This window comes from Homalodisca vitripennis, chromosome 5, assembly GCF_021130785.1.
Source record: "Homalodisca vitripennis isolate AUS2020 chromosome 5, UT_GWSS_2.1, whole genome shotgun sequence".
Lineage (NCBI taxonomy): Eukaryota > Metazoa > Arthropoda > Insecta > Hemiptera > Cicadellidae > Homalodisca > Homalodisca vitripennis.
Window position 1 is genome coordinate 33,824,939 of NC_060211.1, and position 127,110 is coordinate 33,952,048.

General features: G+C 34.4%; 2 protein-coding genes across 2 annotated transcripts; one reads left to right on the forward strand and one right to left on the reverse strand.

The window, feature by feature from the left end:
* The first annotated feature begins 1,116 nt into the window (after positions 1 to 1,116).
* LOC124361963 lies at positions 1,117 to 25,885 on the forward strand. Its single transcript, XM_046816067.1, has 13 exons — positions 1,117 to 2,674; positions 4,022 to 4,232; positions 4,354 to 4,523; positions 7,394 to 7,679; positions 9,016 to 9,098; positions 11,061 to 11,171; positions 14,541 to 14,677; positions 15,254 to 15,510; positions 16,759 to 16,920; positions 17,004 to 17,108; positions 19,099 to 19,224; positions 20,897 to 21,030; positions 23,526 to 25,885. Exons 1-13 carry the CDS (start codon positions 1,856 to 1,858, stop codon positions 23,583 to 23,585), a joined length of 2,661 nt encoding a protein of 886 aa, XP_046672023.1. The 5' UTR covers positions 1,117 to 1,855; the 3' UTR covers positions 23,586 to 25,885.
* Positions 25,886 to 37,784: 11,899 nt separating this feature from the next.
* On the reverse strand, positions 37,785 to 107,199 carry LOC124361964 (proton-coupled amino acid transporter-like protein pathetic). Its single transcript, XM_046816069.1, has 10 exons — positions 107,145 to 107,199; positions 103,055 to 103,144; positions 95,812 to 95,913; positions 89,328 to 89,478; positions 54,413 to 54,534; positions 43,540 to 43,624; positions 41,998 to 42,273; positions 41,308 to 41,483; positions 40,309 to 40,478; positions 37,785 to 39,407 (listed from the first exon to the last, which is right to left on the reverse strand). The coding sequence occupies exons 2-10, from the start codon at positions 103,132 to 103,134 to the stop codon at positions 39,148 to 39,150; spliced, it is 1,422 nt and encodes a 473-aa protein (XP_046672025.1). The 5' UTR covers positions 103,135 to 103,144; positions 107,145 to 107,199; the 3' UTR covers positions 37,785 to 39,147.
* Between the last annotated feature and the right edge of the window lie 19,911 nt (positions 107,200 to 127,110).

Here is a 127,110-nt window from a genome sequence, read left to right on the forward strand (position 1 = left end):
CATGTAAAAAAATAGTTATACGTTAAATCACAGCATATATCGTTATTCCTGAACACAAGAAGGCATATGGGAATCAAGAGAATTCATCAGGACCCTCTTAGTCATGCGTTAAATCACGACATATTACGTTATTCCTGAACACAAGAAGGCATATGGGAATCAAGATAATTCATCAGACCCTCTTAGTCATACGTTAAATCACGGCATATTACGTTATTCCTGAACACAAGAAAGCATATGGGAATCAAGAGAATTCATCAGACCCTCTTAGTCATGCGTTAAATCACGGCATATTACGTTATTCCTGAACACAAGAAGGCACATGGGAATCAAGAGAATTCATCAGACCCTCTTAGTCATGCGTTAAATCACGGCATATTACGTTATTCCTAAACACAAGAAGGCACTTGAGAATGAAGAGAATTAATCAGACTCTCTTAGTATAATGCTGTCGAGGGTTTAAAGAAAGTAGGCCTTTGAATTCATATACTCTCGTGTTTAAAAGAGCTGTTGATAAGTTTGCAGGGTTCTTAGATTGTATTTTCTTCAGAGGATTGTTTAACTGCGAACCTCTACTCTGACTGACGATGTTCCCCCTCTCTCAGCCCAGCTCTAAGCCTTCTCCGTGCCTTATCCTCTTCTCTGTGACTGTTGCAGGGTGGCTGATGTGTGAGCTGCTCCCAGGAGTGGACGGTGGACGCGCCGTTAGTATGGACTTGTGACGATGTTCCCCCTCTCTCAGCCCAGCTCTAAGCCTTCTCTGTGACTGTTGCAGGGTGGCTGATGTGTGAGCTGCTCCCAGGAGTTGGACGGTGGACGCGCCGTTAGTATGGACTCGTGACGATGTTCCCCCTCTCTCACTCAGCTCTAAGCCTTCTCTGTGACTGTTGCAGGGTGGCTGATGTGTGAGCTGCTCCCAGGAGTTGGCGGTGGACGCGCCGTTAGTATGGACTCGTGACGATGTTCCCCCTCTCTCAGCCCAGCTCTAAGCCTTCTCTCTGACTGTTGCAGGGTGGCTGATGTGTGAGCTGCTCCCAGGAGTGGACGGTGGACGCGCCGTTAGTATGGACTTGTGACGATGTTCCCCCTCTCTCAGCCCAGCTCTAAGCCTTCTCTGTGACTTATCCTCTTCTCTATGACTGTTGCAGGGTGGCTGATGTGTGAGCTGCTCCCAGGAGTGGACGGTGGACGCGCCGTTAGTATGGACTCGTGACGATGTTCCCCCTCTCTCAGCCCAGCTCGGCTCTACGCCCCGCCTTCTCTGCGACTGGCATCGGCTAGCCCACCCCACCACTCCATACTCTCCACAAAGCACAATTGATTAAGTATATTTTTGTAAGATACGTTGGATGTGTCGTGAAATCACGTTATCTTCCTCGTTGTGCGTAAATCAAAATATTTTGATTAATTAATGTACATCAAATGCGATTCTTCCATATTTTCGTAGATTAAACAAAGCTGATATTTAACTAGTGATGTAGTGTTCATTTGTTTAATATTGCGTTTACACTTTTCAACTTCTAAGCTACCGTATGTTTGCCTTATAACTTTTGAAGGACTCTCGATAAAGTTAAAAAGACTTTGGTGCTCTTACATATTTTTGTAAATAAAACCGCTACCGGCAGATTTACACTTGTGGTTATAGATTAGGCGACTGTTACATTGACCATTAATTGCATCGTTTTTGCTTTTACCGTGTGTTGAAGTCAGGTTATGACTAATGTGCCCTTTGTTCGCTTGTGATTGCATTTCGAATTGATCTCCTTCGTTTTAATATATTTCTGGACACTTGTGATGGAAACATTGAGGTACAGTGGTGGTGCTAAGCCAGGGGATCAGGAGTGATACCGCTCTAATGTCCGCTGGCTGGAGAGCAGGTCGTCTGCAAGAAGAAAAGATTCTGCAGGAGGAAGTGAAGTCTCGCCTAATCCAAGAAAAAGTGTCGCCAGTGTTGGAAGAGAACGATGGAGGGATTCCGCTGAAAGTGATCCACACAAATAATCAAGAGAGTGTCTTGCTTGTCAACGACACTTGTATTGATTCTCCCGTAGAAGAGAGAAGTTTGCGAGAAGTGATCCAGAATAAAACAAATGTTCCTCAAGTGCACAAAAATGAGTCGAAGAAAAACAAGTTAGTAAAACAACAAACTCTATCGAATCTTCCTGAAGACAATGATGAGAAGAGAAGTTTACAAAAATCTCTTCGGAAACAGAACACCGTCAGTGGGGCAATCAGTTCAGAAGGAAAGTTCTCGCCCTGTAGCCTTTCTTCTGACGGTGACCGGCTGTTTATCAGAGTCAGGACCTCTTCCGGGGTGGACTTACTGAGTAAGTGCAACACCGTATACACAAGTGCGAAGGGATTAGACAAAGTCCCCAGTGATTCCGATTTCATCCAGAGGCTGAATGGCAACAATCGGGTTGGCAGCGATGGGGGCAGTCGTACCCCCACTTCCAGCGGCGTGGGTACATCCTTGGTGTCCCTCAGCGGCATGGGAACCTCCAGCGCAGAGGGTACCACAGAACGTCCCACCAGCATCGCAAGCTATCGGACAAGGAACAGTGGAACCGACTTTTGGAGCCAAGTTGCGCAACAAGTGGCATTCATCGACAGCACTGGCAACAGTAACCGCAATTCCCTTCTACTGAACTGCGGTCATCAGATTCCTCCCGGGGTAGGTACAATATTTATTGTTATAATGTGAATGTTACTATACTATGGACAGTAAGGGGTTCAAAATTTTCATTTAATAATATAAAGAAAATTAAAAAAATTAAATATGCTGGAAATTGTGTGCTGTAAATTAAGAAACCAATTGACAGTGTCAGGTGTAAGCTGAGATTGAAGAGTACATGCAGGTGTGAGCGTACACACCAACACCCAAGAGGCGGCAATGGGATTTATGCACAATTAAGCCATAGAAGACACTGAATAATTCAGCACAACTCAGGTTAAATAAAAATGCTACATGTATTTCACCGTAGGATTTCCCTAACAGAAAGAACATAAACCACACTGAAAGTGGTGTGATTGTTAGGGCTAATCGGAACCTACCGAAGGAATTGTCTGATTTCTGGCTTACAGCTAACTTTACTTGGCTAATATACTATCTCAGATAGCCCAAAACGTTCCATCTTCCCCTTTTTATTAACTTTTGAAGAGAAATATATCATTCAATATCCATAGATTATATTTGTTATGAGAGTAAAAAGCTTGGTTAATGGTATAATGTGAAGACTTCAACCTCCAAACCTAAATGGAGGGTTGGGAGCATAAGTTAAAATTTTTAAATGTAGATCCTATCGAGGTACATCTCATTTTAATGGCTCATGTAAGAGAAAATCTCATAAACCAGAGGCCTCTTTCTCATTCCAGAACAAAATGGCAGCTTGTTACAGTTTGAACTTAAATAATACGCTAAAAATCAATACTTTCATTAACAAACTATATGTGTCTAAACAATTCTGAATTGCACAAAAGTGTCATTTAAAGTGTTACATTAATATAACAATTACTATTAAAGAAGACAAATTACTTTTAAAACAAATGTAATATTATAAATATTGTACACTATTAGGTTTGCTTTTTTTTAATCGTGAAAAATCTAATGAAAATTATTTTCAGCTACTTAATTTTAAATATATTTATCTGCCAACCGTAATTTAGTAAAGTTTTCTTAAAAATTTGTTTCAACGATTGATTCAGTTTTTGATCTAAGTATACCTAAAGGTACACACAAAGAAGTGTATATTAGACAAGTTTAAAACCCATAATTAAAGAAAGTGTATTTACAAAATTAGTAGAGTAAAATGAAGAGATTTATTAAAATCTATTAGAGAAAAACCTACAGTACCTAAATATAGAATATTCACCAATTTTGACGAATCTAGAATGTTTAAAATATTGTTTTTATTTAGAGAATAAAATTAAGAGATTATAACAAAAAATGTATGTAGACAAAACAACCTCAATATATTCATGCTAATTAATTGTGTTCTGAGAAAGTTTTTTTCCTTTACAGAATCTACCATTGGCTCCAGCCACAACTCCTTGTCATACTCTGACAGGGTCATGTGGCTCTGTGGACTACAGTACTCAGACAGACTCTCCCTCTTCGCTGACCCCCTCACCTCTCCACCCCCTCCAGCAAACTCGCTTTTCTTTCCGAGACCAGCCACGTCGAGGAAAACTTTCCCGCTTCTACAGTCAGGACCCTGAGCCTGTTACCAGAGGTACGTTCCTTTAATTCCAAATTGTTTCATTATCCTCACTCGTATATTTGAATAAAGCCATTCATACTCCTCCAAAATAAATTTCCTGGTTGGATTTCTAAGAATCAGTGTTGCTGGACAGGTATTGGAGGAGAGCTGCGGGTACTGCAACCTCTGTTGCAAGGCCCTGAACCACTGACATACTCTCCCCGACTGTCTGCAGGCCGCAACTCACTGGCGACTGTATGGGGAGGCCAACAGGATCTGCACACACGCCACATCCGACCCGGCCCCTCCAGGTTCCAGTCCACCGTAAGCCTTCCATTCAGTTCAGTGTCAGTTCTTGCTGGCACAGTTTAATCTCATCTCACTGATCTTGCTTTCCTTAATTGGAGCTAGGCTCTTCCTTTACTCTTAAGCAATCATCTGAAACTATTCCGATTATATATTACAGTTAGTTATTGACGATGGAAGGTTTGGAAGTATAACAGGATTTCGGACATTGCCATCGTTATAGATTATAAAAGATATAACACAACGTTTTGAGGATTGGAATCTATCCTCTTCGTCAGGTGGGGCAGGTATTAATATATGAAAAAATAACGAACAACGTAAAGAAGGGAAAGAAAAGGGTTTAAAAAGGCCCAAAAGCTGCTTGGAGTCCAGTCCTGGCATTGTTACTGCACGGGATGCGTCCCAAGCACAAATCACAAGTACAAGGATAACAATCACACATTACACTAGCACAGGGTACAGTGTGGTACTAAGAAAAATGGCGATGTCGGCATCTAACTTGTGATTTGTGCTCGGGACTTGCATCCTGTGCAGTGACAACGCCTGAACTGGACTCCAAGCAGCTTTTGGGTATTTTTGAACCCTTTTCTTTCCCTTCTTTACTTCTTTTTGTTTGTTATTTTTGTATGTACAAATACCTTCCCTATCTGATGAAGAGCAAATGTCCGGAATTCTATAATCCTTTCAAAAGATTACAGATAAGCATTTATGTGACACATAAGGGTATGTGAACCATTTATATCTAGAATATAACATGCATATGCAAGATGGCAGAAAAGGAATCATACAAAGAGCAAACAATGCTACTGTCACTGTCAGCCTTGCTCATAGTCAGCCAATCACAATGAACAACTATGAAAAATGGTAACAACATGCAATTAGTCTGATATACATTAGTGTGCTAGTTTTGCAACAAAACTATACTATCTACAAAGAAAACGGCAACTAAGCTGTTCATCAGCTATAAATTACGTAAAATACAGTTGCACAGGTACCTTTTTCCCCTTGAGGGAAAGAGACAGTTGTCTCCGCAAAAGGACCTTTGCGCCTCCCTTACTTATGTTCCTGCCCTCAAAATCTGACTTTGACAGAAGCCAATAAAATTTGAGAGCTCTTGTTCTCTGATGTCCTTGGGGCTGAAAAAATATGCCCCTAAGAAACTTTTCCTAGTTGTAGATATGACAGGACAACTTAGCTCTGTGAGTTCCACTGATTCTTCTGCTTCTCCGCAGAGTCTGCATTCATCAGTCTGACTAAGACCCACCTTCATAAGGTGTTTTCTAAGGGGGCCATGTCCTGGCAACATTCGTAATATGAGTCTTATGTCCTCCTTACTTTTGAAGAGATGCCCACTCTTTAGTGTAAAGAGATATAAACATTTTCTGTCTTAATCCTGAAGGTCTACTCCAGTTAAAATATCTAATCCTCTTTTCCCAACCTTTTTAAGAGCTTTTTTGTAGAAGAAACCTACTCCGCAGCCTGGCTCTGGCCTTACCATTGAGGACTCTGTACCTATTTTGGTGAGGATATCTGCTTTTTCATTTCCATGAGTGCCCTATGGCCTGGAACCCAACTGAGTGTAACTCTTTTCTTCTTTGTCGGTTCTACCAGAGCATTCTTGCATTCCCAAACTGCTTTCGAGTCAAACAAACAGGCATCAAGTGCCTTTAGGCAGCCTGGCTGTCGGAGAATATTAAGTATTCTTCTTCTATTCTTCTTAAGGTTCTTTTGGTCTTATTTGTATGAGTCTATTGGTGCATGATTCTATTGCCCTATTTGCACCTCGTGCCTCGTGCACAAGTCCTTATGTTTTAACATAATGTTATGTGAGATGTCTCATTTAAAAAATATATATGACATGTCAAAAGATTTTTAGTTTTTTTTCTAAAGTACAGTACATAATACTTTTTGAGTATTTAAACTGTTAAATTTCAAAAACAATGTTAGATTTTTTCTGAATATAATATATATATGAACTCACCACCAGGTGGCTCTGCAAAAGATAAAAGTTTTTCAAAGCGCCTGCACATTATAAACTACAATAAAATTATAAGATAGTTAGAGACAGTTACGTACATTAAATGGCCAAACACTATTTGAAGGCGCTAAGTTCTGATGTATATTTGTCTCAAAAATAAATTTCTGGTTGAACTTAAAAAGCTTGAATATTAGACCACTTTACAATAAAGTACATGTACGTGTACATGCACTTTTTACAGATTTTCTTGATTGTAGCAACAAAGTAAACTCTACATCAGATTTAGAAATATAATTCACTTGAACCAGAAGTGCTCATACATGGGCAACGCTTGCAAAAAGCATGCAAAGCTGCAGAAAACAGCTAGTAACCTATAAAAATATTGAAAAAACTAAGATGTGTTTGGATGTGTATTAATTATTTTTTAAATGAGACATCTACCATAATTCTTAAATTAAGTGTATCTTGTAAAAGTGCATTAGGTTTAATATTGTTCTTAAGTGTCTACAATTTAAACTTAATCTTAAACCAATCATCCAGTTCTTTCAGTCTCTGTTCACTCTACTCTTTTGCTATGAAACTGATGCTATGTTTCAGCTAATGAACAGTGTCTAAAGTTCAAACTACAAAAGCATGTTTGAAAGTGGTAAAACCTTAGACGACTGCGGCATTAAGGCGTGTTTGCTCGTTACAGTCATCACTTGTTAGATCATTCAGTATAGAGCTGCAGTGAAAATTTAATCAATGATATTATGATCACCATAATACCTTTGAATAAACGAGTGAAGTCGATAATAAAATTGATTGATTGCTCTATACCATGTTATGATATTTCCCACCAGTTTTGCAGAGTTAAATACCATATTGCATAACATCAGTTGTTAATTTTTCAATATATATCTCTCGACAGTACAATCGCAAGCGTAAGCAGAGCAGCTGGGAGGAGAGTGTGTCACTGCAGCGACGGCGTAGTATTGCATCTCGCGAGGAAACTCGGGAATGGCGTGAGAAGGTGCTGACCAACCATCCCACTGATGCCCCTAGAGAGGAGACCCCAGACCCCATCACACCCTTGGACAAGAAGGATGTCCGCTACTACTTCCAACATCCATATCTGCGACTATTCGCCACGTACTTCACCATCCTCTGTAACTTCCTGTTGTTTGCAGAGGACCCAATCTCCCACAGCCACGCTGGTTAGTGCAGTCCCGACTAGTATCAAGTAGTCTAAAGTTTGATTTTTGGTTCAATGAGAAATTAATAACCACATCTGTGTTAACATAATTTTAATTTTAAATTAATTTGAGTGGTTTTGTCATTAATTTGTCATAGACACTTATTTCCTACTGGACAACATTATTTTAAGAGCTGTTAAGTTAAGTTGCAGTTGCTTTATGAAGCATCAAACTTTGTTGGTATTATAGTACAGTAATGATAGTCTCTTATCACATTTTATTAATTTATTCTTGATTTAAATACTTTTGACATATTAAAAAAGTAAAAAAATACAATCATAAAACTATTTTACTAAGCTGAAAAACACCAGGTAACCATAAACATATTGTGTAATCAAGACCTGTTACCCTTGTAGAACAAGATTAATTGTAAACTTCCTGTATCAAAATTTTAGAGCTGTAAGATTTTAAAAATTTCCCAGGAGAATCCTGAATTCCTACCCCTCTCCCGTCTTAAAGGAGTTTCCGTATCCATTATCCACACATATCCTGATGGTCCTTCCCCTTCATTGCACAGAAATTAGTGGTTCCACCTATTACAATAATCACAAATGTATTTTTTCTAATGTCAGTGCTATTATATATCTTCCACAAACTGCTTTCAAATCTGGTAGTGAAAGCTGTGAATAAGTCCTAACATTAATATACCATTAATGCTTTCTTTAATTTGGCATTAATAAAGTTTGCGTATTGTCTTTATAGGCTTCTCAGCAGCATACAGTACTGCTTGTAGTGAAGAACGCTTACTGTAATCTCAGATAATAAAGTTATATCCGAATTTGAAAGTCTACCACAAACTAACTACTTGAGCTACAATGACAGGAGTTAAATTAAAATTTAGCTTATTTATATCTGTTTTAGACAAGCATATAATTTACAAACAATAACTTCCAGCTTTTTTGTCAATAACAATGAAAACTGTACTGGTTTCTAGCACTGTTCAACCAAACTGCAACTTTAAAAATTCATAACTTGGAAAATTCTGATCCGATTAAGGCCAAAATTTATATAAGAACTTCCTTTTTCAAGGCTCACACATTCTGTGATAAGTGACCACTTTTGGTATTATACATTTATGAGATTCTCTCTCATAAACCGTGTCAAAATGCTATCCTTAGATATTCCTTTTAATTTTCAGAAATGAAACTAAAGATATGAGTTAGGCATGCAAGGTAACATAGCCATGTATTGAAGCCTAGTGTAGCACTAGTATTGGGAGAATGTTTTGGACACTTCCTGACACCCTGGAAGTTTAAGCTGAAGATAGTCTGGTTGAAATAATCTCTTAATTTTTCAGAGTCCCGGATTCCGATGGTAGGCAATGTCTTCAGTTTTGTGCTTACCAAATATCCACCAGAATGGAGATGGGCTTTAATCAAGGTAACAGCCTTCTTACCTAAGCTTCCTAAATGATATATTATAAAAGTCTGTTCAACTTAAACTAACATAGTAAATGCCTTTATTGAAATTGACATCTAAAAACATTTGTATGTTTTGTGCATTCAGATAAAATTATTGATGAAGTGTGGAATGGGTTGGTGTTACTATTAAACACCTTTTTGCACAAAGAATGTAGGTTATCTTGCTGAATTATCAGTCTTCCTAATCACATTTTTAACAAGATTTATTTGCGTTTATTTTTAAGTTGTAGGCAAATAAATGGAGTGTAAGGTGCCAGAAATAGCTTTGTTATCTTACCTTATCTGTAATGTGGTAACAATATTACCACATTACTATAACTAAATATTCTTGCAAACTTTTTATTCCAATGCTGGATTACTTCACTAACATGATTATTAGACTTTGAATCTTGGAACGGGAATTGGGTAACTTTGATTTTGTTAGTTTTTTTACTGACCAATGTCTGAACAAAGTTATAATGATGAAACTTCAATGTTATAATGTTCAGGACACTTCTCTTCTATTACTTGAAAGTCATAAGTAAAAACCTTTTTGGACACAGTGTGTTTTCCAGTGTAGTGGAATGTGGATACCACAGGGTTCAATACTTGGCACTTATTGTTTCTTATTAGCATAAATGTCAGCTTCTTTAAAAGCCACAACTCTACTATATGCCAGTGGTTCCTAATCTGTGGTACATGTACTCCTAAAGGTACACAAAAAAATATCAGTAATGGTGGAAATCAATATTTTAAAATTATTATATTGCATCGTAATGAGATGCTAATCTGTCAACATACGTGCGTGGTCTACATGTAAAGAAAAGAAAATATTTTAATGAATACTTTAAGGTATGGATTTTCATTCCGGTTGATGACGACTGACAAAAACCATTGTGCGTTGTATGTAGAAAAATTTTTATTTAATGGCAATGTCTCTGTTAATGCACCATATAGATAAAAGCATCCAAACTAAAAACAAAAAGACATTAGTTTCTTCTAAATATTAACGAAAGACCTTAATGTGACTTCATGTTTTCATCTTTAAACAAAGATATTGAGCATGCACTCATAGAGTCATAAAATTAGTTACTCCACAGCTAACAGTGGTAAAAGCCATAAAGTCATAGAAAGTTTAATTTCTGATTGCATTAAAGATGCTGTCAGATGTATGTTGAGTGAAGAACCGTACAAAAATTGTGTCTATTGCATCAAAGGGTGCTTTTTACTGACCCAAAACCAAATTGTGACATACTTAGGAAGCCGTTAGTTTAAAAAAAATGCTAATTTGATTGTACACCAAATTTACAAAAATTAATTTGGTAGTATTGGTATAATAGATACTGGGCGATAACTAACTGGACATCTTATAAATAGGATAAATACAAGCTATTAAAAGTTATTTTGGAAAACTCAAGTAGATAGAGGTTTAAACAATACGAAAAAGGTTCTGCTAAAGTTATCACCTGTTTCATGAGAAGATTTGACATGTCATAAATATTACAATTATTGGAGTTACTTAGGCGAAGTTGAACAAACTCAAGTAAAATCCACTGCTATGCTATCTTCTCACTAATGGATGTACAGGTAAAGAGATATGTAAATTCTATTCAAGGTTATTTCCACAGAAATAAAATCAATTGAGAAAATTGTTGCGCTGATGGCAAAAATCTAAGTTTGGATGTTGCAAAGGTTAGCAAGGTCGCATCAAAGAAGTAACTCTGCTTGGTTTTTGGCAAGCTGATAGTAACTATGTGGCAAGATCCTGAGACTGAAGATGTTCAGTGTTTATTGGAACTTATGCTGATTGCAGGTGCTGATGTGGCTGCTGGCCATCGTGTGTGGGCTGGTGTTTGGCAAGCTGATTGTACACAACATCCTCTGTGGCAAGATCCTGAGACTGAAGATGTTCAGTGTTTATTGGAACTTATGCTGATTGCAGGTGCTGATGTGGCTGCTGGCCATCGTGTGTGGGCTGGTGTTTGGCAAGCTGATTGTACACAACATCCTCTGTGGCAAGATCCTGAGGCTGAAGATGTTCAGAGATGAACAGGTTAGTTCTAATTGTAACTCTAGAGTACAAATCAAACTATGTAAATTGTACTTTGATTTGCCTTGTATTGTAGTGGTAGAACAGAAGTAAAATCATCACAATTTTTATTTGAAATTAATATCAATATAAATTAAATTAACTTTGTTTTCGATCTGTTTGTTTATCTACACCACAAATCAAATAAAAATAAAGGAAATCGTTAAAAAAATATGTGATAACTAATGTAGCAGTTTACAGAGTAATTTACTTTTGCATTAAGTTAATAACAATTATTAAACTGATTTACAATTGTCAACAAATATTATTATGTAAGTTTTGTGTAAATAATGAAGAAGTAGTGAAATCTTTTGACAATAATATTTTAATTACTCTAAAATATTTAGTCATTCCAATCTTTAAAATTCTGTTTATAACTTAGCTTAATTAGCTTCACATATTATTGATGTAAGTTAAAAACATTTAGTACAATTTCAAACTTTGAACATGCACTATGATATGCATTGTCATTGCAATAAAAAAACATAAACATTCTACTGATTAAGATAAGTTATAAATTATTAAAATTTTAACTAACTAATAAATAATCAATAAATAAAATAACAAACATTAACAGTTACACACAAATAAAATAAAAAAACAGCAGGATATAGTAATAAAAATACAGTAGTTCACAGTACATAATCATGAGTCAAGATTACAAAGTACTGTGTGGTCAGACTTGTAATGTAGTACTTCGTAGTAAGTAGTACTTATGTGTGAAAACAAATAAGATACAGCGTTAATAACTATTCCTTACTATATAGAGATATACTGAATATCCCCACAGTCCATGAACTCTTCAACAAAGTAAAAGTCATTTCTTTTTAACCAGTCTAACAGCACCTGTTTGAAATTTTTTTATTGGCAAAGCTTTTAAAGCACAGGGTAGCTTACTATACAGCTTGAGCTGCTGGTAGTTGCATTATGAATAATCAGTGTACACAATATTAGTAAAAATTTCCACATTGTCACAGAGTTGTTAAAACCTGTCGGATTGTAATAACTAAGAAGCGCGTCAACGTGAAAGCAATAAGACCTGTTTCTTGCTTCCCTGCCTTCTTCAACCATCAGTCAGTCAGCGTTATTGTCTCCGACGTAGTGTTGACATTTTGTATTGCTCCAATTGACAGCTTGAGTTTCTTCAATATCATTTGTTTTATTAACTGTTCGGGTGTGACAGAGAAGAAATTATACTTTGCTTAGGAATTCTGACTACTCCATCCATATTAGTAATAACTATTAAGAGTAATGAGAAGTATGGTGTTGAGAAATTACTACTTTTTGTATTTTACTTATGGCCCATTTTAAATATAGAATATACAGTTATTCGTAAAATAAAAATTATGCTTTTATTACAGATACAGAATATCTTTATAATTCTTTACACAGAGGTTCTCGTTTACGTCAAGTATCTTTTTTTGCAAATATTGGCTACATTTAACTTCATTATAACAAGCTTTGTTTTTTATAAATATCCCAGTATAATGAATTTTTTATGAGATTTTTTTATGAATTTTGTTCATTTTAAGACTTTATTGTAGTTTAATATTTGGTAGTTCCAATATTTTAAGTTTAAAATTTACATATATAGAAAAGGAAATAAATAAAATACAAATGTATTTTTTATTTCTAATTTGGTTAGATTTGTGCTATTAAATTAAATTTTGACTTTCATTTTATATATACTATTATGTATCCTGGTTGAATTTTAAGTCAATTACTGATGTATTTTACTTTTTAAACCAAGTCAATAGTAGTAAATTTAATTTTAAATACGTCAGTATGTGAATTAAAATTAAATTGACACAGAAAATAGAGACTGTAAAAAGTGTACGAATGTTTATTCTTTAGCTGATTTTAATGTGCTATAATACTCAAATGAATCCTCAGTTACACTTTGAAATTTATCTGATATAATATGTTGCATTAATTTAACATGAATTTCATATTTTATGGTATATGGATTAGATTTCCAGAAGTTCTGTCAAGCGAGGCAGAAAAATTTAAGTTTCTGAGTAAATGAAAAATAGCGAAATTGGTGATTTGTATTTCTACTGCCAACAACCATTTGAACATTGACAAGTTCGTTTTCTTTAGTTTAAGTAGCAGACTGTTGTAATTGTTTCAATATGAATTAATAAGCTGATTTCCAAACTGAAGCTTTGTTTGTTAACTGATTACCTACATTGAGTATCGTATTTTAATAGGTGGGTTCACCTTGAACACAATAACCTGAGGTAACAGATTATAATAATAGCTCCAAACTAAGTCACTTTGCCACTTATGAGCTAGAGTTAATATCATTATTAATATCATATTGTATTGTGCATTTCTGGTTACTTTGAGTCTGCCTCTGAGTACATTCACTAATCTGCTTGTGTGTTCTCCGTTGTGTAAGTGACTCTCAACTTCATTCACCACTCAAGCGAGCATTTTATTCAATAGAACCCATGTGGGCACTCGCCAAATACAACATTTGAATCATCTTTATTCAACTGATCGATTGTGAAGAACCAGTCAGTGGTCAAGCAGTCTTAGACATTGGACTTTGTATCTGAGTCAATGATACCACAGGTTCAAATCCTGTCTGTGACCGTAGCACTTTTTAATAATACCACAGATCTTGTACTGTATCAATTCTCCTCCTTATTCTGATAATATCCTCGCACAGGATAGTGGCTCATGAGGATGGGCAAAATAAGCGATAAAAGGGATCGGCCTGTATTTAAAAAAAAAACAAGTAATAATCAGAAGCCAATGTTAAATGAAACATTACAAATATGCTAGTAATAAAATAACCCCTTGAGTGCCAACGTTTCGTACAACTTGACACTATCTAGGTGGCCTCATAGCCTGTGTGCCATAATTGTTAATATTCATCATTCATAATAATTGAATGAAAATGCAGTTATGGTAATATATATTTATTGGAGTGAGAATTTATTAATTAAAGAGCCTACATGTGACAGCTTTACAAATTGAAATTCAAAATAAATTTTATTCACAAAAATAACATAATTGAAAATATCCCAAAAACAGACAAATAATATTCTCCTCAAAGATTAAGATAGAGGAGCGTTCAACATGGACACTGCGTTTCCCTCATATTAAATTAATGAAAAAACTTTAAAATTATGAATCGCAGAGCAACTAAGTATTAGGATTGACAGAAAAATAATAACACACATTGATGTAAATATACCATTTCTATCAGAAAAAATATAATTATTTTCCTTAAATAAAAGGGTTTATCCTTATATTATTTCTGTGTTATTCTCATCACCTGTTTTGTTTTGAAATTTGTTTGCTGACACATTGTTTGATCTCCAGGGGTCATGGATAGCAATGTTCCTCACTGTTATCATGTCACTGTACCTGTTCTCTCACGTCTACAACCTGCTGATGCTTGTCTTCTACGATAAGCCCAGCTACCACATAGACAGTCGAATGGGTATCACGTATGCCAGGTATTTAGCTATTCCTTTATTATGTTGAATATTTTGTTTCATTGTCTAATGTACAAGCTTCGTCTTACATTTTTGTTTTATGCAATTAACCATTTTAGTGTCGAACATTTTTGTGAAATATTAACCAAAAGTGTCTAGGTATTTTATAGGTGTATTTTGAAAATGATGTGTCATGTTGTTCATAAATTTGCATAAAGTTAATAAAAAATGTTGTAACTTTATTAATTACCGGCCAATGTATTTTTTGTGCAAAAATATGTTTGTTAACATTAATATACAAAAGAACTTCTTACAATAAAAAAACACATAATCAAGTTAAAAATTTAATTTATTTTTTAAAGAAATTGCTTTGACAAATAAATTATATCTTCAGATTATATGACTTTATATTTCAGTATTATGAAGACAGCAGCAGCTTGTGATACACGGATGTGGCATCTCATCACGGCCCTGGTGGTGACAGTCATGATGGTGCAAGACAGTCTGTACCATGAGTGGACCCCTCTGTTCTGCAGACTCAGCGTCATTCCAATATCCCATGTATACTTATCATAAAACTGCTTTATTATATTTCAGTGTGATGAAGACAGCAGCGTGTGGCACCTGGTTGGGGGATCTCATCACAGCCCTAATGGTGACAGACGTGATGCTGCAGGACAATCTCTACCCTGAGTGGGCCCCTCTGTTCCGCAGACTCTGGCGTCGTTCCAATATCCCACGTATACTCATCTTCTGGGTGGGCTCAGTGTTGGCTACAGCAGTCGTCGTAACACTAATCGTCAGTGACTACATCAGCTGGGACAAACTCAACAGAGATTTCTATGCAAGCACTGGTATTGATGCATACATTTTGTACATTTAATGTGTTTCTTTTTAGATGTCCATGTTATTTAACATATTAGTTTAATAATTAATCTGCGTTCTACTGAGTATAATTTTATATTTGGTTGTTTTCTTGTCTTATAATTGACCTCTGAACTCAACCTATAATGCTTGAGATATTGTGTGGATAGACGAACAGACAGATATGACATTAATGCTCGTTCAAAAAGTCATTATGTTCTCTTCATTTTATCCTATAACTTAAATCTACTATTCATATATTTTTCTACATGATATTTCCTCTCTTATATCCGGGCAAACCCATGGATATCCAGGAGCAGCACATCAGTAATCACAAATGTCAAGATATTGGGGTAAAAGGATTAATTGATAGTTTACTGCGGAGGATGACTGTTGGAGAAGGTGGAGCTCTCATTGTGTTAAAGGCAGTTACCAACCAAAACATGAAGGAGTACTGTTTCCTACCAGGCTTTACAGGAAGAGGAATCTAGCCTTCCTTTCTTCCTAGGATCTTGACAGTAGGCAGTCTCTACCTAACACATCCTCTCACTCCAAAAGCAAGGGCAAAGTTCCCTCTAGGACTAAGTGCAATTAGGGGTTTACTCAGCTTTTTGTCCAAAAGTGATAAAAAATTATTTTTTGCTACTTTTGTTGTATGGAGAAAAAATATTCCATGCTCTTGTTTTAGAATTCTGAGGAGTCTGTGAGTTTATCTATATTTTGAGGCTCTCCTTATCTCAGAAAATAATTGGAAATCAGTAGAACCCAAATGAAGACTGTACAGAGAATGATAAACAAATCCCATTTTGAATTATTAAGAAATCCTTTGTGCATTTAGTAGCATGTGTTCTAGCATATTCATGAAGACTAATTTTACAAGATTCGTCTTTTGGTTGAGAAAACCGTACGTTTCCTTACAGCGTTATCACTCTTAATGTTTTTTATATACTTCAGAAAGTCTATAATAAATACCTATAGCTTTTTATGCTGGTCACACACAGAATAAAGGATACAACTAATTCGTCAGCAGTATTTTCAATAGTAGCACCAATTTTGACCTACAGTTACGACAAAAGATGGTAAATAACTTCTCTGTGTCACTAACAGGCCTGTCAAAGTTACACATATCCCACATACCCGCAGACTTGATATATTATCAGAACTTACTTTCAGGACAGGACTTGTAATTTTACAACCTTTTGAATGCTCTGCACATTTTATGATTCTGTGTCGTACAGAACTGTCTCGAGCGTTCCTTGCATCGTTCATCCTGGTGATGGACTTGCTGATCATGATGCAGGACTGGGACTTCCCCCACTTCACCACCACTCTCCATGTCAACCTGCCTGGGTTCAGCGTGGCCACCTTGGAGTGGAAATATGCCGAGGTTCATCTTACCGGTGAGTCGGTAGTCTAGTCACTCTGTGTAGTGTACGCTCTGATCTGTATCGGGTGACATGATGTTAACACGTGTTGTGTGCAGGCAAGTGGTTCAACTATGGGTTGATCTTCATGGTGATGCTGTTAGACCTCAACATGTGGAAGAACCAGATATTCTACTACCCCAGCAAATATGGCCAGTATGTGGGTGAGTACTTTTCACTCAAGTTGCCCTTTAACATAAACTTTTAAACTGTGATAATTTCAATATGTAGAAAGACTTGTGAATAAGTAAAGAGCAAAAATTAACAGATATCAGAATAGAATTATATTTGCGCTCTCTCTGTCTTTTGAACATATTACATTTGGATCTTTGGTACCCGTGTTAAAGAAATGTAGTTAAAGATGTATTAATTTTCAAATTATTGGTAATTAGCTTCTTCATACTGACAAAAGAAAAAAGTAAGACATTTTAGGCAAATATATTTTATAAATAAGCTGCTGCATGTGGAGGGTATTATATTGGTGTTATATGGAGCAAAACAATGCTGTCAGCTGAAATCATGAGGAAATCCTCCCGAAACGGGTTAATATATTTCCCAAAGTTTGTTAGTATAGTTTTAACTCGCTTTTAACAGTTGTAGAATGCTGCTTTCTACAACAGCCCAGTTCTATTTGTACTTCTCCTCTCAGGTTCAGAGTGTACTGCCACATGATGGTAGTAACCGAAATAATATGCTCACAATGGAATGTGGTAGTATTGAAATTCAGGAGAAGTCCTTAGCCGATTGATTCCATGGATGTAGATTTCAAGAGGAAAATGACCTCTGTCTACATTGATCAGGGCAGGAATTGAGTTGATCGTAGTTGAGAAAAATGAATTCTAGGTCATTCTAACCTCGATTAAAAGAAAACATTTAGCTTGTTTCAAAATGAATATCAAGTTTTTAAAGTGTTGAAGTATGCTATATTCGATTTGACTTACATTTTAAATAAAAGCATCTCATACATTTTTTTGTTCTTCCTACTATTTATTAATGTTAGCACTATTTGTTACGTGCTATATTTATAGTCGTTTGGCGGGTTCTTCCCAAACCTTGATCATGGCAGGTTGTTCTTCAATTCTTTTTCTTACATTGGGTAGTGGGGAAACATACACTTGGCCCTATATGGAGCACCAAAAGATAATAATAGAATAGTGTTAGATCTGGAGAACATGGAGCTGAAGAAAAACAAACCAAGTTATCCAACCCTTGGTGGCCAATCCAGTTGTTGGCAACACTGTTTAACTTCGTTAGCCAGCTCTGTTTACTGTCAGATACTGTTCATCCCCTTACCAATGCTTCGTCTTTGGACGTTTATTAGTAATGAAGGGTCGAGAGAGATTGTTTTTAGATATTATTTTATTTTGGAAATACAGTAGTCCCTCTATAGTCCGGCCCTGCGCCAGTCCGGTTCCCCCAGTAATCCAGCCAGTAGACAAAGGCAGGGTGTCATCATAGCCGTCAATTCGCAATCCCAGCTCATAACGACAGTGCATTTAACAGCATTGTTTTTCTGTTTTTGAATATTGTACATATAATAGAGAAAGTTTGTGAGATATTTTGGTAATTTAATTTTTTTTTTTCATATTGTGTTGTTCATAATTTATTGGTGGTCAGTATTTGTTGTGTGTTAAGTTGATAAATTTTGTACTGTATATTTAATGATAGTAACAAAGTGAGTTTGTACTGTACTGTGACTTTATTTTATGTAGTTTGAAATATTATCTGATATTGGAATTAGCATTTTATTACTATTTTTTATGAATCAGCAATTGAGCCTTATGAGCAAATCTTTCTAAAAGTTGTCAGTGATTTGAAACTTGGTCCGGACCAGGTGTACTCGTATAATGCCAATGAAGGTGAACTTTTTGGAGGCTTTTATCTAAAAAGGCCGATAAGTTTTGAAAGAAAGAATTACATTCATGCATGTGCTAACTTTTTGATTTTGACTCTATTGTAGATTTTTATTATTAGAATTCACTTTTTGAGTAACAATACATTATATTATGTAATTTAAAAGTGTTTTTCAAGTGACTCCAGTAATCTGGATTTTTGACTAATCCGACACTTGTTTGGTCTGAATTGTGTCGGATTATTGAGGGACTACTGTAGGTGCATATCTGTTGAAGAAGTACTGAGCAAACTGTGTTTCAGAGCCCACAGGAAACAAGATCCTGACAGTGTTAGATGAGGCCATATTGATGACTGGCAATAAGAGTCTGTGGACTTGGGAAAGCAGATCACAGAGTAACTCCACAACTGGCCAGCAGTTCTGCACAAGTTAGTAGTTCAAATGTTTTAAACTCAAACTATCGCTATCCCAATTTTTATACATGAATAGTGTTAATATAAACTAATTATTAGATATCACTATTTTATTTTTACGCTAGACAAGACAATTAAACAGGACTAAGCGCATATCTTATTTTAACTGTGCACAAAAAAAGCAAGCAGTTTTCATTAAAGCAAAAATCTCAGAAGATATTTTATTTAATATTTTTTCTATATGCATGTCCCAGCATGTTTACCAGCTGGTATTACTAAACCAAAAAATGTTGTGCTTTGTTCGTGCTGAATTTTCCGATTGTTAATTAAGATTTTTGGTTTTCTTGTATTTTTTGTTGTTTGGTACAAAACGTAACAGTAGTTGTTTTATTAGCATTGAGTAGAAGGCATCTTTCACTTAAAAATTGATTTTCCTTTACTACATCATTGCTACGAATAGCTTCAATGTCATTTATATTTTGTCCAAGTACCAAGTAATTTGAGTCATCTACATACAGATAGATATGTCCCCCATCAACCACTCTGGGGAAGCCCCTGAGCTAACAGACAAATAACAAGGGTCCTAGGATGGATCCTTGTAGCACACCATACAATATCTTCTGTAAGGATGGCTTATTTTCTTCTGTATGTTCTTTACCATTTTGTTTGGTTCTTGTACATAATTAAATCAGATAACTACGAATGAAAGCAATTGTACTCTTTAGCTCTAATACCAAGGTTATTTAGAGTCTGCAGATGTCTTCCATGGGAAACAGTATCAAAAGCATAGCTCAGGTTCATGAATACTCCAGTAACAATCTGTCTTTCCACCAATTCATAAAATTGGTGTCCGATTCTATAAAAGCTGTAATTGCAGTTACTGTAGACCTGCTACCACAAAAACCGTTTTGTTCCCTGACCAACAAATAGTTTTCTTCCAATTTGTTGAGAAGCTGAAATTGTACTACCTGTTCATAAATTTTTTGAAATAACTGGAAGCAGATTTATTGGCCGATAGCTTGTTACATTTTAAGCATCACCCTTTTTATTTACTGGCACAATCTTTGATATTTTAAATTTATTTGGAAAAATACCGGTAAAATAATTATCTTGAGAATGCTCTTAACACATGTTTACTATAGACAAATATGTGCTTGCAATATAGTTTAACTATGTATACCACATATGTGCTAGCTGTCTCATCTTCTGCTGGATGATCACTATTCCACAATCATATCACTTATATAGTATAAATAATCATCCATGTCGTAAGATAATATTTAGTTGTATAGTAATTATTGTTGTATTAGTAATTGCGTACTTCATATGATTTCCATGTACAGCAAATTGGGGTAGAATTAAACACAGTAAGGTTTTGCGCCCATAGATATATATTTGCAATTTTGTGTTTTCAGGTGTGTCAGCAGAATTCAATATGAAGTGGAAAATTATTGGTGCTGATACTTCACTATTCACTTTCTGAAAATATCCTCTATATAATTGTAGTAGCCTTTGATCTATCTAGAAGTATGCACAAAGTGTAAAATGTCATGAACACAATTTTTCAATTTCATTTTCAGTATTGAGAGTCCAAATTAAGAGATGTAAAAAAATTACAATTCAATTGTACTAACCGAACTCTCCAAGTGATTTGAATTGAAGAGTTACGTATTTAATGGTGTTGCAGAAGACATGGTGATGAACTCCCGTTACATGGGCTACCCTTTACTGCTCAAGTGTACTGCCATCATTCCGTCCTTTGTGGCCGTCACTCTCTTCGTCACCGTCGTCAGCCTGTATGGTCGCTTTCCAGAGGACCAGGTCAGCAGTTTACTATCTTAAGCCACCGTTCTTAAGCAGAGCGACTTTATGGTATTTCAGAGTCAAGTGAACTAAAGTATTGTCATGTGAAGAACATTGGAAAATTTGTAAGGGTTGATAAAGAGTATTGACATGAAAGTAGTTTCTTAGGAATGAGTACAGAACAGAGTGAGAGTAAAGTATCAGGAGTGCAGGAATTGGACACCTCCATCATGAGATCTGCATTAGTTGAGGACATGATTTGTTAAGTATGCTGTTATGAGAGCATAAAACTTTCTTGAGTTGCTCACAGATTGGCTTCGTAGTTGACTGGGCAAATTACAGTATTGTCAAGATTGGGCATGGGTTGATACCTAAACAATCCAATTTTGACTCCAAAATACCAAAATTGTGGTTACAGTTCTAAAGTCAGTACTGATTCTTGTGTTATTTGTAACTAAGAATATAGGCCGCTTCCAGCAAATTGTAGTACCCTTTTAAGTGGGTACTAATTTAAGTTAGCTAGCTGTACCGTACTGTATTATCAGGATACTTAACCCATAGCGATCAGCATTAAACTTATATGGTTATCCTCTCAGATCGCCCGGCCACTATGGCTGTTCTCTGTATCAGGTCATTGATTTATGACCACATCCTGTCCCTCAGTTCGGCGGGCCATGCCTAGTGATCCTCAATGTTTTGCTGTTCAACTTGTCAGGCCACTACGTGTGGCCCACTGTATTGCGCAGTTAAAAAATTCAATCCTTATCCAGTTGTGGCTGAAAAGTGCTCCAATCTCTGCCAAATATGTAACTAAATTAATATTTCTCTATTTGCAGCACATACCATTGTTCAGAATTGTTTTTCGTCCGAGTGTCAGTGTAGTTGCTATAGTGTGTCCTATCTATATATATTAAAATACTAGTGCATTTTGTGGAGACAAAACTCAAAATATGGATACGAGTCTATATTGTGTTGATACTAGAGACCTACTTGAGACTGATTGTATTTTTGCTTTGCTTATAAAATTACTGAAAAACAGATGAACCTCAAACTTAACTTATATATTACTTGGTTTGTTTAAAATCAAATAATAAATAACCAATTGGTGAAGTTTCAACCATGAAGCGTGAACTTGGTAAATTATTTGAGAATTTAATTTAAATCTCAGTCATTTTAGTAGACGAGGGTCCAACACTGCCATTTAAATCTGATCGAAGTGACGTACATGGTACATAAGGGCCGAGTGGTGACGCAGAACGCAGTTAGACAACCTTTATGTGTGACCCGGTGAGTGGGTAACCACCTGAGACCATCCAAGCTGAGTGTGATATCGCACTGACTTAGGTTTTAATACAAAATATAGAAAAAATATCTGAGAAACTGGTAGAAATAAAAGTGAAGCTGATTTGTAGCTGTGAAACTCAAGTCAGAAAGAAACAGTTAGAAACTGCAATAATTTTAGGACTAATCTGTTTAAAAAAAAAACAGTTTGGTTTAGTTAAACATGATTCATAGCATTAAATAAGATGTAATATTAATTAGTGATGAATTTGGGCAAATACACAAAGTTAAGTTATTGTTTTGTTAATTTTACTTATATTGTTATATATTTTAATCAATATGACACAAGCCATACAATATTGTAATTTTCTACGGCAATAAAGCTATTATTATTATATGTATGCGATGGCAGCAGAAACGGTAGTGTATGAAGTTTATGTTTCCAACTTCGTGTCACTGACATTGAACGCATCAATAAACTACTATTATTGAACTTTTTTTGGATATTTTCCATTGTTAAGTGTTACAAAAAGAGGAAATAAATAATACTAAGTAGTTTAAGTTACTTTTTTAAAGTACTCTGAAGTTCGTAGTTTATTGTCATGAGGCACATTTTTTACAATGGTGCAATATAGCCAGTACTAGACATGTAAAATATGAGTAAAGCTTAAAATAAGAACATGACAATGTTAATCAATTAAAAACTAAATTTTTGTTTAAAATTCCTTAAATCCTGAATAACTATATAGATTATGTCTATTAGTATTTTATCAAAATAAGTCACAAAACGTTAATATTAAACCACCACTTAAACACACAAAATTTCAAAATAGATATAAATATAATACTGTAATTAAATTTAGAGCACAATATAAAACCGTGAAAAACTTATTGAATTAATATTACAGGAATGTAAGTTAATTAAGCTATTTATAGCAGATTTAAATTTCGCTACAGTCACTGTCTTTGAAATTTCTGGTAGTTTATTAAACAAGTTATTTTTTGTACCAAGATGGCTGCTTTTTGTTTTCTGTAATCTTACTAATGGAAAGTTTTTACACTTTTTTTTTCTTTGTACCACGATTATAAACTGACTTATGGTAAATGTCAAAAAAGTCCCATTACCAACCCTCCATGTCAAAAACAAACTTGAAGCAAAGACAAAATTTTAATATAATGTAATCAAATGTACTCGATGAACGTGTTCTAACACGCTTGAACTTGCGTTGCAGGCACACCCCAGCAATCGCAGTGGCAGCCCCTGTCATACCAGTGCCGGTGTCAACGTCTAGAACTAAGGGGCTGAATTCCTCTCAGAGATTCACTCAGCTCATTCTCCTGACCTGCTCTTGCACGTCGTCTCCTGTCAGACAGTTACTGTACGAACTTCTCGGAGTTTGCTTTCAGTGCGTACCATTACTTGTTTCCGTAACATTTCTGCTTTAGTAAAATAATTTAAATGCTACAATTCAACATTTCCGTAATGAAATGAATGTGGGTAATACACCAATCCATGAAAAGTTTTTAATTACCGTTACAGGTCGAGTTTGAAATGGTTTTCACAGTTTCTTTTTACACATATATATTTTTTTACAGTGATATTATTTTTATACATAGGCTATACAATTTACATGATTACTTATATTTCGATTTATGCCATATAATTTATTATACAGTAACCAAATAAGTGCGTACCAAGAGGATTGCCTATTCCAGATATTATTTTTATTTGTTTGTTACGCATACAGGTAAACAAGCACAGGTTTATCTGTTTTAAATGTAAATCATGATATTTTTCTTCAATTATGAACTTGCATTGTCTCTTTTGGGTAGCTGTGGGTGAACACTAATGGACTTGATTATGGAATACATGAGAAATAGGATAATCCTAGAGACATTATGGGAAGAACTTAGGTCTGATGAAGAAGTCTGTATTTTCTACCGAAGAATCTCCAAATATGTTTGTGGAGGTCATAAACCTAATTTCATGATTAAGTGCCAACTGCCTTTCCTAACCGCCACACAAGCTTTTTTACTTTCCATTCTCCTTGGTTAAACAGTGTTTCTTGGACCTAAATCGGACACAAAACAAAAACACAATGTTACCGTATTATCTTAGCTCATTACGTACGATTGTGTGGTGAGCCAAAAAGCAAACTCCGAGACTCGGCCAGTATTTAGAATCCCCCTCTGTATTTGTATTTATTATCGATTGTACTCACGCGATAGGTCTTTCACTCGATGTTGTGTCTAAGTATTATAATTTGTGTACAGTAGGCATGTATATTTAAGGTTCATTTGATGAAGCACTGAGGGTTAATACACCACTATACTGTTACGGACACAATAAGTGATGTTCTACCTTACTGTACTGTGTATGGAAACTTTTTTAATTTACGTAGATTTTAATTTTTTATAGATACATTTTTACAAAATAATCTTCAGTATTTGAAATCAGTTCCAGTTCGTTTTTGTACTCTGTGTAAACAATTTTACGTTTTAGTGTATTTATTTTATTCGGGTATACAAATGTATGCATGTTATTTTTTTACGCAATTAGTGTGTATATACAGCTTATAACGCAACACAATGTAAAAGTGTTGTACATCGGTGTGTATCTTGTGTTGTGTATTGTTTGTAAGGTGCACTTTGTTTTTCCCTAAGAAATCTAATAAGAAGAATACTCTTTTATGAATTGAATTCACTCATTAAACATGTTAAGATTTACGTCATGAGTATTCTAAGCTAAGCGAGTCATTATTTTGATGCAATTTGATTGCAGGTGCATTTAAAATTATTAAGTATTCTTTTTTCTTTTTTGATAATTTCAATTTGCATTTATAATATAGTTTTACGTTTCTGCAGAAGCTTTATTACACTCGTTGCGTAGGTATTTCGGCTCTGCAGGAGTATTATAGTGACTCACAGAATTTAAAAATTGAAACATTGCAAAAGAAAAAAGTTTTTGATTTTATAATAGTTACAAATTCTTCAAATTTAGTATTACTATATTTTTGTTGGAGGAAAAATGTTTATATGAATTAAATAAACTCAACAATCTGGTTTTTTAATTGGTGTGATTATTTAATTTTTACTTAATGTATGTTAGTTTGTGCAACACAATTTTCACTTCATAGAATTTCGCAATTTTCCTGTAAACTTGTATTCTTCAATACTATTTCATCCACCTAGACTAATTAATAAGTGTCAACGTAAAAGATTCTATTTATGTTCCTTTGGGAAGTCCCTAGCTCTCGGATCTGGTACAGCCAGATGCTTCTTGATGTATTTGGAACATATAAAAGTACGTAACTGAGCCTTTACCGAATTTTACAGCATGGGAATATTGAAATTTATTTGTATAAACATAACATAATTCTGTCATTGAAATGAGTTTATTTAATTTATTCAAACAATTCTGTGATGTTTACTATAATACATGGCAGAGTCAGGAGTGGTACAGTAAAAATATTGTAGATTGATTTTACTGAAGTGTGCATTTTATAACACTGCAATTAATTGTTGGTTTGGGTGAACGAGAGAGATTCTATTTTCAACTCAATAAAGAACTTTTGCTTCCATCTTCAACCTATAACACTGTGTATAAATTCATGTTTCCCACTAAATAATGAACTCCTTGTTTACTATATGTGAACTTTTTAACGTCCAAATAACACTAGGCACATTATCCCAGTGTAAAATACATTCTTTACTTAATCTCTTCCTACAGATTAACCCTTGGTGGTTGTACAGGAACTATTTGTGGCCCTGAATGTTCACCTAAGAGGTCACTAATAATTTTGACCGTGTCACGATTATAATTTTGGAAGAACAGTGTTGTATTTTCACAGCTGTCTAAACATACATTTGGATTGTAATGACACTTGCACAGGCCAAGTTACTTATTATTATTTATAATCAGAAACAAATGTTTAGAACATAAATAAAAGATTCATTGATTTTTTTTTGTTTCAAATCATACAGGCCTACTATTTCAATATATCAATCTCAGCACATCGTTATTATTGCCCATTTGCTAAAATTATCTTCTAATTTGTTATATTTTTGTGATGAATTTTGTGAATCATTATGAAATTCAAAAAACAAAAAAGAGTGGGATACAAGCCACTGACCTATTAAAAAATCTAAAATTGTTGTGTAAATTGTGTACGAAGCAATGTTTATTCAATTGTTTACAAGTAAACTGCAAAACTTCTCAGTAAAAATACTTTATAAATCTTTACCATTGGAGTATACCACTGGAAACAAAGGTCCGAGGAGGGTTCTCCTCTGCACGGTTAAAACCTTCCAATTGAATGTACACTGGGTACAGCAAAAATGGATGCGTCACTTATATCTGGGTAACCTTGGATGTTCAGTAGTGGAACATCACTAACAGCAAATATTGAGATATCGGGGTAAAAAGGGAGGATTGATAGGTCTAGTCTGCTGCAGAGGTGACTGTTGGAAAAGGGGGAGCTCCCTCAGTGTTAAAAGCTGTCCTGCCCTGCTTTGACTGGAGAGTCTGGAACAGAGCAAACCTTCTTTATCCCAAGGTGACATAACTGAGATATAATACCCACTATCCGGAAGCAAGGGCTAAGGTCCTTTTAGGACTTAGTGCGATGAGAGTTTCTCACCCTCTTTCCCTTAGTAAACAAAAGAAGAACAATGCCCAATACAAATGTGGCATTTCTAACTGGAGGTGAATACAAGATTTCAAAATATACGAGTTACTGATTAGAATTTTAAAAAATGCATTTGTCACAAGTTTAATTAAACAAATAGTTATGGATTTTTTTCACCTTACTATTTTTCGGCCACTAAGGGTTAAGCTTTATCTTCCAAGCGTTCTGTGTCTTCCATTCTTCCAAAATACTGTAGTTTACCAATATTTCATCCCAGCACGTTTCATTATCTTCCAGTTTCAAAATATAGTACTTCCTAAAGTATATTTTTCCTAACGTAATATCGAGTAAGCTACGTAGGATGCACATTTCAGTGGAATATAATAAAATGTAGGTTGAGGTAGCAATTATAGTTTAGAGTCACTGGCCTCAAGTCTGTCTGTCTGTCTGCCTGTCACTAATGAAGAATCTCTGCTGGAGCGAATTCAGCCCCTAAGAGGGGAGGCGAGGGTGTAGCTTAGCTTAGCTTAGCATAACTTAGCTTAATGTCATTTTATTGTTTTCGGTCAAAAGTGAACGGTTTTCAATGAAAGGAAATCAACAAACTCTGTTTTTTAATATTTGCTTAAAGTAACAAAAGCGGTTTTCTCTTGAGTCTAAATCTAGAACAATCTCCTGACTGTTTTTTCTCTGCGCTAGTGGTGCAGTTCGTTTTTATTGGAGGGAATTCGTTTTTTTTAAAAATGCTTAGATGTTAATTAAATACAATTAGTATGCAGTTTTTCAAACTGAATTGGCCTAGACTAAATTTCAGCGTAATTAAGAAATAAAACTTATAGTTCATTGTAAAATACAACATAACCGGATTTTAATAATTAATGTATTAAATGCCAATTATTCCTATCTTATTAAGACAGATCATGTAACCCTAATTTTTCTAATATGATGAAAATTATTCTTCATATTTTTCAAAAGGCGTTCTAATACTTTGTGGCATACATCAGCAGTTGCATATGCTGACAATTATTTTCAGTATATAAGATATTTATGAGGTTGTTAGTATCTCAACGATTCCTTAACATCTTTTTGTACCCTCCCCTGGCGAGTAAAATACTATCATACATGGGGAAAGGGCCACTTTCAATGCAATAATGAAAGGTTTCACTCATGATTCACAACCTTGCAAATCAATAGGGAGTGTAGAAAAACTACTTTTCTATCAGACAAAACTCAGGATCGCATGATAAGATTTTTGAATAATTTTTCACTTAATTCAGTATTTTTTTGAATAAGTTAAATACAAATCTTAATGGGTTGTTTAGGGTTTGCAGGTTTGTAGTGTTTCAAGATATACCATTTTGTCAGTTTACAAGAGTTATTCATTCACTTTTCCTTTATTCTTATTACTATTAATTTTTATCTCTTTCTTCTTGCATACTCCTTTTTTTGACTAAACCATGTTAACGTTCAAAAATCATTCACTTCTTAAATCTCACAATTCACCTTTTTCCACCTTTCTCCCAAACAATCATTCCCAAATAAAATTGTTTATTTTATTTTCTAAACACCCTGTTGTTCATATTTTTTTTGTACGTTTTACATTTTCATTTGTGGTTTTTAGTTGTTGTAACTGTCGTTTACTTTCTCCTTTTCCACCCATCTTGTCAATCGAACATCTAAAATTATTTTGCTACTATTCAATGAAAACCCACTCATTCTAATTTTCTTTCGGTTTATCACTTTTATTTTGTATACCGTCACCAAGAGTTTGTTGATTTCCTGTGATACTTGTACAATGGAGGCTATTGGTAAAGTTATAGGAGATGGATAGTATGAAGACGTGTTAGTGTCATGACTTGTCACATTTACATGTCAAGAGCCTTCCAAGACATCCACTTGCGTGTCAATTGTCTTTATTGGTTCATAATTTTAATACTCACACGGCTATTTTAATATCTTGTCTAGGCTTCAAAATCTTAGCTTGTCATTGTAGCAGTTTTTTGTATAATCGACTACTGCGATTCTAGTGATGTATGAAATGTAGCAGCTATTTTGGATTCAAAATATTTGCGTGAATTGTGAACAATCAAAACTGTCATTGGTTTATTTTCGTAGTAACATTAACCTGATATTGCAAACCGTAATGAGTATTTTCGTGTAATAGTAGGTATTTTTTCAAATTAGTATTAGAAGTATTATACTGTTCTGATTATTAGAACGTTAAAATGTTGAATCATTATACTGTACATAATGTCTATTAACACGACATTTAACATAATCTATTATATCCCACCCCCCCCCCCCCCCACCCCCCCCCCCCCCCACCCCCCCCCCCCCCCACCCCCCCCCCCCCCCACCCCCCCCCCCCCCCACCCCCCCCCCCCCCCAAAACCACCTCAGAGACAAATCATCGAACCCGTAAAACTTCAACTTTGCTAGTAAGACATCATGATTTACCGAATCAAAGGCTTGTCTGTAGTCCAGGGCAGCTACGACACTGCACATTTTGTTATTTCTGGCCCTGCAGACTTCATCGACCATATTTAAAAGTGCAGAGCAAGTGCTGAAGCCTCTCCTGAATCCTGACTGTGTTTCGAACACGATTTTCTCATTTTCAATATATGAAATAATTTGTTCTGTCACGACCTTTTCCATCACCTTTGATATAGTTGGGAGTAAAGAAATAGGTCTAAACTGAGAGGCAGTAGAAGCATTTGGTACCTTGGGGAGCGGAACCACGACGCTTTTCTTCCATGCCGTCGGATAACAACCATCCATCAGTGATTTATTGATAAGGTGAGTAATTACTCCAGAACAATATGGACTTAAGCCTTTCACCATATGGATGGATATACCATCTACTCCGAAAGCTGATGAAGAAATGCTGTTTATTACTTGACTTATTTCATACTCACTCACTTGCCTAAATTTAAAATCACTCCTGGTTTCACTGTGTGAGTTATTTTTATAAAAATTAAGCATATCTGTACTTGAGGTGTTTCCTGCACCCATTTGAGCAAAGTAAGTGTTCAATACATCTGGAGTTATTTTGCAGGTATTCGTATTATCTTGACCAGTATTCATAGCTCCTTCTCTTCGCATCGCCTTCCAGAAAGCTTTAGGATTTTTCAGATCTAAATTTTTTTTGAAATAATTTTTCTTTGCAAGCATTATGGCATTGTTTAAATTATTTCTCAATTTGCAATAAGATTGCTTAATGGTGGGGCATTTTGTTTTTACATAATCGTTCCTCAATTTATTTTTCATTACGGTTAATCTTTTTATGTAATCGTCACGCCATGGTGCTCTATCTTTAGTGACACGCTTTCTAACTAACGGAACATATATGTCAAAGATATTTATTATAACTTTTGTCAGTTTATCGGTCATTTCATTAATACACTTTAATTCTTTAATCTCGTCCCAGTTAGTGTTTGATGCAAGATCAATAAAACTCTCCATATCGAAATCTCGAAAGTTTCTATAGGCTATATACTTAGCTTCCCTTTGGCGTTTGTATCGAGAAATATCACAAAACACAAGCTTATGATCAGTTATCTTTCTTCCCCTTGCATCAAGCATGATTGAAGTGTCTATTAAACCTACGTGTTTAGGAACGAAGTTTTTGTCTGCAATAATGTGGTCAATAAGTGTTGATGACGAATCTGTGGTGCGTGTGGGTTCCCTTATCAACTGAGAAAGACTTAAAGAGCCAAACAAATTTGTCAGATATTTCACTTCAGCCTTAACAGGCTCAAGAAGATTAATATTCAAATCTCCTAGCAAAATGACAGAGTCCACACCTAAGACATGATCAATAAAAAGTGACTGCAACAAGGAACCCAGACAAGTGTAAGGAGTTTCAGGAGGCTTATATGCTATACAGACACAAATTTTGTGGTTTCCTATGTCAGTTCTACAACAGATATACTCCAGCCGACTGTCAATGTTGTCAAGAAAAATCTGATTTAAAGTCAGACCGGACTTCACATACATACCGACTCCACCAATAGATTGAAGTTTTGAAGTCTGTGGCATCATTCTGTCGCTTCTTAAGAGATTGTAGCCAACCACCCTGAAACAATCTGAGGGGGTCATTGGATTAAGCCACGTCTCGGAAACACCCAAAACATCAAAATCGAAATCCTCAATGACACTGCAAAGTTCCTCAAATCCTGTATTTAGTGACCGGATATTTACATGTCCTATCCTTGAAAACAAGGCCTCCTGCTGGACTCGTTTCCCGATGGCCGAGCCTGAACACGGTCCACCGAGTCCGTGTCACCGATTTCAGAATAAAGCTCTGGGCCAGCACTAGATCCAGAGGACACATTATTATTAGCTAAGAGAGTTTCTCCAACACAGATAGACAAGTTTAGAGCTGATGGCGCTGGCTCCCTCACCCCAGAGGCATCCTGAACGAGATTTTGGAAAATAAAATTCCCCAAATTTCGACTTCCAATACGATTTAGATGTCTTCCATCACGAGCTAGATGGTGATAGCCAACAAACCGATGATGAGCCACAACAAACTCCACACCAAAATTGCTGCACATGAGGCTAAGCTGATCATTTAAAGAAGACAAAGCATAGGGATTGATGTCCCTGCGAGGAAGAATGCCACCGACAACTGCCCTAGTGTCAGGAAAACTCCGTCTTGTCACACTCAACAGGTCCGCCATACTGTGCAGGGCAGCGCGCTTACCCCAACCACCATTGTATCCAGGCCCTCCGTTGTAACCATTTACAAGATCATTTGTTCCCACATGAAAGAATATACATTTTGGTTTCACCTGTACATAATTAATGATCTTTTTCTTGATGTTAAAAATCTTTGCCCCTGGATTTACATCTACCGTGGCACCATTGTCAGCACATCTCTTTCCAGAGAACTTCAGTAAAGAATCTCCAATAACCAATGCGCCCGCCAAAGATCCTATTGACCTCTCGTACTTTGGAAGGTGTTGCTTTGAACTAGAGCTATTTACATTTTGCTTGTGCTTAGATCTAAGTTCACGATTTCCATGTAAAGACACTTTCTTATAACTACCTGTTTGTACATTTTTTATGTAGCTTTTCCGTTTTTAACCCACCAATTTCCACATGATGTTTTTACAGCTTGTTTATTTTTCTTCTCTGACAAAAGAGGTTCACTTAAAGCTAAATATCTATTTTCACAATTTATACTATTTTGCTTGTTAGAATTTTCTACAGTAGAACGAGGATTACGTCTACGTCTGGGTTTTACAAGGTGCCATTTAGACTGGATTTCACTCTGCGCAGGAGCATTTTCAAGAGACTTACAACTTAAACTAGATGAACTATTTACAATATTTACAAGATTACAGTCGTCTTCAGATGACCGTTCAGACACAACAATGGGATCAAAAGACGTCACTAGACGACCACAGTCAACTACAGACTCCTTACTCATGCGCTCATCTTTCCCAGCAAAACTAAGATACCACTCACGAAAATTTAACTTGCCAGGAGTTCTTACTCTACAAAAACCATCATTGATTAATTTCGCATTTACTAAAACATTCAGTCCGCATTCAAATGAGTTCCTCTGTTGTGCACAGGGTAACTCGATAAATGTACTATTACCAAGACCAAGATTCTTGGCAACAGCCCTTGCAGAAGCAGCATTTTGATTAGTTAGTGAATCCAGGTGAAACACATTCCTTGCCGCAATATCCACAAGATCAAGCTCCAGTGTGAACCTGAATCGTCAGTCAATGTTATAGGATTATTATTAATACATATAAAAGCATATTCTGAAGAATAAAATAACAATTCATTCAACATCGAGTTTACAATGTCTGAATCCCCATGCTTGATCAACTGACTCACAGTTGGGCCTAGAACCAGAGGTTTACACATTTCCTCAGTATAACTAGATGAAAAAGTCTGGAAATAACAATCGAGAATTTTATCGTCCAGCCACCTGCTGTTTAGCCACGATTTTTCATTGGCTTCGTTTAATTGTATTTCCATGTTAGAGACAAGTTTAAAAGCTTCTGATCTGGACTTTAAACAGTTTTCTAATCTGTCATTGAGATCTAAAATTATAGATTCTTTTTCGCTTATTTTTAATTGTAAAGATTTAAAATCATTAGTCAAATTGTCTAGGCTAGTCTTAACGCTACTTAAACTATTTTTTAAAACTACGTTCTCTTTTAAAATGTTGTCTTTTTCCTCTGTCAAAACATCTTGCACATTAAAGGAGTTGTTCAGGTCAGAAAGTCTATGCTGTTTTTCTTTCTGGAAACTTTCTTCTAGAGTGGCGACTTCGATCTTCAATGCAGCAGCAAGATTTTCCAGCTTAGAGTTGTTTTCTAGGGATTTGTCAAGCGCCAGGATCAAGTTTGCCAAGCCCGACTCCAAGTCATTCAAACACATCCCCGGATTATTGGCCACAATTTTTGTAAAATTTCTGCACAAATCCACGAGTAATGTCTCAGAAGATTCATCGAGATTTGTGGCGTCGTAAAGCGCTTTGTCCAAAACAGAAAATGGATTCGATGACATAGCACGTGTCAAAACCATTTTTGCTTTCTAATTTAAAACTACAATATTAGTGCCTTAAATATAATAGAAGCAATATCAATGACGGGCTGCAAGAATATTGCATTAACTAAATGCAGGCAACCAGACAGTCCGCGCTGCAATCAATAGAGTCAAGGTCCAGTACCGTTATCAGATAACAGATAGCGCGAGCATCCACTAAAGCGCCAGCTCGGAGGTAGCCTGTGATCACGGGAATTGTCCCTCAGCTTGCCACACTGATATGCGCTGACTGATTGCGCAATAGTTTTGCCAGTTCATATTTATATAAAAGAAAATCATGGAAACAGGAGGCCACATTGACCGAACTGAGGCGGCCTTAACCTACCGACATACACATCGACTATATGGCTAACCACATCAGTCGAGACACTTATTTATACCGCTCTACATGATACCTGGTACTTTCATCCTGGTTCAACTACTCAAAATCGTCTACAGTCTATTAAACCAACTGAATTTATTACAAAATTGAAGAACAAACAAATTTCCGACTTCACTTTGCAGCACAGTAGTGCCAACACATTAACAATTTGTTTCTCGGCTGATCAGGATAGTGCTACCTGCTGGTACACAGTGAGTGCTATGTGCTCCTGCTGTATTTGCTGTTTTACGACTGTCTTCTTTTACTATTGTGTTGCACCTTATACGTAGCCTGTCCATGTAATATTTTATGCTCTTTAATATAATGTATTTTGGTTTGGAAGAGTACAGTTTTTGTGAAGCTATATCTATATAATTTAATAGATACATCTCTTTATTCATAAAAATATTATATGTATGAAATATATTTGATAGTAAAATACATTACCTTAACTCAGGGCTGGGTTTACTGGTTGAAGGTGAGTAGACATTGATTGTTCCAAAATCCTTATGTCCTAAAAACCCATTCTTATAAGGTTTTTCATCAACATTTATCAAATATATTATTGTTGTTACAATAGTATAAAACGAGATTTGGATGACCAGTTGGAATTTCCAACTAATAATAGTTTAATGAGATAAAATAAAATGAATTGCAGGATCATAAGAAAAATATTATTGGACGTGCTCAGTCACTCAACAATGGATTTTTTCTTTCCTTAGCACAGGAAGGAAGAAGTTAGCTAAAAGAAGTTCTTGGATCAGAGTGCACAAGACCAGAAAGAGCTCAGGGGAGAGGAGCTCCAGCTTCCACACAAATGTTTAATGCATCCTCACGATAGTTCATGTTTGCGGTAGATAATTCGCTTCATACATAACAAGGTACTTTAAGGGGTAAAACACAAGATAACAAGAGAGGTTTAAATGACTAAGGCATCGGAGTAGCTCGGGAGTGCTAAACTTGGAATTGGGAATATTTTAATAGAGGGACTAAAGCTGATTTCTTTCGCTCTCTCACAGTTTTTAAAACGTGTTAGAGTAAGAAAATTAAGATGTGTATTTAAAAATAAATGTCTCTGGGAATAGTGTTATTGACTGAGTATATAACAAAGCATCACCTGCCAGTTGCTGATGACAAAATTTCATTTACGTCTGTCTGTTCACACGATAACTGTCAGACAAGTTCACATAGAGAGTTGAAATTTGAAGGGAAACTCCATCTCTACTCTCTATATCGGTATTGAAAATTGTATAGATGTGTCCATTGAGATTCATTCTTTGGGCTCATTATGATGTCTCCTGTGGGGCATACGCGAAGGCTCCCAAATTAACCCGAAGTATGGTGTGCGTTTAACCTTGTTTATTTCAAGATTGACTTCAAGATCGAGTCAAGACTTAATAATGAGGGTCGGTATTGTATTTCATATCCTAAAGTGACAATTAAGACGTTTTAGACTTATGTTCATATTTTGAAACTGTACTCACTCAGGTAGTCATCCATAGTGTCACCATAATAAGAAACTGGTTTTATATGGGTTAAGACTACAATGAAGCATAAGCAGTGCTTAAACAACTTGCACCTATTTTCTCCTTCCCTAGCTTCACTCAGTTCTCTGATTTTTAAACTATTATTATAAAATTTGAGATTGTTCAATAGCTCTGTTTGTATTTTGGATCTGCGTTTATTACTGGAAGGTTAATTGAGAACAGATTGAGGACCAGACCTGTGATTATGGTGCCTTGAATAAACAAAAATCTTTTTTAGCAATGTATTCAGTACCTATTTAAAAATGATCGAAGATCATATGTTATAACACTAACTCACATTAAAAAAAATACGTTTGACATAATGATGTATTCAAGATAGTACCTGAAAATTTTAAGTGGCATCATAAAGCATTCCATTTCTAACAACAAAGAGAAGTGATTTGGTATCAGTATCAGAAAAAAGTGTAAATATTTATGAGAAGATGCGTTAAAATGTACTCATGATATTAATCTCTCTCCTTTTATAATCGCAAACTGTAACTTTAAACTTTATTATTTATTTCGTTTTTAAAACTCTTTGAAATGTAGTTAAAGTTATTAAATGTTGTTCTATGTTTATAATATACCCCCATGCAATGTATTGAATAAATTAATTCAAAACATTGACTAAATCTCCTTAAAATGTTTTAAACCCATATAACTTAAATGACTCTAAGTTATTGAATGATTAATTCAACACTGTATTGTTTTTATAATGATAGACTACAGTAAGGAAAACCAGAAAGTGCAGTTGAGGGAGGAGCCTATTTGGCGTGGGGCATTGGAACAGCCAACGAGGATTGTGCGACGTTGCCAAACTTATTCCCCGCTATAACCACAGCGCTCCGTGCCGGGCGGTAGTTCTGTTGTGTGGCATCGTCGCTCAGGTCTGTCCATTCTATTGGTTACCGCCAACTGCACTTTTTCATGGCCCCTACTTTAGTTAGTTAACTTCAGTTTGAATGATAATTTTTTGTATGTTTTAGGAAGCAATAACACACACGCATCTAATTTAAAATTTTTCATATTCACAATTATTATATTTTTATAATAAATATACAAGTTAAATATTTACTAAAATAAACATAGTAATAAAAAATAAATTACAAATTGAACTACTTTCTCCTAAAATCTAAATTAATACTGTCAATGGTAGAGCAACCACTTTTACATCTACTTTTTACATACTACAACATATATAAAACAAAAAAGGAATGAGAATAATTGTTTATGCTGTGTTGTCACAGAGATAAAAAATAGATTTAAATAAACATTAAAGAATATACTGATCGCTGAATTAAGCAATTCTTTGTACAATTTCATATTGATCACTTATAAGTAGAAAACCACCCATTCTGGGCCACGTCTATGATACAAACATTTAGATACACAAAAATTAAACAGCCTACATTTTAAATAGAGTAAATTTTACATAAATATAGTATCACATTTTTCAGATATCAACAATAAAACTGTTTTACAACAATAATTTGAAATAGCGAGTTGGTTGGCAAGAAATATTAAAGTCAACATTAACAAAGCTATAAATTAGATAAAGACTACATTAATAAATTGAGTTGGATAATATATAAACTATACAAAATAACATATATATATATATATATATATATATATATATATATGTATATCCAACGCATTCTTTATATATATAAAGATTGTCAAATACAATACGTGAACATTTTTAATTAACACAGAAATTTGAACATTTTGTAACTCATTGTTGGTTAACATACAAGGGGTAGAATAAGAATGTTAATGTGCATAATGTACAGAGTAACTCAAGCAAGTATACAATGATGATGAAAACAAAAACCTCTAATGATGTTGAAACATTGCTATATTGGTGCAGACATTGTTAGGATCCTGAAAGATATCTGAGAAAATTATTTTGAGAGAGTTTTGTAAAAGTGTTTATGATTTTAAATGCTAATTCCATCCTTTCAGTGACTTCTGTCACTGTTACAATGTGCTAAATAATGATAATCCATTAGAGGTGTTTTGTGAATATTTTTAGAACGACAAATATGTAACAAACGATACGTGCGTTTAAAGTTTGTTATTGAGGATGGATGATTTGATTTGTTTATTAACTTATTATTATCATAAATAATATTATTAATAAATACATTATTTCCAATAATAGTTTTGAAAATTCAATAAACCTAAATTTAAAAATGAGATAAATACCTATTATAATTATAAAACTATCATGTTTATAAATTATTCTTTTCGTAAATTACAACAGTTCAAAATTTGAGAAACTTTGTACATGCATTATAAAGTTTTATCTTATGGATTAAATTTCTCTTTCTTAGCGTAGGTATTTGGATGTGCAAACTGATTTAAGGTATTTAGGTTTCCCATAAGTGTGTTTCCCATATATGAGTATAGTACAACAAATATCACTTATATTTCAAAATGAATCAATAGAAGAAGAAAGGTGATTACTACTCATATATGAGTTTTAAGTTGATTATTGGGATATGCAGGAGAGAAGGATGGCTATAAAATATGATATAGATAAAGAAGTTTAGTTATTTAAAATGTTCACATTGAGTTCAAAAATTGTTATGAACCAATAGAACTAGAACATTTTAAAAAGAAGTACAATTTTGTTCAATTACTGACTAATAATTTAAAAATTCTAGAGTTAAATGGTTTTAATAGTAATTTTTATGGTTACTCAATTTAAAAATTTAATATGCAACATCATGAGTTTCAAATAAGGTTGAACCACATTTTAAAACTGGGTATGATTAAAAATTATGATAATACAATATTTGTTTGATTATTTCCAGTAATAATCAGTCATAACACCAATATACAGAGTGTTACAATAATGGTGACAAATATCTCACGACTTTGTTCAGAGCACTGAAAGAAAAAAATACCTCAACATATGCATCTGCTAATAACATGTCAAACCATCATCATTGTGCAATTCATAAAAAACATTTTGTTTGTACTCACTTATAAAATAAAACTATTTATATTGGTAGATATATCTATTCACAATTTCCTCTTAAGACCTAACACAATGTGATTTACTTATTCATTTTTGTGAAAAAAAACATATGATAATGACAAATACACCAAATTTGAATGCTCTGTCTCAATAAAAGAACTTTTGATGAATAAAAAAATGTCTAAAAACACAGTTAGACCAAAAATCAAACATTTTTGAGCATATGTCCTATTAAGTTATTTTCTGATGTTAATTCCCAGAAATATTTGTTGCCCGTAATCACCCTGTATGTACACTGAGAGTGTTTCCTTCAAGAGCCGGCATTTATATACCTCTCATGTATGTAGAGATATTTCAACAACAGTACAATAGATGTTTAGTTGATATTACGATATCGTTGATTACAATATTGTAGTAATTAGTAAAATAAATTGGTGCCAAATGCCTTGACAATGTCTCATTGATTTTGGATTTTGAGTTGGAATTCATCTTTCCTTCTTAGAGGTTATTTTTATTCACGTTCACTTAAAAGCTACAACAGACCTTAAAAATGTAGAAACCTGTAGTACCTTTCATAACCTGAGTTGAGCAATAAAATTGGATTTTGCTTCTCTTATAACCATGAACAGGCTGGTCATCAAAATCCGTTTTACCGTTTTATGGCAATTACAGGTTTGTACCAAACAGTTCACATTCCAGCACCATTGATTTGCGGTAAATAGATACCAACATATGGGTTAGTTTCTAAGTGTGAGGGAGCCAACACTCGTGGTCTAGAGGAGTTTAGAGAAGGCCAGTTTGGTAGGACTCGATGATCTTGCTGACACTAGCGTATGTTCCTGATACAAGGGCAAAGATGGACATGAGGATGAGGATGAGGTCCTTGAGGAGACGCCACTTGAGAAGGCCGAAGTATTCAGGTTCCTCCCAGAAGGTAATGATCTCGATGATGGCTGGACAGAGCAATCCCAGGATGGAGAAGCAGATGGCACCTACAAGGGAGATGAAGGGTTCCAGGTCTGGCAGAGCGATGGCTATCAACACTGCAACAGAGCATCAGCAACAATTTCAAATTAGTGTACTTATCAAACAAACAATGCTTGTTATATTAAACATGTTCTTATTGATGGGACATTTATACTATCCCAATAACATAATAAATGCATAATAAATGTACCTTTTTTTGCTATTGAACAGATTGTAGTGAAATTTTGCACAGACATTCTTAGGGTTGCTGGAATGAATATAGAACTATTTTTATTTTAAAAATCCCTACACCTCACTGGTCTATAAAGCAGTTAAAAATCCCATCTTGGCCTCTAAAGTAGCAAAATATTAATTGAAAGAGCCTGTTAAATGTAATCTATTGACTTGTGAAAACATTATATTGACATTGCGGGCAAAGCCACGGGTATGTGCTTGTGAAGTAACAATTTAAAAGCGCTACCTTTATAAAAATTGCTGATCTGTAAATGAAGGTGTAAGGATATACGGTGTCGGAATAAGTTATGGTATGCATGAGGGATAACAAAAATGACAATAACTTATTCAATTAAAATTTTTTATGTTATGGATCATATTCCTTTACAGTGGTGGGGTTTCAAATAGTATGAACTTTTAATCTTTCTATAAGAAGCAATCAATGTGAGAAGATCATGCAGCTCGAGTGTAGATTTATTTCAAAAAGCTGTATAAAAGTAAGATGAATTAACTGATCTTCCCAAAATACTCCTTTCTAAACTACCTGCTAAAGGATTATAAAGTGAATCCACGAACTAGTATGACTACACACCGATGCCTAGTGAATATGTCCTTAAAGAATTAATCAAAGTGGTCAATGCTTTCTGGGCTAAAATTAAAACGAAGGACATCCCATACATTTTAAGGATGTTGATGGAAGTTTGAATTATTAATGGATTTGCAACTCTTGACATGTTAAAGTACCTGTTCCGATGATCATCAGAGCTCGCATAACATAGTAGCACTTGTCGTGGTGCTCTTCCTTCACCTTGTGGCTGATCTTCTTCCACACAATCTCCGATGGCACAGTGAACTGCAGTCCGTACGTGAACAGGATGGACAAAGCAACCAGCACTTTCACACTCTCCCCCAGCCTGTGGAATTGAAATATTGCTTGAACCTGGCAAAGTTCTTTGTTTCAAGTTTGTTATTGACGATGCATGATTTACGAGGATAGCAGGATTTCGGATATTTACCATCGTTATATGTTACAAAAAAGTATAAGACTACGTTTCTCGGATTGAAATCTATTCTTTTCTTCAGGTATTAAGAGTTTCTAGAAAACTAAAAAACTAAACATTTTGGCAATGGATATTGCCTCTCAGGGTTTGCATTTGAGTTGTACAACCCTGAAAAAGTTCATATAACTTTGGTTTATTAAAAAATTTAACTAAATTTCTGCCTTTGTGCTTATACAACGCAAATTGGTTCTCGTTTCTTGGACTAAAATTTCCAACATAAATTTTATGTTTACTCCAGTTCAATTTGTTTCTAAGTTGAAAATTGTTATAATCACTCAAAATTCATGATGAAATAATTAATAAAAGTGGAAAATAAAAGTACTTTATTGAGTAAATCTAATGTGAAAGTTTTTAACCCTCTTAACACGAGGTGGTGCTGTAGACAACACAAGGGTTCACATTTAAAGTACAGTTGAATTTTGTAGCTAGGGTCCAAAGATTAATTTAATTATAGCTAAATAAAATTAAACTAGTTTGCCATTAATAATTTGCTGTAGATGGAGCTTATATTAGTTACTGTTAACTTACATTAAAACATAAAACCAATATTTAAGACTTTTATTGTTTTGTGAGGCCTTTCGATAGTGAGGGTATCTTCTTCAGACACATCACAAAAGTAAATTTACTAAAAGTCTTAAATATTGGTTTTATCAAGTTCTTTTTTGTGTTGACAAGTACTCACATGTCATAGGGCAAGTTAAGCGTAACACTGCCCTTGGTGGCCTCTCCGTACTTGAGGTAGCCGCAAAACCCTACGAAGGTGTACAAGCAGACAACGACAGTCATGGCGATATTCAGCACTCCCGGACACCCTAAGAAGTGCTCAGGGTTCTTCATGGAGTTCTCAATGGGCAGCACCTAATAAAGGGCATATAATGTACACTCTATATTATTTTGTTAAAAAGCTTACCATGTTCAAACTTAGTTTAGAAGTTTTGTAATATGCAGATTGTGCTAGGAACAGCTATTCTTGTTATTCTCAGTTTTCAAAAAATTTTCAAATTCCAAAACTTCAAAATGGTTTGGATATAAAAATCCAGTCATTATTTGTCCCATAATTAATTGACATCTGACACAAGGACGTAGCCAGCGAGGGGATCCAAGGGGTCCGGACCCCCCAATTTTCTTTTTTAGTAAACGATTATTATTATTTAAATAATTCAGTATTACTGACATGTACTGCTGAAAGGTCATTCTCAACAAAGAAACATGTCAAGAACTTTTAAAGGAACAAAATGGGGCCTTACTCTCTGCCCACTATGGGAAAATATAAGTTGTCTAGACCCTCCCCAAAAATCTTTCCTGGCTATGTTCTTGATCTGAGAGTGTGAAAATTCTCAAAATGAAGTTCTGGATGTTTACGTGTACTCACTGTGCCAATTCCCTCCATGGCGAAGAGTACTGTGGAGAAGAACAGGGGTAGTTGCTTGATACTGCTGAAGTTGTGGCGGGTTTCTAGGGGAGGCAGGTCAGTGAGGGTGTACCACAATGTGATGGCCAGACCGAACATGATGAATGCTGTGGCGAGGGCAGAGAAGGGCACCAGGTACTTGAGTGTCCTTATGATACCCAGGGGGATCAGAGGGATGGTCAGCAGCAGGATGTACAGGCGGATGTTGATATCTGCTTCTGCGTGCATGTCTATCACCTAAAGAACAGATTTGGTCATGGTAGGTAAGTATGTCATTCAAAAATTTAATGTGAATCCTTTAAAGGTTATTCACATTAGTGTTGGCTTTTTCTGAGCAATTATTCAATAAAGTGTATTTGTTTATTAGCTGTAAGTTAAAAAAAAAATGTGAAGTATTTTCAATCTATACAAGTAATTTTATTTTTCAATAGAAATAGTTAATACATTTTTAAATTCGATTCTTATAAATAGAAATGTGTATTAACACAGTTTTTCAAACAAAGAACTACCAGCAATAAAATAAAAAAGAAAAAGTAATAATGAATCATCTATAACTTAATGAACGACACATGTAGTTTTATGCCTTATCTTAATACACAAAGAGTACATTATAATTTATTGTGCCCTATTAAGTTAGGTTAGGTTAACTTTATGACAATTTCTTTAGGTCGTTCTTAAAACTGAGACACGAGTTAAATGTTATTTTTTTAGAATTGAATGGCTACAACCAACTATACAATTATAATGGAGTAAAAACACTCCTTATTAAAATTTTTATTATTAAAAAAATTTTAAATATTAAATTATTTAATTATATTTAAAATATTAAAAAATTAAAAATAAAAATTATTAAAATGAACATTTTACTGAGGTCTCAACTTTTTTTAAACTTTTACCAGCAAAACTTATACATACTGCAAAGCAGTTGTAGTAAAATTAGTCCTTTATGAGTTAATCCCATTGTACTTGTATATATGTAGGATAAAATGTTCTCATGAAAAAATTTAGGAATTCTTTAACAACTTGAAAAACCATTGGACTAGTCAATAAAACTAAAAACTATTGTTTTTGAGATTTTTTAAATATTAACATTTTCTGGTAAAGAAATGAGTGCATTAATGCTCTTTAATATTTTAACTTTAATTCGTGGGTAAATTAATTAATTAGTAGGTTTAAGCTATGCAATACCGAAACCACAGAGTAAATAGTGAAGTGTACAAATTTTCGTATCACAATTGAATGAATATTGAAAATATTACGATTTATAAATAGTAAATAAATATAAACTCTCCAGCGCCTTCAATATGTTGGACGTGAACACAACACGTATCTATATTGCCAAAATTGTTTGGCAGGCGTCGAACGAGTTCGTGATAAATTCACCTCAAAACGCAGAATCTCGTTGAAATACAGTTGTTACAATAAAAATTTATCCTTTCAATAGCTCGGTCTCTTGATTAGTAATGCATTATCTTCTAAGACATACAACGTAATATATTTTACCTGTTTAAATGAAGATGCGACAAAAACTACGTAGACGGTATTTCCGAAGTAGTATGTGCAAAAGAGTGAGAGGTTCACGAATTCCCTGAAACAACAGAAATGAGTTATAAAATAGAGTACGTACTTTAGTAACGATTTGATATGGTGGTTGAAGATGCATAGACAGATAACAGTCTTAGGATACGGCCACATGTGTATTTATTCATGCAGATATGTGGCATGGAAACACACGAAAACAGGGGCAGCATTAAATATAATGGAGTATGTTACACACAGTGCGTTTTCAACCGCTGGGGTTTGTTGCGGGTTCGTCTTCAAGGTCACCCGCCAGATAACAGGCGCTGGTCTATTTCTGTTGCCTATTTTCCTGCTCATCCTCTGTTTACAAGAGCTAGTGATGGGAAGAACGGTTCTTTGGAATGATCCAGCTCATTCGGATCAGATCACTGAAAGGAACCAGCCTTCTGCGCGAAAACAATTAAAAATAAACAATTAATTTAGTGAGTTATTTTATCTTGATGCAATCATTTATTTGAGTTAAAACCGTTTGTGTTGCTTTTAATATTAAAAATACAATAACACAAATTATTTCGATGTTATTTTGTCCTGTGTACTATGAAATGAGTGATAAAAATCATCCTTATTATCTGTACTGTAAAATAAAGTTTTAATGGTTCAAAGGCTTTGTAAGTAAAATACAATAGTTTTCAACGAGGTGCAACTGTCGTCCGTAAAAAGTTCAGATTCAAACGGGTTTCCTCTATGTCTAGCAGATAGATCATTCAGATCGTAAAGAACTACGAGAGACGAAGACTTTAAGTGTTGTTAGCGTTCACAAGGTTGTTAAGAAGCCCTCGTTGTAGACACTGTTTACAATTGCGTTGTAATTAACAAATTAACGAATTGGGTTGTTACTCTTTGATATGGGTTAACTATGTAGTGAACATATAACTTTGGAGTTGGAACACCGTCACTCACAATTGGACGAGTCCAATTTTTTTCTTGCGGCGACGGCGAACAACCATCACACATCCATCACAAGGCATTCACTGTATTTTTTGTATAAACCTTCTTTCCTGGAAGTGGCAACCGACATTATAATGTCGATCTGATACGCACCCGGTTTGAAAGTTCATACTAGAGTGTTGATAAGTCAACACTACCAACAATATTTATACACAATTTCAAACAGAATGAATTGCTGGTTTCAACGGTGAAATTTGCTTTAGCAACAGTGACGTCATGACGTCATGAACTTTCCAAAACAATCGTCTTCATCTAAAAATTTTGAAGCAGGCGTCTGTCTGTTATGGTCTTTAGAATTAGTTACAAAAGGTATTTATTTCATGAGATAGTGTTACGGTAATTTAATTATAAACGAGTTCATTATAAATTTTAAAAAATCAATATGTAGTGTTCTTTTTTAGTAACTTCATAATTTTATATGCGATATGTAATTATATGTGGTGATATATCATGGGAACGGTTTATAGTTTTGGTTTATAACTTCTTTTAGCTTTGTTTTAGGCTCTCATTTCAACAATGTCCCAAACTTTCGCTGATTTTGGACACTAGAGGACTTGTTGACCTGCCAGACTCAAACAACCTAGGCAACAGTGACAAACAGCGACACCGAGGTTTTACTTTATGCTTTCTGGGACCCCAGACTACGCCAATATTTCAGGAAAAGTTCAAAATGAACGTAATTAATGAAATACTTCCAAATCAAAATTTTCTTTTTGAACGACCCTTTCCGTAGTAATAAATTTAGATAAATCCCATCACTTAAAAAAACTTTTATTAATTTATTCAATATTTTGTATTCACTATAATTCTCTAAATTTTGGTATATATTGGAAACATTTAGTTTAAAAATTATATTTTATGCAATTGAAAAAAACCCGTACCCACCGTAAAAAATTAGTCTTCGGTGAATCTATGTGGGTTTTACAATAGGCTGTATTTAATTTTTCTTAAAGAGAACATACCATTATATATTTTCTGAAACTAAATGAAAATATGAAGAATTAATTGGCTACCGTACCTGAGATTCTAATATTAATAATATGATCACACTTACACAAGAACTTTTTGGGTTATTTGTATATTTTTTACAAGATTTTATGCATAATGTTTTTGTACCATAATTATATCTAAACTTTCCTAAAAAAAAAAAAATGTTTTACACATATAGGTTTATAGTAAACATGTACTTTTACAAAACGCTTAAATATGGCCTGCCATGGGAGGAAAATATGACTGCCAGAGGGTTAAATGTATTGAAGTTTGTTGCTACGAACGTTCACGTAAAGCAATACGTGAGTATTTCGGTTTTCCACGCGTAGCGTGTGGCTGGATCTCGTGGCGGGATTTCAAGCAGCGGGAACACAAGCTACTTTACCGCGAGAAAAACCGTGTGTGGTCGTAGCCTTAGACTGTGAGGCTAAAACTCCCAGCCAACGCAAGGTTCCGGAGCTCTATCGTTATTCCTGTGAAATCCTTAAATCTAAGAAATCTAAAATGGAGACTACAACACTGTATCGACTTGAATAATATAAAATAAAGTTAAATTAGAGAAAATTATTTTTATTTAGTAATATTTGTCAATCTGCACCAACAACTAAATTTAAATAATGGAATCAATATGTATACAGTCCAATCTTGATAATCCGAAAGATATGGGACCAGCACACTGTCGGATTACCGAGGAGTCCGGATTACCAAGGGACAAGGGTGCTATTTACACAATGCATAAATAAACTATAATCAGTAAGAATAAGCAAACAAGTGAAATAAAATTTTTTATTGTACGTACCGAATTATAGTAGAATGGACAAACTGTGCATACACAATACATAAGTGAAGATTCTTAAAATACCATCTTTACACTAAAAAAAAAAAACAAACAAAAACAGTTTTTTGCTTCTTATTACTTAAAGATTCTGTACACTTGTACAGTACTACAGTGGCCTGAGCGGCCAGCGCCGACTGCCGATAGCCTTTTTCGAACGTGTCGGACTGCCGAATGTGTCGGACTGGCAAATGTCGGATTATCAAGATTTGACTGTGTATTTAAAATTAGAGGTTAATAAGCAATAATGTTTTTATTACATGTTTCAACTTAACCTAACGCATACCTTGTATACCATCTTTGTCTAAAATATAGTCCCAACCAATATTTATGGGGAGGGAGATAAGAACCTATTATGAAACCTATTATTATTAAGAAAGCGAAGTCTATAATTACTATGAACGCCCCTTCAGAGCCTGTGTTTTGTTGAGTCACTACGTGGTCATCGCTCGATGGTCCCTGACTATACCAAACTAGTGCCGTCCTCTCGGTGCTATTATCCTTCGCTTCCGGCGGACGTCCATTCCCGGGAATGGTGACACAGAATCCGGTGGACCGCCCTCTAATCTCGATTAGCTGGGTTAAGAACTCTGGGTCAGGCCATTATGGACGACATGACCACTGCTCTGATATCTCTTAGTCTATAAATGAAAAATCACAAATTTTGAAATGAACGACCTTGAGTTCAAACGCAAATAGCTTGCCATACTGTATGTGTATAATTGATCAAAGGTGTAGCAAACTATTGGTATTGTACCGCCAAAATGTGTGTATTCAAAATTTAACTTCAAGGTTTAATCTTGGGACCATTCTTTTTTATGGTTGAATTAAGAGGGTCGTATGTTTTCTTTAGGGAAATTGATTTTAAATTGAATCATAATACAAAATCCATCTCACTTGATTTTTGTCTATGAGCGTATGAAATGGAAACTACTTCAAAGTGTTTCTGCTTTGTGGAGTTTTTTGAAAAGAAATGTGTATTTTTTAATTCAAGTTCAAGAATTTTATAATAGTAGTTTTTAAGATAGACACTAACCAGCGCAGATTTAATAGACTTTGAGAGCATATTAGTAAATCTACGGTATGTCGCTAAAATATTTTACCATGTAAACAGAATTTCCCTCAACTTAAGGCATAAAGAGTGAGCAAAAACGCAATTTAAAAAAGAACTTGCACCCTAGAACTGTTAAGACCAAGCTATAAGGCGAAACATTGCACCGACCTTTAAATATACTAACAGTATGTACAGTACATGTCTTGTCACAACTAATTTATTTTAACAAGTATAAGCACAATTTTTAATGCATTTAACTCAAAAAAGACTGCGTTCTGTAACTGGAAATACATTCAGCCTAAACGAAGTTCCGGTAGTTTTTTTCAGTAACTTGACATATCAAAAGTCTCGTACATTACTAAATTCCAAGAGAAGGCTATAAACAAAAAGTTGCAAAAGAGATTCTGTGAATCAATAAATCACTGTAAAGGTTAAACATATGGTTAAAACGAGTTGGCGGTATATGTTCCGGACGTGCCATATGTGAGCGGAAGCCCCCAGGAGTGTAAACCTTGACACACTGGGGGAGACGCAAAGGTATGAGGCCGTGAACCAACGCAACTTGGAGTGCCTCAAGTCTCAAGTGCCTAAGGAGTTGTCTGTTCTCGCTCTGACAACTTAGTTATGGAAGGACAACAACATTTCATCATACCTCCCTCACCTGACGAAGAGGATAGATTCCAAATCTCGAAACGTTGTGTTATACCTTTTATAACGTATACAGATGGTAAATGTTCAAAATCTTGTTATCGTTTTAAACCTACCATCGTCAATAACAAAATCTTAACAAAAAATTACATATGGAGTCCCGCAGGGTGGAATTCTCAGTCCAATTTTCTTCCTGGTCTATATTAATGACACACAGTCGTTAATTTTGCAGGAAAGAGTAGCGGTAGAAAAGTAATATTTGAGGAGTTCAAGATATGACTATCATAAATACTTTAACGTACGTTTCCAACCGATTTAATGACACAAATGAAAAGTCAATTAATATTAAATAATTTTAAACAATTTAGTCACCCTATGAAGTACAACAGAGGGGAACGGTACGTTAAATTACATAGGATTTGTTGATCCTATCCCATTCTATTTCATATTCTGTACAATGTAAAACTTACAAGTACTACTAGTCCTTGTTCTTCCTATGTCTTGCCATAATCGAATAATTTGCTCTCATTATTTAGTATTTTGTTTTTCTTATACTTATGAAATAAAACTTAATTTCAAACTCTTGCATGTATGAATATTGGGTAACTACCCCTAATCATCACACCTTTAATATTACATCTAAAAACGATATTTCTTTATTTTGCAATACATTTAAGAACAAAATAATAAAATTTCGCTCTTCCTTTTGTTCTGGATGTTATCATGTCTGTATCATGTTATACGGGTAACCATTTAAACATCAAAGGAACATTCCATACGGCTAAGTTCAATTCTCACGAGTGGTTTAAATATGATAATCTAAATATAAATGAAGTCAGTTTACATCAGGAGGGTTCAATTCTGGCTAGTTTATACTTCCCACGCTGGGCACAGCAAAAATCGATGTGTCATTTAAATACTGGGCAACCTTATGGATGTCTAGGAGCGGCACATCAGTAACTGCAAATGTCGAGATTCTGGGGTGTAAGGGTAATTCGATAGGTCTGTGGGAGATGACTATTGGAGTTGGCGGGGTTTCCTAAGAGTCAAAGGTTCTTGCTAGCCTAGACATAAGGGCGTAGCACCCCCTAGCCTGCTTTGATTCGAGAGGCTGGTTCAGACAAGACTGAGATTAATGCCCTAAATTATTCCTCATGGATCCCAACAGGATGTGGTCCCTATCCCCAATCTTACCCATCCAGAATATCCTATCAATCCGGAAGCAGCGCAAATGTCCTTCAGGACTAGGTGCAATTTTTAAGCTTCTTCTCCTAAGAGAACTAAAAATTAATGCGTGCCAAGCTTTTGCACTGTCAAGAATCATGTGACGCAGATTGACTCAAATTCCATGGAACTTCTGAAACGTTCAGATTATATAAGATAAATGTTCAACTTCCACAATTCATTTAAGGGATTAAAAAGGGTACGTTTATAAGGGTCGAAGGCCACCCCAACATCCCACAGACTGCACGGACTCTGTGCCCTTAATCTGCTTAAGTACTCCAATCTCCACCACACAGCTGTATAACCTTTGGGTTAGAATTTGTAGATTCGGCTAAGTCTGCAAAAGGTGGTTTTAGATGGAGAAACGGGAGTCACTTATGAACAGCAAAGTAATAATAATTACTCAAGAGGTTCATAAATTAAGCCACTCAAAATTAGGCTGATTCAATGCCAACTTCGCGTTTTCACATATATTTTGCATATTTAATTTTCGACTTGCTAATCAACCTTTAATGTATAAATATCCCATAAAACTAACCATAATCAAGATAAAGTTAACAGCTAACGTTCTTCATCACGTATTACAACAGTATGTGAAGGACATGACCAACACGAGAGTCAGACAAGGACAGCGAGTGATATCAGCTCCGGGTGAGAGGACAAAGCCGAGCTCTGTTATTCTTGTGTATGACGTCATTTTAAGAATAATGAGCCAAAGTGACTGAAGCGAAGACTTGATTTAGTCGAGTAACTCGAGACGAGGATGGTTTAGGGAGTGGGGCAGGCTCCTGGGTACCTCGGATAATGTCAGGGCAGTCCGGGGCGTTATGAACGGTTGCCGTTGCCCACGTCCATGACGACTGAATACGTAACTGAGCTAAGAGTCGCCTTCTGTGACTCTCTTTACGTGTAGACTCAGTCCGCAACCGCAGACTCCGTAATGACCAATTTGTTGCAGTGTATTGTACATGTGGATGCAGAAACTAGATGCTAGATGCTTATTAAAGATCGACAAAATTTAATGACTGTAGGGCGCTCACGTTTGGTGTAGTGAGGGGTACGGGGGTGCGGGAAACAGAGAGAAAGAGAAAGATTGAGAGAGAGAGAGAGAGAGAGAGAGAGAGAGAGAGAGAGAGAGAGAGAGAGAGAGAGAGAGAGAGAGAGAGAGAGAGAGGAGAGAGAGAGAGAGAGAGAGAGAGGAGAGAGAGAGAGAGAGAGAGAGAGAGAGAGAGAGAGAGAGAGTCATGTATTAAAAGTTATTCACGAGCATCCCTGGTCGACACAGGGCCCATTCCCTATATATGTGTTCCACGTGCTTTAGTTATTGTATATATATATATATATATATATATATATATATATATATATACAGTATATATAACAGACGAAAAGGGTTAAGATGTTTAAAACGACTTAGTTAGGGTCAAAGGAAACAATCTTACTTTGTTTTTCCAAAAAAAACTTTTTGGAAATGTTAACTTAATTGTTATTTCTAAAAGTTTTGGTTTTGTAGAGGGCGTCCTAAACGGATTAGCCTGCTATTAAGTTGTGTGTTGATTACATCAGTTCTTCTGGGTCCTGTCTAGTGTTTTCCCATGCAAAGAACATCAGTCCCAGTGACATCAACGAATAAACATGACAAAAGTGACATCAACGCATGGTCATTATTCAAAACGCCTACGTGCCGCCGCGCGTCCTATAATGATCGACTCTTTCAGAAAGAATGGGTTTAAAACTAATTTATCCTTTAATCAGAACTCCAAATACATATGTTGATATCACCGAATGGATTAGGATACCGCTAACACAACACATAAGGAACATAACTATTTTAAAAGGACGTTAATCAAGGTTTCGAACATTAAATTAGTCACTTTTCAGTAAAAGTTAGGCCGTTTTGGTTGCCAACACTATAGCGCGAACTAAAAATGGCGCCTAAATTACCAATCAGAACAGAGATTTCTAATAAACCAATGGGAAATCTCGGTATGGTTTAGGAAGTAAGCAATAAAATTCAAGTTTGGTGCCATCTTGTTTCTGCCGAACACCGCCGTCTGCTATTGGCCACTGGTCAGTTGTCAGTAGTTGGTTGTTGCGTGCTGACATAATGTGAATTTTTTTAGTTTAGTTGATAAACATTATTGTTCGTTTATTAAATATATGTCTTAGGAATAGCGAGGATGCCGTTGACACCCAGCATGCTTGTTGTGATTCCTTACTTGCGATTCACAACACTCTGGTATGAATTGTTTAGTTTAACCCAGATTGTAATTATATATTAGGGTTAGAAAGATAGAACTCCAGATTTAAAACCGTATTACTGATTTTTCGGCAAATAAAAGAAAACCTGCTTCTTTACAATCATGTGACTGCCAAAAGTGAAATTTAAGCAAAGAATAAATCAAAGATTCGTGTTACAGCAAATTATAGAATTATCTTTAAACGCGTCAACCTGGACTCTAAGTCCATTTTGTATTCTTGGCCTTTCTGAAGGATATGCTTTCTATCACTTCAAAGATTTGATTTTAATTTGAACGAGAAAATCTTGAGAAGGATTAGCACTGCATAATGCTCGGAACTAGAACCAGTAGACTTAGGTTGTTGGTCCAAGAACCGTGTCAGTTATGGGGCTAAGAGCCGGACTAAGCGTCCAGTGGACGCTCGGTCCACCCACCCCATTTTATGTGAGTTTCTTAGCACTTAATCCGGGAATATTTTCAATTTGAATATTAGCAATATTGCGTCACGAGGACAAATATGAAAGAGCCGAACCACAAACTGAACTGAATTGAATACTCAATACTATTCTTAATCTTTTCATCCCGAATAATCATGTTTAATTCCCAAGTTTATGTTTCAATATTACTCAACAATGAATATTGCAAAAAAAGAGAATGCCTGGATACCTTCACCTTTGTCAACAATATTTATATAAGTTATATAACATGCGATTGTCGCAAGACTCGTACTTGGCTGTTTGACTTCCTAGCCTTGACCTTGTCGTACCGTACCCTGAAGGACGATCCTGCAGAAGTCGTGTTACTTACGGCGCGGCGTCTCTGCCGCCTCCCCCCTGACTCGCGCATCCTCTGGCATCCTGCCAGTAGCCGCCGCAGTGCCCTGACCCAGTCTCGCGAGGCCGCTAGCTTAGACAATGTAAATATGTACAACCTGTTTAAACGTTCACGGCCAGTTTTAACATTCAATGGCCGGAAGTAATAAAACTACCTTCGGTGCAGTATTGGATGGTTTAATAACGGATGAAACATATTTAACTACTAATATTTGTATGTATAAATAATGTTATATATAAATGCGAATGTTTGTTTGTATGTTCCGTTATAACTCTGGAACCAATGCACGAAACATCGTGAAATTTTGTACAGTGATTCTACACGTTCCTGGAAGTAACATAGGCATACTTTTAGAGAGGTGGCGGTTTCGCTGTTTGTATGCATATGTCCTTTATAGAATCGTAAACTATTTGACCGATCATTATGAAAATTTGTATATGTATATTTATTTTTCGACGGAGAAGGTTTATATGCTATGCCTATAGATGTATCTCGCCACTAGGCGGCACTGCAAAAGTTACAAGTTTTTAAAGCGCCTGTACACTATAAACTGCGATTACGAGACAGTTAAGTATATTAAATAGCGAAAAACTATTTGAAGGCGCTAAGGTTTGATGTATATTTGTCTTCAAAATACATTTCTGCTTGAACTTAAAGCTTTAGTGTTAGACCTCTTTATAATAAAGTACATGTACGTAGACAATGGCTATAAACATACACTTTTGACAGATTTTCTTGATCGTGGCAACAATACAAACTCTACATCGTCGTTGGAAATATAATTCATTTGAACCAGAAGTGTACATACACGGGCAAAGCTTACGAAAAGCGTGTGAAGCCGCGGGAAACAGCTAGTAATGTTATAAAAAAATAACATTATATGGCCATAGAAACTAGAAGAATACGTTTTATAATTGGTATATAGTTTTACATTTTTAGTTTAACCAATTTGTTTGTGGTTTATTAAAGAGCACTTGTACGTACAGTTACATAAAAGCAAATTATTAAAATTAAATAAAACATAATTTTCATAATAGTCAAAACAATTAAAATTATGCAATTTCAAAATTGCAAATGTATAAAAAATTGAAAAGGGTATCACATTAAAACAAGATAAAATATGATCATTGTTTGAATCCTGAGTAAATACTTATCTAGAATTGAAAATTGGCTGTACAGGTACAGACCACCCTTCTTACAATTCAAACCCCTTTATAAAAAGAGCTGAAATAATTGATCCGAAAATCATAAATAAGTGAAAATGTATATTTTTCAATTAGTCTCTTTGAATAGATATTTAAAGGATTTGTTTTTTTTTCTATCACATATTTTGTGGTTTCACATGAAAACGATGATAGGATGAACTAGAAGGTCCATATCGAGAGCTGAAGGAGATAAGTCAGAAGGAAGATGATGAGGATGAGTACGTAACTGGCGTAAGAAGATCAGAGCTTGAGCTTACAAGAAAGTGGTCTTGAAGCAAGGGTAGAAAGGGTTGGAACTTATCTGACAAAAGAGGACCATAGTTTGAGTAAATAAAGGACTGGTCTAGAAAGATTAGGTACATACCTGGCGAAGGAGGATCATAGTATGAGTAAATAGAGGGATAGAGGGGTCTAGAAGTTAGGATAGAAAGGATAGGTACGTACTTTGCGAAGGAGGCCCAGATCTTGAGTCGTGGAGGTCCGGTCTAGAAGCCAGGATAGAAAGGATAAGTACATGTACCTTTTGGGAAGGAGGCTCAGATCTTGAGTCGAGGAGGGCCGGTCTGGAAGTCAGGATAGAAAGGATAGGTACATACCCAGCGAAGGAGGCCCAGATCTTGAGTCGAGGAGGGCCGGTCTAGAAGCAAGGATATAAAGGATAGGTACATACCTAGCGAAAGAGGCCCAGATCTTGAGTCGAGGGGGGCGGGCTGGCAGGAAGGATAGAAAGGATAGGTACACACCCCTGCGAAGAAGGTCCAGATCTTGAGTCGAGAGGGCCGGTATAGAAGCAAGGATATAAATGATAGGTACATACCTTGCGAAGGAAGCCCAGATCTTGAGTCGTGGTGGGCCGGTCTGGAAGGCTACCTCAGCCGTTTCGGCGAACCCCAAGCTCGGTTTTTTTATTCTTACAGAGAGGATTTGGGAACACCAAACCTGCAAATGGAAGCCTACATTAGCGGGCAGTTGCAATAAGGTTTTGGTACCATCATAAACAATACTGACATCGTGTCTTTGGATGAAATAAATCCACAAAATAAATAAACTGCATTTCGCATCAATGCAGAAAATAAACAATTAGAAACTCATACAATTTTAGGATTCTACAGTGCATTAAAAACATTAAAAACCTATTTTTGAAGACTGTTTCAGCGTGGTTTTATCCCAAAGTTACAATTTGATTAAAGGCATTTTAACTTTTGACTATATATTATATAGTCTTATGGTTGGCGTTCAAACAAGTAGATTTGTATGAGATTTTAAATTACAGTTGTTATTTTTATTTTGTTTTAAGATACGGATTTTGATACAAGATCTTCTACTTTAAGCACTGTGATAATTTTATAACACAAGTGAACACCGACAAAAATAGACTCGTCACTAGTCATAAGTCTCTGTGACCTATGTAAAAACCATTTCTTTCACAAAACGTGTTACAAGTGTCTTTATAAGTTACTGAAATAAATGTTTATTTTTGTCTTGATTTTATTTATTAAACCTCGAATTCTATAGCCTTGATTTAAAGTCACTACTTAATTAAATAACAAAAATGCCGTTATTCATAGCGATTTTAGGTAAGTTGACTATTTCCTACATAATATAAATAAATACTAAAAACCTATAATAGTACAACACAAAATAACACTATGAAAAATTAAAAACTAAAGGCCCATTATTGTATTACAAATACCCACGTATCTAACTTGTAATGTTACATCAACTCTTATGATACAATCAGGAGAACCCCGACAAGAGCAATAATGTTTTAGAGATTCCTTAAGTTTAGATTTAAATAAGCTAGATGCACTGTTTTTTTTTTTTAGATAAATGAAGAGGTCGTTATACAGTTTCGGGCCGAAATATGAAAAGATTCTCATTATAATTTCCTATTTCTCTACAATAATTGCCAAGAAAGTTAACTCTACAGTAAAAGTTCATTTTGTTGCCATAAAAAATTAATTCTTACCTATTTCAATTTTTATATTTATGTTGTAAAATCTTTGACTTTCAAATTAAATCAAATTTCATTACTGTTTTATATAGCCGCTGGTAAGGGATCAAATGTCAGGTGTAGTAAAACACAACTTGAATTAATATTACTATTTAAATATTAAGAAAACATGTATTATTTATTTGACGTCAATAAAGTTATATGCATGTATAAAGTATTGCGTTTAAGTCATTGTGTAACAATTAAAGAACCAAGGCTAGCTGGTGTTGGTACTGATGGGATCGATATATCTTCCACTCTTCGAAGAAATCATTGGCAATCAACGTGTAAACTGTAAAAGTACATAGATTACTTAACTTCTTTGCAGATATCATGTCAATGTGTACTTAGCAGTTCAAGTACGAGTATACATGATGATAACGATGTTGTTTTAATTTTTCCATCCCACTTTTCTTCAGTCCCAAAGAATGGACAGAATCCAACGTTTGTAGACTAAAAGTGGATATTTTACTTTGTCATGTCTTTATCTTAACGCAGATGTACAGTGTTCTAAGACAAAAATGTAAGTTTACATCAGACTTCTAAACCTCTCAGTCGAAATATCGGTATTTTTAGGTTCAAGAGAATACTCTTGTTTTACTTACTGTTCTTAATTACTAGATTGTGTATTATAAATACTGTTACTGGCGAGTGTTTGATGCATAGTTTAATACTTATTTTAACATGAGATTTAGCTTAGTCACAGGGCAAGTTCTCACAAAGTTTATTTACATCTCCAGTGTTAAAATACTTATATTTCTTTATTTCCAGGGCATTATCTTGGTTACTATTTTAGAATTGTAGTGCCAAGTCCGACTCCTGCAGTTCTCATATCAATAGTTACAGACAGTATAGACCAGTTGTAGTTAAAAGTAACAACTAGTTTGAAATTGATTCCAATTTGCTCAAAGAGTCATCTTCAAAGCCACAATTCAGTTATTCAATTTATCCACGGTAAACATCTGGAACAATTCTTATTTTTTAATTCCATCATTACTTCCGACAGAGAACTTCTCTGTGATGTTTTATTTTCAAACTAATTCCATCTATTAAATTTTTACTTTACAAAAATATTTATTATATAAGCTATTATGTGCGGTAACATCATTAGTCCAATATTCCATTAGGTCATCCAATAAATTAAGATTTATCCAATGCTCCAATCTAAAATATTTAAACAAATCTTTACAGAATAACAATAGGGATTTAAAACTACAGAGATGATTAGGCTTAGAAATATTGCTTATTAATTAAATAAAAAACATCAAATACGTAATTTTTAAAGTATTGTGATGCAAAACTGTACTTAAGGAAACAGGATTTTATAGACATTTGCTATCATTTAGTGATACAAAATAATCAGAAACACGACGGGTAACACGACGTTTCAAGATCTACAGTTTGATCTCTTCATCAGGTTAAAAACTTCAAACAAAGAAAAGTACTCTAGGTGGTTGGTATAATTTATGTGTTGTGTATTAGAGTTTACGATGAATGTAAACTACTGTACTATCTTTTGGGAGAGTAACGTTTATAATTTCATTTTGGATGTTGAAGCTGAGTGTAAGCGAAGATGTCTTGTGAGACGTAAAGCTAGAACATTAAATAGGTCAAAGTCTACGCAATATTAAGCTAAGTACAAACTCCTTAGCAATCGTACTTAGCGAAACACGAATTTTAAGTTTACCACAGAACTATGTTCGAGTTCGCTATGGAACAGGGTTTACCGTGATTTTTGTGGTATGGATCACTAAATTTCAACTTTCCGTTTTTTTTTACCTTAATATTATTAATGAGTATTTTGTATTTTTTTTTACTGTCAAGGTCACTTATGCCATTTCATATACTACGTTAACTCCACATAATTTCTACCATACATATATTCAACTATAAAACATAAATACCCTGTTTACCTGTAGAATCGTTTTAGTTTTATGTTTGAATTGCGTGAACAAGCTGCAAGAAGGTGAGCAACTTTCCTATCAATTCGAATAAATCAATTAGCAAATTTTAATAGGTAGTTTACTGGTCAGGGTTTTCGCATTCGAAACGCTCTTACTGATGATATTAAAAGCATTGAGGGTCGTACTTGCTTCAGGATGAGGGTCAGGGACTTCCTGCTGAGGGTCTGTGAGGGCGGACAGGTTTACAGCATACGTACTGGCCAAGCAGTGTGAGGAGTTGAATGTGTTTTTCTCTCTTTTGGTATTGTTAAGTTTACTTATTTACGATTCATTAAGTATGACTTTTTAAGATGATAATATATTGATGTTAAAATATGTATGAAGTCACAGTTTTAATACAACAAGTTGAAGTTAAACGACACAGAATTTGTAAAAAACCAAGAAACAAGGAACTGAAAGTTTAGAATACGTAGGCCTAGTTAGGATATTAGTATAAGATAACTTAAGTTTTAAATTATTGATTTAACTCGTATTGTTACGAAAAGGAAAAACATTATTAAAAAAAAGGAAAAGGTAAAATTAAAATGTTATTCTCGAATTACTTTACATAATAATTCATCACTATTTTTGCTGGTAGCTTTTTTAGATATCACAATGTTAAAATTATCCATATAAAACTATTGGATTATATACTATTCAAATCAATGTGTTTTAATAACGATTTTTACAGGTATTACTTTTCTTTAATATTGTAATTTAATTTGATGTTGAGTTCTCCAATCATTTGTTTGATTTTGACTTCACTCCAAATTTTATGATCAAATTACATCCTTTACTATAAGTTCTATAAGTGGACTGTTTTGTAGCTTGAATTGTACTCATTCATGCTTGCAAACAAGTTTCAAAATGTAACTATGCATTTATTCTTTTCCAGAGATATTTAAATTTTAATAAAAAATGTTGAACTGAAACTTGATAAAACAAGATATGTTAGGTGCAAGCATAAAGTGATTTTATTGTTTGTCTTTATTCAAAATTAAGATGTGATCTATCATATTTTGAAATAAGCAGGCAATTTAGAGTTCCCTTATAAAATACTAACTCACCATAACAGTTCATAATCCAAAATAAATATAAGTTTTTGGTACTAAGAGAGCTACGAGAATAGCTGAACACAGCTCTAACAAAATACAGCATTCATTTATTCAAAGGCTATTTTACATGGACCCTTTGTAAACAAAGTGTAAATATAGACACTAGAAAAATTGCTTTAACATCCCTTAACGTTCTTACTGAAAGAAGGTTTTATGTAACCATCCACTGGCCCAGCCTCAAATTGATCAATTAAAGTATTAAGCTCCGCGTAATGATCATAATAATGTCAGTATTTCCAAGAAAAAGTCTACACACCAAGTCACTGTAAAATTTTGTAAATTGTTGGGATAGTTAGACTACTGTACACGTGTTTGTATATAACAAGTTTTAATCTGTCACGGGTGTGTTGAGTTTGTTTACAAATTTATTTATTATCCTATTTTCTCGTTGCCATCATGAGCTATAAGACCAATGTAAAAAATCTTCGCTAACGCTCAGCCAAATCCCATGAAGTGACATGCACCATCAATGTACTCAGTATTCCTCATTTTGAAATGAAGCTTCATGCACAATTTCAACTATACCTCTATAGGTCAGTTCGTTTTTAAGATACAGTGCAGGTAGACAGACATAAATGAAATTTTCCATCCCCACGAGTATAAAGCTCAGCCGATCATTTACTGGTAATGAGAGAGCTACTAGAATAACTAAACACATATGTAACAAAAAGTGGCATTCATTTACTCAAAGACATTTAACGTATATTGAGTGAAAACAGACATTAGACAAATTACGCTATTATCCTTAACGCTCTTACTGACAGGTGGTTTTATGTAACCATCCTGTGTTTTTAGATTTTGCAGCAAATTAGCGACTATAGATAAATAGATAATTCTGGGCACGAGATCCTGAAGTCCTCTGACACTGAAACAGTGTTATAGGTATTGTAGAGATAGATGAAGGTACATCGTAGTCCAGGATCCAACACAGTGCAGTAAAATCTTGTGGAGTGCGGAGTTAAGGACGTAACGATCAATTATTCCTCAATTCAGGAATGCAATTGTTGACAACAACTTGGTCGAACCCACGTCGATAGAACTAGTGGAGAGTAATGTGCGGGTTTGTAGGAATGGGAACACCCCCAATGTTCTAAGGTAGTTGATGTAGACCAAACAATAAAATAATCACATAACTAGACTGGGAGATACCACATGATCTAGGCGTCGAACTTAGAATCTGAATTACTGTAACCGTTACTTCAGATACCGTTACTCGGCGATACTGAGTACAAATACTAGTTACAAATACTAGATACTCAAAATCAGCATTTCAGTATTTGTATCGTTTTAAATACTAGATACTTCAAATCAGTATTTCCGTACTGGTAACGTTTTAAATACAAGATACTCTAAATCAGTATTTCCGTACTGGTAACGTTTAAATACCAGATACTCTAAATCAGTATTTCCGTACTGCTAACGTATAAATACCAGATACTCGAAATCAGTATTTCCGTACTGGTAACGTTTAAATACCTGGATACTCTAAATCAGTATTTCCGTACTGGTAACGTTTAAATACTGGATACTCTAAATCAGTATTTCCGTACTGGTAACGTTCTAAATACTGGATACTCTAAATCAGTATTTCCGTACTGGTAACGTTTTAAATACCGGATACTCTAAATCAGTATTTCCGTACTGGTAACGTTTAAATACTGGATACTCTAAATCAGTATTTCCGTACTGGTAACGTTTTAAATACCAGATACTCTAAATCAATATTTCCGTACTGGTAACGTTCTAAATACTGGATACTCTAAATCAGTATTTCCGTACTGGTAACGTTCTAAATACCGGATACTCTAAATCAGTATTTCCGTACTGGTAACGTTTAAATACCAGATACTCTACATCAGTATTTCCGTACTGGTAACGTTTAAATACCAGATACTCTACATCAGTATTTCCGTACTAACATACTTTAAATCAGTAGATACTCTAAATCAGTATTTCCGTACTGGTAACGTTTTAAATACCTGGATACTCTAAATCAGTATTTCCGTACTGGTAACGTTTTAAATACTGGATACTCTAAATCAGTATTTCCGTACTGGTAACGTTTTAAATACTGGATACTCTAAATCAGTATTTCCGTACTGGTAACGTTTTAAATAGGCCTACTGGATACTTTAAATCAGTATTTCCGTACTGGTAACGTTTAAATACTGGATACTTTAAATCAGTATTTCCGTACTGGTAACGTTCTAAATACTGGATACTCTAAATCAGTATTTCCGTACTGGTAACGTTCTAAATACTGGATACTCTAAATCAGTATTTCCGTACTGGTAACGTTTTAAATACTGGATACTCTAAATCAGTATTTCCGTACTGGTAACGTTTTAAAATACTGGATACTCTAAATCAGTATTTCCGTACTGGTAACGTTCTAAATACCGGATACTCTAAATCAGTATTTCCGTACTGGTAACGTTCTAAATACTGGATACTCTAAATCAGTATTTCCGTACTGGTAACGTTCTAAATACTGGATACTCTAAATCAGTATTTCCGTACTGGTAACGTTCTAAATACTGGATACTTTAAATCAGTATTTCCGTACTGGTAACGTTCTAAATACTGGATACTCTAAATCAGTATTTCCGTACTGGTAACGTTCTAAATACTGGATACTCTAAATCAGTATTTCCGTACTGGTAACGTTCTAAATACTGGATACTCTAAATCAGTATTTCCGTACTGGTAACGTTTAAATACCAGATACTCTAAATCAGTATTTCCGTACTGGTAACGTTCTAAATACCAGATACTCTAAATCAGTATTTCCGTACTGGTAACGTTCTAAATACCAGATACTCTAAATCAGTATTTCCGTACTGGTAACGTTCTAAATACTGGATACTCTAAATCAGTATTTCCGTACTGGTAACGTTCTAAATACTGGATACTCTAAATCAGTATTTCCGTACTGGTAACGTTCTAAATACTGGATACTTTAAATCAGTATTTCCGTACTGGTAACGTTCTAAATACTGGATACTTTAAATCAGTATTTCCGTACTGGTAACGTTCTAAATACTGGATACTCTAAATCAGTATTTCCGTACTGGTAACGTTCTAAATACTGGATACCCTAAATCAGTATTTCCGTACTGGTAACGTTTAAATACCAGATACTCTAAATCAGTATTTCCGTACTGGTAACGTTTAAATACCAGATACTCTAAATCAGTATTTCCGTACTGGTAACGTTTTAAATACTGGATACTCTAAATCAGTATTTCTGTACTGGTAATGTTTTAAATACTGGATACTTTAAATCAGTATCGAACACACAGTTTGATGTAATTAATAGTATTCAAAAGTGCAACGCAATTATGTAAAATGAGTATAAACATAATTTATTATTTAAAAAGTTTATACTTTTTGAGATGTCACTAATGAATTTTTCGATACATTGAACTTCTGCTTATTTGAATAGAGTCAAATGGGCTGTTACACTGGGTATTCTTTAAGGTTATGAACATAAAATTCTATTTCTTAATTAATTTAAATTTCTTTGGTGTATTTTTGGTACATTAACACACTTTTGCATTACTAAAAAATGAAATAAGCTCTCATTTTAATTAAAAGCATAAAATATCTAATCATAGTTATATAATTAAACACCTTTAATTCAACGTATTATATAAACTGTTTAGTTTTCTTCGAAAAAATATTTTCATTACTCAATAAATAATTCAAGAATATCACACTGACACCGAGGTTGATAAGTGATTTAGACTGTGAAAGATACTGGAGAAAAGTAACCGTTACAAAGTACTGATTACTGAAATACCTTCTCACCTCTATGTGACAGTTGCACTCTTTATAAGTACTGTACTGACTGTCTCCTTTGTTCTGTTTGATAAGGGCAGTGGCCTACGAGGATGGACAGAAGAGAGCTAAAAAGAAGACCTCGGTTTTTTTGTAATAAAAAAAGGAAAGTAACAGATAAAATCTCTATTTTTTTGGGAGAGAATTGACGTACTCCTAATTGAGGTGAAAAATAGCTATTGGCAGCAACCACTGAGGGAATGTGTAGCCTTGAGACTGCATTGCGAAACTGGAGCGCTGGGTACAGTATGTGGTTACAGCGCCAGGACATGATGACGCCGGGAGAGTCGAAACGTCAATGTCAGACTACGCAAAGGCGGGGCGAGCACGCACTCTACTGATTACGGTCAGCTGCACGGTGCGATAAGAGTGGTTCTCATTGATGCTGATAAAAAAGGGTTTATTGGTTCAAACATCGGATAAAAAATTAGCTCAGTGTCGAAGTAACAAGGTTAGCGGACCAAATTGTAAATTGTGAATGTTCTTATTATCTTTAACATGGTCCCTTTTTAAACTTTACTCTGTCCATTCTCCAAATAAGAAGGTCTGTCCTGAGGCCGGCATAAGCTAAGTAAGAGGGAATCAGTTCAGCCTGAGGTGGACAGTTATGATGAAAACACTACGGTCAAGGCAGGTCTTTATCCTGCTAGAGCCTTTCAGATTCATAATAGTGTTGTTCTTACTGTAGCCATTCAAATTTATACTACTCATAGTATTGATCTTGTTAAAACCTTTAAGATTCATTACATTATTTATTTTGAATTAGTCTTTCAGATTCATACTAGTATCGATCTTGCCATAACCTTTAAAATCCATTCTGTTATTGATCTTGAAATAGTCTTTCAGATTCATACCAGTATTGATCTTGAAGTAGCCTTTCAGACTTATACTAGTATTAACCTTGCTGTAGCCTTTCAAATTCATATTAATATTGATCTTGCCATAAACTTTCAGATTCATACTATTATTGATCTTGATGTTTACTTTTGGACTCATAGTATTGATCTTGATATAGCCTTTCAAATTCTTATTAGTATTGATCTTGATGAAGACTTTCAAATTCATATTGGTATTGATCTGCCATAAACTTTCAGATTCATACTATTGATCTTGAAATAGTCTTTCAGGCTCATACTATTATTGATCTTGAAGTAGTCTTTCAGATTCATACTAGTATCGATCTTGAGATAGCCTTTTAGACTCATACTAGTATTGATCTTCCCATAACCTTTAAGGTTCACATTATTATTGATCTTGATGTAGCCTTTCATACTAATACTAGTATTGATCTTGCTATAGTCTTTCAAATTCATATTAGTCAGCATCCTGACAGATTGCGAGATCATATATGCGTATTTTACCTATCCTTACCGGACAGAACGCAAGCTTAACTACTCTCTAATGGCATTGTTTTGAAGAACTGTCAAGAAGAATATAACAACTATCAAGAACATAGTTTAATTGCTTTTCCAAAGAACGAACTGGGTGACCGCAATCAAAGTCTGGTATGTAGAGAACATACCGAGATATTATGTAGACTTGACATATTGCATGCGTTGCTATCCCTCTAGGAATCGTAAATTGCTCTTGTGTCTGCTTGCTTGTTTACCTCAGAATACTTCAAGAACGAAATGAGTTTTATGATGACTTGACTTCAAAATGACTTGAAATTTTGTATGAATGCATTTCTATATATGAAATATCGAATTGGATGATGGTCCATGTTCCTCTATGGAATTAAATCTTAATTCTATAATTAGCAACCCTAATACGCACCATGTGATCTGGTGTAGCCTATACCTTCATACCTAGTAGCAACAGTCATATACGCGTTCCATAGTAGGTCGTGATTTGAATATTGTGAAATATGTCTTTATTAGGATACTGCAATCACAAAATTGAAATTAGAAAGTCTGTATTAATAATAAGATTTACTAGTTTATTTTACTATCTGTATAGTTTTATTTGGAAACCTTAATAATATTTCAAACTTTTGGATATTCACGTTTATTTTAGGATAAAATACTCTAGGAAGTCCTTGCTTGAAAAAATGGGTATTTCTGTATTTTTGCAAAAACTTTTTTGTTGGTTATGCTAGGTTATTTTATAATTTTCTAAATTTTATAAGGTCAATATTAATAGCTCTATTTCTAATTTGTTATTTGGTTCCATCATTACACCCTTTGACAATACAAATTATTTCTCTTATAAATACGTTAAAATAATAATTTTTCAAATTTTACAAAAAATCTAATATTACTTTATTTAATATCAACAGCAATTGCAACATTACGGAAAAAGTATAGTCGTCATCCAGAATTTTGGAATCTGTTGCTAGTTTATAATTTAAATATAATTTCTACCCAGTCCTCTTATAAAGATTTTTCAATATATTGTATGAATAAGACAGTAATTATGAATAGAAAATAGGTTTAGTTTATTTTACAAATCAACTACAGCAAAATAACATAAATGTACTTTCTGAGGATTAAATTGACATTTCATAAAAATATGATGTAATATTATTTATTGTCTTTAACGAATAACGAGTTAAATGTCCTTCGTATCTTTTCATTATGGTGCGCAAGAGTTTATTGCATGTTAAGGAAACCGAACCTTATTACTATGGCAATAAAATTATGATTGTAATACACCTAAACGACCTATTTACGACTAGCCGTATCTTTTATCGCTGATTACACAACGTCATCGGGATATGATTGTACTAGTATTGTAAAACTATTTAAAAAAATTAAAAAGGTAAGATTAGTTAAGAGTGCCGAGGTTTATACATCAATTTGTGTTTAACTAATATACAGTGTAGAAAATGTTTGAAATTTGAAAGTTTTTAGTGTTTAATTGTAGATAAAAAATGAAATATTCTCCATCAATGAGACCTACTATTTTGGTGTACTAAAAAACTTGGATGGGCACATGGAGGATATATTTCCAAATCAGAATCTTTAAATTGCAAAAATACTTGGTTCATTACAGGAAAGGGAATACACATTTTTCTTTAATTCCACAATCCGAAGGTACCTTTGAAAATTTTCTGGGTAGCCATGAAGATTTATATAAGATTGATTTCTTAAGACTTGGATTCCATGTTAAACTGTAGGATTTTGTTTCCAATATATCAAAATTATAACCACTGTAGGACAGTTTTTTAAATACAGAAAACTGGACGTATCACTTCTAAGTAAACATTAACTGCTATATGGTACTTCCTTATCTTATCATGCTTTTTTGTCTTGATATAGTAAGAAGAATATCCTTACAACAGGTCGTCCTGATAACAGTGGTAAGATTAGATAAGCGTAGATCACGTTTGTGGATCACGTGACCACAACTAGCACCACGTCTATATCACTGTGCAAGTGTGTATGGCATTGGTACGACCACGGTTGAAATGTAGAACGTGCCTAAATGTAATTTTAAAGTACTAATCAACAGTACTTATTTATATTCTTATACAAATAAATTAGATAAAAATTAGATAGATAGAGTGGCCATACACCGTAAACTATAGATTGTACATATATCAAGGCAGGTATTGAAAATGGCCTAGTGAATAAACTGTTTTTTTCCGATGAATTTTGTGTGCTTAAGTCTTATTTGATGAATGCACTTACGATTTGTTCTTGTAAATTGGTTTCTTCTACCATATAGAAATAAAGTGCCTAAGAGTCTGCAAAATAAAAGTCAGAACGGAATGCTCCATCAGTTATAACATCACCGCCTCTTGGACCGAGTGATTGATTGATTGAGTGATCTAAATGTGGTCGGTGACGCGCCCACTGTTGGCCCAAGGACGAAACTAATGAGGATTGTGAGACAGTCACGGCTCCAGGGATCGCGAAGGTCACACTGAATGGAAATGTGGTGCAGAGTTCCTATTCATTACCGCAGGGCCTCAACAAATGGCCATTACGACTTCTGGAGCAGTTGTGAAATATCGTAAAACTTCGGACATTTGAAGGTCACTGTGTGAACAAACGAGTTGCAATATTATGGTTAAGAACTGAATTGTTTTTCTTTCTTTTTTGCCGAGATGTAATGGTGCCATAACCAAGCCGAGCTTATGCGCGACCAGAACTCATAAAAAGTTTAAGCTTCATTGTTTAATCACTACGGTTAAAAGTTTGCAAACAAATACATTAATATACCGAGTATTATTATAGTTGTTTACTACTGTTTATTTTATATAATAAATTTATACCTGATATGATGCTTGATCACAACTTCATGATTACGTCATTACACCTAAATCTGTTCTTAGAAACATACTGTACATTGAGTTAGAAACATGACAGAATCATCGATGGAAAATTGATTGGTAATTCCCATTGCTCCCAACACATGAAAGCCAATTACAATCCAATAATTACTCACTGCACTTGTTATTAATGTTTCCTGTGGCCTAGGTTTCTCCTCCGCTGGAAATTTCATAACTTCCGCTGTGGCGTGCCTCAAGGTTTGGCTCTGGGACCGATAATGTTCTCAGCTCCAGGCCGTCCTGATAACAGTGATAAGCAGCGCGTATGCGGACGACGTGATCACAACTAGGGCCACGTCTAGGTCACTGTGCAAGCCGTGAGGCGTATATGGCATTGGTACGACCGTGGTAGAAATGTAGAACGTGCCTAAATTTAATTGTAAAGTACTAATCAACAGAATCGCCTTGAGTAGAAGTTGGCGAGGAAAAACTTTCTTTTTGTAATATTTGGAAGAAGAGGGGTCTCATAAACAAAAATATTAATGCAATCTGAACTGCAAAGTCCAGGTGAGTTGAACCAGCCAGGTTCTGGAGTGTAGATCCCAAATACATAAGGTAAGTTTTAGAGAGACGCTGAGTCAAAAATGTTGTTAAGACTTCTGGAATACATTACTGGCTGTGTAATCTCTAAACTCCCAACCGAGAGATATTTTTAACATTTCAGTTACACTTTAATCTGTAGCACTAAGGAATATTTTAGGCCTCCAGATCCTTATGACTGATATCCGTTATAAATGAATCTATAATACTAATAATATAATAATAATAATAATTTATTCCATCAATAATTTACAAAGTATAATTCACAATAAACTTTTTCGGAATTTACTGACCACTATTACCAGTAGTGTGGCCAGTGATATAATCTAATAATAATATTAATACACTTAATCTAGAGACCAGCAACTTAAGTAGTTATTTAAAATCGAGCCTTCCAATTGTAGTGTTTTTCTTTTTATTTTATTTATTTTTTAATACTACTGACGTGAACCAGAGCTGATAGGTTTTCTATGAATATCCAAATATTGTTGAATAACGCCGGCCAACAGTGATTTTATTTTCATTGGTTGTCCAACCTGTTTTCAGAGAGCAAAGTTCAGTTTCGCTCTCAGACAGAGGTTTTTCCAAATTGTGCCTGATTCAGTCATGCATTAGCCGGCGTCACTCTGGATACTCAGTGACATAATTCATCAGAGATAAATACTAAACTATCCATTTACAATTTACTATTCTATCCATATTGTGTTTTCCTATATTTTGTTTAAACTGTCACAAGTGGCTGTGTTGTGAAAATTAATAGTTGTGATTGTGTGGTAATTAATACAAGTGATACAAGTATTGTGTTGTGTGTAACTAACCTCTATCTGGGTAAGCTAATCCAGTTCTAACTTTTCCTTCCTTCTTGTTACTGACTGCACTAACTTATTTTACTGTAGAACATATACAATATATATGTCGGTATTCATGACGTTAATAACTCAACACATAATAACAGCAATTAAACTACTAGTAACACATCAATAATAATAATAAATCTTAACAATAACAATAACATATTAGCAATAACAAATAACATTTTAACAATAACCGTACCAAATCACAATATAATCACTCAACACATGTAACAAATAAATAATGCAACAACAAATATATAACTTTTCCTTCCTTCTTGTTACTGAGTGCACTAACTCAATCTTACTGTAGATCATATACAATATATACATATATATATATACACACATGCACATACATATATATATACATATATACATGTCGGTATTCATTATATCAATAACTCAACACAGAATAACAACAATTAAACTAATAATGACACATCAATAACAATAATAAAATCTTAACAATAACAATTACATTTTAACAATAACCGTACCAAATCAACAATATATCATTTAACACATGTAACAAATAAATTAAATTAAATAAGAAATATAATAATATGTAAGTATACAAATTCAATTTCATGCTAAACTAACTGAACTACATTCTATCTGAGGACATAATTTAAAAAAATTAACATCTTCCTGCAATAAAAGCCAGTTGAACAGTTTAGCACAATTTGCTTTAAAATGAATTACAAGTCCTAAAAGAAATTGGTATTTGATTAAAATATTTAAGTGCAAGGTATTGGAAGGAATGCCTAAACATTTCTTTTTTCACTTTAGGAATTCTTATTGTACCATGTTGTACATTACGGGTAGAGTAAAATAAATTTTGGTTTCCATTATTCCCGCTTCTAATGAAGAAGGTTCTTAACACCTTGTATACAAACAGATGTTGAAATCGGTAATATTTTTAAATCAACGTAAAGTGGAAATGAACTGTCAGTTTTTGTCTACTTAAAATTATTCTGAGGAAGTAGTTTTGCGTAACTCTTAATTTTTCAATTAGATATTTAAACGTCCCACCCCAACAATTTATTCCGTACTGCATCCGTGAATGGATTAGTGCATAATATAATGTTCTTAATAGTTCTTTATCACAACAGTTTTTTTCAAAAAATATAACTTTCTTATTGACATGCGTAATTTCTTATGAAGGTCGCTTATATGGTTTTCCCATGTTAACCTACTATCAAAGACTATACCCAAATATTTAATGTTATTGACCTTTTCTATATGTTGACAGTTGCAATCAATATAACTACAATTATAATTATGAAATTTTAAAGTGAACGGTAATGTTGTAATCTGAAAGGCTTACAACATAATATATTAAGGCTATAACAAAGTATATTAAGGTTAATTAATATACTTTGTTTTTGTCAACATTAACATTCTGTTAGCTTCACACCAATTTTGTAATTTTGCGATATCATGAGCCATAATATCTCCAAGCAATTTACATCAGAATGAGAGTAAAACAACGCCAAATCATCAGCAAATGCAAATACTTTTCCTTTAAAATTAGTTTGTAATAAATCAATTTATAAAAATTAAGAATAAAGTTGCAGAGATAACGGAACCCTGGGGCACTCCTGTCCTAATTATTGAGGGAGAGTACTAAGGTGGTTACCTATTCTCACTTGTTGCTTTCTCCCAGTTAAGTAGCTATTGAACCAGCTTAAGGCGGAACCCCTGATACCGGCTGACTCAAGTTTAATTTAGGAGTATTTTGTGATTTACCAGGTCAATAGCCTTTTTAAAGTCGACAAAAATACAAGTTGTCAATTTACTATTGTTTAAGCTACCGTATATCAAGTTAGTTATGTCAATGAGAGCGTCCTCTGTTGATTTTCCCCTTTGTAAACCCAAACTGGTATGTACTGAAAAATCTTCTATTATTGAGAAAAGAGACTAGACGAATTATTACAATCTTTTCAATAATTGTAGAGAAAACTGAAAGAAGGCTTAATCGGTCTTAAATTGTCTAATTTTATTGAATTTGTTTTTTTTAAGAATTGGTACTGACAATGCTCTGTTTGAGGTTTTCAGAAAAACTCCATTTTGGAAGCTCAAATTGATTATGTATACCAATGCAGGAGCAATCAAATCGATGACATTTTCTAATCAATTCTACATTAAAGCCATCAATACCAGCGACTTTTTATTTTTAAGTTTTTTTACAATTCCAATTACCTCGAAAAGTATTTGGTGCTGTGACTGTACAAGGTCGGCCCTCTTTCACTAGATCAGTCTGTAACTCTTATCAGGTACTTACTTATCTCTTCGGCAATCTCCCTTGGTTTCTAAGATTACTGACCCATCACACAGCTCTATTTTGTTAACGCATTTAATTGAAGCCTCACCAAATATACCATTGATTACTTTCCATTGTTGTGATACATCTCCATTGCAATTACTAATTTTTTTCCCTTTGCGAAAAATTCATTTTTGGTTTTATCTATCTCTAAATTGCAAATTTTTTACAAAAACGTTTATAATAAGCTGTAAAATTTATATCGTATGGTCGCTTTTTAGCAATTTTGTATAATTTTTGCTCTCTTTGAGATAAGTAGTATAAGTGTTTTATTAATCCATGGACTAAGTATTTTTGCCTTACTGATTTTTTTGTTATTAGTTGGGTCTCATTCTGAAGACCCCCATAGTGAATTATGTGGTTTTAAGGGCTTTCAATTCTCACAGCCTTCAGTCCCATACTTCCGTTTAATCACCTATCTTCAACATCACTCCAGTAACTAACCTCCCAGGTCAAAGGATTCTCTCTTCTCTTTAGTTTTAAAAGACATACTATTTGATTTTCTAGATCCACTGATTTCGAACACTTAAATCTGCCTATCTTTGGATTTATCTTGGCCCATGAATCTTTTTAACTTCATACTCCTTATATAAACTAAATATAAGTTTTCAATCCCTTAACCATTAATTCATTTCTCACTTGTTCTAATTTCCTAGGTTAAATAATAAATAAAATTATGTGTATGTACTTAATTTACAAGAATAAAAAATGTAATACTGGAATCTCCTTTTGTATATTTGGTCTTCGATCCTTGAAAGTTTCTTCTTCTTTTCTACGTTATTAGAATCTTTATTTCCCACAACGATCTTCAAATTGTTGTATTTTATATCATATCAAAATTGAGATAACCCTGTGATTATCTCAATTTTTGTGAAAAATGATGCAGTCGGTGGAGATTGGAACATAAGCGCTTATGAGCCGGCTGCAATAAAATTACCTTGGGGTTTTCCCATGAGAGTACTGTTAAACCTCATGCAGTCTTACGTCTTTATTTTAATCACTTGTCTCGAATAAAGACATAAAAGAACTTAACACTAGTCTAAAAGTAACATTATTAGAAGCTCGAATTGGTTCACAATAAATGGGATTGTATGAAAAAGCAACAAAAGCCCACTCTTACATTTCTCAACACTACATAGCCCTGACGTCGAAGTGAAATTTGAAGACATCTTGAGAGTGTCTTTTAAGCATTGTTAGTCGATCAAAATCTGAAATTGAGGGATAATTTCTCATACTTGGCCAGCATGTGAAGCTCTCTACTTAATTTGTTGTCAAAGTTAATGCAGGGTCAGCCAAATATGGTAGTGTCAGAACAGTCCATTACGCCTATGCATATTCGCACTTGAGATACGGGGTGATGTTTTTGGGGAATTCATATAGAGCCAAACTCAATTTTTTTTATTTAGAAAAGGATCGTAAGGACAATGTTCAACCTGAAATTCAGAGATTCCTGTAAACAAATGTTCACAAAAATAAAAATTTTAACAATTCCACCAATTGACATTCTTGAATGTCTAGTTTTTCTAAAAGATACTGATAGTGAAAAAAAAACTACAAAATAGTGAACAAGCAATTAATTATTTAGATAGTGATTGAAATTAAGAAGAGTTATAGCAATCTTCATTGCCTATTATCTAGGAATACAGAGTAACGAGCCGTATTTTGCATGTAAATGCGTGCACGAGATAGGATTAGATCCGCCAGGCTGTGAATTTCTTTCCGAGACCGTAGGCGGAGAAAACTAGAAATTGGCCAAAGCTGAATTTTCGTACGCAAAGAGTATTCTTAGAATCATGCTTGTTCTTCCTGGAGATTCTAATGGTTTGTTCTCCATATTCTGGCTACCAACTATCGTCTTCCATTGGACATTCACCGATTTGAAACTAGTTGCTGTGATGGGATTATCTTTAAATTTCAAAATTTAAAGATAATCCCATCACAGCAATTAGTTTCAAATCGGTGAATAAACAGAGTGTAGAGAATAATCTGACAGAACGTAAAGAAAGACACAAAAAATTTGAACAGAGAAACTCCATTACGTGTTGAGTAACTTACCAAAAAATGTCACTTGATTGTATTCAGTTTGTTTGTTCATTTGTTTATTGCGCGTTTTTGCTATTTTACGTTACCCAAAAGATCAATGTAATGTTCACTAACGCACAGCGAGATTATATGGAGTCCATTTTTTTCTTTCTTTAGTTTTGATGTATTGAATCCCAAATCAATCAACAGAGTTCTTTCTTGGGTCAAGTTCTACACCATTTCAAGAATTATTACCTGCGGGCTCCAAGATAACAACCACTTATTCCAGGAATGATTCTGAAGCACTGCAAGTTGAAAGCATTTTAGCTCTTGCCACAGATCAGAATGTATCTAACTATTCTTGTAGTTGAACAAAAACTGCTCAGTTTCTTCGATAGTTGTGGAATCCTGAAGTAGGAACATCCAAATCATGAGATAAATTATAGTTTACGCATAGTACCTTTTATTTCACCTGGACATCATTTTAAAGCCAGTTCCTAATCACGCATCATCATCAGTCTCTTGTTCTTGACTTTCTGATCTAGAACTAACTCCGAGTGTACGCTGGAATGTGAGGGGCCAGGACTCGTGGTCCGCCTCCACAGCAGGACCTGTTAGCAATGGCTCAGGACTCGTATCCAGGTTTACTGCTGTCCTTGCTCGATTAAATCGAGAGGCTGCCAGAAATGGTGACAATGTCAAGGATTATGGCTGCAAGAAGATGGATAACTCTGTCCACGAACGCACCAAGTAAGACATCTCATTATGAGAGATAAAATCTAGTGCAGTACTCCTCCCATGTGTAATTGTACGACAAACAGGATTTTGCAATCATTAAAAATTAAGGACACCTTTGTTTGCTTTGCGGGGAAATCTTGCACTTTTTCACCACCAGCATTGCTAATTTGTTAAGGCCAATAGAGCACTTTTTTGAATTGTCAAGAAAAACTGACTCAAGGATTCAAAGATACCGCAGTCATAAAAAGCTGTTACCTTAGAACTAAAATAACCCTAAAGCATCAATTTAAATTGTTTGAATAAAAATAAAATTTATCAATTATTAAAGAAGCGAATGACAAAAACTAAATAATTTCGGAAGTACTTTCGATTACTACAGCAAACGCAAATGTGAACGTTAATGTAAATTTTATTGTCATTAAGACGAACTAAGGTATCAAATTACCGACCAATCGCTCTCCTTCTAGTTATTTCTAAAATATTCGGAAACACATTTCTCCTTAGACTTTTATGTTATCCCAACATAAATGATGACCATTTATAATGGTTTGATATATTTATCATTGGGTTACATGTATTTTAGAGTTAACTTACAAACACTTATTACAAAGAACTAGCAACCCCGAATAGGGTTCAACATGGCATGCTTATTGTCTGCATCACTGATTAAAGACTAATTCCAATGGTAAAGTTTCCTTAATGATAATGGGCTGTAAAAAACTTACTTAAAAAGACTGTAATAAAGATTCATAATATTAGTTCTACCAACATGATACCGTTGAATATCAATTAGCTGTATTTTACATTTTGGAGAGCTGAATATTGCTATGATGCTTAAATTAATAAACACACATAAGAATTGCTTTAAATTTCCAAAATATGTTTGCTCATTTTCTGTAAATTTTTCTTTTTAAATTTCTCATAACATTGCCAAATAAAGGGCACGTTTCTTATACATTAATATCCTCTTCTCATATACGAATGTTCAAATATTACTATCTATAAAGAACAACCAATAAACTTGTGCTAAATCTTATGTAAGTTGTTCATTATTCAATCTCTTCGCAAGTTGGCAAACCTATCCTAAAATTAATACCTAAAGACTGACACTTGCGCCACTTTTGCTAACTAATTACTAGTAATTAATATTTAATGACTTATTGAAATACACTCGTGCTTACGTATTTCTGCAATATTCCGCATCTTAACCTTAAATATTCCGTTCTTTATTTCAAAACACCATTGCAAGTTTATATATTGTAAAAACCTAGAATATTTATTAATTCTGAATCCGTCCTAAGTGATTCTGCTCGAAGAAAATCAGTTCTATTACATTAAATACTGCAAATACAATTTTTCAAACCATGACAATTTTAGGTACTGGTTCTTCGAGTTAAGTTTAATGGGACAGTATATGACCTCAATATTACAGCCAATAATAACAATGAATAGTGTTTTCCTTTTGTATCTAGAAAATGTGCAACGCATATATATATATATATATATATATATATATATATATATATATCTGTATCAAATCGTTTGGTCGTTATCGTGTAAAACAAATTGGCCTTTCGTTTGTTTAAAAAACGACCACGACTTTCTGTACTGTGGCTTTTACTCCAATAGAGCCAGAGCCAATTTAAAATTGATAAGCTTACTACCTTGTCTTTCTTAAAATCGACAAAGAAATGTCCTCTAAGAATCAAATTGATTATCAGCCGCAGAAGATTTTGCGGAGGTCGAAATGGAATGGTATCAAAAGGGTAATTGTTCTACGACCATATTTTTCTCGGCTTGACACTCTTACAAACAACTGTCAGACATGTACATAAATGAATCAGGGCCATCTAGTCATGTACAGACCCTTAAATTAATGATTTTCAGTCTCATTGCCTAGTTTTCTGACGGTGATTTAACTACTATTTATGTGTCTGACGGTCGATTTTAAGTTTATTAGGAAAAAAATCTGATAAAAAATTCTCATTTCATATTTTTAACAATTTTTATACCCTCTCTTTTCGACTTCCACCAAAATCAGCGGTAGTTGATAATCATTTTCATTATTAGGAGAAGTTCCTCTGTCGATAAAAAAAACTAAGCTGTGTGTATTCCACAACCAACAATTTCTTTTTTCATAAAGATTTATAGATAGTTAATATAAAAACAAGATGTGTAAAAATATTGAACTTATAGTTTTAATTCGTTCTTAGAATAATATTAATAATTTCTTTTTTGCGATAGTACAATTACAATTATGTTACAAACAACCTAATCATCCACAAACGCACGCGCGCGCGCTCGCACGCACACATGCATACATACATCTCTTTAACAGTCATACCACCATTAACACTCCTAAAACCAGCATATCGGGATGGGGGTTGATTACCGATTATTCCAGCGGCTTTGGATACACTCTTTAACTGTGTAAAAGGCACCTGACACAAAAACATTTTTTAAACGTGTTTTGTAAAGGTACCGGTTTTGATTTTGTTATGCTACCAGGGAGGAAATTAATTCTTTGACACCAATTCGTGAAACACTGAATATGTGTCTTAAAGACTGTACTTCTATTTTGTTGAGTTCTATAAATGTCACCAACTCTAGTTTCATAAGAGTGAACATCCCTGCCTTGAGGCAAAGCGTACTTTGACCTCCAGTGCAGGACGACCTCCAAAATATAGAGGCAGGGTAAAGTCTAAGCTTCTTGAATGCTTCTGTACACGACTTTCTAGCTTCCAGTTTCCAATGTTTCTGACAGCTCTTTTTTGAAGTCTAAATACCTTTTCCAGCTTGTATTTAGAAGAACTACCACAAAGGGTTATGCCCTGCTTCAGATGAGGGAACAGAATTATGCTAGGTTACGCAAGGCATAAGTGCCTTATCTAACTCTAGAGCAAACGCTGTCAATGTGATCATGTCAACCCCCGTCGAGGTGTTTTTCAAGGAACCGAGAATAAAGTTACAACATTTAAAATAAGTTTGCTGCAAGGTTTAACTTAAGTAATTAAATCAACATACGAATCCAAATGAATTCAAATCCGAAACCGAAATTACAGAGATGGTAAAAAAGATTCAAATTCAAAATTTTAAACTACATACTTGACATATTTTTTTCAGATTTTGTTACTCACATTTTTCTCTCTTGGACTACTCTAGAGATTACGCTAATCCTCAAGCGATAGTAAAGTAATCAGAAAGATAGCGGCAACAAATCTGGAAGAATGCTGGTTTTATCAAGTAAGGACGGAATCTCTCTAAGTTGATTTCTTCCTATTTTTCATAATAACCGTGCACGAGATGTACACCTAACTGTACAGTCTGTTTAAACACGTTCCCATACATAGGTACATTTAATTAAAGTTAAATCACGATAAATACGCATGTTTACACAGACTGTACTGAGTGGGTATACGTACGCAGTATGCATATTGCAGAGTTTATAAAAAATAGTTTATGTCGTCGTTACTTACTGTACTTACATTGTTTTTATTCTTAAAGTTTCAAGAAAAGATTTATGCCAGAAATAAAATACATATTACTGTTGTTTGGAAAACCCATCATTCGCTAAGGAAAACCCATTTAGTTACTACACAAACATTTGCCTTCGGAAAACATCTTAATAATTTTATTTCATAAAAATCTGTAGAGACTAGGTCCAATGTTTCATTCTTAATTTGTGGAGGTTTACGTTGGATTTATGACTCAACACCATCCTGAAATTGCGCAAAAATTGGGCTTAACTGAAAGAATGGGTTGAAATCTCAAATGTCCTTTAAATAATCCAAGACAAACTCTAAGTTTGGCTTCTCATTGAGTCATTTTACTTCACAACATTTATGCTGCCACAGCGTAAAATCCCTTAGTAAAGATATTTCTGTAAAAATATCTTTAGTTTGTGGTAAACCTGACGTCACCAATGATTATGAATAGATACATAATAGTTTCCTTAAAAGTGACGTCATCGATGGAAAAACAATAAAAAGAATCTATCGTTGTTTATATCTAACGAGTTTAACTTTATTGGATACCACGGGTATCAGAAAAACATTAACAGGAGTACACAAGAAGTTACAGAAAAGAAATGAGTCATTTAAAATATTCCAATTATTGTAGTACATTCCTTGAGTAGTTAGTACTAACCAATGTGTTTAAAACCAAATTTTATGATTTGTAACATTTTAACTATGTTTGTAACTTTCATAATTGTGTTGTGGTTATGGATTTTACTACATTAAAAAGGTATCCTCCAGTCAGGCTTTTTTTTAAATATTCGTGGTCAGGTAAAAAAATAAAACCGACTTTCGCAAACATCTGGTTTGATATCAATAATATTGGAACACAAAAACCCGCTGAAAACGGGTTGCCTGAAACTTGAGGAGCAGGTCAAAATCTAAATTACACCAACCTGCAAAACATCGTAACCTAACTAATTCCTGAAACCTTGTACGCAGTTAAAGCTATCTCAATAAAATCCTCAGACATTCAAAAACAGTGATGCGTAATCTCAATGTTGAGATTAATCCGACAGCTGTAAACATAACCTAGAAAGCACAGACTGGCAGTAAACCGCTCACAATAGGTTTATAAGCTCAGGTGTTGAAGGATATGTCAGCTAGCACCACAGTCAGTTACTTTAATTGCCATACTTGGTGCCTAATCTGATTAACTACAGTGATGATAATTCCATTATTGGCCTTTACAACTACAAAAGACGTGTTTCTCCGAAACGTTCTAGTTAGAATAACGTATTCAATTATTTGCCCGGGAACAGCTGACAATGTAAACTCGACTCTATAAAGTCAAGATGTAAAATAACCTATAAACCACGCCTTCCTCGATTGTTTCGTCGCTTGGAGAAACAATTACACAGTTATTAAACGCTATTTGCAAAACAAGCGCCTGGAATAGGTAACAATTGCCGGAATAAAAACGAAGCTGCGACCATTTCTCAGCGAGATGACCTTGAGACGGACAACAATCGATTGTTGTCCCCCGGCCCGAGGTCACGTGACCACGTCACGTGATACACACCGGGGCCAGAGCCGGGTGTTGCCACCGTAATAGTGAACAATTACCGCCATGTTGACACGGCGTCCGAGAATAACAACCAGAATGGCAGGATGTTAGTAATGTGTGGTTTTTACCCTTCATTCATGATTTTAACTCTTTGAATAATAATTCATCGCATCATATCATTTGTGCAAAAGATAAATGGCAAATTATAGAATACATTGATTTCAGAATTGCTTGTTAAGAAAATAAGGCAAGATTTTGAAAATTTATCACATTTCCAAAATGCCTCATGAATTTTATCCTAATGTTTTGTTTGTTAGAGACACAATAATTGGCATAGATTTTTCCAACAAATCTGGGAGAGAGATTTCCAACGACTAGCCAATGTACAACCTGTCGAAAGAAAGCTAAAAATAGAATAATTTTTGGAAATATAAGGAATGCCAATGAAAAATACTTGAGAGAACTAATTCCACAATGGATATAACCTATCACTAAAATACATATTATAAATATAATTATCGTTCAGAATTATTAGAACGCTTTATATAGTCCAAAATAATATTGAATGGGGCATAAAGAATCGTAAAAGTAAAACGCAAACCCCTTCACTTTATATAGCTTCGAGGACATATAATTTATTGCCTGACTTGGTCAAAAATAGTCGGAAAATAGACATATGTTTTCTAAAAAAAATTGAGTATGGTTGATCGGACAGGATGATATTAAATGTATGTGTAAGATAATAAATTAGTGTATGACTAGTCTAGTCTGCTATGATATAATAATATTTAAATATTTACACCAGAGAATTGTAAGATAATTGTTAAAGATATTTAATGCCACATGTTTAAGCCTAAGATATTAATTAATTGTAAATCATGCATAAATCCCTTTCTTTGATACAGCTCAATAATTATGTTAAATTTTAACTTTGAAACGAAATTTTAATCAGAAAATAAATAAATATTAATAATAATACAATAATAATAAATAAAAATATTAATTAATTAATAACATATTATTATTATATAATATTATTTATTATTATTACGGTATTTAATATTTATATATTTTAGTTTTAAGTTTAACTTTTTGTATTTTTTATTACATAAGCTGGAATATCTAATTTTTACTATTTAATTCTTCCTCGTTTCCGCTATTTTTATTTTTTACTCTTTTGGTACACAGTACCCCAGCACAGGCAGTCTTGTGGGGTACATACATTCCCTTATTGTATACAATTTATTTGGACTAATTATTAATATTAAAGAAAAAATTTAAACAAATCTAGAATGATTTTACATACTTTCTATGTTGTATTAATCTAAGGCACAGTACCAATTAGAAGAAAATTAAGTAGAACATAATTTTCATTTTTTTGTATTTGAGTTGTGCTGGTATTATAAATAGGTTAAGATATGTACCTATCGGTAGGGTTACTTATTTTAATCAGTGGCTGTAATATTACGTTGTAATATTCAGTTTGTATTTTTGGGGAAATAAATGATTTATTATTTTTTTTATTTATTACTATATTGCATTTTAATCCCAATGTACCTTCAAAATCACTTGAGTATAAAGTTTAGTTTTTTGATAGGCAAAATGCATTAAAAAATTACTTTTATATTTTATTTACGAGTATTTCAAAGAAAAAAATTGAGCTGTATTAAATTATTGTAGTTTAGGCACAAATCTACAAATAAATGTAATTTGCTGAACTATAACCTTTTTTACTTAGATGTGTGTGTAAATTACAAATAATATAAACTAATAGTTTTTCAAAGTGGGACTTTGTAATATCCATAGAACAATATTAGTGGGCAACAAATCAAGAATAACCCATGCCATGACGAAAGAAGTGTTGTCTCTTAATTCTTAGCCTACCTATGAAACAGTTTGGATGTATAAGCACTTTTAACTAAAAATATATAAGCAGTTTTAACTAAAAAGTAGGTTTGGGAATACAATTTAACTTAAATAATTTAATGAAATAGTTTCCTATTTTTATGGCATTGTCTAAAAGATGAAAATATTACTGGCGCGCTAGGTAAATATTGCCAGTGGCGTAGATACAAAACTCAGCTTGGGGGAGTACCGGGGGGGGGCCTGGGGGTATGTAATAATTCCCAGTATGAAGGGGGATTCTGGGGTACTCCAGAGGAAAATTTTCTAAATAGTACTCTAAATAAAACTTCTTGGCAATTTATCAAGCTGAGCAAGTTATATAGAAACAGTAATTTTTATAACTGAACAATATGTGAATAAAAAAATATTTGTTGATCTGTTTGGAAACTTTTGTGGGCAGAAAAGATTCAGTTAATCTTGTTTATGCAATGTAATTTATCAATACACCCCACGCTATCAACATTTTTTTTGAAACATCGTTATCCCCTTTTCTTGTGAGTCTGATTCCAGCTAACAAGATGAAGATCATAAAATGGTATAGTTGTCTGCAGAAGCTATAAACCTCCGATTTAGAATGGCGTTTTTGGCCAAACAAATATGCTTATAAGAATCATATTACGTCAATGTTTTCCTCGTATACTTTTACATGCTATACATATTTACGTACATAAATGCCACTGACTGATTAATCACGAAATCTCCTAAACTACAGATCAGATTGGAATGTTATACTCATGTTCGTCTTACCTATTATCAGGCTAACCACTGAAAATCCGTCATTTATATACTTATAATGAAAATGTTTATTTCATTTGGAATTTTTTAAGCATTAAAATTATCCTAAGAGACCTACGTAAGTTTTATAGGCACGCTCCACATTTTTTTTTAATGTTTTCATATAAGTTAACTATTCACGAGAACTCGGCTAACATTGATGATACTTAAAGTTTCTCGCCACAAAATATTAGTAGTAAATATTGGTTTCTGTGACTTGCAGTTTGAAGAGTCGTTGAACTTTGGATCACTAAGAAACTATTTTAAACATTTCGAAAACTGATCGCGAAGTTTGTGAACACCCTCGATGCCGTAAATGATAATATTATCACATTGAGAAGTGTCAAAACTTAAAATTAAATGAAGATCCCAATTAATTGAGTCTTACATTTACATTTTGATGTTTTGTCATACCTCCATAATTGATCGAAAGAAACTACGGCAAAACCTTACCTACTCAATATCTACTCGTTAGATCACAGACGCTTCAAAATTTAATTCAAACTAATTTGAATATAAGTGATTACTAGTAAATAATATAGCTTCAAGACAAAATCTGAGAATCAAAATCGATAAAATACGGAAATAAATTTTTAGTAACATTTTTTGGCATTTCCATGATTTTTAAACCCTTAAAAATAACAGTATCAAATTACATGAAATAAATTAACAATCGCAGACATAGTTTAATTTTTAATTTTATTTATTTTTATGACTTGATTACCATAAAGCGTTTCATTAATAATACATAATAATATTTTGTACTATTTAGAACAAAAATATTCTTTTCTATCACGAAACGTATTTTCCTTCTTATATAATAGTGTTCAATGAGAAAAGTGTTGTCAATTTCTCAACCTAGCTTGAAATTTTGTATTTTAAATATGAACTCTCGGTGTATAAGTTTATTTATAGAAGAAACTTATCGGTTTTACGTTGCTTGCTCCAGAGTCAGTTAACCCGATAGCCTAGACATTTTCCAGCCAGAGATAAAAACCAGGTATATTGTTTACAAGCAGGTACTAGGCACTTCATAAAGGTAGCAATCATAGCTTACAAACAATATACGAACATAGAAACGTTTAAATATAAAGCGTAGCTAAAAATACTAAATTGTTAGAAACGATATTAGCATTGAGTTAGTTATGGTAGGTCTTGGAGGATGGATGGAGTGTTAATGTATTAAATGTAATTAAATGTTTGAAATTCAGTATTTTCAGTATGTCAGTTCCAAATGCTAAGAAATGCTATTATATTGGAGCCCTTAACTCATCCATTTTGTATACTATGGTACATATATAGTCATTTGTTTTTTTTGTCATTTTGTAGCAGAATCCAAGGGTTCAAACCCATTCATATAATTAATACTAGATCATTTGAAACCGGATTAGTTTTAAGCAAAATTGTCTTGAAATAGCTGTATTATATTGAAAACTGTAAATCTTTGAAGAAGTTTTCAAACAATTAAGGTCAAACAGCTTAAATTTTTTTATTATTACAGAAGTCGCATGTTTATGCATAAGAGTAGCTAATATACGATTTCATTATTTTATATTTTAATCTATTTGACAAAACACGAGGTTTATTCTTCACCATCTATTAACTTTGACTCTCTATTCCTCTGAAATTTGTCATAAGATCGTATCCAGAGTTTAACACACGGTTAACAAGGTTGTGTTTTTGGAGTCTTTCTACAAGGAATTAACTATTGTTCTTATTTGTAATTGAGCTTTTCATTGCCTTTAAGGGGCAGTAATTAATTGTTTACCCTTAAAATTGCTGATCGGTACGTAATTTAAAAGTTACATAATATGGTTGTAATGAACGTTGGTTAGGGGCGAGAAAGGCAATGGTGACGTTATGAAAAATATAACATTTTAATAATGTTCAATCTCTTAAACTATTTTTATTTTTCCAATTGTGAGATTTCTATCACCAGATTCTTTATTACTATGCTACGCCCAATATATCATATTGTATTTATTGAATTAATTTCTTGCTTGACTATATCAGATATTACACAACCATTACACATGAGTATGAACACTCCTTTAATTGTATTGGGTTTCAACACATTTGAACTCTAGTGCTTAGGCCAAAAGCAAATACACAAGAACGCTCATTTCCAAGAATCTATTCCAGATAGATAAGCAACACAGTGACGTGAACGTTTCCTTGTAATACAAATTCCCACGTACAAACAGCGATAAAACATCCTCTAATAAAACTTGTACAATGTTGCTTCCCCGAATTTGTACTTGTGGTAAATAAATTACTAATAACACATAGTAGAAAATAGAAAGGTATTAAATGCTTAAACAACGGCGGGTCATTGATTTAAAATGTTTTATTACAAATTACTTGTTTATGGTTATGTTTTATTAAAATTTTTTATGGTTTAGGGGGGGGGGTTCGGACCCCTTGGACACTCCCCTTATCTACGCCACTGAATATTGTAAACACAAAACATCAGTGAAACTAATAAAACTTTAAAATGCATTTGTTGGAAAGCACTAATTTGTTAGGACAATATCAATGCAGAATATTTATCCCGAGGTGAAACATAAAACATACAAGCATAGCTGTCAAATATGACATTAAAACAATGAAGAAAGGAAAAGACCAATATGCAAAGATATAAAAAAAACAAAACTCATGCGTTTGGCTCATATCCAGGAACTAGAAAAAGGGTAGAGCGAGGTGAGATATCTAGTTCTCAGTAAAAGTAGAAATTTCCATGTAAAAAGCAAAGTTAATCCCTTTTCCAATAAATAAACGCTTAGTGACTCATGGCCTTCGAAGAACCTTTCATTAGATACGTTTAAAATGCCGACCCGTCTGGAAACTCCTCAGAACCAGTCTCACCGCTGGACCAGACGTACCGCTGGACCCGGCTGACCTCGCATTATGACGTCATCTAGATCCTGAAGACATCACAGGACACTCATCTGTAACGGGTTCCCCAGAAGCCATCGGGAGTCACATCTCTTCTGGGAAATCCCAAAACATAAATAACACTTCGTGGGCTGTAAAGTTGAGGTCACAGTTGAGTTACCCAACTATCGTTATTACGTTAACTCGTATCAGTGACGTATATAGAAATTATTTCGGAGGGGGCTGGCACACTGGGTGATTTAGGTGTAGAATACCCTACAAAATCAGGGCTCGAGATTCTTCCACCGGGAAATTGTTGGGCTTTAAGATTTAATAAATGTGTCATAGTTTAAACAAGCTATTGGGTGCAATTTTAATGTTTGTCTTTCAAAATTTTATAGGGAGCTTGGGTCCCTTAAGGCCCCCTCTTATATACGCCCATGCCTCGTATAACCGTATTAAATACATTACAACATTATAATACACGTAATATTATAGCCCATTACTGTTTCTCCGGAGATCCTGCATTAGTAATCATGGAATTCACTGTTTGAGCAAAGATTATGCAGCATCAAAGACGTGTACATTTTAATATAAAAAATATTTCTTTGTGAAAAACATTTTATTAGAAGCAGAATTATAAGGAAGGATATGCCATTACATTGTTAAGATCAACATTTTCTAATCATGTGAGTACTTAAACCATAGGGAAACGTCCTAATGCTAAGCACCAATCACAATTTCTTATCAACATTTCTGTAAATATATCAATGTCCACATCTCGCATGGTGCATCTTTACAACTCCTCTTAGACAAAAAGCTCTAGTTTTGTATGCAGTAAAACTCAAATGTGTGCAGTAAATAAAATTATTTCATCATTGCATAACCGATCAGTAGACCTACCCAACCTTCATAAATAACGAAACCCCAGGGGAATTGCACCAGGACCCGAATCTTAAATGTTGTTTTCGAATAAATCAGTGGGGTATCATGGGCGTTCTTCGTAAATAAGAGCGTTTCTCTGAATATTCAAACATTGCTGGACCATACAATAGAATCCTGGTTTGAATTCATAATGGTTTGTATTCTCCTGCGATAATTCCAGGACACATCCCTTCAGTCATTCCTGGAATGGTTCAAAGGAGATCCTGAATGCCCAAGGCCATCTTAGCCACACCCGCTGGACCGTTCGCCATAAATGAAATCCGTGCATAAACAACGAGTGGAACTCTGTGACTCACTTTACCCATTCAAAGGATTGTGAAATCGGTTCAGGCCACTTGCAGCTAGACCGTTCGCCATAAATCAAATTCGTGCATAAACAACGAGTGGAACTCTGTGACTCACTTTACCCATTCAAAGGATTGTGAAATCGGTTCAGGTCACTTGCAGCTAGACCGTTCGCCGTAAATCAAATTCGTGCATAAACAACGAGTGGAACTTTGTGACTCACTTTACCCATTCAAAGGATTGTGAAATCGGTTCAGGTCACTTGCAGCTAGACCGTTCGCCATAAATCAAATTCGTGCATAAACAACGAGTGGAACTTTGTGACTCACTTTACCCATTCAAAGGATTGTGAAATCGGTTCAGGTCACTTGCAGCTAGACCGTTCGCCATAAATCAAATTCGTGCATAAACAACGTTGTGACTCACTTTACCCATTCAAAGGATTGTGAAATCGGTTCAGGTCACTTGCAGCTAGACCGTTCGCCATAAATCAAATTCGTGCATAAACAACGTTGTGACTCACTTTACCCATTCAAAGGATTGTGAAATCGGTTCAGGTCACTTGCAGCTAGACCGTTCGCCATAAATCAAATTCGTGCATAAACAACGTTGTGACTCACTTTACCCATTCAAAGGATTGTGAAATCGGTTCAGGTCACTTGCAGCTAGACCGTTCGCCATAAATCAAATTCGTGCATAAACAACGAGTGGAACTTTGTGACTCACTTTACCCATTCAAAGGATTGTGAAATCGGTTCAGGTCACTTGCAGCTAGACCGTTCGCCATAAATCAAATTCGTGCATAAACAACGTTGTGACTCACTTTACCCATTCAAAGGATTGTGAAATCGGTTCAGGACACTTGCAGCTAGACAAGGACCGCCACGACACCTGTCAGGTAGTGGAGGCCGTGCGGCCATCAGCATCGAGGTAATGAGGGAGAGTTGTCCGTGTTATCTGTGACCTGCCGCAGGCATGATGTGTGGAAGGTCCGCCGATAGCGACAAACCGGACAAGGACTTGGTCCGTCATGGGAGTAGGAGTACGTGTGAATAATTGGACAACAGGTGTTTCGTGAATTACGAGCTCTACGATTCGCTTCCTTGTATCCATCTTAGATGTTTGACATTCAAAACTATCGTCTTTTTCATTACTGCAGCAACATTTTTGTTTGTACCTCAGCAGGCTGGTTTATACCTTCCTGTTGAATCCACCACTGGGCACAGCAAAAACCGATGTGTCACTTAAATCTGGACAACCCTATGGATGTCCAGCACCGGCACATCACTAACTGCAAATATCGAGATTCTGGGGTGCAAGGCCAATTAGATAGGTCTAGTCTACTGCGGGAGATGACTGTTGGAGTTTGGTTGGGATCGTTCCCTAATTATCAGAGGTTGTTGCTAGCCTCAACAAGGGTGTGCCACCCCCTGCCTGCTTTGACTGGGGAGGCTGGTTAAGAGCTGGCCTCCCCTTCTTCCGGGGACATGATTTTGAGATTAGCGCCCTAATTCTTCCTCATGGATCTCGATAGGAGGCGGCCCCTACTCCTAACCTTAACCATCATGAATAGCATGTCACACCGGAAGAAGTGCTAGAATTCTTACAGGACTAAGTGCAATTTATAAGTTTCTTGTCCTATGAGAACAAAAAATGTGTTTTTTTTTCAGATGTTCCATAATGTTTCTACTGTTAGCAAAACAGATTTATCCTTGGGTTACATATATTTCAGAGTTAGCACATAGATTAAAAGGTAGTTACAATTCCGAATTGGGTTCAATATGGTACGCTTCTTGTGTGCATCACTCATTAGAGATTCTGTACCTTTTTGAATTGGAGTTTCAAAATGTTCCAGTTTATAATTAACACGTTGTTTACGGCGCTGCAATGTGGTGTTAGGCTGCTTAATATCACCCAGTATAGAGCCTAAGGGAAGGTGTTAACTATATGTATTACTGGCTGAGCGTTAGCGAAGCCTATTACTCAAGGGTTTGGAAAAATTTGATTTCGGTCTGTATGCCTACTCTATATCTCTCGAACTGACCTATAGACTTGAAATTGCGCATGATGCTTCATTTCTACATGAGGATTACCGATTTTGATGAAGACGCATGTTACGACATGCGTTTTGGCTGAGCGTTAGCGAATATTTTTACATTGGTCTTGTGGTTAACCATTGTGGCAACGAGAAAATAGCAGAATAAATAAATTTGTAAACAAAATGAAGAGTTTTAACATGTTAACATATTGACACATGTAGCCTAACTACGTTAACATAAACAACAATACAGTGAATTGGTGTGTAGACGTTTATGATTTAAACACTGATATGATACCCAATTTATTGAACAATAATGTGAATGTATCTTGTGATGAAATAGCTTGAGAAAAACATTTTTAATGAAATTTGATTACTACATAGACAAGAATGAGTTCTATGATGGTGTATGTTCAACCACGGAATTTTGGTGGTAAAACCCACACTCAGTATGCTAACATCTTTTGTTTGCCGGTGGATGCAGACTTATTTTCCGTACGATTGTCTGTCAACAATCAATGGCCTACGGACTTAAAACTTTAAAATGAACCTCTGCGAAGCCTGTTACGCGATACGTGGTGTTTTATGTACTCCTACCTTGTTTAAAGACCAACACAAGGCTAAACTAATGTCATGGTAGACTCGTAAGTTTTTAGTGATGCCAATGATAATTTGTCATGAGCAATGCACAATCATAGATCTAAGCCGAGGAGATCAAGTTGTCGAGAGCGCTATAAAAGCATTACCATTATCACACCTAAAGCTTTTCATACTACTATAAAATCTTTTGATGTCTCAGTAGTGGTGAAAAAATTAACCAGATTTCAAATCCTATAATTTTCGTTCTATGTTCTAGCTTCATGCATAATTGGGTCCATCATAAAGTTCCAAAATTCCTCAATTATTCCACATCGGAATTTAAAAACTCAATTTTATTTTGCCACTGCCGTGATAGTTATCTGAAGCTACAACATTAAATGTTCAAAGTATCTAAGATTTTGGCTTCCAACAATTTTTCCAACCCCTTTTCCCATAGTTTCCAAAATGTCTTGTTTCCTGTTTCACAGATTTCTCCTCTGATTTTATAAGAGATCTGAATTGCAGAAATAGAAATTGCGATAGCATTCATTGAATTTCACAGTAACTTAAAGGTGCACGTTGATAAACTGCCGTAGTAGCGCGTACCGCTGTGTGTCACAGAATTTGCGGAAGGAGGTAGCCGAGAAGATGTTCTGGTTGGATGAAGATATTACCATCAAGAACGTGAGCAGCGGACCGAGCTGAGGCAGCAGAGCGAATTCGCCGACTCAGCAAGGTCAACTGCCAAGGAAATGCTGCATTTATTGCCGCATTTCGCTTTTACTGCTTTGAATTTGTACTGGGATTCTGCACATTCCATTTCCGTGGAACCCATTTTCTGGACGTAGAGAATAGCGTGCATCTAAACTTGACGATCTAGCAACTCGAGTTATGACTATCGATTGTTTACATTTCGGTAAATTCTTTGTTTGAAGTTTATTTTTGACGATGGAAGGACTGTGAAGGAAACAGGATTTTTCCGGACATTTGCCATTGCTTAGTGAAACGAAAAATCAGTAACATTACGTTTCTAGATCTGCAATCTGATCTCTTCTTTAGGTAAATAACTAATCTAATACATAATTACAAACTAGGTTAAAATAAACAAATCATACCAAAGCGTTGTGACACGCCTAAGTCAGGAATCACAACCCTCATGTTGTGTGTCAACTTCACTAACTCTAAAACATGTACTTAGTAAAAAACTATACACAACACTAATCATTAAAACTGAACTACAGAATACAGGTCACAACACCACCATATTCGTCTACCAACCACCTACGACTTCACCTTTGGTATGATTTATTTATTTTAACCTATTTTGTAATTATGTATTAGGTTAGTTATTTACCTGAAGAAGAGATCAGATTGCAGATCTAGAAACGTAGTGTTACTGATTTTTTGTTTCACTGAACGATGGCAAATGTCCGGAAAAATCATGTTTCCTTCATTTCGGTAAATGTGTAAATTACAGTTCTTCAATTGGTAGACTGGAACATCTTCTAAAATTTGGAACCAACCAAGTTTCAATTGTAAAAATCAAAGACTGCATCTAAAAAACCTTAGTGGAAAACCTTAGTTCAGAGCTATATTGTTGTGGTTAATTATGGCTAGTGCTGTAGATAAGCTTTTCCTAGAACTAAAATCTAACACAGATACAGACCAGCATCTGGACGCAGTGTGTGCAGATGATTCCGACTATGACAGTGCCGACTATGCCGAACCCTAGACCGCCGTTCTTGAAGGCGTTGGGCATCGCCAAGATTCCGGAGCCCAAACTGCTTTTGAGTAGATGTAGCAAGGCTCCACTGTCACTGAAAAAAACCACAAAATTAATTTGTTTTGCAGTATGTGGTAGGATTCACTTTGCACCCTCCCCCTTCTGTTTAAGACTGACTTATACATCATCCGGTCTAATGTGTGGAATGAAAAATCCAAACATCCGCTGGGCCTTACTATACGTCAAACCGTTCTCAAGGGAATCCACCGATATACACCGCCATATTAATGTTAATGTTAACATAATAAACATAAATTTTACCTATATTTGTTTGAAGACAATAAAGCACATTTTCTTCTTAATTATTTATTATTATTATATTTGTAAATACATTGTGATAAAGGTAATAACACTGTAAGAAAAATAGATGTTTCCACAAGTACATGCAGTATACTTAGACAGTTATTGTACGGTAGTTTAACAAGGTGACTGCTTGCTGTCTTGTTAAACTTCTTAGGATCACTCAGGACAGAGTGAAGGTGTTATTTAGTGATATACATAACAAATAAAGGAAATGTTAGAATGGTCGAAAACAGCGTTTCATAATATCATAGGTACAAAGTCTCCAAAGGCCAAAATGTGTTGCTAATCCTAGGTTACTGATAATTCGGGTAGGAGGTTTTGATTTATTCTTAATTCCATATTTCTTTGTGTGCATAGACAGCTAACTGTACAAGTATGGTTTAAAAAATTCTCTGTAAGGTATCTTTGGTTTTAAGATAAAGATTCCACTTTTAGATGCAACTCTAAAGTTTTTAACTTTTATTTAAGGTTTTTCTAGTTTTTGCCCTCCAGTCCTTAATTTATACAGCGAAGGAATCATTTGAAACCCATCTAAAACTGTTTTAGATACCTAACATTTGGGTTTTTCGGTTCACACGTAGTTGAAAAATATTACCTGAAAATACTTTGACGCGGCTGTGGAAATTAGGTTCTTTGATGAAGTTAAAAAGTAAATATAATTTGAATATGGCTTCCACAGTAAAGCTGATACATTTCAAGGATTCAGTTTTGTCAACAGTATTTATACGCAATGGTAACAGAAATGACTAAACGTTAGTTACTACGCAGGTCGCGTAAGCACAAAGAAGAATTTTAGATAATACTGTAACTTACACATTTGTGTAGTAAAAATTGCAGATTTATGTTTGCAGGTGCTTTAGGTTTATTATGTTTCACTAGTTGTGGGTTTTGGTTACAACCCACTAATTATTTGTTTGATTGATGTAAAAATGCTTCATTAATGAGCAAACAGTGAGCAAGACCGGTCAGCCCAGCAGAACTAGTTACAGACGAGCAAGACCAAAGTGACACAGAAAAAGATCATTTTCTCCTGACCGGCTTGATAGACAGTTGAAGGATGCATGTCGTCTATTTGATTTGCATTTCACGCTTGTGGCTACTGCAAGGGCAATGATTCATGGTACGAGTTGATGACCACCTCCAGCAGCAGCGGTAGACAAACAGGCGACCGACCGGTTGGCCTTGGCAGCTTTTACTCCTGCTGTGGGTGCTACTTGTCGCTGACTGCACTTTATACGTCACTGCTATGGCCTGTTAATTTTACACCGGTTGTTACGTAAGTCTAACTGTTTGCTAGATTTCCGGTAGAGCCTGCTTTTTGTAGAGTTACAGGTTATGGCACTGACACGAGAGTTAATAACCTGGCAGTTCTATGACACTAAGTAATCTTGTAATGGACCATCCCTGAACTATACCAAAACGTCTTATATACATTTTAATTTTGGGAGTGGATGAACTGTGAACGTTGATTACGTTATTCCCCATAACGGAGGTCCTTTAAATGATCACCTTTTTTACCAAACTTTCTGGTTCTTTACGTGGACAAATTTCTCAGTTGGGACTTCCACATAGGACACGTTTATTGACGTCTTCGTTCCATGCTTTGCTCTTGGCTGCCTGTTCCGGGTCTTTAGTCTTCGGGTGCTCCTTACCGTATACTTCTCCAACGAACAACCCGTACTACGGTATAGGGTGATATTTTGGAGATGCAGAAATGATGCATTATAGATGTTTTAAAGCTCAACAACCATATCAAGCAGACTCCATTTTAAATTACATTGAGACCCTTGCGGGATTGGTGGGTTATGAGTGCCCTAATTTTGGCAGAAAGAAACCTAGCCTCTTCACAGTCAGAGGGTCTTATCCATCGTACCCGTACAATACGAGAGGCAGGGCCAAGCTGGCATTTTACATGCATTTCACTACGGGGTAAGAAAAAGGGGTCTTATCTCCTATTCGTGAAAATTCATAATGCCATGACGACTGACATTAAAGTTGAAAATTCGGAACTTGACTTTAAACTTGAATTAAAATCATTGTTTTAGAAATAATGTCATATACAATTAAGGTATCTCTTCCCATAGAACCTTAATAGTGTCAATATGTTTTAATTTTTGTACTGTTTGTTATGTTAACAGGCATTGCTTTGGTTCAACTATTGTACTTGTGACGTTTTAATAGCTTGTAAACTGTGTTTTGAAAGAAATAATGCTTTGATGCTTTAATTAAATACAATACGTAACACTTTTACATTGACCTAATATGATTTGATGAGACCTTATTCACCAATTGATGGAAAGTGTGTGATACATTCGATGTAAATTATACGTATTACACACAAAATATATACATTTTTAAAATGTTATATAAATACGGAATGTTTCCAAATTCTCACTACAACCTTAAGGATGTCATTTCTATTGACAAAGAGAAGCTAAAGACTTAATGTAAACAATGGTCTATCTTTCCTTTTACAGGCTGTCTGCCTGTATATCTTTTATAAAACACAATATTTTTAAAAAAAATTAACGAACGTTAACCAAACTTTAGAAGTTTATTATGTAGACAGATTCTACCAGTAAGAAAGGTTTGGTCGAATTTGCACATTAAATTTCAAAATAGCGATCAATTAAAATGTATAAGTCAAAATCTCACAGTGCTAGTTTTAGAAAAAAATAGCAAATCAACTTTGTTTACAAACTTCATGAACAAATCAAATGATCAAAATGTTTAAATCGGATAGCAAAAAATTTACTTATTAAAAATTTAGTCTAAACATCGCATTATTTCTCAAAAAGATTATTCAACAACGGAACGAATAACAACCAAGAAGGTGTTTTAAATGCTAATTGATTTATACCGTTCTAATGTTGAACTGTTACCTTATTCTGAAGAAACTTGAGCTTGCAAATGCATATGATCGTACTTAATCGTACTTGCACATACAATAAGTCACTTGTAGTCCGACTTCTAAAGTTAAAATATCAGTTGATTTGTCGATATAATTCTAAAAGAAATTCTTTTTGTCATCAATACAGTATTATTATTAGTATTTTCTTACATATTTTAATTTAAATACTTTAATTGGCAGCCATTTATAAATGTTACTGGCAAATTTAAAGAATCTTCCAAACAACAATTTTAAGATGAAACCAATATATGGTTATAGATCACTCTGTTTGTTTACTAATTTCGTTACACGTTTATCAATATGATCGCCCACCCAATGTATAAATTTACAATTTTCTGATTTACGATTATCAAAAAGTAAGGTCCTGGGGAAGAAAAGAACGCAAATCGAGGACCAAAAATCTTTATTTAAAAGAGTGTAAAATATTTCAAATATTAGCTCTAAAGGACGTAACAGGACGCTGCATTAATCATGGTCATTACTATTATCTGTATCAGGTTAAGTTGAATTACATTATCGATGCTTAATAAAAAAAAACAAACGCAGCATAACAAAATTTCATAAAAAAATCCATTTATCGTGGTAACATTATTATAATAGGTATATAAGTGTCCAGTAGATGTGTAACTGTTGTAATAATTTATTGTACCAATTAAATTTAAATAAACCTCCTTAATTTTTTTTTTATAATCTATAAACGTTACTGATTTCGTTAATCTATCGATATCGATTTGTAGTATAGAATATACCGATGCATATCTAAACAAAATCAATAAAAAAATTAACCGTACTGTGAGAGAATATAATCTTAATTGAACACTAATATTCTTTTGTAGGATCCTTGATTAAATTAAACAATTATTTAATTTTTATGTTAAATCTTCATTTCTTTACGAACAAATTTATAAACGTTAATAAATTATATATAGACAAAGTTTAATCAATATCTCTTTTACTTGTTGCTCGTACATCAATGTTAACTTTCTGTAACAAGAATATGTGCAGTTTTACACGGTGACAAAATCGATTTGGAAAATGTTTTTAACACAACGAGTTAAGGGCTAAAGTTTTAGAATGTTATTTTTATACTTATGAGCATGAACATGAATCAAGGGTATCATACTGGCTCCGTCATATGGGAATTTCCGACCTCCCGACTTTTGGAAGCTTCCACTTTCTAAAGACTATGAAAGCTTCTGAACTCGTTATTTTCATTTTCTTGAGCTTCCAGTATATGGGTATTTCTGATTTCCCGATTTCCGGAAGCTTTCATTTAGGCTATGAAAGCTCCTGGACACGTTGTTTGCAGTTTCTAGAGCTTCCATCATATGGAAATTTCCAGTCAGATTGGTTCCAACGACAAACTTGCCTTTGTCACTTACTTGTAGAATGTTAAGGTGCATTAAAAATTAAGGTCAAAATCGTTAGGATATCAAAGGATGAGAAAATGAGAATTTTAAATGGATGGATGTGGATTAAGTTGGATTATGGATTAATGGATTAAGTTTAAATAAAAACACGGAAGTTGTTTAAAAGAAGCGGTTTTCAGGAATGTACAAACTCCCATTTAAAGGAGTATGACAGCTGTGAAAACCGCAACCGCCGCGGATGATTGCGGAGTGCGTTGCCCTAAACGTTGGTCTCGAGATTGCGCCAAGCGTTCCACTGGAAGCGAGAATGGCGGAAGTCATAAGGTTCATTAAATTCGCGACATGTCGGCAGGTGAAACGTTGGCAATCAAAAACCGAATTAAACGACTTCAAAGAGGACAAAGACTCGTGGACTTTCCCCGCGGTTCTCAGAAGCTCTGACGTCACTTCTTGAGCGTCGAGGTGAAGGATGCCCATTCACAGTTGCTGGGTGCCTTACAGAAGTGACTTTGATATCCTTAAAATTCGCGAATTGCAAAATTTTAACTCAGCCCTGAGCAAAGACAGACAACTGAGTTTGTTGTTAAACTCACGCACTGTAGAGCCTTCTAAGCATATCAATAATTTTCACATATTTTAAATCTTCCATTGCCTGTGAATTTTGAATTGAATTGACAAGTGAATTTTTTATACTTTCAGGAAGCCCACCTTAGAGACATTCTTTATATCTCTCATTAGCTCATAATGAACCCATGAACAGAAGGAAAAGCATTAAATTTTGAATATAATGTGTCTCAGATGAATTTTGAACTGAATTTGACAATTGGATTTTTTTGGGAAGTCCAACTTACAGACAAGCCCAACCTTTAGATCTCCGATTGGCTCATCATGAGCCCATGAACAGGAGGAAAGACATTAGCTACCAGAAGGCGCCTTAGATGAATTTTAAACTGAATTTGACAATTGGAATTTTTTCAGGAAGCCCAACTTACAGACAACCTTTAGCTCGCCGATTGGCTTATCATGAGCCCATGAACAGGAGGAAAGGCATTAGCTACCAGAAGGCGTCTTAAATGAATTTTGAACTGAATTTGGCAATTTGACTTTTTATACTTTCAGAAAGCTTGTTGGCCAGTATGTCACCAATGCAAGAGGTGTGAAATATCAAGTCTGAGATATTGAGTTCGAAAGTTATCCTTGAGTCTGGTTTCATATATCGAAAATGATCCCTAAGATATTATGAAAATGATATAAGATATATGTGGTGCAAGTTTATGATATAATTAATAAATTCTGTAAGTTGCTGCCATTTTTGTCAATGTTGAAATTCATCAAAGTTTCTTATATTAAATAAAATTACCTGTATATGTGCCTCAAAAAATAACAAACTATTTATTATGACCATACACAATGCAGTCAAGTCTTAAAACCTTTACCCTTTTCAAAATATTCAAGTTTTAAATGTGCGCAGTTTCAGACTAAAAGAGCGAGTTTTAACTGTAAGTAATCACTTCTTTGTTTGAAGTTTGTTATTGACGATAGATGATATGAAAGGATGATAGGATTTCGGACAATTGTTATATGTCACTAAACGTGTAACACTACGTTTCGAGGATCAAAATCTACCTCCTTCCTCAGGTGTAAAAGTTGTAATATGTAAGTATGTAATTACAAAAATATTCACGACCACTACTGTGCTAACCGAATACAAAGAGAATTAAATGACTTAAGATCTACTTTGTTGTTGAATAATCATAATATTCCAAGCAGAGGGAATACTCACGGTGTGGCATGTGTCATATCTCTGTTGGAGAAAGGATCATAGAGGTCAGGGTCAAGTTTTGACGGCTTCATCGACTTTCCATTTTCGTCAGTCAATTTTAACCTGGAACATGGAAACATAAAAGAATTAGCTCTGGCAAAAACTAACATTAAAGTTCCGATTAAAGTGATAATACCATGCAACATCCTATAACATGATCGGTCTATAATTCAGCTATCACCTAAGTGTAGATTACAGATCTCCACCGTTTTAAGACCTTCGCCCAAGTGGTAGATTACCGTCGAATTAGTAGGCTGTAGTCGAAAGGGGCGTTTTTTACATTTTGGCAATCATGTAACATGCCCTGACCTAGTTTAGAGTATCACTTAACCTAATGACTATCTATTCACTAAGACGTGATACCTCAGGCCTAAGGCTCGACCTTGTCTTTACGTCTGTAGCCCAACTATTAACTCGCACAAAAAAATTTCCCCAGGGAATACTATTTGATTTGGGGTGGATTATATAGAAATGGTACTTGCCTAGCGACTTCCGTTGATCCTTATCTCGATGGAATGTACATATTTGTTACTATAGTACAGGTTTAGTAATAGTGATATTATATTTACAATACGATTCTGAACAGACGAATTAGCAATTAATCGTAAACTCTTTTAGGTCATGCAAGAAGTACAAAAATCTACACCTGACCAAAAATTACTAACAATAGTGAAAAAATTTTAAAATCTAAAAATGTAGACCAATTTATACCTCATTTCAGATAGTCCAGCATTGATTATAGTGACTATAATAAAAATAGGTATTGTATCCTACCGTCAATCCAAATCAACCTAAGTTCATGTGTTGCTACGGTAACAAAAGTCGGCCACCTGCACATACCGCGCTTCAGCCGTCATCGTGCACGATCGTGTTTGGTGTCAATGTGTGTGTGTGTGTGATATTTGTTTATTTATCATATAAGTATGTTGTGTAATTTTATATGAAATCATCCACCACCACGGCTTCTAAAATCCGATGATGGTTTACTGTCGATACATGGCATCGTAGGTACACATGGACATGGATTAGATTGAAGATAGGATAGAAGATTTTTTCTATCTGGAAAGAATTTGGAATCCCCAAACTTTCTCTTATTAATAAATAATATCCAGAATGACACAATTTTAAGGCTATATACCCATATTATATTGTTAATATAGACGGTAAACATATTGGTAAATGTATTCCTAAAGTGTATTAAACCATTTCTTGCAACATACATATAAACATATACCCTCTTTGAGAACTTCCAGCATGATATCTGGAACTTTTTAGACCTTTGGAGAGTTTCGGCTTATGAGAACTTCCAGTCTCTGGAAATTTCCCGGTCTATGGGATCTTCCAGTCAACGAAAGCTCCGACTTCCGGAAGCTTCCGATCTCTAAAGGCTATGAAAGCTCCTGGCCTAGTTTTTTTTCCAGTTTCAAGAGTTTCCATCACATGTGTATTTCCGATCTCTCAATATCCATAAGCCTCCACTCTCTAAATATTACAAAACATTGTGGGCACGTTGTTTCCAGATTCTCGAGCTACCGACATATGGAAATTTGCGACTTCCTGAAGCTTCCACTCTTTTTTTTTAGTTGTTTTCATTTTTTTGAGCTTCCAGTATATGGATATTTCCGACTTCCGGAAGCTTCTGATCTCTAAACGCTATGAAAAATCCTGGCCTCGTTTTTTCCAGTTTCTCGAGCTTCCTTCAAATGGGAATTTCCGGTCAGATTGGCTCCAGCAACAAACTTCCCTTTGTCACTTACTTGTAGAATGTTAAGATCTGTTAAGAATTAAAGTCGAAATCGTAATTATATTTAGGTATCATGCTTACTAATTTCTTTCTTACTTACTATTTTCTTGGTAACCTATAACCAGGCTCCTCTATCACTGCTCAGCTTGTACGGGTAGGTCAGTATTTTTGTTCCTTACCCACTGACTTCTTTATTTACGTTTACCTATACCATTTTTACATTTTTCTTTGTTAGTTTTAAGCAGTCTTGTTGCTGTGTATTGTGTTAGATTATTTACTTTAGTAACTATTATCCCCCATTTAATCTCTGTTATATATTCAGTTGTGAACTTGTTGATTGTCACTTTTATGGATTAATGTACCCATCGTGTAACCTTTCGTGTTATTTTTGTCCTGTTATGTATTATATTTTGTACTATAATTTTATATCTTGGTAAGATTTTCAATTTGACTTTGATTTACATTTGATTTTGAATTTTAAATTTTGGTGCTTATTACAAATTTTTGTATGTGTGGTGTTCAGTTGGTTTTTATCTGTTAAGGCTTAAGTCATTATAAGTAATTATTGTTGGGAAAAAAATAATGCATATGCTTTATTTTAAGCATGTTCTCTAATTGGACACTGAAAACTAAATCATTCAAAAAGTGTATTATTTATACATTGTAAATTTTAACCACCATTGCAAGTATAATACTAAATGGTGAATAAAGTTGATTGAATGGTTGAAATTACTATTGTTGAAGAAAAAAGTCTACACTATCAACAGATTTTTCCTATTCAGTAAAATCATGTAAAAAGAGTCACGGTACGAAATTGCACAAAGAAGATAACTGTGAAGAACGAGGGCAATATGCGTTACAAAAAGTCGGGATTGCGGATGCAAGGAGTGCTCTAGTTGACAATGACAGAGCCGCCAAGAATGCCGACTGTCGGCCAGACCGACCATACATGATGGTCCAGGATCTGTTCCGTGTAGAGTACCTCGGGCTGCACAAAGCACGCGGTCTTGGGTTAGACTGGAAGCCGGGGCTCTCATTTTACTCGTCGATCCTCCAAAAAGAACCGTTGCTAATAGCATCTTGTTGGGTGCTTCAATCGTTTGGATTGTCATTGTATCCAAGGCACACAATATATTATGAAACTTATTATTTTAATATCTATGTGTATGTTTGCACGATATGAAACCTCCTAGAAGCAAAATAAGTTAATGAATAATTTAGTCACAAAAATATAAAATTATCGACCAATAAATGCTCACGACCTACTCAATAATATACTATGTTCACTACCTACTCAATAATACACTATGCTTACTACCTACTCAATAATACACTATGTTCACTACCTACTCAATAATACCCTATGCTCACTACCTACTCAATAATACACTATGTTCACTACCTACTCAATAATACACTAAGCTTACTACCTACTCAATAATACACTATGTTCACTACCTACTCAATAATACACTATGCTTACTACCTACTCAATAATACACTATGTTCACTACCTACTCAATAATACACTATGCTCACTACCTACTCAATAATACACTATGCTCACTACTTACTCAATAATACACTATGCTTACTACCCACTCAATAATACACTATGCTCACTACCTACTCAATAATACACTATGCTCACTACTTACTCAATAATACACTATGTTTACTACCCACTCAATAATACACTATGCTCACTCCCTACTCAATAATACACTAAGCTCACTACACTATGTCCATAATACAAAACTAATTATGAAATTGTTTTAACCTGTTTTTTTTTATTTACAGAAAGCAATTAGTGTGAGAAAACTTTACAGAATCCATGGTTTGTACATACTAGTACATGGTATAAAGTTAAGTTGACGTGCAGAGTGCAGTCATTTTATGCATTAAATAAAACAATCAATTGAATTAAGAAAATAATCATAAAAATATTGGAAACTTCAATTAAATTTGCCTGTTAGAAGTACAGACCTACATATACGAATAACATCCGCCTATTAAAATCAACATATGAGCAACTTAATTGAGTTAAAGAAAACTGGTCATAATGAAATGTGCTGTTAAAATGTACTGAATAACATTTATTAGAGACGTACATAATTTATGATAAATATCATTTTAGTTTCAAATACTTGTAAGCTGCTGAGGTCTAAGTTTCGATGATCATAGTTTTAGGTGTATCATTAGTTTGGAAAAATTATAAATATAATTTTTTATGTCAAAGGGAAAGAAAGTTTAAAATTAGGTGATATCAAAGACATCAATAAATACATATTTTGTAAATGAATATAACAATGCCTTAGAAAGGTTTGTAATACTCGAAGTATTAGTGTATTTACTCTTTACGAATACTAAAAAAGTAGAATAATAGTAATGAAGAAAAAATACGAAGAAAGAACCAAGAATCAATTTGAGAAAATTCGATCATGAACATGTATGTATCCTTCTCTGTGTGTGCGTTTTTTTTGTCAACCAGGGCCTACAACCTTATTGGGGCTATGAAGCCGTCTAGAAGGGCCTCAGACGTGAATAGTATATCCTCCTTTTCCTGATACAACAATGTAAATATCATCATTACACCCTTTTCGTGATTGATCCTTGTCCGTATTCTAAATAACATGTTAATAATATAACAATACAAAACTCAATTTAAGTATAGTAATAATTTTATATGAATTAACTTAAAATAAATAACCAGCGTGCAACGGATCTTAAAATAATAAAAGCAAATGCATATAAATAAAATGTCCTCATATGTAAATTAATAAATTGCCATAATTTCATTAATTTCAGTTTGGGAACCACTAATTGAGATTACTAACACACTAGCGAATGACCCAAGAAAGTGTGAAACAGAAAAAAGATGAAAACTACAGCCAAAAAGTACTTGTTGCTTTCTTTGTTTACAGTTTCTTAATGACTATGGTAGGTTTAAAAATATAACAATATTTCCGGACATTTACCATAGTTATATGTTACAAAACGTATATAACAAACATTCGAGGATTTTCGGATGTTTTTCTTTCACTTCTTTTTATTTTCTTTTCTCCTATGTCATGTTCTAATTATATTCCCACCTGACGAAGAGTATAGATTTCAATCCTCGAAACGTTGTGTTATACATTTTGTAACACATAACATTGGTAAATGTTCGAAATCCTACTACCCTTTCTTGTTGGAGAAACTGTGAATATTAATTTATAATGTTTTTAAGGACTCATGTGTTTCTAAACAAATCCTGTTAAATCTTTTAGATAGAAGAAAGAAAAAATGAATGGTCGGTCTTGTTCTTGTGTGTTGTTGATCAGCTGTACCCATACTTTACACAGTTACGTGTTTTGCCAATGATTACGTTCCGGATTTTGACCTCGACCTGATACTTTTTTTGCACAAAAAGACAATTAGTTCCCATCTGTATTTGTACAACGCTGTGCAACCGGTTTCCTGTACAAAGGAATGATTTAAGGTGTGTTTTTTTTTTCAAGAATAAACCAGCGTTTCTTTTTCTTAAATGCCATTGAGTGCTTTTCGAGGACAAATATATTAATTCAGGTTGAATTAAATAAAAAGTGCTTTTATTCCTTAATTTGACATCCAATTAAAAATGTGGAGCGAACAGCTTCACTGCACAAACGCAAAGAAAAACCGAAACACGTTATTCCTTTTTTGTTGACCATGACTTATCACGTGATCACTTCCTACATGTTTTCATCCATTATAGTTCAATTTGGACAACAAATCTTTAATAGCCTACTGATAGTTTTCGTCTTAATTAAATGCGCATAATTAAATCGTCACCGAGAGTCATACTGAAGTTGACGATTTGAACTCAACGAATCGACTCTAGAGTTTGATGTAATCAATTACCAAAGTGTCATTTCACAATGAAATTTAACTTTCACAGTAAGTCAAATAAAGTGTGTTCTTTCTAATAATGTGGTGCTTTTAGGTACCCAGTAAGGAAACATTTAAAAAAATAGTGGCCTTCGAATAATACCAAAGGACGCTGACGACTAGCAAATGTTGAGGTAGAGGAATAACTTGGTTGATACATCGAGTTTAACTGTGAAGGATGAATGTTGGATTGGGTAAGGCTCCGTTGTCGTATAAAGTTTTAGGGAGCCTAAACATGAAGGAGAACCTGTTGCTGCCAATTTTGAGACTGAAACAGAGAAAGCCTCTCCTCCTTCCAAAGGTATAATAACCGAGATAGCATCCACTATACCTTCTCATGGTGGATGTACCATGGTGTGGGATACAGCCCAATGTCTCCCCTTCACTCATCTTGAATATCTTCTCCCTCCAGACGCCACCTAGGTGACCTTATATGATGAAGTTTAGTAGGAGTATCCATACTAGACACAAAGCTGTTACTTGGAAAACGGTATGACTACAACACAGCCATCAAAGAAATAATTCTCTTCAATTTTATAAGTAAAAATGGCTAATAAGAGAAGGCGAAAGTTGCAAAAATATCAAACAGTTCAGAGAATGGTCATTTCATTCCACGGTATGAAAGCTAATTTATGTATTTTCTCATTTCCAACTTTGCGAAGTTATGGTATATTTACTCTGATACAATTTAGTAGACAGGAATTGAAACTACATCACCGATAGATAAATGTATTGCGTACATGAAGCTATTTTAGAGTAATTATAGTGAACAGATACACAAACATGTCCTATGGTATACATGTATTCAAGATTCTACACCGAACAGAAACATGAACTCGAAATATTGTAAATAGAGTAGTCAACGTGTGCAATATCAAAAACTTGATTTGTTTATTATGTTGATAAGTTTAAGATTAAAGTTTATCTGTGTTAGTTATGATTTTACTCACATTGGCACAACAATACTGTATACATGTTCGTTACAATTTTAACAGCAAGATTTTTTTGGATTGGATATTGTCATAATAGTGAATTTATTTTTTCACTTTTCATTCATCGAGTGATAATGAACCGCGTTATCGTATTTTTTTTTAATTTAGGCAATCAAATCAAGAACCGAGAAGTATGAAGCCATTTGAATTAGAGAGTAAATTATTTTGATTCACTTGCTATTGTGTTGTTAAATATTTACAGTTTGTTGAAAGTTACCTGTGGAAAAGCGAATAATTAGAAATACTTTATCTAATTTTATGGACAAAAAGTTTCCCTCATACTTACTTACTCAGTAAGTATTATACGAGTATTATACGAACTCGTACGTTCGTAATCTCAGTAGTAGTTCAATTATTTGTTATTAAGGGGTACTATACTACATTAGAATACATCTTTTACATTATTATAATTCGAACGTTACTTGACATAATAATAACTGTCTCCAATATTACACATACAATGTATGAAGGTTTCTACAACTTTCCCGCACCTTCTTCTGTTGTTAGCTGAGTACCAAACACTTAGGCACGTATAGCACTGATAAAACATTGTACTCACGTCGATGAGGTGTTGAAAGGCTCGTGTTGAAGGTTGATAACGGAGGACTTCTTGTCCAGCACCATGCCGAGGTTGTCCATGCTGTCGCGTCTGGAAGAAAATGTACTTGTTAACAAGAGCAACAATGGAAAAATTGCAAAATTTATAAATAAGCAAAGCATGAGAGAAAATAAAAATATTCGTGGATAAAGAAAGGTTCTTAAAGTTTTCATTGGCTGAGCGTCAGCGAAGCCTATCACTCGAGGAGCTGTAAAAAAATTAGTTTCTGTTTGTCTCTCTGTCTGTCTGTTCGCACGATATTTCAAAAACGAAATGACCCATGGCCTTGAAAGTTTGCATGGATCTTAATTTCTATACAGGCAACACTGAATTTGATGATGCTGCATGTAAATCCATTGGATTTGGCTCAGCTTTAGCGAATATTTTACGTTGATAATGGTAACTATGGTGGCAACAAGAAATAGTGAAGAATAGAAGGAATAGCGAATAGTGAAGAATAAATATATGAAATAAAAAAGACTTTCACATATGACATTTTTTATTCAAAAATTAAAAACTAATAGAGTGTTTAATAGAAATGTAGCCTCGAAAAGTGTTTTATTATATATATATATATATATATATATATATATATATATATATATATATATATATATATATTAATAAACACATTTTACTATTTTTTATTGTACAATATAGTAGCCTCGAAAAGTGTTTTATATAATATATAATAATAAACACATTTTACCTATTTTTTGTTGTACAATGTACGTTTCGAATTCAATGAATTCATCTTCTGGTACTTGTAGGTTAAGGTAAGAAGATGAATTTCTTGAATTCAAAATGTACATTGTACAATAAAAAGCACATAAAAAGGGTTAAATGGTTTATTATTTTATATTAAATAGAGTGTAATTTGACTCCAGTACACTCTTGTGTTGTAGTCTCCTCTTTAGCTCACAGGAACTTTTATTATTTAAACACTGTTGTGAAATCTAATTTAATGTACACAAATGTGAATGTGTCATATGTTATCTAAAGACAAGACTGATTATAGTGCATGTCCAACCATGGTATTTGACTGAGCGCCATTGAATCCTATCACTCGGTAGGGTGTAAAAATTTCTCTTTTGTCTTCTGCGGAGTTGTCAAAATTTCTTTTCTGTAAGTATGTTTGTCTATCTGTGTGCAGATGTGAGCTATAAATTTGAAAGTTCGTATGCAACCTCAGAGAAACCTAGCATGCGACACGTGGTGTGGCGTACTCCTTGTTTATTAGATAAAAAAAAAGATTCTGTTCATTCATCTCCATTTATCTTCTAAGGAGTGAATGAAAATCTGTTCTTTTCAAGATCATATATTGAACGTAACTGCAGAGCTAGGAAGACCTAGCTTTTATGAACACGTGTTCTAGTGGTTTCAATATCTACCAGCCCAGTGCTGAACTGTTCGGAGGTACGGAACAAGCAAATCTAGGGGCCGCACGGTCAAAGGCGTCGGATTTAGGTCCTGCCCAGAACGGAATTCAACCCGGTTCGGTCACGAAAAAAGAAAGAACAGAAGGCTATAAGCAGCATGCATCACAAATGAGTACCCATATGGTTGCTAAGGATATAAGTATTTTTAAACTCAGTTTTTGCCTCTCCTGGGGAACGTTGGTAACCAGAATTACAGCTATGTATCCTCGAACTAGATGGTTGAAAAATAATAATCACCCAACATTAAGTTAGAACCATAATATGTTCCATTGATTTACACCACGTTTGTAGTCCAGATCTCGTGTTTTTGGTTGTGATATAATAGTATAATTTTGAAGGATAGGTAAAAAATTTGAATCCAATTCAATATATGTAGTACTAATAGGCTTCATGAACATGTAAACAAGCACTCTGGTACTAAAATATAAAAATATTCACCCATAACCACCAAATGAGTTCTAAAGTTATAGCTAAATAGATGTATCTAGCACGACCTTGAACAGTAGTTCGGTGCTATCATACAACAGATAGTAGTTTCGTGACTTTCACATAAAACGAAGAAAATATTAAAAAGACGTAGAAATTTGCTAACCTTGAAATATATCTTAGTGTTTTCTACAACAATCGGTCTGGAGATGTTTCAATTGGAGTTACGAAGTGCATGATAACCTGTTACCTTACAAAATAAAACATGTTTTATCTATACGTTTTACATATTAAACTATAATTGTGTAAAACCTATACTTCCACATGTCAAATAATTAAAAAGTTCCAGGATGGCTAAGTACTTATAAATACAGAATTAAATGTTGTACTATACAGGATATCTTATACAACGGTTTAGTTAAGGGAGCATTAGGTAACACAAAGAGTTTATATAAATTTAATAATTCCAAAATAAAATTATTAAGAATGAAACCTTGTAAAAACAATGAAAGCTCACTAGTGAAATCCATAGCATTTTAATTTGTAATTCAGACAGTTTGTAATATTTAAAAATACTATTTTACAGCCTTCTGAACATCGATTTAGTTAACGTTGATAAACAAACAAAAATTGAAAATTTAAAAATAAACATTACCGTTACAACTTGGAATCCATTAAACTTTATAATTTTGGAAAAATTAAACTACCATAACAAAAACCAAAGAAACAAAAACAGGTTGTGTTTTGCGTAACCGTAAAAATGAATCCCATATTGTTTCATTTTTTGCTTTTGTTTTGTTGACATACTAACCGAGTTTGGTATCTATAGCTTTAAGAGAAGATTACTTTTTAGTTGAAAAAGTATCACAAGAAAAGAGGAATAGAAATGCACAACATATTGAGATTACAAAAACAAATAGCTCCATAGAAGGATTGTTGAAAACCAAGAGCTAATAAATAAAACATGTAAGTTCTTAATACGAACGAATTTTTAAGCCATATTTAGGAAAATATATAAAAACCCTATAACCATGAATATACGAACGTATAAGTTATACCAATTACAGTTGTGTCGATCGCCGACCACCACAAATGGTACCAACCACATGTTTAATTCATTATTACCGAAATATCAAGAGAATTAAAGACTACTTAAAATGGTCAACAAACTGCCCACACCTTTGCGTGGAAACATGTATAGGTTTGTATGTTTCGGAGAAATAACGCTGAAATACATTAAATTTATTTTGTGATTTATTTGGAAAAGTGAATGTTACATTGGTTTTGGTTTGGGGTTGTTTTATTTGTTAATTTTAAATACTAGTGAAAAATAAGATAATGGTACTTTTTGACATGTTGAACGTATTTTTATATGATCTGCATATTAACTATTTTAGCTTGAGTGTCTGAAACTTACAGACGAAAATCTCTTACATTTTGTAATTGTACAAAAATGGATTAAACATATTCTGGAGGATAGATAAAGATCTGACACTTTTTAATATATAACTTAAGTCGGCTGTCTTCAGTTTACCTTGAGTTAAAACTAAAGGTAAACCTAATGGATCCTCCTTATAAACACAAACATCTGTACGAACATAGCCTATACGTAAGCAAAAAGTCATTTTTAATTTATACATTTTATACTTATTAAATACTCTTGGAGCAATTGGAAAATTTGTAAATATTACTAAATAATATTAGTTCTATTAACTATAAATTATTAATAATACAAATACTACTAAATACAAATATGACTATTTTTGAAGGCACCTGATGACGAAACCTTTGGTTTCGAAAAACTTCATCCAAAAAATAAATCATTTGGAAGAGTATTTACATTTAGTACTATTTTGTACTTAATCCAAAAAGTACAAAAACATTTGATATTTTACATCAGAGTGACTATCAAACTATAAAAATATAATAAAAAGACTCTGGATGGAAGTCGAATATATCTTTAAAATGAGTCATCTCCCTTATCGCTACGATCAAAAATAAAGGAGTAATAGTACTTGAGGTTTAACATTGTTCTTATGGTGCTAAAACAAAGATGGCCGCCACTTAAGCAGTTTTTTTTTTAATTTTCCACTATTATGCCAGATAGAGGAATTGTACGGTAAGATGATTTGTATAAAAATTTTGAAATGAAAAGCAAATCAGCCCAATGCTTAACTAGAAGTTACCTTTCCGGACCGAGGGAAAACGTGACGAGGAGCTCGCTCCGATGTACATCCGAGCATCTCAGAGACATCGTGTCAGAATGGCTGTCAAAACCGTGGATAAACACTATCACACGCTTTTTAGATTTATATCCACGACAATTACTAAGCAAGAAATCGAGCCGAGTATGTGTGGGAGCGTGGCGTGTTTTAGACGTCGGATGGGAAGGCGCGAAGTCTTCTACGTAAACTACGTAGTTAGGTATGCGTATATCTCAATTTAACTCTTCAGTCAGAAATTTTATAAATAGTAGATTTTATACAGATTTTATTTTATTCATAAAATATCGCTATATATGTCCACAAAAATTATGAAAGACTAGAATAAATGCTATTCTTCACTTCGGAGGACGAAAATGTTAAGTATTATTTTCAAATACTTTCGCTGTAGCGTAGGAGTAAGGCTTTGGCTCTCTAAACAAGAGGTCACAGGTTCGATTCTTTGGGAGGTCAATGAAATTTGCAAATAGGTTTAGATCCTTTCTCCCTAAAACGTTTAGTGCATCATACCTAAATCCCATTGGCGTATAAAATCTACAATTCATATCTTTGATGATTCAGTATGTACAGCAGAAAGATATTGAAATAAAAATATTATAAAAGTATTAACTATAATTTGCATTTTTCTTAGAATGTCATAAACGTCAGATAATCTGTAATATAACTCGTAAGCACGGGTTTGCCGATGCATACCGTAATAAACTGCAAGCTTGTCATGAGATTCAATTAAAAGTATATAATTATTTTCCAAGGGGTTTATTTCTCGGAATATACGTGCGCCATTGACGGTAAACCTCGCCTTAGACTGGCCTTGACAGTTAAACTACCGCATTCCCACAACTCGGTGAAGGCCGCTTACTTCAAGCCCACTTCTGTGGAGGATGGGTCGGGATACTTCGGCGGCGATGGAATCTTTTTAATTCATTAGAGATTAGGTCAGCTGTTCCATTATACATAAGATGGGTCGGCAAACCTTCGGTGACCTTGGGAACTTTTTATTTCACTCAAGTATGATCAGCTGTTCTATTATACATCAAAGGTTTTGATTTATTATAACGAAGAGTTGGCAAAACCTTCGGTGACTTTGGAACATTTTAAATTGACTCAAGTATGATCAGCTGTTCTATTATACATCAAAGGTTTTGTTTTATTATAACGAAGAGTTGGCAAACCTTCGGTGATGTTGGGACATTTTAGATTGACTCAAGTATGATCATCAGCTGTTCTATTAGACATCAAAGCTTTTATTTTAATATAATGAAGAGTTTGCAAACCTTAAATGACTTTAGGACCTTTTTAATTCACTCAATAATGATCAGGTGTTCTAATTATACATCATAGTTTTTTATTTTATTATAACGAAGAGTTGACAAACCTTCGATGACTTTGCACCTTTTTAATTCACTCAAGTATGATCAGCTGTTCTATTATAATATCAAAGGTTTTGATTTATTATAACGAGGCGCCGGCAAACCGATGTCTTTGGAACTTTTTTATTTCACTCAAGTATGATCAGCTGTTCTAATTATACATCACAGATTTTGTTTTATTGTAACGAAGAGTTGACAAACCTTCGATGACTTTGCAGCTTTTTAATTCACTCAAGTATGATCAGCTGTTCTATTATATCAAAGGTTTTGATTAACGAGGCGCCGGCAAACTTCGATGACTTTGGACCTTTTTAATTCACTCAAATATGATCAGCTGTTCTATTATGCATCTAAGATTTTGTTTTATTATAACGAAGAGTTTGCAAACCTTCGGTGACTTTGCGACTTTTTCGGTAACTTTTTAATTAGTTCAGGGTATTATAAACTGTTATTTTTAAGATTAGAAATTTTTCTATTAGAGGATTACGACAACGGTTATGCGTGAATATCTTGATGTTTCTCTCATTATTTGATGCAGAGAAAATTCAAAACTGTTTATCAGGAACATTTTTTTAATTTTTCTCATCACAATACCTCTTAAATTTTTTTCGTGATATAATGTGCTACAATAATTTTAATTTTACCACTAATTACAAATTCCACTATTTCTATGTTTTAATAACATTTATGGAACGAACTGTCGTTTCTCTAGAATATCCTTGTATGTCGCATAGTTTTAAATAAAATGTGCACATGAATTCTCCAAAGAAGATTTTATTTCCATAAAGTGTATTTTAAATGAAAAGATTAAGTATTTCAGAGGTTTCTGAATCCGGTACAATATGTTCTAAATATTTTAAAATTAGAGAAAATATGCTTCACTCGAATGTTAATGTAGACTGTCCATAAGAATATCTCCACTTAATCAAATATAATCCGTAAACATTGTCTACGTCTATACATTACTTTCGGTTATATCCCTTCCAAAATACTACAGTAAATAGTCTATAGTGAATCCATATAATAAGTGGTAACATGAAATTGTCACAGCATAAATTAGATTAATTTTATCAAGAGCTTCATGTTTAAATCATTCATCTGGTAAAACAAACTCATGAATAGTATACAAGCGAAGATAGCCTTCCTACGCCAAGATAGTGAATGACAGTTCCAAGTAGTGTAGCACGTGTCGTTCTCAAGGTCAACACAGGAGTGACGTATGTCAACATGTAGTCACTAGTCACCGGATTGAGATGCAATAATTAGTATAACATTTACAGGAATCTCCTCACACGTTAATTAGCCCTCCTAATTAGTTTAATTCACACAAGTTAAATCAACAATGTCGGTCAAAATATGGAAATAAGACTTTATCACGTTGAATGTCCAGCTACAGAAATATTAAATATCACACATTAATGCTACCACTTGTATCAATATTATGCATCCCTGGAACATTGACAAGAACAAAATTTGTACACATAAACTTTGAGTATCCTCCTAAAACGTGAATTCATTACACCAAAAGATAAATTTAACGAACTTTCAAAAACCACTGAAGGTTTAAATATAGTTGATGTTGGTTTCAGATGTCCCCAATAAACAATGTTACTAACTTAATTTTTGTTTAAAAAACGTATCTGTGGTTGGTAACCATGGTATTTTGTTCTATTTTTGGAGCGACAGGGGAGTGTGAATATATGCTAACCAAATAAATAGTAAATGTTGAGTTTAGCTCCAGTTCACCTTTCTCTTAGTCCATCGTCTGGAATCTGACTTGACTCCTGGAACTGGAGTCATGTTCGCCAAAGAGATCCGTAAAAAGTCGGCGATGAAGTGGCTCAAAATGAACTCTCTACATCATTTCCGAAACACAAAGACTACCAAAATATAGTGTAATCTAGAGGAATTGGTATCCTCATTGTCAACACTAGATATCTAAGCACGGTGGATTAACCGAGTTTTCCACACATAACGTAATTGTGGGAAGGGTTGACTTAATGTGTATGGTTCATTGAGCTCCAGTTCACCTTCCTCTTAGAGTCAATTCTGTTACAGCGTCATATTCTAGATGGTGCACCAAGAGGAAGGTGAATTAGAGCTACACTCAACATTCACATTTAACTCTTCCCACCATAGCTGCAATTAAATTGTGTAAAAAACGTGTTAAATTTAAGTGTTAATAGTTTTACCATATGGGGAACGAATTTAATCTGTTCCTCCTTATATGAGGAGGATAAAATTAATCACAAGGAATTTCTTTACTTGTGCATAAATATCTGAGTAAAAGCCGAGGTTTGTCAAATTTAGATAGATAGTAAAGAATTTGGATTGTCATGTGGTGTCTGTTGTATTAACAAAGAATACTCGCACTTCGCCACAGTCATTTAAGATACATTTTCTTAACACAAGAAAAAGTGAACACTATTTTATAATTCTAATTGGAGTTGTATGAGTTTATGGTTACTTATGACATTGTCAGGCACGAAGAATGGTTGATGATAATGATAAGAAATCTTTACAATTATATACGGAATGTCAGAAGAGAACGACATGGTTTTTATTTATTTTTTGTAATAATTTCTTTAAAAACGTATTTATTACAAAATAACGTCATTTTATTAAATTAAATTACAAAAAAATGCCACTTCGTTAAGTATTAAATCACAAAAAACGAGTCATATATTAAAAATATAAAACATTCACTTTTGATCTTCATCCGTTATATTTGGATTGAAAATGCCCAAATTGCGTACTTCTAATAGTCATGTAAATTCCTCGTGGAGTAATAAAATTACGTATGCGAGGGTCTTTAGAACATTTTATTAAATTTAATAAGATCTTATTGTCTATGTGTTAAATTTGTGATTTTGTAAAATTATAATTAACTATTTCACTATTCAACTCTAGGATTACAACAGATTTTAAACACTTTATTAATCTCCAAATTCCACATTTTTAATGATTTAGTCCTAAAGGAAACTCGTTAATGGTCTCGAACAAAAATGCGTGTGTTTATTAAAAAGTAACACGTGCAAAACAACACGCCGATAGTAATTTGGAATGTTTTTAATTGTGACTAATTAACGATCAAGTAATTAATTTCATTTAAATCCTAAAACGCGCAGAATAGAAAGAAAATACACTGTAAATACAACAAAACATCATGTGTATCCATAGTATTTGATAACTTAGTAAGTTGTCGTACTCTCGCCAACAAAACGTGTTTTCCGACGCAATAAATCTTCCATCGTAACACCGTGGAAGTTTACGGTAGAGTACTGAACTGAGCTTCCGCTAAATAGACTATTATCCCGGTCGTAAATGTCGTGTAGGTGAGACATCCTATTACAGCGGTCTGGAGTACTATCATGCGTGACCTTGACCTTATCATCGCTACAGGTGAGTGTACTGAACAAACGTTTCCACCTTTCCAGCGCTTACGAACTTTCCACCTCCAATCTTCTCATCTATTAAGTCTAATTGCACACAAATGGAAAGAAAATTACCAGGCGAAAGAGTCACGAGAAAAAAGTATTTGTATGTACATGATGCATCTGGACCGCGAAGGGCCTAGTCTCCATTTTAAGGAAATTATTAAGAGCACGCTGCACTAGTCTTTGTTGATTTCAGCCCATTGCGAAATTATTCTTCCCTTAATAATAAATAAAATAATTATAATTCTATTAAATAAAATTAATCTTCTTATTGAATATACTTTTGACTATGGAGTCATTTAAAAAATAAAATAAAAATGCTTAAACAGCTTTTTAAATGTTTTTATTGATTTTACATTAATAAAACCTTAAAATATTTTGCATTTTATCATCTAAATATTCTAATTAAATAAAACTCGTTTGGGTAACTGTTAATTTTTTTCGACCTTAAGTTTTATTTTTAAATAAAATGTTAAACCTCAATATTTTTACGCCCTTATGTATGTTTGAAATGTTATGGGAGGACGTGACTAGTTTTAAAAATATTATTAAAACGTATCCAAACACTATTTACTTTTTGTGAGATATAAACTTTTTTAGTATTTAATATACAGAATATAAAGTATTTTGTAACTTATTTACCTTTATATAAAAAGTACATTAGTTTTTCATGAAATCAAGAACATCTTAGGAGTTTCCCATAAGAATGGTGTCAATATATGGCCGTGTTAATGTTGTTAGAGGTTGAAAACCACGGTTAACAAAAGTGTTAAAAATACCAAATGGCAAATTTTTGTCAAACACTGAAAATCAACTAAACGTGAACGTGTCAGGCTCTGTACGTACATAGTTAGATAATGTTGATATGACTATAATGTGAAAGGCTAATAGGATTTAATTAGAAAATGTAAAATACCACGTTTCGAGGATTGAAATCCATCCTCTTCGTCAAGTTAGGAGACAATTAGTACAAAGTCTACACTCTCAATATAAACTTTAAACAAAGAAATGACTACTATGTGCCTGTTTTTAAGTCTTCTAAACTTAGACAAAAAAAATTATCATTTGGTATTATTAACCCTTTCGCTACCCTCCTATTCTGGCTGGGCTTAAATGGATTTAAGCTAACTTAGCTGAAGATCTTTTCATTTCTTTAATTAGTGTTGGAATTTTAAAGGTAGCTCTAGGATTTAATAAGGGTACTTTAGTAGTTTCTTAAAAAACGTTTGGTGTCTATAATTTGTGACGAAAGCATTATACTTTTCTCTAAAAATAACTGCCTAAATTGGCACAGAATATCGCCTACTTTGCACTGCACTTGACTGTATCGATAATGACAGTTGCAAAGTATTAATTTGCGAACTACCTGCCAATTAAGATAATAGTTATCATTATAATTGCTCGGGGAACTCTAAAAGTGGACATCATTGTACAAACAGGTATCTACGTTGCATCATCAGCTTGTCAATGACAAGGCGGAAGAGAACAGTGACAAGGCACCCTGCTATATCCGCGACGTCATTGTCAATCAACCGATATTAATTGGACCGCACTTCATTAGCAAACTGTCATTGTAGGAGGAGTCCACTGATGAGCTGTCTCACCTTTTCAACTCCGACACAGTTTCACAGACGTGTAAGACGGATCCTCAAGTTGACCGTGAAAATGTCTAAATTAAGATCAGAATGTATTTAAGGAACACACAGGTGATGATCGTGGCCAACCGTCCCAAGCTGTACAAGCTGTAGATTAAGATAGGAAAATTAAACTTTGCATTGTTTTATATCTTTTAGCGCAAAAGTAGAAATACCAAAATTATGATTGTAGAGCTTAAGTATCCACTGTAGTGTAAAGTCAAAGTCTTTTCTCATAAGAATACATTAAAATACCATGCACTTTTACACTCATATTTTTGATCGCGGCGTTATGGAAGGGGTCTCATTTGGAAATCTTATTTATACGTATAGCTTCTTGTAATTCTTTACATATTTAAATTACGAATTAAAAATTTTGAGAGTTTCTTTTACTGAATTTACCAAATATTATATAGAAAAACTAAAAAAAAGTGTTTCGGTTTGTATTAACTACATCTTTAAAATGTGACATATCCTGTAATGTTACGACTAAAAAAGGTTTCTTGTGGGGAAAAGATTAATGTGGGTCCTACCAAAGCCTGATATTTATGCCACAATGGATGTAAGCAAGTTCAAACACAGAGAGGGTAATTAAAATAAACAATCTGGTAGACGGATAAGTGTCTTCACCCATGCTACAATAAGCTTAAACACTTTGTTTTAACCCGAGTATCTATTCTCTTCAAGGAGAATGGACAGTTGGGATTGTACATATGATCAATCAATCGCATTCATGATTGACCAGGTAGATCTCTAGCTTTATGTTGCTGGTTGCGAAGACATTTATGTACTCCATGGCCTACTTTGTTTTTATAAGGTTTGTCATCAGATAATATTGTTGCACATCAATCGAGTAAGATATAAATATCACTCATTGTCAACATTTCCAAACTATCGTGTGGATAAAACCGGAAATAAGATATCCAGCCGTACAGATAGATTCGATAACAAAGGTCGGGACTATGACAGTTCGACGTCGTGAGGGTCGACTCAGCGAAGTGTTTCAATGACGACATCTGGATTCGATTCCGTGATCAGCTGACCTTGAGAACACAGATCGAGCACTACTTTGACGCAAAGCGCGCCTTGACGTATTTAAGCTTTAAATATGGGCGAAAATAAATTCGAGTCCTTAATAGTTAAATCTGCATCGTTTCCTGAGTCAATGTTTATGTTATCGATGCTGAATTAAATACTAATTCGATGTAGACTTTAACGAATGTCCAGTAATCAGGAGTGGGGTTTTTGCTCCTGAATGCACTAACGTGTTCTATTAATTGATTACAGTAGTTATATAGAACCGGTTTCTACAACCTTTACTTTGCATTAACAAGTTCGGAGAAAACAGTAAATTGCCCATAATTAGCGATTAAGTTAGAAAATTATACGTATTTAAATATTCAAACATGACGTGAAAATTATAACAGAATTTGAACTTAAAATAAATAAATATTCTACTTGTCAATGAAAATGTAAACTCGCTTAATTAGATTTCCCCTCTTTACATACAGAATTAATATTTACTACCTTTAAATTACAAGTAAATTGATTGATACCTGTTACAACGACTATAAACTTGCTTGGAGAAACAGCCATGCTAACAAGGTTATGGAGAAAAAGGATGTAGGTTACCATGGTGATGTGGGCCCAGATTTTTAGTTAATTATTAAAATCGTATTTATTTCAGCTCTTTTATTACGAAAAACGAAATTTGTAATAAAAGAGCTGAATAAATACCTTTAGAGGAGCCCTTGGTACCGCCGCAACCAAACTTATTTTGTTTGGCAAAGTAACAATTTCTTCACTGATACATAGGGAAATATTTATTAATTGCCGTTTAAAAGATCTCAATACCGTTACAATAAACATAGCCCTTCTAAAATTCAGAGCAGTTAAATAATAAACTGAGTGTTAAATTATTAACAATGTCTTAAATTGTTTCAAAGATAGGTACTACTCCCTTATACATTATAGACAAATTATAAAATACATGTCTCTATAGAAATTCGGATAACCGCAACATCCTCACATATATTTTTAAACTTTAATCTCAGTGAATGTTATAGAAATATGAAATTATTTGGATTTTAATATTCAGCTATTTTCAACATAGACGGTTCATCTCACACCGGAGTGACCAATTGGGAGTGCCGATGGCCGAGTGGTCTAAGACGCTGGACTTTGAGTCTGAGTTAGAGATAGCGCAGGTTCGAATCCTGTCTGTGACCGTTGCACTTTTTATCAGTACCATCGACCTTGTACTGTATCGACTCTCTACCTTATTCTGTTTGATAAGATCCTCGCACAGGCCAGTGGCCCATGAGGACGGGCAGAATAAGGCAAAAAGGAGATCGGCTTCTCCTTAAAAAAAAAAATCTCGTCTGTCGAGGAGTTCTTGGATTTCACCTTTGAAATAATTTCCCTAATACAGAAACAATAGAAATTTTTATTAAACACTCCACGTAAAATTGCAGACAAGGAAGTAGTAAATTTAGGCAGCTTTGTAATCAAGCCCAAATAACAACAGCTAAAGTTTCAAATTTGAAATTTCATTGAATTATATAGTATTCATTGAATTGTATAATTTATTTTATTTTATCACTTTAACATAATAATTAATTTCCTCTGTTGTTCTTTATAAATTTGTTTTAATCAAGAAGAGGGGGACTTTTTATTTTAGAAATTTATTATTTTAGACATCTGTGGTGTACTTTAAAATCGTAAAGAATTATATATTGACCTTCCATCAATTCCAATTCAAGAACTTTTAAATTTGAACTCAACTTGTCTAGAAGCACATTAGTCCTTACTCATTCCGGATACTTTGATCAATTTTAAACCTTTGATCAATTGGAATTATAATGACTTGACTGTGCATGTTATTAATAAAGACCTTATTCAATATTTTTTTTGAGTTAGCACGTTTAACTACCTCTGAAAAAAGTACCGAAATATACTTTTCTTCATCGGTCATTAAAACATCGCCTAAATGTCCTACTTTAAATGTCTGTAGTTTCACTTTGTATGATTGAAAATATTTTGTCTTTCTGTTTTCAGCGAGGCATTGTAGGGGGCTATGAATTTAACGTAAGAAATACTTCCAAACCCTAAACTCTATTGCTCTCTTTTAGTTTCGAGTTATCGTTGGATAGCCCAAAAATGTACTTTATTGGTTGGATATCTGTTGGATAATGTTGGATAAGGCATGAGTTGGATTAGATCTCGAGTTGGATAAGCATAATGCTCGAGTATTCGATGGAGAGCCCACCATGGACGGTGTTTAATTGACGGTCCCTTAAACACTCGATTAAGCAAATGTTGGGTTGATGTATCAAAATAATTATAAGGTGTACAGACAAAGAATGTTGTTAAAGTGAAATGAATTGCCCCACCACGACACAATTGATCGTGCAGCAACTAATCGATAAAACCTTCTGAGAAAGACGATTGCATACAGCGCTCAAATAATGATCAGTCAATCTGTCAATCATGGAACAGTGTCTATTGAACGGTACACTTCCTCGTAGGGTCTAGCGGTACCTCTGACTCAACTATAGCCCGCACCACCCCCACCGTTCTCCGCCAAGGTCAAATACTGTTATCCTGTTGGGTCATTGTACAAAAGCAGGTAGTAATAAATAAACTCCTATCTCTCAACACTTATCACCGATCGCTTAGAGTTATAAACTACTTTTAGTTAATTTAAAATTGATTACTGACATTGGATGATTTGAAAGGATAACAGGATATGCCGTCGTTGTTGTTACAAGAACAGAACAACATGATGTTATTAATATAACAACATATTCATTACAATAATAGAATCGATGTATAGTTCACTAAAGAGTGTCACAACATCTGTGACCGATAGTAATAATGATTCCAAACAAAAAATGTCCTGTAAACAAAGGTAAAAAAATGTCGTTGAGTCGCTAGCCTAGCCTCCATTTTATATTAAAAATGTATCTCTAAAACTATTCAAGTTACAGATACCAAACTTTTCAGATAGGCTATTACCAATAAGAGGAAAACTAAGAAAAATTGTGCGATTTGCTTTAAATAGTTAAAATAGTCAAATAACAAAAATAACCTGTATTAGTATAAAAGCTTTACAAGGTACCAATTATTTTGAAATTTTTTTAACAACTCCAACGGTACGTTTTTCAACGAAATCCGCCAAAGCATAAGAAAGCAAGACCGTTTTAAAGGTATGCTTACGCAAGTCAGGTTCAGCAAACACGTCACAGTTGAGAGGCATCAACTTAAGTGGTCGTGCTCACTTTGCATTGACGTATTTGGTTGAAAAAGTACCCTTGAAATTGTTATAAAGATTGCAAAATAGTTATTATATAAGTGATTATTTTCTAACTACACTGGTTTTTTTTGTTATTTGCTTATAAATATCTTCAATAGGCGCCATTGTGTTAATATTCAAGCGAATCAAACTATTATGTTTTTTAGTTTTTCTCTTATTTTTCATAGCATATATTAAAGATTGGTATCTGTAGCTTTACTAATTAGCTATATAGATAATAAAAGTAGGTAGAGATTCAATAACACATTTCTCGATCTAAGTCTATAAAATATTTTTGTTTGAAATAATGAGTACTATAAGCCAAAGAAGTTTTTGATACTCTTTTGTGAACACTCTGTATAGCAATGAACGCCCCAGTCAGCAAATTGACAAAAGAACAAGCCCTACGCCAAATCGGTCTCTCTCCTTATCTGGTGCGTTTAGCACGGTTTGTGTATTCCGTGCATACACACCTGTATTGTGCATCCTTATGTTTGCCCTTCTTCTCACGCCTATAAACGTAAGCTTGAAACCTTACGACGCACAACTTGTTGTTCTCTTGTTTTTTAGAAGTTGGCGAGTGAATCGCTAAATAATTGTGCTTGTTTAAATTGTGTATTAATTGTTGACACCTGAAAAAGAGGTCAGATTTCAATACTGAAAACGTAGTGTACTATTAAATTTATGTAAAATATGATGGTGGCAAATTCTATCATTCTTTTACGTATAGAGCAGTTGCTCTGATATACCGAGTGTCTTAAAAGTACCACCCCTCACCTTATTAACTTTCTTATGAATAGATAGGAATGATTTACTTTGGGGGATGTTTATATTACAAACTGAGGAGTTTCTTCTGTACGAAAATGTTTGACACCCCTCCCCAAAAATGGGATATTTTGGGGGTAAGTAATTTTTTTTTAAATAGGACCCCTAGCAAGTGAACCAAGATAAATGTCCGGTAAATGTTCCTTCACAAACCTTCCATTGTCAAAAGTAAACTTCAAACATAGAAGTGACTTCCCTTTAAAGGTATTATCAAAAGAAGAAGAATGGCGCAAACTAGAGGTCTCTAATGTTACTTTATCAAATTTGGTGGATAATTAAAGTTTGAATTTTTTAAGTTATCGTAAAACTTTAACTCACTAGTTATTTTGTGAACTTACGACACGAAATCATAAATCAAGTTGTTACAAGAATCAAGAAACCCCAACAACCATGTTAACATAACAGTTATTAGGTTTTGTTTTGTCCACTTTGACACAGTAACTGGACTGAATGTGTCTAACGTACTGACTGGTAAACAATAAGATGTGACATGGCAAAACCATATAATGCTATTCTCAGGACTTCATAATGGGCTTTGGTCAGACAAAACAAAACCTAATAAGTAGTATGTTAATCATGGTTGTTGATGTTTCTTGATTCTTGTAACAACTAGTTTTATGATTTTACTGAGTCAAAGTACAACAGGCTTTGCTGAAGCTACATGCAAAATAAAAGACTAAAAGTACTCAAGATTGTACTCAGCTTAATTAAAAATTTGTTCTTCCCGTTGATTTTCTCGTTGCAATTGTGGCTACCCATAAGATAAATATCAAAATTTTCACCAATACTCTTATAGAGTGATATGCACCATCATCGAACTCGATGTTACCTAAATAGAATCTTCATGCAAAAGTTCAAATCCATAGGTCAGTTCTTTTTCACGATATCCTGCGGATAGATAGATAAAAATGAAAATTTTTCCAGCCCCTCGAGTGATAATAGGCTTCACTAACACTCAGCCAATTATTCCTCTTGTGACTTATGAAGCTGAAAACGTGATGACACAAAATCTAAGATATGGCAAAATCACTGACAAAGTCCATTGATCACTTGTCAAACCATTCATCACTGATGTAAGTCTTGTGAAGGATGTTGCCACGGGGAACAGGACCTCCCGGAGATTAGGCGTTCCTGAGGAACGATTTGCCAAGTGAAAGTGAATCAGTCGAGCGCAGAGCAGCAGCACCGCCTCCAACTGGATAGAACTGGTAACAACCGGTTCATTCGGCTTAAATATTCATAGACGTAGAATAATATTTGGCTTAATCTATGAATTTGTTCTACTTAAGAGCAGTCAACTTAAGGATTGCTGCTAGATTTAAGAGCTGATATAAAACGACACTTATCTTCTTACTGAATCTTGTGGTTTGTTTAAGAGATTGCGGAATTTCAGACGCCATAATTCGAAATAGGATTTATAGGAATGCTGATAATTTAAAACTATCCTATTTTTCCTTATTTCTCATATGCAAAACATAATACATTTTGAGTGCTTAACTGCATGGCCATCTTCAGAACATGATTTTCTCCTTTTGAGTTATATTGGAATGAAAAATATAGCAATCCTTTCTATTCCACCTCAAAAATGGAAAATATTTTATGCAATTGCACTACGTATATTTCCATATACCTAACACATTGGATATGAACTTGGAAAATAAGCAAATAAAACTAGCAAAATCATTACCTTACATTGCAATGATGAATTGATTGTTTTTATAGCACTATATTCATCTCTAGTGATATATGTTTTGTATTAAAAAATCAATAAATATATTGTGTAACTTTAATTTGTATTAGGAAGCAATACAATCCAAATTAACTTTATACTCGATTTAAATTTACTGCATTTTTGGATTTGTGTTAAAATATTTCGTTTTAAAATAAACTCCAATCTCCCCTTATATTAATTAACTCAGGAGGTTCCAACCATTTTATTGCAATTTCATTTTATCTGATCATTAAATCTGCGAGATTGTTTTGTCTTATACAGACAGCATAGTAGTCTTGTCGATCTCTGAATCACCTACTCTTTCCTACAGTCCATACAGTTTCCTTTGGGTGAATAAGTATATTTATATTATCTCAATCTGCGTTCTATACTTTTTATACGTAGAGTCTGTTGCAATTCCAATATTATTAATTTATTTTCCTAGTTTCTTCGTGTGTTAGTCTTCTTGTCTCTCTTACCCACTTACTTCTCTACCAGCCTGTATTATACATCAGTCTTCACAAAATTTAGATTCCTCAACATTTTCATTGAGCGTCGTTCACTCATACTACATCACCCAAGAGCAATGAGAAAAATGACGTCACATACATTCAGGTGCTATCACCGTGATAACATGCAGCCTATTGTATAACACCTAGGCAGTGAGAGCTTAACAATTTAGTAGTTGAATGCTAGTTAACTCAGATGGCGTGTGGTGTGAACAGCTGTTTTACATCTGTCTCAACCTGTCTGTCAATCTGTCTCAGCCTTGGTGCACTACACGATCTAAGCTATCTCTGATGAAAGGTCAGAGTAAGGTTTTGCAGTTTTTAATGTAAAATACCTGAAAAATATCAAAGTATATTGACTCAGCGTTAGGAAATTCTATCACTAAGGCACTGGAAAAATTTCACTTATGTCTTTCTGTCCATACGATATCTCAGAAAAAGTGATTGAGTATATAGACTTGAGATTTTACACGACACTTGAAGGTAATATCGAGTTTGACGATGGTAATTGTGCTTCCATTTGGTTGAGCGTTTGCGAAACTACCTATAACCTGAAATTCTAAATAAATCTTCACTCCTACACAGGCAACTTGAATTTTTGTAGTGGCTCACATCCCACCATAGTATTTCGTATTTGGTTGAGTGTCAGCGAAGTTACCTATAACCTGAAATTCGAAATAAATCTTCATGGCTACACAGGCAACTTGAATTTTTGTAGTGACTCAAATCCCACCACAGTATTTGGTTGAGCGTCAGCGAAGTTACCTATAACCTAAAATTCTAAATAAATCTTCATGCCTACATAGGGGACTTAAATTTTTGTAGTGACTCAAATCCCACCACAGTATTTGGTTGAGCGTCAGCGAAGTTACCTATAACCTGAAATTCTAAATAAATCTTCATGCCTACATTGGCAACTTAGATTTTTATAATGGTTCATATCCCTCAACAAGATTTGGCTGAGCGTTAGCGAAGCCTATCACTCGTGAAGCTGCAAAATTCTCTTCCAACTGTTTATTTTTTATTTTGTCTGACCAGTATTATGGAGGTAATAAAACTGAGTAAGCTGATCACGATGACGTTGAAATGCTTCTCAAGGTCAGCTATGTTTACATCTAAAACTCGGTGAGGCAAGGAACTGGTTCTGTTGGTAGTAACCTACTTTCGGCGGCAGCGGTCAGTGGTGGCTAGTGATGCAAGTGTAAAGTGGAATTGCAATTGCAACTTCTGGAAGGCATTGCAGACTTGCTTTATGAGGCCATAATTTTCCATGAGGTCGACAGATATGCTGGCAATGAACTTCCTCTGCTACTGCTTTCTTATGACGAAAGCGATGAATTGCAATGCGTACTTCCAAATTCAGATCCATTTCATCTTCTCCCTCACTCTACTATCTTACCAGCCGGGTAATTCGCTGTAAGGAATTTAAAGGTTTTGATCAACCCCCGATATCATGCGTTGGTAATAATTTGACAAGTGAATGCTTAATGTAAGCTATCCACTATAACTTACAATGACAAAGACATATACATAATTCAATGAAAACCAAATTTTTTCGAAAGAGTTATGTTATGGATATATGGTTTCATGTATACTCTTGTATTAGGTTTATTACACAATTAAACAATTTATAATAATTATTGGGGTTTGGAAAATGAGATAATATTTAGAGTACAATGGAGATTTGTATAAGATGTAAGGTTATATAGTACGGACAAAAATAATATAGTCTTAGCAAAGCTACGTACAGCTAATTACGTAATTGATCAAAAGAAGACAAGTTAAAAAGAGCCTCTTGTAGAACACTGAATTCTTTAAACATCTTAAGAATTTAAGTATTAGAAGTGTGCTTTATTTCATGTGGAATAGTTATGTAGAACTTGAGTCATTAGGTAATAAAAAATAGGTAATTGAGAGGGAAGGTTTGAAGTAATTAGGAACCAGACTATGTTTATATCTGGTATTACGTTATGGGTCATCGTTTTAAACTAATTTAGGTTTTTGTTAAAATAAGAGACTACGCGATAAATCATACTACGGAGTTATCCAGTACCTCCTGAACTACAGCATAATCTAAAGATAATTTTTATCTTCATAAGAGGTGTAAAGATTGTCTTGCGACTGCTGCCGGATAAAAATTGATAGGAGCATTTCGGACTTATGGTATTTTAAGATTATCTTCATCTGAAAATGCTCCTTTCAATTTTTACTCGTCTCCAGACAATTCTTAGCGCTCTCTTTTGGAGATAACAGTTATCTTTAGAGTTATATTGCAAACAATACCCCGAAGGTCAGGAGGTAATGGGGAGTAGAACTCCGTAGTAGAAGCAATAGATCTCAGGAACCAATACACATTGAATACATTGATGACTTTAGCTTATTACTTTATATAAAATTAAGATGATCAGTAACTAAAGCTTACGACGGTTATGACTATTATTGTACACATTTTTGCAAGAAAACAAATGTATTTTGTCAGCGCGCTTTTGAAAATATTTCATCACAACATATTCGATATATCGCAATCAGGAACAATCGATGTAATGCAATTGTTCCCAGTGTACTTAGAGCAACTTTAGTAAGTACTATAACAAATAGTATCGACACCTAGGTGTTATATATAACAGCGCCTCACTAAGTACACGTGGTTCACGACATTTAGTGCCCGAATATCTCTACAGTGCTGTTTTGGGTGTTTATTGCCACTCAAAAACGGTACTTCTGTCTGTCTGTCTGTCCGCACGATATCTTTAAAAATAATTCAGTTTCACATGACGCTTCATTTCTATATAGGCAATATTTAGTTGGATAATGGATAATGTCCCTGCATGGCATTTGGCTGAGCGTTAGCATAGTATAACTTTTTGCAGGATATACCTAGAATGGATTGAGCCACAGACATGACATTTTAAATTCATTTTTATGCCTAAATTGGCATTTTGGATGTTATAATGGTGCATCCATAGAATTGGGCTGAGCGTCAGCTCCATCATTAATGGAGTTAACAAAAGTTATCTTCTAACTAATAGTTTTCTGCCTGTACAATATGGAATATGGAGATAATCAAACTGTGTGTTGGCCGAAAAGTTCTAAACTGATCATAAAGCATCACATTTAAAATATCTATCATTTTTCAATACAATGTCCAATTCCTACTTTGAAACTAACAGATATTTGTATAATTTATTCCAGAGGCTAGGAATACATATTCAGCAATAGAAGCGGATTGTGTGAAGATTAGATCAAGTAGAGATATCGTCTTTATCAAATTTTGATACATCACATATGAATGTATTAGAATGTAAGGAAATTTGCTGAAAGAAGCAATGTCTCATAATACACAACAAAAAGCTATGGTTAACTTACACAAAACTACTTCTCTATTTTCAGTTCAGTTCAAACCTTCACCATTATGTTTTTGATCATACACTGGCATTATGTTCTTCATTAAAACCACAAGATAATGAAGCATAACGATTTTAAGTAATTCAGTTGGGAAAGGCGACTTGACTTAGTGGTTTCATTGGAATTCGACATTGACTTCTGCAATCCGCTTAGTGAAGGACGGTCGTTATGGAAAATGTGCAATCATTCTTGCTACTTGATTGAGGAATACATAATTTGGTAGATGGGTTTTCATAATAAACGTATTGCAGATGGAATATGATGGAAATATTTTGAAAAGGATAACGGGTGGTTTTATGACCTCAAGACTATGTGTCTCTGAGGCTCTGTGAAACTGTGAAAACGTGAAATCAGTACTGTTGCGTGTTATTGTGTTGTGTTACCAGGGGATAGTGTGTTGGTCCAGGCTGGAAGGTCGCTGGATTGTATAGCAAGTCACACCTCAAGGTCACGCAGGACAGGCTCCAGGCCTACAATAGACACCATGACTCTCTAAACAAGAGTGGCTACAGAACCATCAGACAATTGCAACAACATCCGGCTCGACTTCTATATTCCAAATAGATTTTTAGAACGTAGAGTAACAATGTATAAAATCAACTATCCAAAATTTATACAGTACAGTCAGAGACTGCATAGATCTGATGATGTACCACTATGCTTTCTTGTCTTAATGGGGTTTACCAATTACTCGTCAAATCCATAGAACTTACATAGTAAATTTATGTCTAATATTAAAACAACATATGTTTGGCGAACTTTACAAGTAAAATACCAAAGAAAATCATCTGACTTCAAGAATGAATCACGAGCATTTTTCCGTTTCTGGATTTTAAAGAAGAGGGTTTCTTCGGAATAAAGCTGAGGATGAAGACTTGCAGAGGCTGAGGAGCCAGATGTTCACAGCTGACTGGTAATTGGTAAACAGCATTGCACGTCCGGAGTTGACCAACTTCAGCGGGAAGAGGGAAAGTTAGACCACGAGCCATGAGGCGCTCTGAACAGTCGGCGACAGCTGTTTGCCAATACCCAATCACAGACTCGGCGCTAGACCAGAGATGCAGGGACGTTGAGAAAATGTTCCTTCAGCAGCGGTTGAAATTCCAACAGCTCATTCGTAGCAGATTGGAAATCCAGTAGATCTTCACAAACTGAAAAGTTGGATTCTAATTTGAGAGTGAGCTGGCTTGTGAAGTGGCGACCAGGGTCTTGGTCCTGTAATCTGGTAAGTCGAGGTCAGATTCTGAGAACGGTTTGAGGCCAGGGTGTATTGGAATCGAGTTCGCTGCATTGCCCGATATCTGGACTAACCCATTTGACAACTTGGAGTCTTGCAAAGGCGTTAGGTTCACCTTGAGCAGTGAAAGGATGTAATTTGGCTTTGGAAGGTGGCTTTTAGTTGCCAGCTAACACAGGGAGTCGGAAATACCAGCGGTTCGTTTTGCATATTCTCTTTCATTAAAGAACGTCGCTAAAAATAGCTAATATTAGCAAAGAAAAAAAGCTACACTTATCCATCCCAGTCATCATTGTCATCGATGAAATATAATTGCAAAACATAGGTACTCAGACATTCCATCATTTCAAATTAGCCATTTAATTTGTTGCGGAAATAAAAAGTAATAATGATTAATCATTAACGATCATTAATGCATATACAACAAAAAAATAAACAATACGTCTTACTGGTGCAACAGCGGGATCGAACGGCCAGACCTAGTACTACCAATCAACATAGAGGGACATTTGACCGATCATAGTCTGAATGAGTCGTTTAGATATAAATTGACGTTGTTATTATTTTTGTGACAGTTTCTCCAGGATTGACTTCCGACCTTGAGTAGATTTGTTGGTTTGAAAGATGACATAAACAAACAAACACTTCTCCCTTGAACTAGTCTAGATCTTAGAGAGAACTTGATAACTTCATGGAACCAAAAGTTTGCCAGGATCACTTTTACACTCTACACAGATAATATACAGCAGACGAATTCAGCTTTAAGATTAACTTCTGACATCTATCAGAGATAGCTCCAGATATAATGAAGTTAGATTCTAAAATACGATTTCCTTGTGGTCTTGGAGAAGGTAAAATAAATTCAATCAGAAACCATTTAGGAACCAAATTCCGTTTAGCCAATAAATTCCTTCTGCAGTGAAAAACTTTAGTACCGAATAATATTGCCCTAACATTTTTAGCATCATTGAAACGTGGGCTGGAGTAATCACTTTTAATTTTAGGTGTAAATAGAATTTTAATACTAAGGCATTATGATTACGGTGGTACAGTCTGTTGCAATATGCCTGCTGCAGTTATAGAATAACGGGCAAGTAAGAAAGCTCGGCGGGCAAGCCTTGATAACGTCACCGGTGAACAAAACCTACCTACGTCTAGAGAGAGAGAGAGAGAGAGAGAGAGAGAGAGAGAGAGAGAGAGAGAGGAATGTAATCATAATTGCATGTACGGCAACTGCCTCAGACAGTCCACACACCACACTCATCTTGCGTAAGGAACGTCGTCATATTAAACATCCAACAACTAACCACAATTACAATAGTGATAGATTTGAATCTGGAGAAATCTTACCAACATAAGGACCATTGCAAAATGATTCACTAACACTCAGCCAAATCCCATGGAGTTATAAACAGTTATCCCGTGTTGTATGCACCAACATCAAACTTGATGTTGTTTATAAAAAAATGAAGCTCGGAAAAATTTGAAGTCATAGGTTAGTTCGTTCT

Excerpts from the sequence above, each read along its gene's own strand:
- LOC124361963 (XM_046816067.1), top strand. The coding sequence starts at position 1,856 with ATGTCCGCTGGCTGGAGAGCAGGTCGTCTGCAAGAAGAAAAGATTCTG. Across the intron at positions 9,099-11,060 it reads GGAGATGGGCTTTAATCAAG|GTGCTGATGTGGCTGCTGGC; the intron begins GTAACAGCCTTC and ends TGCTGATTGCAG. Across the intron at positions 16,921-17,003 it reads TGCCGAGGTTCATCTTACCG|GCAAGTGGTTCAACTATGGG; the intron begins GTGAGTCGGTAG and ends TGTTGTGTGCAG.
- LOC124361964 (XM_046816069.1), bottom strand. The coding sequence starts at position 103,134 with ATGGACAACCTCGGCATGGTGCTGGACAAGAAGTCCTCCGTTATCAAC. Across the intron at positions 43,625-54,412 it reads ATCTGGGCTTCCTTCGCAAG|GGAATTCGTGAACCTCTCAC; the intron begins GTATGTACCTAT and ends CTGTTGTTTCAG. Across the intron at positions 40,479-41,307 it reads CTTAACTTGCCCTATGACAT|GCTGGGGGAGAGTGTGAAAG; the intron begins GTGAGTACTTGT and ends TCAATTCCACAG.